The sequence below is a fragment of the Acipenser ruthenus genome, chromosome 1 (assembly GCF_902713425.1).
Source record: "Acipenser ruthenus chromosome 1, fAciRut3.2 maternal haplotype, whole genome shotgun sequence".
Lineage (NCBI taxonomy): Eukaryota > Metazoa > Chordata > Actinopteri > Acipenseriformes > Acipenseridae > Acipenser > Acipenser ruthenus.
The window spans coordinates 118,274,225-118,396,120 of record NC_081189.1 but is presented as its reverse complement, the minus strand read 5'-3'; the positions used below and the strand labels follow the sequence as shown (position 1 = coordinate 118,396,120).

At 40.7% G+C, this 121,896-nt stretch overlaps 2 protein-coding genes across 4 annotated transcripts; both read left to right on the top strand.

Moving 5' to 3' along the window:
• Positions 1 to 24,800: 24,800 nt before the first annotated feature.
• LOC117420909 (M-phase inducer phosphatase 1-like) lies at positions 24,801 to 36,986 on the top strand. The gene is made up of 15 exons (XM_034034657.3): positions 24,801 to 25,571; positions 26,768 to 26,844; positions 27,133 to 27,184; positions 30,264 to 30,305; positions 31,298 to 31,334; positions 31,766 to 31,876; positions 31,991 to 32,116; positions 32,458 to 32,595; positions 33,501 to 33,587; positions 33,682 to 33,870; positions 34,261 to 34,353; positions 34,513 to 34,575; positions 34,675 to 34,773; positions 35,202 to 35,447; positions 35,686 to 36,986. The coding sequence occupies exons 1-15, from the start codon at positions 25,366 to 25,368 to the stop codon at positions 35,824 to 35,826; spliced, it is 1,707 nt and encodes a 568-aa protein (XP_033890548.3). The 5' UTR covers positions 24,801 to 25,365; the 3' UTR covers positions 35,827 to 36,986.
• Positions 36,987 to 54,158: 17,172 nt separating this feature from the next.
• LOC117420912 (AP-5 complex subunit sigma-1-like) lies at positions 54,159 to 57,261 on the top strand. 3 transcript variants are annotated; one of them, XM_059034683.1, is made up of 3 exons: positions 54,159 to 54,302; positions 54,956 to 55,148; positions 55,899 to 57,261. In XM_059034683.1, the coding sequence occupies exons 2-3, from the start codon at positions 54,973 to 54,975 to the stop codon at positions 56,326 to 56,328; spliced, it is 606 nt and encodes a 201-aa protein (XP_058890666.1). In that variant the 5' UTR covers positions 54,159 to 54,302; positions 54,956 to 54,972; the 3' UTR covers positions 56,329 to 57,261. The 3 variants fall into 3 exon arrangements, with proteins under 3 accessions (XP_058890666.1, XP_033890551.1, XP_058890668.1); XM_034034660.3 differs by having other exon boundaries at positions 54,166 to 54,297; XM_059034685.1 differs by having other exon boundaries at positions 54,292 to 54,387.
• Positions 57,262 to 121,896: the final 64,635 nt, after the last annotated feature.

Sequence of the window (121,896 nt, the reverse complement as noted above, 5' to 3'; positions counted from 1 at the left end):
TAGATAGATAGATAGATAGATAGATAGATAGATAGATAGATAGATAGATATAACAGTGTCCTTTGAAGTTAAACTGCAACATTATGACTATCAATGCCATTGTTAGAATACCAGCATCATTTCCATCCTGAAGTGGGAGTGAATCATCATGGTATCTGGATTATTTCTGAAATGAATTATTTGCTGTGTAATTATTTTTTTATATTCCTATATTTATCTGATCAAGCGCTTGCTAATGAATAGGCTTGTTGTGTCAGGCCGGCTACACCCTCACCTTATAGGTGCAGTATGCAGGCAGACTCGATTTTTACTGTTTCGAAAGGAAAGCTTTGAAAGCTTTGCATTTTTAAGATATCTTCCTGCCCAGAATGCACTGTGACTGATGCAGATGTGCCTGCAGCTAAAACGGTGACCATAAATAAGAAGCAACTACAATAAATAAATACATGTTTGTATTGCTAATGTAAAAGGGTGACCCTGCACAGTGCAAGCGAGCAGCTTAACCGCTGAGACGGGCTCGTCTGCATTCCTGGTTTTAGAGCTTTTAACCTCATCTCCTCTCACTGACGGGACAGAATCCGTAACAGCAGCACGTCACACAACACTGCCCTTATGTTTTCCATGTGCATGATAGCATGCAAGTCTGTCATTAGTTAATTACTTATGTACTTTTTAACTAACACACATGAAAGGAACTATGGGGTCTGTACTGTTGATCTTCCCTTTGTTTAAATGACTAAAATAAGATCTTCACAGATTAAAAGTAAATGCAATTGCAGGTTTGGTTCTATATTAATATTCAGTTATGAGTGTGAAGTATATTAACACTAGTGAAGTATATTTACACTGTAAGTGAATGTGACCCTCATCTCAACAAGACGTTTCTCTTGGGCTAAAATAAAATACAATTCAATAAAAATAAACTCATTGGTGGGATAGGGATAAAGAACTGGATTCACTTAGCTTTTGCTCCGCCCCAAAGTTTGCTCCTATTTTTAAACACAAAAACTGCTAATTATTTAGAACAAGACATAAAAATCTCTGAATGTTTAATGCAAGTGCTTCTACACACACCTGCTTTCCTGATCATTAGCAGATAGTTTTATTTCACTTTGAGTAAACTTTGACTGGAGTAAAAGCTTGGAAAATCTGACCCAAAGTCTTAAATAAATAAACTGAACAAGGTTGTTTAATCTTTGAGACCCATAGTTAAACAAGAGCCAGATTTCAAATTGCTTTCTGCACTGAGCAGCTGTCATTTTTCATTGAGCTGAGTGATAGGCTGCCTGCTCTGCACACAAAGACCAGACCCTCCTAGTCTCCTCCTTTATTTGAACAGGGCCCCTCTCTGCACCTGCTTGAAGATAGCCACCAACTGGCTGCAGCTGCAACTCCTAGTACTGAAACTACAGCCTGTTCAAAGCATGTGCGCTCTGAACTCCACGCAGCAAAGGAAACAAAGACTCTATGTTTTCTGACTTTTTAGAAATGTACCTCCTTTCGAGACACTGTTCTCCTTCTATATGAGTGTAGATTCAAAGTGCTTCTGTGGTATTTAACAGCTTATACAATACAATACAAATGTGTTTTATATAGCACCCTCCCTAAAAAAACAACAATAGAGCTCATATGTACAATACACACACGCTACGACCATTCAAAAAAATGTTTTTAATTTAGACTTAAAAGAATCCAATGTTTTCAACCTACCTAACGTCAACTGGAACAGAGGAGCACACAAACGAGGAGCGCACCAGCAAAAAGCTCTGACTCCAGCTGATTGAATCTGATTTTACAGGTGAGAATACAAGGCTGCAGAAAGCCTAGTCTGGGGTGGGGTATGCTGTAGGAGCAGTTTAAATGAGAAGCAGGAGCAGCATTGATGTAACTGCTTGGTTAAATGAGTGTATCTGTCCAAGGAAAAGCTGTGTTTTCCAGACTACAAGCCTGAAGAATGGCAGTCTTGTGTTAATATTCCTAACAATACCATTGTGTAAAAGCACTCAAATTTGCAGTTTAGTTGTCTGCCTGAGTATCAACCGTCTTGTCTCTGCTGGTTCCTTGTAAGTCGAGAATGAAAGGATCCCAATAATTCAGCATCATCAACAAGGCTTGCTGGTCCATTCCGTACCCTCACCACCACATACAAGCCCCAGCTGTGACCTCTGGTCCTGGTTTCTTTGCTGCACTAAAAGCATTGGCTAGGGTTAACTATGTCAGCTCCTTTTAAGATTTTAAAGACTTCAATCAAGTCCCCTCTAGTACTTCAATGTTCTAGGCTAAATGAATAGCTCATTCCTTTAAGCCCTGGGATTAGTCTGGTTGCTTTTCGCTGGACTCTCTCCAAGGACACAGATCACTTGTAGATCTGCTGGATCAACTGACAACTGGCAGCAACATTTAAAATAAAAACAAAGCAAACTGGCTTTTCTTGAATCAGCACAGCCATCTCCTGTGGTGCTTTTACTTTATCACGTAAACCCAATTACGAGTCCCTAATTACCATCTCTGAACAGACCATTGATGGAATTTGTAACAGTTTCAGGTCAGGTCATGCCTAAGGGAGGTTATCAAAATAACTATGATGCCAAAAAAGCAATTTTTGGTTCCTCTTTGTTTAAACAAATTACACTATAGATTCTTAGTACTATTCATTTTTTTGTGGGGTAGGTCACATGATGGATTGCATTTAGACCATTGGAATGAATAAGCCCCACAACATAGACAGCAAATTACTAGGTGCCTGATTCCCTGAACTGTAAGGAATGTTTTAAGGACTGTGTTTTGAAACGTGTTTTCTTAGGTTACACAGTGCTTTGTACCCACTCTAAAGCAGATGAAAGCAGGTTTCATGAACTGCAAACTTGATTTAATCAATCAAACAAAACATTCCTTACAGCATTTTGTTTTGTGAATAAGGCCCCAGGTACCTACTGCACATTAAAGTAAAACAAACTAGCAAACAACCGAGACATCGTCAGCATATGACAAGGTGGGCCAGTGATACCATGACTAGTGCAAATAAGAAAAAAGAGAACTGGGTTATATAGCCTTGCTTAGGACTCCTTTATGGACCTCTGCATGCATTCAAGGAGTCAGTGACAATGAGGCCTGAATCCCAGGGCAGGGAGAGGAAGACTGCCCACTGGGATCGGATCCATACAATCCCAGCAGGGGATGCTCGGACCCACATAATCTCAGTAGGGGATGCTGCTCAGTCTTGTGATGTGGAAGGTACTGCATGTACACTTTAGTGATACACCACAGGTGAATGGGTAGCTAGAAAATAAATAGGCCAGGAGGGTAAAGTTCAGATATAGTTAAATTAGGAAAGCCAACACTGGATATAAAATATGGACAGACAGATGGAAAAGAGTTATAACATTTTATAGTGGTAAAATAATAAATATGCAGTATACTGTATATAAGCACACTGAAAGCATAGAGAATGAAAGCACAGTGAGCTGCATGCTGTGAATGACCAAGAACCAAGAAAAATAGCCAGGAAGCAGAACAATTAGGCACCAAGTTTACAGACTTCAATGGTCTGTTTTAAGGAATGTTTTATTAATGACTGTTTTTTTTTAAAGCCCATTTTGATACAAAATGAAGTTCTCAGTTTATGAGCCCTGTTCCCACTGTTTTTGTTTAGCAGTAGCACTGTTTAACCTGAGAGAATGCTTACACGTCACCCCTTTCGTATGCTTTCATTTAGCCTTGATTGCAGACAGAGCATACTATTGCAAACAATTACAATGGATTTAGGCATCTCATGAAATTGCCTTGATGTTATGTGCAAATGTTGTGGGTCCATGATATGAGGCTGTTTTTCAAGCAGTTGTTAAAAAAATATTAAAACCTTGTTTAATTCATCAAGACACACTTTTATAAAGCAGATGAAGGGCCCTGCACTGTTTTGAAGGACTGTTTGACATTCTTTAATTCTTTCTAATTCTAATTCTTTCTCTGAAACAGTTATAAAAAGGGATTCATGAACTATACATTTGAGTTAATGAATCAAAATGGCTTTTAAAAACGCTATGGCAGGGCTATCCAATCAAGATAAAATGAGATCATGAACGACTTCAGGGTCCGGATGGACGTTTCATTGGTTCAGTTAAACAGTTTTGAACAGGAAAGTGTTTAACTGAGCCAGCTTTGCCCACCCCTGCTCTACTGCCAGGTTGAATGTGTGATGCTGTTGAGTGTGTTTCTAAATACAAACATAATTATATACATACAAAAGCAGATAGGTCAGTTGACACCTCTTAATGTCATGCTGTTGTTAGGGATGGGCTGATTAAATAGGACACCTTCCTGCCAGGCAGATCAGTAGGGACTGGTCCTGCATTGCATGGCAGTCTGACAGGTGTTTTGTATTGACTAGTCTAGCGAGTGCTCCATTAACAGTGAAGCCTTATGATGAACTCATTTGAGGAGGTTTACCAAAGTGTGTGAAAGAGAGAGAGTTAAGCACAGAGAGTTATGGTAAAGCCTATTAAAATATGGCAAATAATGATATAACCATGGGAAAAGTGCAGAATTACTGGGCATATTTACAGTGGTAAAATAACACATTGATTTTGAAACCCTACAAAGCATTTGTTGTCTTATAGTATGTTAAGAAAAAAAAGACTGAAACAAATGGATGCACTTCAAGTAATGGCTTAAGACAAAATGTAAACACCCCAATGTTGGAAAATGCAACTAAATATACTGTATCTATGAACAAATAACTTCAGCTAAATGTTTACACGAAAAATGTTTTATAAAAAAAAATACAAACTGCAAACTCGTTGTCACTCAGCAACAGAGAGTTAACAAAAGTTTACAGAATCTGAAGTGTGGTGCCGTCACACCTGGATAGTTGTGTTTGGTGTATTCTGGAATGCCCATTTGGAATGTTGTTATTGTTTTTTATACCACGTTAATTGACATACAACAGCGTTGGAGAAGCTACAAAATACCCTCTGTGTGCACACTCAGTTTTTGCTAAGGTTGAACAAAGGTTTAGTCTACTGACATAAAATTTGGTATGTGAACTTGTCAAACAGCACAGAAAAAAAACAACAATCACTGTAATCTATGTTTGACAACATGCTACAAACAAGTATAATTATACAGCACTGAACAAAACATTCCTTAAACAGTAATGTTTTGTGAATAGGGCTTACAAAACAAACACACGTGAAGCCAGGCAGGAGGACATATATAGACTCTATAGCATGGGTGTCCAATCACAGTACTGGAGTGCCAACTCCAGGGTTAAGATCTGCAATGAGATCATGACTTCAGGCTCTGGCTGGAGGTGTAATTGGTTCAATTGAACAATTTAGAACAGGGTTGAAACAAACATGGACCCTAGAAGAGGAATCTGCGTAGGACATGCATTTCAGCTATTGTACCGGCATATTCAATAAGACAGCAATATCATTCCAAACATTCGGAATACTTCCAATAGCTGTCTTACCTAGACATGGAATAGGAGCACAGAATTGCATGGGCAGTGAATACACACAAGTACCCCTGTTGCACATCTATTGAGTGCTTATTAACATGGAAATGAACTTCAGTAAACAGGGAATTGAAAAGCAATTTCATTTGCCAGGTCAAATAAAGCTTTACCTGTACATAAAATGAGAGTGCAATGTAATAGCTTTACTATATAGTAAGGGTTTAAATACATTTACATATTTAATTAATGGCACAAGTTAGTACATGTGTGTTACCAGCAAGCTCATTAAATTCCAGTTAAAATATGATGAGTGGGTTCAATGAAACAGCTGCCTGTCCTGCTGTTGCTACCGTTCCTTAGAAGATAATCATTTGTTCACATTCTCTGATTACAGCAAAAGAAAACTTCTGTCCTATAATGCACCAATATGGCATGGACTTTATAAAAACATGATCAAAGCTATTTACTACAAAATGTCATTGATGTTTTGGGGTTTTTTTTTCAAAAGGAAAATTGCACCTAATAAAGTTACCAAACCACGAATAACAAATTGGACGTTGGTCTTAGGAGCTTGGAAGCAGTATTAAAAATGTATGCTGTATTCATTTTGGAATTATAAAGGGTGTTTATCATCCAGAACACTTTGTGTAAAGAGTGTTGAGAATCCAGCCCCAGTGCGCTTCTCTCACTTGGAACTGCCCGTTTCTGTGGTGACGTGAAATCATGTTTCCCAGGAGGCCTGTAAAGATGTCATTTAATTGAAGCCTTATCTCTGTTAGTGTTGAGGAAATGTTCTCCTATCACTGGCCTATTGAATATTGTTTACTGACTGCCTGCATCCCTCTCTGCTTTCTGACGATGAGGTGAAGATCACCTACTGTCTTAACAAAGAAATCACAACTACAGCAATAATGAATCCCAAAGTTTGAATTGAGAAAATAACAATAAATATGCTGCAGTTTGAAAATGTTAAAGCACACTGGGCTGGATTCTCAAAACAAATCATTTCGAGAGAACCTTTTATAGCTAGAGAACCACTCGTCACCAGCACAATGTTTTCTGAAAGGTGGGTATGATCCAGCTGGTATTTACTAGGAAGCGCCTCTTCTATTGCAGGAATGTCTAAATGGGAAATGGTTGAATCAGTGCTATTCAGTACTTACTCCAAAAGCTCTTCAGGTGCTTATCTTCATGATAAAGAGACCACTGACAGCAGCTGAGAGATGGGGGGTCTACATCACAATGAACCTTGAACTTATCTGCATTCCAAGTTAGTTACTGTGCTGCAGATTTAGCAGGGTGTGGAAGGAGGATATTCTTTATTAAGAAAGTTCACAAACCATCCGGCCCATCTTGCTCGTTTGGTTGTTAGTAGCTTATTGATCCCAGAATCTCATCAAGCAGCTTCTTGAAGGATCCCAGGGTGTCAGCTTCAACAACATTACAGGGGAGTTGGTTCCAGACCCTCACAAATCTCTGTGTAAAAAAGTGTCTCCTATTTTTCTGTTCTGAATGCCCCTTTATCTAATCTCCATTTGTGACCCCTGGTCCTTGTTTCTTTTTTCAGGTCGAAAAAGTCCTGTGGGTCGACATTGTCTATTCCTTTTAGGATATTGAATGTTTGAATCAGATCGCCGCGTAGTCTTCTTAATTCAAGACTGAATAGATTCAATTTTTTTACACTGTCTGCATACGACATGCCTTTTAAACCCGGGATAATTCTGGTTGCTCTTCTTTGCACTCTTTCTAGAGCAGCAATATCCTTTCTGTAGCGAGGTGACCAGAACGGAACACAATATTCTAGGTGAGTGTTGATTTAAATTCAACACTTTTCACTATATATCCAAGCATCTTGTTGGCTTTTTTTATAACTTCCCCACATTGTCTAGATGAAGACATTTATCAGTATCAGGATCTGGGGTATACTGTATAGAGGTATACGTTTTACACTATACGTTTTACACTTCCATTTACAAGCACATTCGTCTAATGAAAGTGAGGAAAACTGAGGTAAAGACCCTGCCCATACTCCAGTGCTCACACACATAGCCAGCAGACAGACACACAATGCTTCCTACAGGATGTGCATGTTTTCCCTCAGGCTGAGACATTGTATTGTATCTAATATAGCAGTGTGGAGTAGTGGTTAGGGCTCTGGACTCTTGACTGGAGGGTCATGGGTTCAATCCCAGGTAGGGGACACTGCTGCTGTACCCTTGAGCAAGGTACTTTACCTATTATTATTATTTATTTCTTAGCTGACGCCCTTATCCAGGGCGACTTACAATTGTTACAAGATATCACATTATTTTTACATACAATTACCCATTTATACAGTTGGGTTTTTACTGGAGCAATTTAGGTAAAGTACCTTGCTCAAGGCTACAACAGCAGTGTCCCCCCACCTGGGATTGAACCCACGACCCTCCAAGTCCAGAGCCCTAACCACTACTCCACACTGCTGCCCTAGATTGCTCCAGTAAAAACCCAACTGTTTAAATTGGTAATTGTATGTAAAAATAATGTGATATCTTGTGTCGCCCTGGATAAGGGTGTCTGCTAAGAAATAAATACATTAAATAATATTCTGTTAAATAATTTGGAACCTGTCCATAAAGTTAACCAACAGTTAAGTTATTTTATTTTTTTCAGTTATGCCTTTTAATAGGATCACCTGAATATGTCTATAAAACACACTAGCTTTCAAAATTCACAAAAGCTTCTTCTTCAGGTGAGGAGCGGAAACTGAAGTGAAGGAATTTCCTCTTGCGGGTCAGTTTAGCCTCCTTAGGCAAGATCAGCTGGTCCCCAAAGCTAGTGTATTAATCATACATGTTCAGCTGATTGTATTAAAAGTTATTACCAAAAGAAAATGCTGTTGCGCATCTTGTATATGTACCAACACAGCTTACACTATTATTCTACCATAAGTAGCTCAGAATTGTAGGTTGAACTTATCAGGGTCTGTAATGGTATAAGACTGTCTTCTCTTAAGTATTTTGACAAGATAGTGTCAAATCACACAGTCTTATGGAACCAACATGTTCACTCCTATATCTGTATATAAATAGGAAGACCAAGACATACAAATTCTATGAACAATTATAAGACATTTACTTTCAACCCTGGTTTGAAATATGGTTTGCTTTCTACATATTTTTATGAATCACATTTTTTTTTAGTTTTTTTTTTTTAGGGATTTCATAATTTAAAATATCTACTAAAAATCCTGGTTCTCATGTTTGCATTAAAGGAGAGAATGATCCAAATTCCATTTTAATAGCAGTACCACATTTCCAATGATTCTGAGTACAATGGCAGACATACGTAGTTAGACATGAATTAAAGTCAGTCGCCACTCTTGTTCGGTCTTGTTCTTTTACTGACTGTGTTTATAATAGACTCAGCTACACTATAACATCATCTTCAGCTGTTGTAAGTTCACTTCTGTACAAGACACTCCCCTGATTTGACACCATGTCTTCCCATCCATTGTCATCGGCACAGCAATCTTTCAAAGCCCTTTCTGTCTTTCCTCTCTTTTGTACTCACACTTTGATATGCTGTTCCTAGACCATGGCTAGTCTCTATAGAAGTTTGCAAGTCCATCTGTCGTATTTATTCCGCTGGCCAGATGTCCAGACCCAGTGCCAATCGCTTCTGGAGACTGGAGAACCCCCCCCCCCCCCCCTCACAAAGGATTCAATACTAACCGTTCAACTTCCAAATCCATGTGCAGCCTCAGCTTGCAGCAATGCCTTTGTGTTTGAATTTCACCTTGCTCATCTATTCAGGTTTATTGTTCTCCTCAGTGGGTTTTAGCAGCTGCGAGTTAAGATGAACACAACATTGAATCCAGTACTTTTTCATGTTTGCATAAGATTTTAAGTGTTTTTTATTGTAGCACCCCAGACCCGGTGTAACCTTGAGTCGGATATAAGATCGTTGACTACGCCACACTTACTAGATGTTATAATTATATAAGGGATGTTAGATTTTTACCCTGTTAAATATTAATCCCCAACACAGAGTCCCTTCAATTTAATGAAAGACATAGACGTGAATGCAGTTCAAATTGCCCCGATGGAGCTATTTATTAGAATACAATAAAGCTATAGATAGAAAAGTTCAAAAATGTGTATTATGGAATTCAAACAAAGTAAGCAAACAGTAACAATCCAGATCACTGATTAGACCGATATAGTACCAAGACAACCTAGCAAGACGTAATTGTGTATAATTGATAGTATTCAATATCAGATATTCATACAGAAATTATAACATTCAATAGTAAAGTAAACACCAACTGGGCTGGTGTAATAATATGACAAAATATCACAGTACCACAAATAGTATCCAAGGATTAATCTTTTAAAACACCAACTAGATTTGTATAAGAAACAAAAGTGCAAAGCGCAAGCGAAATCTCAAGGGTCAGTAACTATATACAAATATCACTAGTTTAATAAGCATCAATAATCAAACACCCATGTAATCAGTGTTGTTGAGCATTACATCAAAGGTTTATATGGTAAACTTGCACAGTCATTTTTCAGTTTACCCCATTTTTTCACAGCTTAAAAATGGGTTACAATGAAATATTTCATATATTCCTCTGGTTTCCAGTATGGCTTTACTACATTTTATATGTTTTGCTAATTTCCTATATTATACTGCAGTGTATTTTTAAAAAGGGGAAGCTATGAGTCTCTATTAAAAGAAAAAGTTCCCAGTGTCTATTAAAACGATACCTGTTTTGGACAGGATGTGGTGATACTTTGAGTACTGGTGCGTGTGAATCAGCTCACAAACCTTTGAAGGCACAGACAGCTCCACGGCAACGGTTTTGTATTGCAGTGCATCAAGGGAGCTTCCTGTTTACAGAAACTGTCTCACATTCCCCTGCGGACAACATTCAACACAGGAGCGAAAACACAAGTGAAGCCCCACCTGTTGCTACAAGACAAGACAAGACAGGCACCTGTGTGAGAACATACCAGTATCTCAGGAGGGCACTTGTTTATATTTTGCGCCCAAACTGACAAAACAAAGAAAAACCTGTTTTTATCAACAGTGTTTTCTTCCTGTGCTGTGTGCTATACATTACCATTATTCATGATATATTTTCAAAGGTGTGGATACTGTTTTAGATAGGTAGTGTAAAGCGAATGGTCCTTTTAAATAGAACTTGATTATATTCAGTTTGTTGGTTTATTGTGTGTGTTGTTGCCCAACTGGTGTCCTTATCCACTGCAGCCACGGTTTTCCAGTCTATCAGTCACTCCGCTGGGTGTCTTCAGGGAGGCAAATTGGGATTTTTCTGAAGCAAGGTGGGGAACCATATCTGTGTCGCACAGACTTTAGTGCACAATTCGACACCTATAGGTGTCTGAGCACAGTGCAACACTAATATGCTTCCCCACCTCATTCATCTTTGAGTAGATCCTATGGTTTGAAAAAGGACATTTTTGCTGGTCATCAAATAATGATCTAAGCAGAAATAACAAAAGAGAATGGTAATAAACATGCATAATAGGATATTAAACAAAACCAAATAACAGTACATATTTGGAAAGTGTTAATTATATAAAGAAGCCTTTGGAGACAGCTTTGTATGGGAGGCCCCCCATTATGTGGTTAGTCATAATCCCTGATGTGATGTTTCTTCATTGTAATTATTTTCTTGTAAACTCTTTAATGTGACCTGATATCATTCAAGTCTGATGGTATGAGTTTTAAAAACATAATTAATAATCAAAGTGCTTAATTCAGAAAGGAGGCACATTGAATTAATTGTATGCATACCTTATTCTATGCAACCCTTAGGAGTAATTTAAATACATTTTTTGGTGTTTTCTTTATAAACACTTCCTGAGGAAAAGGGCATCACATTTCTAAATGTATGCTTTGCTTCCTGAGTTTTAAAAAGGCTTGAAAGTGTTTTTTAGTTCACAGATTGACGCAGGGTCAAGCAGATTTAAAGGGGGCAGGGAGGCTTGTGTTGCAGTCGACACAAAAATAGGAGTGGCAAACACTGTTGCAGCAGCAAAGGTCATTCAAAATGACCTAGACAGCATTCAGAACTGGGCATGGCATGACATTTAATAGAGAAAAGTGTAAAGTATTGCATGCAGGCAAAATAAATGTGCATTATAAATATCATATGGGAGATACTGAAATTGAAGAAGGAATCTATGAAAAAGACCTAGGAGTTTATGTTGACTCAGAAATGTCTTCATCTAGACAATGTGGGGAAACTATAAAAAAGGCCAACAAGATGCTCGGATATATTGTGAGAAGTGTTTAATTTAAATCAAGGGAAGTAATGTTAAAACTTTACAATGCATTAGTAAGACCTCACCTAGAATATTGTGTTCAGTCCTGGTCACCTTGTTATAAAAAGGATATTGCTGTTCTAGAAAGAGTGCAAAGAAGAGCGACCAGAATTATCCCGGGTTTAAAAGGCATGTTGTATGCAGACAGGCTAAAAGAATTGAATCTATTCAGTCTTGAACAAAGAAGACTACGCGGTGATCTGATTCAAACATTCAAAATCCTAAAAGGTATAGACAATGTCAACCCAGGGGACTTCTTTGACCTGAAAAAAGAAACAAGGACCAGGGGTGACAAATGGAGATTAGATAAAGGGGCATTCAGAACAGAAAATAGGAGGCACTTTTTTACACAGAGAATTGTGAGGGTCTGGAACCAACTCCCCAGTAATGTTGTTGAAGCTGACACCCTGGGGATCCTTCAAGAAGCTGCTTGATGAGATTCTGGGATCAATAAGCTACTAACAACCAAACGAGCAAGATGGGCTGAATGGCCTCCTCTCGTTTGTAAACGTTCTTATGTTCTTATGTTCTTATGCTTCTGCAAAAATTACAGAGCGAATTAAACGTAATGCTGAAATGACCACTGTTGTGCTTGAACCAGAGTTCATCATTTTACCCACAAAGACAGAAACTTCAAATGCAAATCCCAGTAAGTCTGGGCGACAAGTACCGAGCTATTAAGGAACACTGCACAGGATTTAGCAATGCAAAGCTTCCAGGCACGACACCTTCTAATGTGTCTGTCAGCTCAAAAGAGCCACATTTCTGTAACACCTGCCGATAATCCTGCAGGCTCCCAGTGCTCAGACAGTGTTGGCTTGTCAGGGGAATGGGGTAATCCAATCCCAAACAACCTGCTGAAAAGGGCTAAATGATACTTCATGATCAGACTTCAAGTGCAAGTTCAAACTGTGTCACAAACACAGGTCTGTTGCTGCTTAAGTGGTGTTGTCAAGCCGGTGCGTGCCAGAACGTGGTGGAATGCGTCAGAGCGCCAGTTCTTTAACTGATTTAATAACTATTATTATTATTATTATTATTATTATTATTATTATTATTATTATTGTTGTTATTATTATTATTATCATTATTATTATTATTATTGTTATTATTTATTTCTTAGCAGACGCCCTTATCCAGGGTGACTTACAATTGTCAGAAGATATCACATTATTTTCACATACAATTACCCATTTATACAGTTGGGTTTTTACTTGAGCAATCTCGGTAAAGTACCTTGCAGTGTCCCCCACCTGGGATTGAACCCACGACCCTCCGGTCAAGAGTCCAGAGCCCTAACCACTACTCCACACTGCTAATATCATTTTCTAATGGGCATGCTGCTGAAAATAACCCCTTTAGTCGGATTTCTTACATGAGGTGGTTGATCACAAGGGGTGTGCAACCCTCATTTCTGTCCCCGCTGTAACTGTGGTTTCATATAGAGATTTTCGATTTACTAACTCAAAGTTGCAGCAGGGACATACATTACAGTTGCACACCCCTCGTGCTACTTTACTAAAACCCCTCAGTATTTTCAAAAGCAGTCCCTACCAGTGGTTGAAGGACATTGGTTAGTAAGCCAGATAAATGATCTAAGCAGTTATACATCATCAGCTCATTTAATAATACATTTAGATGCTTGTTATGGGATCCCTAAACTAGCGTGACCTGTGAAAAAGCATAACACGGTGAAGAATATAGAGAGGATACACTATGGTTATAATAATCAATGAGCGAGGGGAGGCATAAATCAACACAAGTTACTCACAGATAGATTGTTTGACTTACCCACTAAGAACCATTGTGCTTTTTGTTTATACCACATCAACCATTTACTCAGGATGATACATTGAATTAAGTGATTTATTTGTGTTTTAGGGATTAAAAGTTATCTTTGCTGTGTGGAGCTCTGAATTCAAAGCTTAGTGAAGCCTCTATTGTGGCATCACACTGCTACAAGCTGACCATTGAAATATGAAAAAAAAATAGCTGACGGAACACTTAAGCCGATGGAACACGAAGCCATTTTGTGGCTTGGAGACAAGGTTTCAGGCCACTGCACGGCTCACCAGGGGAGACTCGATACAGCAAAGTTGCCTCAAACTAAGTCTCTATAGTCTCCTGGAACCAGGTTTTAAGCCACTGTTCCTGAAAAAGGGGCTTTGTGTTTCCTTAGCTTTAGAAATGTGGAATGAAACGCAATGGAAGCTAGTTAAGAAGTACCTGTGCTGGTTTGCTTCTGTTTGTAGTTTGTTTTCTTGGAATGTCTAAAATCTAAATTCCAGTTTACTTGGTTTCTTAAGACTAGTAAAAGTGGCTTAGTGCCCTGTACACTGTGGGCTAGACTGTTTAATCTTATTCAACTCAAAGCATTTGCTGGATTAAAATAGTGATTGAGCAGTAGGACACAACCCCAGCACCTACTCCCCACCTGACACACATTTCCACAGTGAAAATGCAGTCCCACATAACATGGCAAAGGCACATTTTCTTAAGAGTAATAAAACAATTGCAGACAAAGGGAATTCCAGATTTTACTTTGGCCAGTCAGGAGATTATTTATTGTATCGCTTATATTTCCCCCTTCTATCTGACGTTAGTGACACTGCTTAAACTCAACGGCCTGCTTAAAACTACCACCAATTTGTTTAACAAAGGTTCACAGCGACGCTGCCAGAGTCCTTTGCAAGTACAGACAGCACCACATGGTTTCAACAGGTCGCCCACATCAACTATTTCACTCATACAACACCTTTGTTGTTTTGGGTGGATGAGTTTATGTTGGGTGGATGTGTTTATACATAGGAAAAGCGTGTTTGCTTTTAGAGTATTACTGAAATGTGAACATTTAGCATTGAAACCTATTAGATGCCACTACACTTATTTTGCTGAGTTTAGATCTCACACATTCTAAACATCTCACCCACAGCACATTCTATATACACAGGTTACATCTGTTTATATCAGCTTTTCATCTGTTTTCTTTATTTAGATTAAATTATTTCTATTGCTTTGCTCATAGGACTGACACAGCAAAGAGAAATATACATTAGAAATCCACCTGCACAGCTTTTATCAATTTACCATGCTGCTGTAAACAATGCTAGTTTATAAACATCTCCTTGCATTTGCACTCATCTTCAAACACTTATAATCGGACACAGGCTTCTTTAAGAAACCAAAGAATAAAAACATTCTCACAGATAATAGAATTATCATTACTATTAGAAATAGTATTTTTAGATTAATTCCTGGCTGTAATCTGCCAGGGCTTGTGAAACTTAATTAATAACACATAAATAAAAATGACTGCAGACAAGAACCTTTTGAATTCTATTGCAGGGAGTTTGTACGCTCTGCGTGATTGATTTAAACCCTGCTGCTGGCTGATATCACAGGTCTCCTGTAAATGGCTGTGACACGCTCTATTGAAACCAGAAGGGCACACAAAGAGTTTAATGAGATTAAGTAACAATTAACACAAAGAAAACAATATAAAGATTCAGGAATGTTTTCTGCAACAGAGACTGTCAATTCGATGGCCTACTTTTTCTTCTATTATTTCGGGAGATTAAAGTTATTTTACAACCCACATTTTCAAGCACATCCACCTCCTCTTGTAAAGCATTCGGTTTCATTTACAAATGATAGTGTGAAGGGGTGCTCCTCGCCCCTGTGCGCACTTCATGTTTTGTATTTGTATTTGTTGTATTATTATTTAAAGGTACTGTCTTGTGTGTGAACGTTGTTTTCTTGTTAAGTATTTTACAGCATGGATGGGGTTAAAATTCCCCATCCATGCTAAACTCGTGCCGAATGTGTCCATCTCCAGATGGATTAATGTATTACTACTCTGGAGACGGTCATAAAAACCCGCAGCTTTGACTGAACGAGGATAGTGTGTTCAGAGGCGGAATGAGAGACGTGAGTCTGGAGATAAAAAGAATACATCTAGAGAACAATTACTTGTTTGTTCCAAATCTGTTGTGTTTGTCTGTTTTGGCCACTGTGCCGTTTGGTTTGTACAAGTGTTTTGTTTTGCTTGTTCAATCTTTTTATTTATTATTAAATGTGCACACCAGCACTTCACCCGTAGTACTTGCCTGATGTGTCCATCTCTTCCGGGTCTGACGTCATCCACAAGCCATCCGAGTCACAGATACATTTGTCACTAACTTACCATGACCTGCTTTCACAGTGTGTGCCTGACAAATGTCAAGTTTCGTCAAATTCAGGCTAGTGGTTCCTACTTTAATTTGCTCAACAAATCAGAAACTAGAACTGAAAGAGCCCATTATGACTCTTATTCAGATATCTCAATAACTAAGGAATGTCCATACCAAGGCTTAGGACAGCTGAATGAGAGGTTCCAATGATACAATCCAAAATATAAATGCACTTCCGAAAAGTATTGGAGCTGTAGAGGAAGGGGCCTGAATTACATTAAAGTTAGCTATGTACATTGTTGAAATGCTATCCATTTTGTTTTAATCCAGGCCTGGGACCACATAAGTAGCAGACAGTTATTGCAATTTATGTTATGTGGTACTTTTTAAAAGATTCTATAAGGATAGCTACGCCATAATGAAGGTTGTAAAATAGAGCGGAGATGGCAGGAATCTAAATGGCACGTTCATTACATCGCGTGGAAGGGCCACCTGGTTAAATATAGGAAGGCACTGGCGTTTCATCTGGAATTGATTATTGTAATGCACTTTTTTCTGGTGTCCCAAAACATGCGGTATCCCGCTTGCAGCTTTTTCAGAATATCGCCGCTTGAATTCTTACTAAAACCAGTAAAAGGTGAACATATTACCCCTGTTCTGGCCTCTTTACACTGGCACCCTGTGCAGTATAGAATTGATTTTTAAGATCTTGCTGTTAATTTACAAGGCCCTGACTAGATTAACACATAGTTATTTGCAGGAGTTACTGACCCCATATCTCCCAAACCGCACTCTGAGATCACAGGATGCAGGGCTGCTGGTTATTCCTAGGGTCAACAAGAGCAACACGGGAGGAAGGGCTTTTTCTTGTAGAGCTCCTAAATTTGTCAGGGAAGCTGAGATTGTTACAGTTTTCAAGACAAGACTAAAGACACACTTTTATAAAATGGCTTTCTTATCTTAGTGGGTTTTAATGTAACTTTAAAATTGCTGCTTTTGTATTGTGTATGCTGTTATTTAGATGTGTTATTTAAATGGTCTGATTGTGGCAGTTGCATGTGTGACATAAGAACATAAGAAAGTTTACAATCGAGAGGAAGCCATTCAGCCCATCTTGCTCGTTTGGTTGTTAATAGCTTATTGATCCCAGAATCTCATCAAGCAGCTTCTTGAAGGATCCCAGGGTGTCAGCTTCAACAATATTACTGGGGAGTTGGTTCCAGACCCTCACAATTCTCTGTGTAAAAAAGTGCCTCCTATATTCTGATCTGAATGCCCCTTTATCTAATCTCCATTTGTGACCCCTGGTCCTTGTTTCTTTTTTCAGGTCAAAAAAGTCCCCTGGGTCGACATTGTCTATACCTTTTAGGATATGGAATGCTTGAATCAGATCCCTCGTAGTCTTCTTTTTTCAAGACTGAATAGATTTAATTATTTTAGCATGTCTGCATACGACATGCCTTTTAAACCCGGGATAATTCTGGTTGCTCTTCTTTGCACTCTTTCTAGAGCAACAATATCCTTTTTGTAACGAGGTGACCAGAACTGAACACAATATTCTAGGTGAGGTCTTACTAATGCATTGTAAAGTTTTAACATTACTTCCCTTGATTTAAATTCAACACTTTTCACTATATATCCAAGCATGTTGTTGGCCTTTTTTATAGCTTGTCCAGATGAAGACATTTCTGAGTCAACATAAACTCCTAGGTCATTTTCATAGATTCCTTCTTCAATTGCAGTATCTCCCATATGATATTTATAATGTGCATTTTTATTGTCTGCGTGCAGTACCTTACACTTTTCTCTATTAAATGTCATTTGCCATGTGTCTGCCCAGTTCTGAATGCTGTCTAGATCATTTTGAATGACCTTTGCTGCTGCAACAGTGTTTGCCACTCCTCCTATTTTTGTGTCGTCTGCAAATTTAACAAGTTTGCTTACTATACCAAAATCTAAATCATTAATGTAGATCAGGAATAGCAGAGGACCTAATACTGATTCCTGTGGTACACCACTGGTTACCTCGCTCCATTTTGAGGTTTCTCCTCTAATCAGTACTTTCTGTTTTCTACATGTTATCCACTCCCTAATCCATGTGCATGCATTTCCTTGATTCCCTACTGCGTTCAGTTTGAGAATTATTTTTTTATGCTGGACTTTGTCAAAAGCTTTCTGGAAATCTAAATAAACCATGTTGTATGATTTGCAATTATCCATTGTTGATGTTGCATCCTCAAAAAAATCAAGCAGGTTAGTTAGACACGATCTCCCTTTCCTAAAACCATGCTAACTGTCTCCCAGGATATTGTTACCATATAGGTAATATTTTTTATCTTTTTATAGTTTCCATAAGTTTACATATAATAGAAGTCAGGCTTATTGGTCTGTAGTTACCTGGTTCGGTTTTGTCTCCCTTTTTGTGGATCGGTATTACGTTTGCAATTTTCCAGTCTAAAACACTATGTATTGTGTTTTTTAGTGTTTTATTTCTGACTGTACAGTGCTTTGCGATACTTTTATATAAAAAGCGCTATATAAATGCAATAAATGAATAAATAAATAAGTAATTAATTTGTATGTCCTATGTTAAACTGCCTCTAATGCACTGTTAGATATTTCACTTTCATAACGTTGGCCCCTTTATTATTTTTTAAACAGTGACAATATTTTGATCCACCACCGTTGAGATCAACTGAATATATTCTGTTTTGTTTTTGTGCTGGTGACCTCAGGAGCACCTCTTACTTTTGCAAACACAACTCACAGCCAAGGCTTACTATACCTTATAATATTTTAGTCAAGCCCACATGCAAACCTTAAGGCTTTTGTCTGATACTCTGCAGGCTGTTATGGCATGTGGCATCTAACAGTTTTCTCCTGTCTATATATTCTACAATGAATAAAGGTGTTGGTGGGGAGCCTTTGCTAATGGCCTTGAACAATACCCTCAGAGCATTTGCACAAGGAGTTCCCTTGCGCTGTGGTGTTTCCTTGGTTTTCAGGTGGAGACTGAGCCATGTTGAATTAGCACCTGGTTTAGGCTACAAAGAGAACCCCCCACCCCTCGTTTCCGACTCCCTAATGCCCTGTTTACACATGCCAGCTCCCCGCCTTGTGTACAGGGATGGGGGTAGCCAGGCCTCGCCTGTGTCTGGCAGCAGGAAACCTTCTGCACAGGCGGATGGGGGAAGTGTCCAGCACAGGGCAGGAATGCCATTGTAATTGGGTGGGGAGGGGGTGCAAAGGGGTGGATGCATTTCACTAAAGTCTTTTAATTCCAGCGGGGAACTTTATTATTCTTTAGACATGTATATATAGGTCATTCCACACCAACACACATTTGTTGCCGGCCCGTCTGACCAATGGGCACCCTGGGAATACTTTATGTTCTGGGTCTGACTACTCAATGGGCCGTAATCCAACATTTATTTTTCTGCAAGTGCAGATTGTTCATCGGTTATTGCGAAAAGATGATTATATCACATTTTGTAGTAGCTAAACATGAATCCTTTCATTTTACAATTATTAGTGTCGCTCATGCAGTAGGTTTGTTTTCCTTGTTTCATGCAGCGTTGGACATTATAATACTCAAAACTCTTATCTCATTGTAAATAAAAGTCATCTTCAATAACTTCTGCATGAGTGATGCATCGACTTTCCCCAATTAGTTTTTTTCACTAGAAGCATTTCGTACTAAATGATATTCCAAGGCAATGCAGCTGTGGCAAAGCAATGATAAAGCTTCTGTGCCAAGCGGTCATGGAAGCATACAGGGGCAGCCACTGGTAAAAATGTAGCACAGTGGCAACAGCAGCATGGTGATAATGAATCATAAGTCTATGATGGACCAAATCTCGTCAACAGCTCTGTCGGGAGCGAAACCTTTTTCTCCAACACTGAAGAGCCCTGCCTTCCTCACGGCTGCAGCTGTTAATTAGATTAATCTTTATGGAAGGTCTGGCAGTGCCATTGAAGCCTGTGCTTGAAGGGAACCTTCCCCCACTCAGCACCAATGAAAACGAGCTCCCCCTGGCAGGCCAGGCAGCACCGAAGTGGCGGGACCCAGTGTGACTCATGTTACTTACAAAATAAATATTACAAAAGAAAGTATATATATATCCTGCTGTGGAATACAGTAGTTCCCCTTTTTTTGTTTGTCTTTCTGTTTGTTTGTTTGTTTGTTTGTTTGTTTGTTTGTTTGTTTGTTTGTTTGTTTGTTTGTTTCTTAAACTGCAGCTCTTCCTTTTGTTTCGAAATCTCCAGCGTGCATTAAAGTTGTTGATTTTTAGATTGTAACATTACAGGCCACATGTACTAAATAAATAAACAACTCAGATGGGACCCTACGATATTTATTTAACTAATCTTGTAACATAGTAAACTCATGAGTGCAGTTTATACTAGAACAAAAATCTGAAATACTATAAATGTCTGTGCCATGTTTGTAGACAACTTGAGGTCATGGAAAGTGATGACTTTATTTTTCCTTTTTTTCCTATGGACCAGGCTGCAATATAGGATACTACTATATTATACTGCGTTAATCACACAATAAAAAAAAGAAGTGACATGCCTAGCAGGAATCAAGTGCCAATGCAAATTGTCCAAGAACAAGACAATTAAAAAAACAAACAAGAAACTACTGGAATCTGAACAATAATGTCACTCTCTGCAGCTACAACTTTCCTTCCTAGTTTAATACAATACTGGGCCCTAATCCCAAACCTTAATGTTGTTCTTTTAAGGACTGTTTTTGAGGAGCACTTATAAACGTTATTTTATGCTTACACTTCATATTTGGAAACTTTCATTGATTGATTGACACGATCTGCAAACTTGTCCTTAAAGTATTGCTTGAATAAGGTCCAATTGTTTTGTCTTTTGCATCCACATTATGTAAACAACTGTTAAAATTGTTTATTTCTTTATTTTTTTACACCATCTGGAATAACTTTTTGTGTAGATGTGTAGTGCCATACAGATGCAGGAATCATACACCTGAGCTCCCAATAATTTATACAAAATAATGTTAACAGAGTTTCAACTCGATTTAATATGTTACTTGTTTTTTAAGATTACAATTTTACTTTAAAAACAATCATAGATAAATCTTGCCCATTGTCTTTTATTTTAAATTTAATCTCACTAGAGTTGTAAGCCACATAAATGGCATAACATACTACAAACAACTACAGTACTGGTAAACTCTACAACCGATAAACAAACACATCAGAAATGGACAGAATCTCTGTGAGAGTGACCCTTCTCAAGGACAGCAGAGCGTGTGTGGAGGGGGAGGGAGAGAGAGACAAGGACAGCAGTGCGTGTGTGGAGGGGGAGGGAGAGAGAGACAAGGACAGCAGTGCGTGTGTGGAGGGGGAGGGAGAGAGAGACAAGGACAGCAGTGTGTGTGTGGAGGGGGAGGGAGAGAGAGACAAGGACAGCAGTGCGTGTGTGGAGGGGGAGGGAGAGAGAGACAAGGACAGCAGTGCGTGTGTGGAGGGGGAGGGAGAGAGAGACAAGGACAGCAGTGTGTGTGTGGAGGGGGAGGGAGAGAGAGACAAGGACAGCAGTGCGTGTGTGGAGGGGGAGGGAGAGAGAGACAAGGACAGCAGTGCGTGTGTGGAGGGGGAGGGAGAGAGAGAGACAAGGACAGCAGTGCGTGTGTGGAGGGGGAGAGAGAGAGACAAGGACAGCAGTGCGTGTGTGGAGGGGGAGGGAGAGAGAGACAAGGACAGCAGTGCGTGTGTGGAGGGGGAGGGAGAGAGAGACAAGGACAGCAGTGTGTGTGTGGAGGGGGAGAGAGAGAGACAAGGACAGCAGTGCGTGTGTGGAGGGGGAGGGAGAGAGAGACAAGGACAGCAGTGCGTGTGTGGAGGGGGGGGGAGAGAGAGACAAGGACAGCAGTGCGTGTGTGGAGGGGGAGGGAGAGAGAGACAAGGACCAGTGCGTGTGTGGAGGGGGAGGGAGAGAGAGACAAGGACAGCAGTGCGTGTGTGGAGGGGGAGGGAGAGAGAGACAAGGACAGCAGTGTGTGTGTGGAGGGGGAGGGAGAGAGAGACAAGGACCAGTGCGTGTGTGGAGGGGGAGGGAGAGAGAGACAAGGACAGCAGTGTGTGTGTGGAGGGGGAGGGAGAGAGACAAGGACAGCAATGCGTGTGTGGAGGGGGAGGGAGAGAGAGAGACAAGGACAGCAGTGCGTGTGTGGAGGGGGAGGGAGAGAGAGAGACAAGGACAGCAGTGTGTGTGTGGAGGGGGAGGGAGAGAGACAAGGACAGCAGTGCGTGTGTGGAGGGGGAGGGAGAGAGAGACAAGGACAGCAGTGCGTGTGTGGAGGGGGAGGGAGAGAGAGACAAGGACAGCAGTGCGTGTGTGGAGGGGGAGAGAGAGAGACAAGGACAGCAGTGCGTGTGTGGAGGGGGAGGGAGAGAGAGACAAGGACAGCAGTGCGTGTGTGGAGGGGGAGGGAGAGAGAGACAAGGACAGCAGTGCGTGTGTGGAGGGGGAGGGAGAGAGAGACAAGGACAGCAGTGCGTGTGTGGAGGGGGAGGGAGAGAGAGACAAGGACAGCAGTGTGTGTGTGGAGGGGGAGGGAGAGAGAGACAAGGACCAGTGCGTGTGTGGAGGGGGAGGGAGAGAGAGACAAGGACAGCAGTGCGTGTGTGGAGAGAGGGGAGTAGCTGTGCAAGGAGACGTCGCGAATTTGTCTGTGTGTGTGATTCAGGAAAAAGGATTATTAACGGGTCATCGCCTCTCCTGTGAAGTCCTGCTATTTGGCACCCGCTCCCGGCGCTGTCCCATTGACAGGGTCTAATCCATTGATGAGGAGTGGTGAAGCGCTCCCCTGACACAGGCTCCCGCCAAAATCAAAGGGGGCAGATGCAAAAAAAAAAAAAAAAAAAAAAAAAAAAAAAAAAGCAGCACAGCGTTTAGCACAAGGACGCGACCAATTCGTTATTGCCTGATTGATTATTTTTATATTTGAATTATTATTTTCAGTGATACCAGTGGATTTATTATTTTTATATTTGAATTATTATTTTCAGTGATACCAGTGGCACCTGTGTTATTTGTAAACAAAGGCCACACAAAAGAGATGAGGGTTTATTTCCATAAAATAAAAATAGATACATCCGCCATTTCATAAATTAATACATTACAAGGAAACCACGCACATAAAATATACACAGTAAAGCTTTGCTTTGTGTGTCTAGATAAGTTAAGGCGTTTAAATAAATAAAAAAAAACGTTCTTTTTTTTCTTTTGTTCTTTGTGTAATGAGAACCAATGACAAAAAACAACAAAACAACAGTAGCCTACCTATCTATTGCAAGAAGGTTCTATAATATATAATTTAATTGTGCAATTATACTTACAGGACCAATTTACAAAGCGGTTGGTAAAAACAATGTTAAAGCTGTGTGGATAGGGAAATTATATTTGGGCTAATAAGTATCTATTAAACGTGAAATTGTGGTAATGGGCTTGAAACAGAAACATGCCTGCTGAACACAACCTGCTAATAACATTAATAAGCGAACTTTCACATGAATTCATATATTTCTGCATAAAGTGCAAGGTGTATACACTCCTGTGGACGTGGTTTCGTAGTACCTGGCTGTACAGTACGGTGTAAAAAAGGTTTACTTTAATTAATGGATACAATTATCTGTGATGTTTTGCACACTGGCTTCCGCGCCCTTTTCTCTTTTATTTCTGTGTTTCATATTTTGAAATACTGAGTGGGTGGTAGTGGTAGTTGGGAGAGGCTCACATTATCAGGACGGACCGAATGAGTAATTGTATCGAGGTTATTGTATAACTATCTTTGAGACTAACAATTTAAATATGTCTGCCTGTCTCAATGTTCGTTTGAAAGGCACACAAAATAAAGTAATGTATAGAAAGCATGACATAATAATACCAGATAGTACAGTTATCCTGATCAGTAAATATTTAAATCAATGAAACACACCGTACAGTGTAGTATGTGAGCAATTTGGAGGAACACTGCAGGGCAGACTAAACCATTTTTGGTACATTACAAACAAAACAAAACCTTTGGTTTCATAAGCCCTTTCGTCACTATGCACATTCGTACTACGTCAAGTTCACAATATATATGCGTTTGCCATTTTCTGCAAATTACCATGATTATTTTGATAACAGACTAACCCCCCCCCCCCCCCCCCCCCACAAAATAAATAAATACATAAGATAATGTATTACAAATAAAAAAAAATATCTTGAGGTGTCGGAATCGCATGCACATTTAAAAGTTGTATTATATTTGTGTTGATTTTTTATCGCACACAGAGATTTTGCTATCATGCTATCGGTTTTCTTTTTTTTTTTCTCTAGGTATTGTTTCAAATTTAAATCTCCCTCTTCATTTTGAATCGACAGCTGTTTGCTGAGGAGTTTGTGGTATTTTCAGTGGAGGGGGTGTTAGGCAGCTACTTTGACTGGAAAGTGCAGATTTTAGAAGTAACATAATGTTTTTTTTTATTAATCATACTACAGGTAATAGTACATTAAATGTTCGTTGTCAATTAGTATGTTGGTTTTATTTAAAATAATTTATTAATTTAAAAATAGCTGTCCACCCCTGAAAAAGAAAGTTTAGCCACATGGAACATTCCGTTTTAGAAATAAATTCTGACTTCTTATTCAATTGGACTATTTGGAATAGATGATACGACATCGTGGTTTGGATTGGCTAGAATATGCGTTCTAGACGCTTAAAATGTTCCGCGGGAAAACATGTGAGTTCCTATTTTCCCTGCCTATTTCTTCAACCTGAACACTCATTGGTTAATGTTTTATCGGCTAATTTTTTGATTGGGTCAATGCCCTCAGTTTGTGTGGGAATGAAACAATTGCTCTGGTTGGTCACTGACTAGCGGATCTACGCTCAGCGCTGGTTGGCTGGTGGTACTGCCACTCGTGTCCTAGTTACTAACCCAATATAAATAAAGTCTGCAAGGCAAGCAATTTTTGGTTCAGATTCAGGAGATAGTTAGAGAAAGAGAAGCAGTGTGATCGCTGACTTGGAAGCTACCTTTAAGAATGCAGTGTAAAAAATACTAATATATATATATTCATTTTGACAAGGCTAAAGTTCTCCGAAATAAGTTATATTGCTTAAAATGTGTAGCAACTTTAAGCATAGGATTTGCACATTTATATAAATTATTTGACCAATCAAAATTCTAGTTCAATTTATGTTATTTTATTGTAAATAAGTTTTGCTTCTAAGTGTTTTGTTTTTAAACCATAGCCTTGATTTTAATTTGACGCTTATTTTATAAGTTAACTGTGAACTTGTTAACAATATTGAAGACTGGAAACAAGCGTCGTATATGATTAATTGGTAAATCGTTGGCGTGTGTTTGGAGCCAGAATGGAATTCGATCAAGTACTCGCTGATTTTAGCCCCAGCAGCAGAAGGCCGGACTGTGTCACGGGGATTTCTTCGCTATCACTACCCGGGATCGGAGCCATGAGCTCGGCCTGCGTTAAAACTCTCTATTCTCCGGAGCTTGCTGGCGTGCTGTCCCCTGTTGCCAATCTGGCCCTCAACATGAACAACCTAGCTGTCCTCGGAAGGTAAGGATCCTTTCATGTTTCTCATAGAAGTGACTTTTATGTTGGTACTGTTAGAAAGCGTTTCTCCATTCCTGTTTTTCTGTGCGTTGTATATAATGCTATCGGTGTGTGTGTAGATAGATATAAATGGATAGCTAGACAGATAGATAAATATGTGTGTTGACGTGCACACTAGAAGCTGGCGTTGCAAGTTAAAAGTAAAGGACATATTTCAGTATACAATTTGTGGCGGTACACATTCGTCTGGGCATACAGCGTGTTGGTGTTTCCCCCCGTATCTTCTCCATGTGGACAGGCTATTTATTTATTTGGAGCCAGAAAGTAACACATGACACTGCAGTCTTGTTTAAAGTACAGTATTTCTAGATACTGAAGACGCTGGCTAAGATAAGACACTGTCTTGCAATAATTGCCATTCTCAGTATGCTGTAGAGACTGTACAATACTACTTGGAAATATTGGTATGAAAATTTGCCATTTTACTATTGCTTAACTGTACAGTAAAATCAATAGACTGCATCGAGTATCTTATAGGCATAGCCATGCTTTAATTGGGCAGATGCCTTGTCCACAGCTATGAAATATACAAAATAATGTAAAATAGGTGCAGAGTAACCTCCTAAAATGGCTTGAGGGCGCTGGTGTGTTGGACAGGCTTCAGTAATTCCTTTGCCAGATGTTTCTAAAGCAGCAGGTTAGTCTGCTTGTATTGCCTTTGGTCTAAATAGTATGCCTCCTAGTAAAGTAATTCATGTCCACCATACTTTATCTTCATTGTCTTTTCAATTATGTAACTTGTTGCATCTACACAGTGCTTGATTATAGGACAGTCTGGCAGGCCTTTTACCTGTATAGTTGTTGGGTATGCCAGCCACCTATTGAAATTGTAACGGAGCAGTACACATTATCTTAGTATTACTGGGAGAATTGGCATGATCGGTGGTCAGCCTGTGGCTTGCAGGCAGGAGGTGATTTGCTGAAGTCATGGCTTGGTGGTAGAGTTAAAGGTAACCCTGTGGGCCTTGACTTTGGTTTCCTCTTGTGTGATGGTGAGACCCAAACTGTTGACCTGCATGCATGAAATGGGCTTGACAGAATCGTGATATCGGCGCGGGACTGTTTTGGATGAAATGGTGTGAATTGCAAGGTTTGTTGATCGCCTTACCAAACCCACTTTCTCCTTTCCGCCCCTGCAGCCAGTGCGACACCCCGAAGAGACGAACCAATGTCCCTCTCAAGATGCCATCCTTTGCCTCCGACACTTCCGATGCAGGTTAGCTTCAAACTGTCTCGTATGATTTTTTTTTTTAGCGGGGGGTGGCAATGCTCAGTGGAGTCCTATACCAGCAGAGTGTAGTGTGCTTGGGAGTTACACTATTGGAGTTGTTTTTTGGGTCCAATAGCATGATAAAGCAAGGGGCTTGGGTTTGAATCCGATCCAGTTTGTCTTATGTGCAATTCTGTTTTTTGTGTAATAATTCTATGATTTGACAGATTAACTGGTATGGTGCAGGGGGTGTTGTGATTCCTTGATGTATTAAAATATTTTTTCTTTTTGCAGGTCTGTGTCTGGATTCTCCAAGCCCCATAGACCCCATTGATTATGAGGAAGCGTAAGTTTCCATCTTGTCTTTCGTTACTACTATTCTGTGGAGCCGATTTTTAGCCTCGCACCGACTAGTAGCTTGGCTTTTGTATTCGTGTAATTGACTTGTGTTTTATTATTTATTTATTTTGGGGGGGGGGGGGGGGGGGGGGAAGAGAGAGAGAATCAGGCTCCCACATGCAAGACAAGTAGTCAATTCTGAGTTCTTTTGCAATTGCAAGGTGGCAAAGGAACACATAGCATGCATAGCTAGGAGAGGGGTGTGGTGTTGGGTGGGGCAGTGTGAATGTCTCTGCTGTTGGCAGCTTGTGAAATTGCTTTTATAATAAAGGGCTTGGGCAAAGGCATATGCTTCAACTGTCTTCCTGTTTCAGTTTCAACTATCTGAAGAACCTTGATATGCTTTAGTTTTGCGGAGGACCTGGTAGGGAGGAGATCTGTTTTTGAATTGGATATTTGCAAACTGTGTACAGTAGACCCTCACTGTAACACCCCTCATTATAACGAACCTGGACCCCAAATAAAGAGAAGCACACACAGTGTCCACATCCCTGTATGTAGGCATGGAAAGCTGCCTCCGCAGTGAAGTCAACGCTTTTGTCTTGATAAATACGTGCTGTGTAACTAGGCATCCAAAACTAAAATAATTGTTGCAGCGAAGCTGGAAACTACATAGATCGTTTTGAATAACGCAGGCATATCTGTCTTGAAAACAGGCTGTCAAAAAGCACTTTTGTGGCTTTGATTTTACGGAAAATATTCAAACAAAACTTGAGATTTGGAACTATTCATGACAAACTGTCAGGTTAATTTGGAACAAAAGCTCAGTTTGCGATTCTTGCATGTTAGATTAAGATTTGGTGCACTTTGAAATGATTCATATCAGATTGGTTTTGAATACAAGGTCGGCTTCAATTTAGGGTACTTGCATTTTGATTTGTTTTAATTTAACAAGTAGGATAAAGTTAAAGGCAGAATACTGCATATGAGAGATGAACAGGTACAGGCAATTCTACTTGCATTCACAATCTCATCTCATTAACTTGAACAGTTTATCGTTCATTTTGATTGTCCTTGCGCTATAACAAACAAAAGGCTTGGACTCTTAACAGGTTTGTTATAGTGAGGGTGTGCTGTACTTGAAAGATTCACACTGGACCATTCATCTGGAAAAGGTTGTTAAATGAGATTTTCAGCAATCGGGAGCACTGAGCAAACATTAACCCCCCCCCACACACACACACACTGTGTATTTAAGTGTGGCAATTACTGCATGCACTAGCGGGTTCTTGTTTCCCTTGCTGGTTACTGAAGCTTGTAGGGTGTAGCTCTGTGGTTTTGATGTTCTGCAACACTACGTCTGTTCTGGTAATAAGACTGATCTTGGGAGTGTGGTTGTATTCTGTCATTAGCTGTGATAGCAGGCTTTTGAGTGTCATAGGTTTAACATTGAAATGTAGCACAGTATATTATCTTTAAACTTTTTTTTTTTTTTTTTTTAATGTTGGACATTAGGCCAAATGGTGTGCATTGTTTCACTAGACTAATAGGAATTATCTTGCTTCTAATTAGGATGACCAAAAATACTTGTATAACTGAGCAATTTGCATGACAAATTGCTTTTATATACATGTGAATAGGGGGTTTGCATAGTGCATGCTCCAGACCTAGTGTCAACCCCACACACACACTCTTTGAATTGACACAAATTAAGCAAGTTTGAAACCCACTTCCTGGAACATCATTGTTTCAAAGCTAGCTTTCCATGGGTTTGCAGTGAGACCTTTGCACCTCCTATCTACAGCACTGACTCCTTCATATATCTGCCAGGATGTAGGCTTGGGGGAGCCAGTTAGGCTAAAGAACAAACATACTGGTTCTGTTTATGCCTTATCTGGTTTTTGAAGGGTGATGTGGGGATGTGTGATGCCAGATTTCTATCAGTCAGCCCAGAATGCAAACAAATAAGATTTTAGGCTTGTCTGTGTTTGCAATACATGAGGGATGCTGACCCAAAACTTGCTTGAATTTCCACCAGACGTGGTTGCAACTTTCAGTTTTATACCAACACCTTAAAGGGCAATTGCCCTTGCTGTAATAAACCTGATTTTATGCAGAACAATTTTAGTCAATTTAATTCATTTAAATGGGTATTCTTTCAATCAGACAGGCTTGCTTTAAACTTTCAGACTGAACTTAGTTTTAACCTGGGTGGCAACTTGAATGGCTCTGCTTGGAGACAAAAGGGCATCTGCTGTGCGAATTCTTTGGCACTCCATTATTTCTGAAAGTTTAGTTAACCGTGTTCTCCCTGTCTGGCCTGGATATAAATTCTACTGCACAGCTGTCTGGTAGAAAACTGCATTCCAGCGCATATCAATAGACACTCATTTTTTTTTTTTTCCCCCATCGGTAGTTAGTGAGGGGTTCGGCACACTTTCCATCTGTCCCTCCTTTCATAAATTGTCAGGAGGGGGTTGCTCTCTCCATTGCACGTGCTCAATAGAGCCCCTGCAGCTTCCTGCCTGAGTGAGCTAAGCGAAACCCAGCCCTCTCTATTGTGAAGGCCACACTTGTTCCCAGTTCCACATTGATACCGTAACAAAAGGCTCCTGCTGTGGTGGGTTGGCGTGGTGCCTTGGGATAGACATATGGCAGATGAACAGCTACCTCTTCATAAAAACAAAAAAAAAGGCTGTTTTGCATACAGGTGGGGTAGAGCTGTTGCTGTAAGAGATCAAGCTTTGACCTTATGAAGGGGCCCGGCTTCTTGTTCCTCTTTGTTTAAATGAATTCTTTGGCTGGCTCATTTATTTAGCTGGCTCTTGTCTGTATCTGGGTCAGGGTCTAATTGACAACACAATTGGCTTAGGTGCAGAGTGCCCCCCCGCCCCCTTTGTGCTGGCTATTTCTTCTGTTTGTCTGAAGTTTCCTCTGTCTGCCCTTTGGTGGTCTAGCCTGGATAAAGTATTTTATGTAATGTGAAATGCTGCCTTGGAAACCATGCAACTTTGAGTTAAGTGATTGAATTTAAAGTAACGTCTTTATAACCCACGTCCTGAACTTGGTCCCTTTTATTCTTGTAGGTTTGAGAAAGCTATCTTGGAGTCTGGCAAAGTGATCAAAGAGTAAGTATTGCATGTTTTTTTTGTTACACAAGGCTTGGTGGTTGGGTGTTTAACCCTTTGCAGTCCATTTATTAAGTGCGCGTCAGGTCCAATTTATTTTCACACGCGCAGTTAATTTTAGACGCGCTGTTTAAAAGTATTTTTTTTCCACAGTCAAACGGGTTTAAAAGGCCCTGCATGTCAACAAAGCACTCGCTAGGCATCTTTTTTTCGGCTTGTCTCGGCGCCTGTCGCTCCCACTCGGCCATTGAATGGTTTCTCAGCTTTTTACGGAGAAAGAAAAAAACTAGAAACCCGTTTTTTGATGATGTCGGACAGGGTCCGACACTGGACCGGATAGGAATAATTGCAATGTCGGACCAGGTCTGACATAGGACCGCAAAGGGTTAAAGCTTTATTGGCACTTAACTGTCAAACGATCATACCATACTGTTGTATTTTACACACCCCTTGTATACTATGTAGAACTAAAGAGAAGAAAAAATACTTTTGAAGCTGGGCAAACTTCTAAACATACCAGGACATGTTGTGTATTGCTTGCAATAAAACATGTCCAATAGCCTTATTTTGATATGCATATAGAATAGATACATGAGTGGTTTGGGGGTGAAACAAGGATTTGATTTGATTGAACTTTTAAAAAAAGTTCACTTCAGTGAGAGGGAGCCTGCTACCTCGGGCCTGTCTCCTCGCTTATCGTGAGTCGTCCCACTCCCGATGATGAGAGGAACCCTGGTAATCCTGCCTGTGGAAGGCTGTGGAGCTGGTGCCAGGGGATTCCTTGGGGTCTGGTTACAAGCTGTAGTGTGTGTGTGTGTGAGCCTGGGGGTCAGAATCAGGCACACCTGCTATCCTGTCATTGTGCTGGGTTGCAGCAGCCTGACTCTTTCCTTTTAACACAGCTGGGCTAACAAGTTTATCAGTTTGTTTCCCTTCACTCTGTGTGCTGTATTTCTGTTAATTTTAACTTGTGTTTTTTTTTTTTTCCCTAGTAACAAGGTCCCTATCAGAAGAATAAACTCCCTCCCGGTAAGTTCTATTCATTAACCTTCAAATTAACACCTTGCTTCCTGTCAACTGTTTTGGTACCCCATGTAAGGTATTTAGTCTTCCTGTTGTGTGTCTGTATATTTTTATGTAATATTTTGCAACAGTTTCCTTGCATTGGGAAGTGTTGCAGCATCAGAGCTGTTTGGAACTCAATGCAGATTCTTAATGTCTGTTACTATTTGTGGCTGAGAATGATTTTGAAAGTTTTTACCACACTGTCATGTGAAGTGACCTGATTTTTAGTTTCTAATCCATGCAATCCATCAATCCACAAAGCATTCAATTCACTGTTGCAGAATTGTGATCTGGCAAGTTGGATACTCTCCCCTGACCCCCCCCCCCCCCCCCCAGTTTGTGGTCCTGTATTGGAATCTTGTGTGTTTCCTTATGTGCTCATGGTTTTCTTGCAGATGAGGTTGTTAGGCTCTAGCCCTGCTCTCAAAGGCAAAGATTCTGAATCCTCAGATTTCGGAGTCTTCGGTGTTCAACGCGATGAGGTCTCCAGAGGCAACAAGGAGAATGTAAGTAAAGCTTACCTTAGTAAGATCGGTAAGGGGATTGATATACGCCAAGTATTGCAAATGGACAGTTCCACGTTGAAGCAGATCACTAACCTGTGTGTTTGTCTTCTGCAGATGCAGGAGGGGTTTGAGTTCAAGAAGCCGGCTTGCCCGGTGTCTCGCTGCCGGCTGCGCACCTTCAATGGAGGAGAAGGCAAGGAGGCATTTGCTCAACGGCCCAGTTCTGCCCCTGCTCTTATGGTATGTACCCTCCGCCCCCACCGCCAGACTTTTGAACCCTTAATTTCACAGTGATCAAAAAAGGTGGGGTGGGGTTGAGTTGTGTTTAAGAGTTTCACAGTAGAATGCATAATAATGCAAGTAGAAAAACCATTTAGGACATTGGATTTCTTGGCAAATTTTAGACCAGGTATCTTGCGTAACTTGCAAATAGCTACATCTAATCTCTTAATCTTGCTTGATGTTGCTGTCATGTAGAACTGCTCTTGATCTTCAAATAACCTTTCAGGGTTTTCCTCCTTTTCAGTACAATTGCATAGAATTTGTAAGTGGTCTAAACAATTGCTGTGTGTTCCTTGCAGTTCTCGCCTCCCCCTGTGAAACAGAAATGTCTCATGGATGACAACAGTCCCGTGCTCCTCCGGCGATCCTCGTTAACCTGCTCCTTCAACGACGAGGATGACGATGGATTCCTAGACATTATGGATGACGATGTAGAGGTAAAGGCAGAAAAGCTGGGCTAACAAAGGAATTCTAATCATGCGCCAAAGGCAATATCTCAATATGCGTGATTTAACCCTTTGCAGTCCATTGTCGGACTGGGTCCGACATTGCAATTATTCCTCACAGGTCCTTTGTCGGACTGGGTCCGACATCATTATAGCAACGCAATAAACGGGTGTTTAGTCGTTTTTTCTCCGGAAAAAGCCGAGAACCATTCAATTGCCGAGTGGGAGCGACAGGAGCCGAGAAGTCAAAAAATAAAAGGTGTATCTCATAGTCATACATGGTATCAGATAACGGGGCGTTCATAGTAAACAAGCTGGCTGAGTGCGTCAGCGCACAGAGACTATCATGGACATTTGCAGAGCTTTTTTCAGATGTTATAGTAATAAAATAATGACTTGGATCGCATTATTGAGGCGTTTGGTGATAAAACGAGTGATCCGGAGATGATCGATCGGTATGTACGACGATGATTATTATTATTATTATTATTATTTATTTCTTACATAGGTGAACGCTAGTGAGTGCTTTGTTGATATGCAGGGCCATTTAAACCCGTTTGACTGTGAAAAAAAATACTTTTAAACAGCGCGTATAAAATTAACTGCACGTGTGAAAATTAATTAGACCTGGCGTGCCTGACGCGCAGTTAATAAATGGACTGCAAAGGGTTAACTCTGTTGCTTGCGTACAAGATGCAATGAAAAAACTCACTCGTGGAAAAGTTGCAGCCACATGAATAAATGTATCATCCGCATGTAATGGTGATATTGAGGCTGTATTGCCAAAACATCTAAACTAAATTACCTTTCACAAATATACTATTTGGTGTGACTAGCATGAGGTGTGATTTTATAATGTATATAAAAAAATAATACATTTTTATATTTCTTTTCAGAATGATGTGGATGTGCCCACTGGAATGGCCAGCCTGTTAACTGCTCCACTGGTTCGCAAGAAGGAGGAGGAGGAAGAAGCGGACTGTGTAAGTTAAGTTTCCCTGGGAGGATACCATGTTTTGTGAGCATTAAATAAGTTCTGTAAGCACTTGCTGAAATCTCAATGGGTCTCTCTCGTAGGTGCTGCTCATCCACAGCCGTCCCCGCAGTCTGTTCCGCTCGCCCTCGCTGCCTTGCTCGGCCACACGACCGGCCTTGAAGAGGCCAGAGAGACCCCGAGATGAGAACACCCCGGTGAAGATCAAGAGAAGGAAGAGTCTGGCGGGGTCTGTGGCCAGGGAGGAAGACAAGGAGGAAGATGCACAAGTGGTCAGTACTCCTTGCAGTGAAGCGGTTCTTAATGTGCTGGACGTCTTGGTTAGATTGAAATGACCTAGGTGCCAGGAGTCTGAACAGCCAGACCCCTGGTAAATTTGCTCTGCACTGATCTCTTATCGCAGCATGAGCAAGTCTCGCTGAAGTAGGTTTACCAGTCAGAGCTGTTTGTGCAGCAACAGGATTAACAATCTCCTGGTCACTTGGATGACACTTCAGGGTGGTTCTGAATCCCAAGACTGGGTGCTGGATAACTTGGTACACAAAGCTGTCAACTGCTCTACATTTGATAAGCTGGTTAATGTGTGATTGCAAGTACAGTTTCTTTAATCAGGTCTCATGTTGCCCAAGCTGTTTCTGACTGAATCTTGTTTCTTCTTGCAGAAGTCTCATTTTCTTCAGAGGTCCAAGTCCTTCTGTGAGATTGAGTTGCTGTTGGACAATGATATGAAGGAGCTGATTGGAGATTTCACCAAGGTAAAGGATCTACATCCATAACAATAGAATATATAGTAATACTTTAACCCAGTACTTGCACAAAGTTACCCTACATCTACTTTTCCACTTCTCTTTCCCTTCGGTGAAATTAGTCATGCTTGTAAAGGAACTTGCTCATTGTGTTCTCTTCTCTTGCAGCCCTTTGTTCTACCTACAGTGGACGGGAGGCACCAGGATTTGAAGTACATAACCTCTGAAATGGTGAGCAATATATCTCAGGTTAGATGTAGTACTTTTTTTCCCACATCCATACTAGACTAACAGTTCCCTGTAGCTAATCGCCCTCCTTTCTCTCTACAGATGGTGGCAGCTCTGAATGGGGAGTTTGATGATCGGGTGGAACGCATTGTGATAATAGATTGCCGCTATCCCTACGAGTTTGAAGGCGGGCACATCAAGGTAATGCCTTGGATCTTGTAATACTAACTACAGGAGTAGTTGGCTTGGTTATCAGGTTTCTTATAACCTGGGACTTGCATTATTTACTGTCCAGAAGTGGAGGGAGCACAGGAACAGTGGCTTGAGACCTAGTTTGAGGCAACTTTGCTGTATCAAACCCAAAGTCTCCCCTGGTGTGCCATGGTGTCCTGAAACCAGTTCCAAGCCACAAAATGGCTTTGTGTTCCCTCAGCTTAACAATGGAAAATGTGATTTTATGAAGTCTTCATGGTACTTTCACGGACCGCTTAAGTCGGTAGTACATGATTTCCATTACATGAGTAGGTGTTAACTTTCCTGTCCAGACGTGTGTGGTTGGTTGTTTTTTTTAAATATAAACCTGGCACCCTTGACTCATCCCTCTTTCTCGCTGTCCTTGCTTGTTCCAGGGAGCTGTGAACCTGCACATGGAGGAGCAGGTGGAGGATTACTTGCTGAAGTGCCCCCTTACACTCTCCACCCCGGAGAAGCGCCTGGTGCTAGTCTTCCACTGCGAGTTCTCCTCTGAGCGTGGCCCGCGCATGTGCCGTTTCGTGAGAGAGAAGGACAGGATGATGAACCTGTACCCAAACCTGCACTACCCCGAGCTCTACATCCTCAAGGGTGGATACAAAGAGTTCTTCCCCAAATTCCAGGTAAGCCTTGAGTAATTAGATTCACCGACCCTGGTGAGGTAAGGGATGGTTGTACTTTTGACAGTCAATTTGCTCAAGTTAAACTAAACCACACATTCTGTAGTATTTTTAAAATTGGTGCTTGCACATCCTAGACGTAGTGTGACTAGGACATTTAAATATGTACAAACTAGACTTGATGCTGCTGTAGTGGACTCCTGCCTAATCTAACCAGTCCCCTGTTTGTCTTCCTGTGCAGAATCAATGCAGGCCGCAGAGCTACAGGCCGATGCACCACGAGGACTTCAAGGAAGACCTGCGCAGGTTCCGTCTGAAGAGCCGCACCTGGGCGGGCGAGAGGAGCAAGAGGGACCTTTACAGCCGGCTCAAGAAGCTCTGAGTTTCAGAACCTTTATTTAGCTTTGGAATGTAAATGGGTTGGGCTGGTTCCACCTATGCACTACAGTTAATGCTGCCCCCCATCATGGCAGACTGATCTCTGGCTGAGGGTCAATTTTAAGAATTTCGGGGGTGGGGGTCGCGTCGCTTCACTTTGTTCAAGGATCCCGAAGAAGTCAGTTTTGCTGCTGCATTGCCTTCCTCCAAAGGGCACTACAGTGATTCCTGATCCAATGATTTTGCCACTTGTAAATGAGGACCACCGTTCATGGCATACACGTTACTAGTGTCTTATTTTGTCACAAACTCCAGGATTTCCGCTGCCAAGTATGAAAGGGCAGTGCGTGTGTGGATAGTAAGCAGGATCACAGCTTTGAAAACTACCTTGATGAAAATGCAGGAGATCCCCAAAGAAAGGGTCTGTATTCCACACTGCTGTGTGATTGACTTGAACTCCTATGCCTTGTAAACCGGAGGTGAGGATACTTAAAGAAAATTGACGACACTGCGATGTCTCGTTCCCAGACATGCCAGTTGATCTGCTGTTAAGTGGCATTTTCTTGTTCTCTGCAGTATCTGACATTACCTCATTTGACTTGACTGGGTTGGATTCCTAAGCCCCCTTTGTATGAAACATGACCACATGAACCCTCCTACCGTTGCCTGCATTTGTGTGGGATAAATGGGACCCAAGATATTGGAAACCTGTTTCTTTTGGGATGACCCAGCCAGAGACACCTTAAGCTACATGTTTCTGTATCTGACAACACTACATCCCAGCTGTGTTGTAGTTCAGTCTCTCTCGCTCTCTCCCCCAACTCTGAAGCCATGCTCCAGGTGCCTGTGACTGCATCTTGGTTACTTTCCAATAGCCATGCTTGACACATACATACACAACTAGCAGTGTTTTATTTTATGAATCCCAATTTTAAACTAACCATTATAAAAATAATTGACTATGGATAAACTGCAGTCTTGCAAGATGGAACAAGCCCCAACAAGTCCCCTCCCCCATATAACCTCCGTTCCTATTTGTCTGACTTCAAGCACTTGTTTTAAATCGTCTTGTGTTCACTCAAGTTGCGGCTGGTTTGCAACAATATTGTGTGTGGTGTGTGGTTTTTTTTGTTTTTTATTGCCCTTAACTTTTTTTTTTTTTTTTTTACTTTTTTAAAATCCTTTTTATATCAGTTACATTGTTTTTAATCGGGTGTCCTTTCCTTTTGCTTTTAATGTGAAGTCATATGGAATTGGAGTAATCATGGTTCTTTTATTTTAGTGAAGGAAGAAAAACAAACAAAATGCTTGCCTCTGTTAAGAGTCTGCTCATGTCGTCTTGGATGTATGAGTAGGAGCCTCCCCTCCCCCCAATCAGCATCCAAACATTTACCACTTTGAAGATACAATTGCAAGTTAAACCCTTTAATGACACACAGACGAAGACAAAATATAACCGAAGAAGCTTCTTTCAACTGTCAGGCTGCTGGTTGGCAGAGCTGTATGAAGTAGCTTGGCTTCTAACGAATTCACCTGTGCGTCACTAAATGTAGATTACCGATGGAATTGAACAGGTTCCTGAATCCTGTCCCATGTCTCTTCACAACCCCCCCCCCTTTTTTTTTTTTTTTTTAATTTTCTTTCCTCTATTTTTAAAGTAAATATTTGGGATTTTGAGGGTGGGAGGATCTGATTTGAAGTATAATTGTGATTCCTATGTTTTGCTGTGTAACTGATTCTGTTGTGTGAATTGCTGTAGGGAAAACAGCCTGTAATTCTCATAAAAGTAATCCTCCTCCTCCTCCCCCCCCCCCCCCCCATATAGGTGAGGCAGAAATAAACAACTACACTCAAACTGTTTGCAGCATGCATTTCATTTATCACTTTTTGTCATGTCTTCCATTTACATTTGTATAATTGTTCCTATCTAAAGCATCAGATGCATGTTCTTACATTAACTGTTTAAGCAGAGACCAATGGCACCGTGTAACAAATATTTTTTTTTTTGGTTCCTGGGTAGTAAGTGTTATTTCCTAATTGCTTATGCCTCCAGTATAGAAAATGGCTATCCCCCCCCCCCCCCCAAACTTTGCTTTTGTGACCAGGACAGTGATATTTTGAAATTTACCTATTTCCAATGAGAAAACGGCCGAATTTGTGTCTTTTCGTTCACATAGTCAGAGAAAAACAACATATGAATCCAAATTAACATGTATTTATACTAAAGTAATACAAAAATGACTACAAAAGATTTAGAAGTGAGTAGTTTTTCGAGATTTACGATTATACTGTAAATCACTTTCACGAATCAGCCCCCAAATGTAGTCTCCCATCATGTTCTCGTTATACTGTCCTTGGTAGCGACGTTCAAAGTCCAGTATATCCTGGTGGAAGCGCTCGCCTTGCTCCTCCGAGTACGCTCCCATGTTCTCCTTGAATTTATCAAGATGAGCATCAAGGATATGGACTTTGAGGGACATCCTACAGCCCATTGTGCTGTAGTTCTTCACCAGAGTCTCAACCAGCTCCACATAGTTTTCGGCCTTGTGATTGCCCAGGAAGTCCCGAACCACTGCGACAAAGCTGTTCCAAGCCGCTTTCTCCTTACTAGTGAGCTTCTTGGGGAATTCATTGCACTCCAGGATCTTCTTTATCTGTGGTCCGACGAAGACACCGGCTTTGACCTTTGCCTCAGACAGCTTAGGGAAGAAGTCTTGAAGGTACTTGAAGGCTGCCGACTCCTTATCTAGAGCTCTGACAAATTGTTTCATAAGGCCCAATTTGATGTGCAGTGGTGACATCACCTTCCAGGGGTCCCAGACATACTCGTCATACTTCAATGTGTCCAGCAAGGTCTTGATGCTTTTGTAATCCTCTTTGAGGTGCACCGAGTGAGCCAGGGGAAGAGACGGGTACTTGTTACCATTATGGAGCAGCACGGCTTTGAGGCTCCTGGATGAGCTGTCAATGAAGGACAGTAGAACAAGAACATGATGGAAGACTACATTTGGGGGCTGATTCGTGAAAGTGATTTACAGTAAATCTCGAAAAACTACTCACTTCTAAATCTTTTGTAGTCATTTTTGTATTACTTTAGTATAAATACATGTTAATTTGGATTCATATGTTGTTTTTTTCTGACTATGTGAACGAAAAGACACAAATTCGCCCATTTTCTCATTGGAAATAGGTAAATTTCAAAATATCACTCCTGGTCACAAAAGCAAAGTTTGTGGGGAATAATAGCCATTTTCTATACTTTTGAGGCATAAGCAATTAGGAAATAACACTTACTACCCAGGAACAAAAATTGTGTTACATAGTGTGGGCAGCTGTTTCACACCACTGAATAGTTCTCGCAGAGTTACTGTATGAATGTTTGCTGCCTGTCGTCTTGTGGCTATGGGTGCAGATTGGCCACAGGAGGACATACTGTCCCTTGCCACTTCTGAGGTGGGCAAGCAGGAGCTGGTGGTTAAGCTCTCTGTCTGCAGAGCTTCTGCTGATCAAGAGTTTTACAGTTGACCTGGCCTACAGAAGATGAAACAAGGCAGTGCATATTTGAGCCTACCATCTCTCTCCAGTGTGTGTGTATGTGCCCCTCCCTCCACCACCGCTTCACCTGGGTTTTCTTTTAGAAATTAAGTCATCCACCTACAGCTCCTGCTGTTTCCCAGTTCATGGACACCCTATATAGGGTGCATGATGGGGAGAAGCTGGGCATCGCCTTGGCCCCTTTTCCGCTGGTGGATGCTTCAATCACCACCTTTGTCCAAGGATGCTGTCTGCCCCAACAAGCAGTTCCTCGTCTCAGAGATGGTCCTGAGGCGTGCTATTCAACCAGTTTCTTTGCTGCGCGGCTAAGCAATTATAATAGTATACTGGTAGCCTATCAATTATTTGCTCAGGTCCCTTTCTGACAGTCAGGCCCTCGCCACAACAGCTGGATGAGCTGTGCCTGGTTAATAAAAACATGCTCTGTGTACCAAAGATCAACGGGCAGGCTGTAGGCAGCAAGCTGGCTGTGCTGATAGCTGCATGTAGGTAGCTCTGGCTTTCCCAGGCATGTGTGCCTCTGTTACACTAGGGGAATACGTTTGGTCCTGCGGTGGATGAGATGCTGCAGCGCTCTCACCGCGCGTGGGAAACCACGAAGGGGCTGATTCGCCTGTTTCCCAATCGACCAGCTCAAGTGCATAAACTTTCTTTTCAGGGAGCAGCGTACAGGCTCCTTGTCTTGCCATTTGGTCTCTCTCTAGCGCTCCATGCCTTCTTGAAATGCATGGAAGCTATCCTGGCCCTCTTGAGACAAAGACATCAGAGTGCTCATTTATGTCCAGTCTCCAGCACAGGCCCACAAGAAACTTGTCACTGGCCACTTTTTAGGGTTGGGCCTTGCAGTGAATCATGCGAAGAGCCAGCTCGTGCCTTCTCAGACAGCCTCCTATCTGGTGTGCTTGGACTCCAGGTCTATGCTGTCCACTCTGGGCTGGGGTGCACAAGGTGTGTGTGGGAACCCCCTATTGGCAGGGTCTCCACATCAATGTTTTGGAGCTTTGGGCAGTTTACCTGGACTTGCAGTTTTTTTTGCAGGAGGTTTGAGGGAGACATATGCCTCTTGGCTTAGCCTTGTAGCTTTTCAGTTCTGCAATATTGCCCTGGCAACGGCTTTGGTACTCGCCCATACGTTAATGGTCACATGTCATACTTGAAAGGGAACATTGTTCTGTTATCATAACCCTGGTTCCCTGAAATAGAAATGTAACCATTAACTTCCAAAGTCGCTGTGTCCATGATTGCAGCAAGCTTGAAGGAAAAATGACATTGAGGTCTGTGACCGCAGTGCTTGTGTGCCCTCGGGGGGCAGGCCATGACTGCATCACAGGCTCTACGAGCAGCTCTGATATACCTTATTCAGGTTTCTGGTCTTTCGAAGATAAGCACCCATACAGTAATGGTTACATTTCTGTTTCAGGGAACCAGGTTTATGATAAGGGGAGAGGGAGCTTGCACATATTCACACCCCCCTGCTGCTGCTTCTGTAGAGAGTGCAGAGAGGGACAGGCCATGTCCTGGAAGGCAGAGGGTCACCACACCGACACACCACGTTGTGCTGAGCGTTATGCTGACTATTATATTGTTCAAGCCAACCAGTGTGGCGGTGGAAGTGTGATGATGTGGGGAGGAATCTCCTTTAACACAAGAACGCCTCTGGTGCAGATTGAGGGCAACCTTACTGCTCAGCGATACATTGACTAAGTTCTTGAGGCAACAGTTTTTCCGTTCCTGCAAGCCAATCCGGAAGTGTGGATTTAGAATGCAAGACCACACAGTGCTAGGATTACAATTGCACGACTTCAAGAAAACAATGTCGAGGTCTTGCCGTGGCCAGCTTTTTCTCCTGACCTGAGTCCAGTAGAACATCTGTTGGACCAAATCGCCAGTGCCACCCACAGGAGACAACCACGACCAGCCAACTGGCTGCAGCTGCACAGGAAGAGTGGCGGATCAGGTATATGCGTCAATGCTGCCAGGATTCTGTTAATGCTCAGCAAGGTCATACCCGATACTAACTTTGTAATGTCTTCATTTTGACAGTGTGTTATGTTTCATACTGGAAACTTATCATGATTCTTTGATCTGTATTTCTGTTCACTGTGTTTGAGATCTATGTTTAAAATATTTGATTAAATACATTAGACCTGAGTGTTGCGTTTCTTTTGTGCATCACTATATAGTTGAAGTATAAAATAATTATGAATTGCAGTTAGACACGCCCACTTGGCAGACTGTCAAATTACAGATTCAAACACTTTTGATTGTTTTTTGAAATTTTGTATTGAGATTCCTTGTCCATAGAGATTTTAAATTGTACTGTATTTAAAAAAATGTAAATCTTGTCAAACTGCCCTTTGAGCAGGTAACCTGTTCAGTTCTGGTCACCTCGCTACAAAAAGGATATTGCTGCTCTAGAAAGAGTGCAAAGAAGAGCGACCAGAATTATTCCGGGTTTAAAAGGCATGTCATATGCAGACAGGCTAAAAGAACTGAATCTATTCAGTCTTGAACAAAGAAGACTACGCGGTGATCTGATTCAAACATTCAAAATTCTAAAAGGTATTGACAATATCAACCCAGGGGACTTTTTCGACCTTGAAAAAAGAAACAAGGACCAGGGGTCACAAATGGAGATTAGATAAAGGGGCATTCAGAACAGGAAATAGGAGGCACTTTTTTACACAGAGAATTGTGAGGGTCTGGAACCAACTCCCCTGTAATGTTGTTGAAGCTGACACCCTGGGATCCTTCAAGAAGCTGCTGATGAGATTCTGGGATCAATAAGCTACTAACAACCAAACTAGCAAGATGGGCCAAATGGCCTCCTCTCATTTGTAACCTTTCTTATGTTCTTATGAAATAGATTTTAATAGTCATACTATGTGGTGTATAAGGTTAAATGCATTTCATTTTGTTCAGGACATAGGTTTTATGTTGAAGCAATTGCAAAGGCTGATTTTCAGAGACGAATACGATACTCTCCATGTTATAAAAATTACAAGAAACTCCTCAGAAAAAAAATCTAACAAAGGTATGTATTGCTGGTTTTATGCTGTTATGCAGTAATTAAAAATGTTTTGCAGTATTTAAAAATATATTTTTAGATCATGTAAAGAAGTGGGTTGTATGTCGTTTTCCCATGGATGTATTTATTGGATGTATTTATGTATTTGCTTGCCAACAATGATGGACCTTTTATAATTACAAAACATTACTCATCCCAGATCTAACTTGCAAAATACCTTTATTTCACTGTCAACCATTCTCGGTGTTCGACATACCTTCAGTACCGTATGAGAAAAAGTTTTATTAATACTGGAGATGTTGCACAAAAACTGTTTGGTGGTGATGCAAAAATCAGCAATTTAAAAATGAAATGGATATGTTCAGAGTAGATTAAGATGAATAAGAAACATACGTTTTTTAAATCTGTACAGGGTATGTAAATATACAATTAGGCATACAGTTTTAGAATATAGCCAATAACATTTTTGTTGCGTAAACATAGTTTTTCTGTATGCATGGCTTTGTATATAGTTTTTCTGTATGCATGGCTTTGTATATAGTTTTTCTGTATGCATGGCTTTGTATATAGTTTTTCTGTATGCATGGCTTTGTATATAGTTTTTCTGTATGCATGGCTTTGTATATAGTTTTTCTGTATGCATGGCTTTGTATATAGTTTTTCTGTATGCATGGCTTTGTATATAGTTTTTCTGTATGCATGGCTTTGTATATAGTTTTTCTGTATGCATGGCTTTGTATATAGTTTTTCTGTATGCATGGCTTTGTATATAGTTTTTCTGTATGCATGGCTTTGTATATAGTTTTTCTGTATGCATGGCTTTGTATATAGTTTTTCTGTATGCATGGCTTTGTATATAGTTTTTCTGTATGCATGGCTTTGTATATAGTTTTTCTGTATGCATGGCTTTGTATATAGTTTTTCTGTATGTGACGACCGCTGTCAGTAAAAACACCATATTTTGTTTTCTTTACTATTGATTAAGTCTTGCATCACAATAAAAGGAGGAACCACTGAGTTTTCCCAAGCTGATAAGTAGTAAGACAGTGGGTATTAAAGGCTTAGTTATTATCACTCATTTAAATAAATAAACACATGCATGAATTAACAATGTGCAAAACTAATTACACAGTTTAGAGAACAAAATATAGAAGGAAATGTGGTCACCCTTTATTTTAAGGGCAATTTTTTAGTTTATTAACTGTTAACAAACATTAGGGTTAGGGTTAATAATTTGCTAAACATTACTACAGTAACAATTTGAACCGATTTCAAGCATATGATCGACAGAGTATTGATCATCCGTAGGGCTCTGGTGTTTGATTGATCATCCATAGGGCTCTGGTGTTTGCAGTTTTAGCTGGCCTATTATATATTATTTACTAACAGTTAACAGAAAATAAATAATGTACATTAACATGTTTATTAGCTGTTTGTTAACAGTTAATAAACAGAAACAAAAACAAAACACAGCCCTTAAAATAAATTGTAACCGGAAATGTTTATTTTGTATTTTTTTATTTAATTTATTAAAAGATTTTACACCCATTTTTTTATTTTAATTTTTCCATATTTTAAAACAGTTTGTGTGAACTCTATGGAGTTCGAGAAGTTGCCCTGCCAAAACCTTGAAAAAAACAATCCATACACGGAGTGACTGAAGGGGCTATACAAGGGTATACAATTCCTATTCACCACTGTGACACTTGTGTGAAGCCTTGACCCAGAATATACATCACACTGGAGATGAAACAGACTTGTTAAAGGATACTAAAAAGAGGAATGGCTGATATGCAGCATCACCCAGCACCTTGTTAGGCATGTTAGTTTACAGCTGATATCCAGCCTCACCCAGCACCTTTTATTATTATTATTATTATTATTATTATTATTATTTATTTCTTAGCAGACGCCCTTATCCAGGGCGACTTACAATTGTTACACGATATCACATTATACATTATTTCACATTATACAGATATCACATTATTTTTACATACAATTACCCATTTATACAGTTGGGTTTTTACTGGAGCAATCTAGGTAAAGTACCTTGCTCAAGGGTACAACAGCAGTGTCCCCCACTGGGGATTGAACCCACAACCCTCTGGTCAAGAGTCCAGAGCCCTAACCACTACTCCACACTGCTGCCTTGTTAGGCATGTTAGTTTGCAGCTGATATGCAGCCTCACCCAGCACCTTGTTAGGCATGTTAGTTTGCAGCTGATATGCAGCCTCACCCAGCACCTTGTTAGGCATGTTAGTTTGCAGCTGATATGCAGCCTCACCCAGCACCTTGTTAGGCATGTTAGTTTGCAGCTGTCACACCTTCACACAGTTAGCACCTTTCAGAGATTGTTCCTGAGAGGTGTGAGGTGCCACGCCCCCCCCACCTCCTGTGCTCACGTCACCCCCCTGCAAGTCAGTCACCCTGCTGTGGATTGACTACAGGCCTCCATGTTGTGACTCAACAAGGGCATAGCATTAAGTATCAAACGCACTGGGGTGGTACATTTCCAGCTGTTTTTGTATGCCTTTTATTCATTTACGTTACATTTACATGGCTTCGTTTATTTTTTACTGTCCCTTTAGATTTTTATGTGTTCATGGTTTTGAGTGGGTATTATTGCAATTCCTCAAATACTGTGTTTATTTCAATAAGTCTAAGTAACACTGATCTGCATAACTCTCCATTATGGCTTTGGACAGAGTCCAGCAAAGAGCAACCAGACTTATCCCAGGGCTGAAGGGAATCAGAGGTCTAAAGACATGGTGAAGAAATAGAAACAAGAAGGGTTAGTGGAGAGGAGCAGCTCAGAGACCAAGACACAAGGAAAGGTTTGGAAACAGTAGGAAATGATATGGAATGGGTCACCAAGCCACACTGTTACTGCTGAGTCATTAAACATCTTGGATTGGAATTCTTTTAAATTCTGATTGAAACCCAAAGATCTTGGATTGGAATTCTTTTAAATTCTGACTGAAACCCAAAGATCTTGGATATATCAGCCGCCTTCAACTTAGCAAGCATTAATGAATCACAGAGAAATGAGATTCCAGAATACTCCCTCATCACACCATTGTAATGTATCAATCTGTGTGTACCATTGAATCACAGAGACATGAGAAATTATGAAGAGAGGTATTTGTTGTGAACTTTCAAAGTTACTGATGCGGAACCAAAGCAGCCACTCTGTGTTGTTGATGGTGATGAACTCTTGTCAAATAATTAGATGACGCCGTCACATTTTCAGTGAGAAAACTGGTTGTAACGGGGTATGTCTCTGTTTTATAACAGCCGTTTAAGATTGCACACAGATACTGGTACACCTGGTGGTCCCTGCTGGAAACACTGGCACTTGAGATGAAAAGGTTGAATATCACTGGTGTAGTGCATGGGACAAGCTCACAGGGCAGTGTGTAACAATTGCCATTTCAACAGCGACACACGCAGCACAGCAGACGTTACCTTGTTGCATCTTTACTGGTCTCCACTTCCGTAGGCAAAATAAGCAAGGGACAATTTTTCAAAACGTAATCTGGATGACAGTGATCCGGATTTTGTAATCCTATATTCTGTGATCGAGATTCCTTTAAAAAAAGAAAAATCATAATTATTTGTAATCTGGATAAAAGTAACCCAGCAGTGACATTTTCTGAAAAAACTGATCAAAACGATCCAGGTAAAAGTAACCTTGATAGGATTACAAAATTTGTTGAAAAACCAGCCCCTGGAGCTACAGACACCTTGATAAATAGAAACACATCTTTTGTCAGGTGACAGAGTTAATAACCCCAAAGCTTATTGGACTCAGCCCTAGGCATTAACTATCTGAGCACATGTCTTCACAATAGTGTGAAACCAACCCTGACAAATGCTGACTAAAATGAGGTGTAAGAGCAGTGCTGGCAACCAAACCCATAAACAAACTGGATCCCCAGCACAGACAATCCTTCACGTTTAAAAATGTTACCTGAACTAGATGTTATACAACAGAAGACACCCCTCCGCTACTCGCATATGAACTTATATTTAAAAATAGAGTCCAGAATGATCCAGTACTTTGACTGTAGGGCGAATCACAGAAAAACACAGAGAAAACCTAAAGCCATACATTCAGGAAGCCATGATGACAATGTTAGGGACTGTCACCCTTGGGAACAGGTCTATAAAGAAGGAAGTGACGTTAACCCTTTCCTAGACTATCACAGCATAACTTTCATGAGCAATAAACTGCTCAAGCAAACACAGTTTATAATGTCAGCTATTTCCTAATTCACTGCATTTCTACAATGAGGGAAAATAATCTCTTGAAGAGTCTCTACACAGTAATCCATGAATTATATTAGGTTAAAACATTAACTTAAATCACTCATGACATTACATAATGCTTAGCTACAGTAGTCAATTAGGGCATGATTCATCAATAACTAATCTTAACCTTTATGGTATAAACATCTACTGACAACTACTGGACATATACAGTACATACATACATACACACACACATACACACATACATACATACATACATTAGCAAGCTAACAAAAACATACCTGAAAGTGTGCAGTGAAACTTGGATTGTAATACTAGAAGCTTGAATGCTGAAATGTTTCAGCTACGGAAAGAGGAAAAAGTGGATTATCTCACTGGCAGCCCAGGGCTTCAACTTACCTTTAATCACTTCCAGATGAACTGGGAGATTTCTGTATAAAACACATGCCTTTGTCCCCTCAAGCTTACCTTATCCCTTAGGAGAGAGATGGGTACAAAACCACTGGGACAGCTGTACTGCTGCTGCAGAGCATAGAATCCACACTGCCCTCTGAAGGTTCTCATAATCGCATTTGTATAAAATCGAGAGTTTATCAAATTATAACTAATTGGGTTGGTTCTGCACTTAGCATGGTTCGGTTCGTTTGAAGTGAAGTGTGAACAACAAAGTTCACTTGGCAAACGAACCGACACTTTATTGTTTTCCAGGACCCCCTTGTAAATGAGGCCTCAGTCTCAATGGGTAAATCTACTGGTTAAATAAATAATTCAAGAAAAAGTATTGATTGATATCCCATTTGAGGGGTTTCCTGTCCTGCTGCTGGTGAATGGAGAGCATTTGAATCAAATCAGTCATGGCAGGAGGAGCCTGCTTGATTTAACTAGGGCACTGCTCTTAACCCTGTAGGAATCCGAGTGCGCTTGTATCTGTAGTTAAACATTACTGGAGAGTCTGCCAAGAACACTGCTTCTCACACTGGAGCTGGAAGGTGAATTTGAAAGGAAGTGAAAGAAATGCGTAATTTATGTGAAGCCCCCCCCCCCCCAACATCTTTCTCTCTCTTTATCTTCTCAGTGATAAGGCTAACCCCCCCCCCCCCCCCCCCCCCCCAACACCCTGCAAGCAACTGCTAAACACATAATACTAACTGGAGGTCTGAGAGACTGCATTTAATATAGATAAGTCCTTACTGAAGAGAAAATGAAGTACAATACATAGCTAAGTACTGGTGATCTACACACCCAATGCACTGTAGACAACTTGAAAGCCAGCAAATACAAAACAGGATGGAGAACTAAGTATTGAGAATCTGTGAGCCACCCAATTCAATACAGAGCTCTGTAGTTGGATCTGAGATCCAGTGAATTCAGTGCAGTAATCAAACCCAGTATCAGCGATCTGAGAACCATGTATACAGCAGTAACTGAAAGAGAACTGTAAGCTTGCAAAAGCAACACGTATTGAAAATTCTGTACTGGGGACATGAGAGATGACAATTTCATTACTGTACAGTATATAAACTTTAAACCCACACATTCAATGTATGTGAGAGGGGAAGAACCTGGAGGAAAAGTCACAATTAATATACGATCGAAGATAATTACCATTACTCTGATCATTTAACTGATAACCGGTAACTGGAAAAGCCTTTATCCTGCAGTGTAACCCTCTCAGTCCTGAAATAGTTTTGTCAAGTGGAAGACTGCAAAATGAAGTTATGTAATTAAAAAAGGAGTCTCTAGTTGGCCTTTACTGAACTTTTTAAATCAATTTTCACCAGGTTACTGAAATGAAAAATATTCAGTTTGTGTTTCTTGGGAACTATGCGTCCATTAAGTACTACAACTCAATGCCGCTAAATTTAGAAATACTAAATTCAATGACAAATGTTGACTAGAATGTCTTTCACATTGCAAAACTGAAGTCACAGAGAAAGACAACATTTGTTTAATAGACTATGGATACAGATCCAGTTTAACCCTTTCAGTCCTGGCAGGACCTCAAGGTTCCGTCTCATTGTTAGGATGCCTGAAATCCCGTGCCTTTTCATAACATAATATATACAAAAGGGCTTCAAAACAATAATCAGAATAGTAAGAAGGGTGAAGTGAGCACTAGCCAATACCACAGTGGCTGAATTGTAAACACATACAAGCTCTTCTGTGGTTGGAGACAGCTTATCAAGGGCTCTGCAGCACTGGCAGGCTGACCCCATCCTGACATTCTGCTGCTTTCTTTTCATTGCTTCATTTCACACACTGTTAGGCAGTCCAAGGAGGTGAGGGTCACCCTCGGAGCAATCCTTTACATCTGTTAGGGGAAGGGAGGGAAGGAGAGATGGAAAGAAGGAGGAAAGCACATTCCAGAGCACAGGAAAGTCCCCAGGCCTCCCTTGAAGAGCTATTTATGATCCCATTCCAGTGCTTTGTTTGTCACAACAAAAACCTCATGAGGGGTGGGAGCCAGGCTGACCTGTTACCAGATTCACAGAAATAACTGACATGTGCTGTGCACGGTCTAATGAGCGGCAGGGGCAAGCCTTACAGTCAGAATGTTCTTATCCAAATCAGGAAGGCGAGGGTACATTATCATATTTCTGAAGATACAAGATGTATCAGCACAATTGAAAACTCTCAATAACTTACGCTTCTGAAGTGGTTCGTAAGGGTTTCGATTGTTCTCTCACTGCTTTGTTTTACTGGTTTGAGTGCCATTACTAATCAGACTCATACTAAATGACCATGTATTGCGTATTGCCTGCATCTCTTTTCTATAGCATTGCACTTGCCCTTATAAACATTTCCGGCAGTAAATCTGCAGGAATAATTTGTAGTTTCCCCATGCTATACTATGCATGTACCATAGTTTACCATTTTTAATATGTTGGCCTTTACAATGCTTTCTTATGCTCTACCATGCTTTCACTGTGATTTCGAAATATATATGTGTTTATTTATTTTGTGTAAAGTGTACTTTAGAACAGAACAACCTGACAAAACATCACATTCTTGATGGAGGAAATCTTGTGTAGTATGGTACATCTTTGTCGTGACTAATGATGTATATATATATATATATATATATATATATATATATATATACAGACGTGCTCAAATTTGTTGGTACCCTTACAGCTCATTGAAATAATGCTTCATTCCTCCTGAAAAGTGATGAAATTAAAAGCTATTTTATCATGTATACTTGCATGCCTTTGGTATGTCACAGAATAAAGCAAAGAAGCTGTGAAAATAGATGAATTATTGCTTATTCTACAAAGATATTCTAAAATGGCCTGGACACATTTGTTGGTACCCCTTAGAAAAGATCATAAATAATTGGATTATAGTGATATTTCAAACTAATTAGTTTCTTTAATTAGCATCACACATGTCTCCAATCTTGTAATCAGTCATTCAGCCTATTTAAATGGAGAAAAGTAGTCACTGTGCTGTTTGGTATCATTGTGTGCACCACACTGAACATGGACCAGAGAAAGCAAAGGAGAGAGTTGTCTGAGGAGATCAGAAAGAAAATAATAGACAAGCACGGTAAAGGTAAAGGCTACAAGACCATCTCCAAGCAGCTTGATGTTCCTGTGACAACAGTTGCAAATATTATTAAGTTTAAGGTCCATGGAACTGTAGCCAACCTCCCTGGGCGCGGCCGCAAGAGGAAAATCGACCCCAGATTGAACAGAAGGATAGTGCGAATGGTAGAAAAAAAACCAAGGATAACTGCCAAAGAGATACAAGCTGAACTCCAAAGGTGAAGGTACGTCAGTTTCTGATCGCACCATCCGTCACTTTTTGAGCGAAAGTGCGCTCCATGGAAGAAGACCCAGGAGGACTCCATGGAAGAAAACCCATAAAAAAACATAAAAAAGCCAGACTGGAATTTGCTAAAATGCATATTGACAAGTCACAATCCTTCTGGGAGAATGTCCTTTGGACAGATGAGTCAAAACTGGAGCTTTTTGGCAAGTCACATCAGCTCTATGTTCACAGATGAAAAAATGAAGCTTTCAAAGAAAAGAACACCATACCTACAGTGAAACATGGAGGAGGCTCGGTTATGTTTTGGAGCTGCTTTGCTGCGCCTGGCACAGGGTGCCTTGAATCTGTGCAGGGCACAATGAAATCTCAAGACTATCAAGGCATTCTGGAGCAAAACGTACTGCCCAGTGTCAGAAAGCTCTGTCTCAGTCGCAGGTCATGGGTCCTCCAACAGGATAATGACCCAAAACACACAGCTAAAAGCACCCAAGAATGGATAAGAACAAAACATTGGACTATTCTGAAATGGCCTTCTATGATCCTGATCTGAATCCTATCAAACATCTATGGAAAGAGCTGAGACTTGCAGTCTGGAGAAGGCACCCATCAAACCTGAGACAGCTGGAGCAGTTTGCTCAGGAAGAGTGGGCCAAACTACCTGTTAACAGGTGCAGAAGTCTCATTGAGAGCTACAGAAAATGTTTGATTGCAGTGATTGCCTCTAAAGGTTGTGCAACAAAATATTAGGTTAGCGGTCCCATCATTTTTGTCCATGCCATTTTCATTTGTTTTATTATTTACAATATTATGTTGAATAAAAAATCAAAAGCAAAGTCTGATTTCTATTAAATATGGAATAAACAATGGTGGATGCCAATTACTTTTGTCAGTTTCAAGTTATTTCAGAGAAAATTGTGCATTCTTCGTTTTTTGTGGAGGGGTACCAACAAATTTGAGCACGTCTGTATATACAGAATATATATATATATATATATATTGTAACCGACCGGCACTCACTCGGGTTCGTGCCCCTTTAAAATTACGACCCAGGAACACAGGAATGGAGTTTCCAGCGCTGTCGCGCTATTATTTTAATAAACACAAAAATAAAACAAATACAAAATAAACACCTAGCTCCTCTTGGAGCGCTTACTACACAGGTATTTCCCTGACTAACTGGCAGGACGGCTAAGCAGTTTACCTGACACACAACAAACCGGTTTAACACAATACTTACTATTAGGACTGCTCGGAAACAGAGCACGTCTTCTGTCTCCTTCTACTCAGCAGCCCCGCACAGCGGAGCTGCACGTCTTAAATACCCTGCACCTGACATTAATTTACAATATCTATCAGGTGCGGGTGATAATTAAACAATAAACAATTAGCAAAATAATAAAACAATTAACCAAAATGTGCATACGCACATGTTTTCTTCAGGGAGGACACTAACCCCCTCCCTGCTGTGTTACAATATATATATATATATATATATATATATATATATATATATATATATATATATATATATACAGTACTGTGCAAAAGTTTAAGGCAGGTGTGAAAAAATGCTGTAAAGTAAGAATGCTTTCAGAAATAGACATGTTAATAGTTTATATTTATCAATTAACAAAATGCAAAGTGAGTGAACAGAAGAAAAATCTACATCAAATCAATATTTGGTGTGACCACCCTTACCATCAAAACAGCATCAATTCTTCTTGGTACACTTGCACACAGTTTTTGAAGGAACTCGGCAGGTAGGTTGGCCCAAACATCTTGAAGAACTAACCACAGTTCTTCTGCTATAGCAGATCAGGGCTCTGTGGGGGCCATACCATCACTTCCAGGACTCCTTGTTCTTCTTTACGCTGAAGATAGTTCTTAATAATAATTTCGCTGTATGTTTGGGGTCGTTGTCATGCTGCAGAATAAATTTGGGGCCAATCAGATGCCTCCCTGATGGTATTGCATGATGGATAAGTATCTGCCTGTACTTCTCAGCATTGAGGAGACCATTAATTCTGACCAAATCCCAAAATCCATTTGCAGAAATGCAGCCCAAAACTTGCAAGGAACCTCCACCATGCTTCACTGTTGCCTGCAGACACTCATTCGTGTACCGCTCTCCAGCCCTTCGGTGAACAAACTGCCTTCTGCTACAGCCAAATATTTCAAATTTTGACTCATCAGTCCAGAGCACCTGCTGCCATTTTTCTGCACCCCAGTTCCTGTGTTTTCGTGCATAGTTGAGTCGCTTGGCCTTGTTTCCACGTCGGAGGTATGGCTTTTTGGCCGCAAGTCTTCCATGAAGGCCACTTCTGACCAGACTTCTCCGGACAGTAGATGGGTGTACCAGGGTCCCACTGTTTTCTGCCAATTCTGAGCTGATGGCACTGCTGGACATCTTCCGATTGCGAAGGGAACTAAGCATGATGTGTCTTTCATCTGCTGCAGTAAGTTTCCTTGGCCGACCACTGCGTCTACGGTCCTCAACATTGCCCGTTTCTTTGTGCTTCTTCAAAAGAGCTTGGACAGCACATCTGGAAACCCCTGTCTGCCTTGAAATTTCTGCCTGGGAGAGACTTTGCTGATGCAGTATAACTACCTTGTGTCTTGTTGCTGTGCTCAGTCTTGCCATGGTGTATGACATTTGACTGTAAACTGTCTTCAGCAACCTCACCTTGTTAGCTGAGTTTGGCTGTTCCTCACCCAGTTATTCCTCCTACACAGCTGTTTCTGTTTCAGTTAATGATTGTGTTTCAACCTACATATTGAATTGATGATCATTAGCGCCTGTTTGGTATAATTGTTAATCATACACCTGACTATATGCCTACAAAATCCCTGACTTTGTGCAAGTGTACCTAGAAGAATTGATGCTGTTTTGAAGGCAAAGGGTGGTCACACCAAATATGGATTTGATTTAGATTTTTCTTCTGTTCACTCACTTTGCATTTAGTTAATTGATAAATATAATCTATTAACATGTCTATTTTTGAAAGCATTCTTACTTTACAGCATTTTTTCACACCTGCCTAAAACTTTTGCACAGTATTGTGTATATATATATATATATATATATATATATATATATATATATATATATGTATGTGTATATATATATACACATACATATATATATATATATATATATATATATATATATATATATATATATATATATATATACACATACATATATATATATATATATATATTTGTAGATGGTAACAGTGGACTTCAACTTCAGGAATGGCTCAAACTTCTCTGCAGACTTATTCCTCCCCACTGCATACAGTCAGAGCTTGACTGTCCCCTACCGTCAGTTCAAGGTAGTGCTTTACGACGGCACACATCCTTTGCGCTTTAGAAAAACTTACGTTAATTAACAGAACACAGTACTTGCTATACATAGTATCTTGAATGCTATATGTGAATACAAAACAATAGCGCTGATTTATACACCTGCTTTATTATATACCTGCTTTATGTATCCGTTTGTTTTATTGTGTACCTCTTAACAAGTGTTTTCATCGTTTTGAAAAAAAAAAAAAAATAGTAATTTTACTGTTTGGAATAAAAGACTTAGAAAATCAGCCCTCGTATGTTCTTCTCGTATAACTGTCGTGTTTGAACCGCAGAGGATAGGAGCTTGGACGTCAAGGCCAGCTGAAAGCGAATTCACCAATTGAATTTATGGATTTGTAGTTTTTATTTCCACTCTGACTCATTCATTAAAACACAATTTCTGACTCGAGAGGACTCTATCTCCCAGAGTACTTCAGTGACTTCCTCTTGTAAAGGATGGGCCGTTTGTGCTTTCTTTGACTGGAAATTCGGTAAGGTAGTAATATTCAATATTGTTTCTAACAGAAACACGTTTTATTTATGAATGTATAAAAAGACAAACAACGCAACCAAACATAATGGTAAAAATTATAATTCAGTCGTATCGGTTTATGTGAGGTACTAGCGTACCGCAATATGAAAAACATATACATTTACTGTATGGGCTATTTGTTGATGTTAAAGCAAAGATTGTAATCGAGTTTGAAAGAACAGGTTTAAACTAGTCACAGCTCTTCGGAGGTTACACATTTGTGGTGCTTTACTAACACAAACACCACTTTACATGAACTTGTGTCTCTTAGCTTTTCATACAAAATGTAAATAAATTCCGATTTGAATGAAACAGACGACGTTTTGGCAAGTGTTAAACACAGATGCTATCAAGGCAGATGTTAATTCCAGTATTTTATTTTGTTTACTTCTGCTAATACTGTAGCTGTACAAAAACATTCCTGATATATTCTATAACTAGCCATTTCCCTTTTTCTAAACTAAGGCCAATATATTTTTTTTCTTCAGCACTGATGTTAAATTACTTGCAGTAATCTTTTGGCTGTTTCTTACTAGCAGCAGTAGGATTTGTACTGGTAATTGCAGGGGTGTGAGTTGTGGGATGGTGCATGGATCCTTATCAATGCTGTATTGCAGGGATGTGAGTGGCCGGGATGGTGCATAGCTTCCTGATCCACACCCTGTGCCCGGGCAGCGCTGGTTCTGCCTCAGTGTGCAGGGTTCTGTACTCGCGGGCCTTCTACTCCGAGCCCCTGGTTCAGCTCCCTGCTGGGCTGGTCCCAGGCGCAGAGAGGCTGCTGCAGAAGGAACAGGTGGCAGTGGTGGCCAGGTGAGCAGACAGCGCTCCGAGGCGAGCTGGAGCTGTGGCTTTCCCTTTCCTTGCACACATGTGGCCATAGATCAGACATTATAAATAACAGACAGCAGTGTGCAAATGTATTAGAACACCCCATTGCTTCTGTTGTTTTGATTTGTTGTGCATATGAAATCAAACCACTGGAACTGAAAATTGTCAAAATAGTACATATTATTTTAATTTAACCTTTAATTTTACCAGGAAGTCACTTGAGATAAAAAAAAATCTAAAGCTTTTAAAAGTAAGTCAGCAAAAAACATTGTCACAATCACATATCAGACAGAAACACATCACCCAGTTAAAAAAGATTACATCATCAAAGCCCTTATCAGCAAGCTCACAAAAAGCATAAAGCATTGTATAAAATAGGAACAGCCTTGTGTTCAACGATGCACACTTGAAATCATGCAGAGATACCAAGGTACTGAATTTGAGTTCTTTCTGAGCAATCTACATAAAGCTAAAACCAATTTCGCTATGTACCTTAGGGACACAAAATAGAAGAATAACAGAGACCTGACTTTCTAAGCACATTGTTTTGGGGCAGGGTGCAGAGTAAGAACGCCACGAGACCTAAAAAAAAAAAAAATCTTTCAAAAAGAAAAAAAGCAGTGCTCTTCCGCTCACAGCCAGGCAGCCTGCCTAATGTTACATGAGGAAAGGTGGTCCAGGACAAGTGCTAATCATGCTCTGTGAAACCAACCAATAAAGATCTTCTCCCAGGCAGGTGAAGTCGGCATGCACTCTGTCCCGTCAAGCAGCAGGGAAGCACTCCCCCGAATCCTGCCCCCCTCCTTCAGATGAGGCGGCAGCCGTGCAGGAGGCTGACTGTGGGATGTTCCGACTGGGGGCGGGAGAGCCCTTCCAGGGGGAGAAGACGGTGCTGTGGCTGGGAGTGCTGTCCCTGGGGTTCAGCCTAGTCTGCGAGCCCCACGAGAACCTCCTGCTGGCCGAGAGCAGCCTGCGCACCCTCACCCAGCACTGCCTGGACCACCTGCGCCTCCTGGGGCCCCCCGGCACTGACGTCCTGCTCAAGGCAGACCGCATAGAAGCGCTGCTCGACAGGTTCCTGCCACATGGACAGCTGCTCTTTGCCAACCACCGCTTCATCCACAGCCTGGACAAGGAGCTTGCTGCCTCCATGGCTAAGTGAGACAGCCCAGAAGCAGGGAGGAATGCTGTTGAGTAACTGCTTGTGAAATGTTTCCCTGCCCGTTGTTAATATGTTTAGAAATGCAGTCCAGGTGCCACACTGGAAGGTGGTGTTCAGATACTGCCTGATTTTGTGCGTGTTAACTGTAAACTTGTCTAACCCAAAAGTCACTGCGACGCCTGAAGCCAGTACGGTTAGCAGTGGGATTATTCCTCAATCAAGTTGGGGCATTGCTTGTGACGGAATTGTACTACTCACTACCCACTCTGACGTGGGAATGATCTCTTGTCTCCATCTGTGTATTTAAGTGCTGCAGTTAACTCTGGGGCTTTCATAGCATCCTTCCTTCTTTGTGCTTGTATGTAAATAAGTCTGGTCAGAACAGACAGCATGTGATTGGAACATCTGCCTGATACCCAGTCCAGCACTTATGTTACCTGATGTGACTGCCTTGTAAGGAGGGCTGACCAAGGGCAAAATCCATTACTGTGACCAGGCCTTTTATTAGGATTTCTTCTAGGCACCTATTCACTTCTTGTAGGTCACATATGCTAATTTCTGCAACACCATGAGAGTGAATATGACCTACAGCACTGGAAGTGATTAGGTACCTGAAAGCAGCAGCATTGTTGATTCTATAGCATACCAGAATCTTCATAATATATATAAAAAAAAAAGATCAAGAACCAAGAATTCTGTAATGCAAGAAAGGTAACGTTGCTTTAGTGCCAATAAGTGGTAAGAACGTGGATTTTAATAAAGCCTTGGTTAACACTCATTTAAACATGGCTGTGATAGAAAAGAGCTGTCAGTCTTGTGAAAAATGGATGCACATGAAAAAAATGTAAGTGTTAATTAGTGTCAGTCATGTCAATATGCCCCCGGGTCCTGATACACTGAATACATTCTAATAAAGACTGATAAAGAATATCAGCACAATTGGATTGGTGGTTCTCTGGGTGTATGTAAAAATGTAAGTATGAATTTAATGCTGCATTCACGCATGGTTCATTTAGTTTGAAACAATGCATCAATGTGCTTGCTGTTCACACTTATCTGCGAGCAAAGGGACCAATTTCGTTTGGATTTTATTTCAGGACAGAGTCAGTTGTTCACAATGCAGTTTTTAAGTGAACTCAGTTCATTTATATGGTTTGAACTGTATGTTTACAATATCCTGCAAGGCACATTGAAAGATGGCAGCTATTAATGCAGTTCTCTGGTTTTTAAAATAGCATGTTTTAGATTATTACATATTGCTGATAAAATGCACTGGGGGAACACTTCACTAATTTAATTAATACATCTATTGAATGCCTACAGTAGGAGAATAATGCAGTTTACGCAATTCTGCACGGTTCTTCTACTGTCAGCATTAAACAAAGTAATTTAAGAAAAGACTGAATATATTTTACTATTTTATTTATTTTTATTTTGTAGTCGCCAATTGTTTTTATTATTTTCTCCCCAATTTGGAATAGCAGATTATTTTTAGACTCAGCTCACTGCTGCCACCCCTGCGCTGACTCGGAGGGCGAAGACGAACACGCTGTCCTCCGAAGTGTGTGCCGTCAGCCGACTGCTTCTTCCCGCAGGCACCCGGCCAGACTACAGGGGTTGCTGGTGCGCAGTAAACCGTGGATATCCTGGCCGACCTAAACCCTCTGAACGTACCCAGTGTGAACACATCCTAAAATCCTGGTTCAGTCCCTTTGCAGAATCCTCGCTTCATTACACTGTGCTCCTGCACCCGTTCAAAGTACCAGATTCTTTGAAATAAAAAATAAAACAACTTTCTGCCTTCTGTTATCACCCACTCACCTCACAGGCTTACCTGTGGTGCTTCTTAATCTTTCCAGAGACGACACCTTTCGAAATGTTTCGCCTTTCACCAAATCCAGGCTTTTAAGACTGTCTAACTGTCTGTCTTGCACCTGGTTTTGTTAATAGCCAGGAGGCTGAGATCTCCAGTGGGCTCGTTCATAATGTTGCTTTGTTCTCCCTTGTTTTAGACGGGTAGGTGTCGGCCCTTGAGCGTCATAGTCACAGACAAATTGGCCCCCTATGCTTATTATAACATAATTCAAGGTAAAAGATCAAGGACAAGCATTTAGTAAACTGTAACCACTTATTTTATTGTAACAAAAAGCAAAATACAGTAATTTCTAGTAATTTAAAAATAATCATCAAAAAAACAAACAAACATGTTTAATTGAAAGTATTTGTTCATGAAAAATGTATTGGAACCCCTGCTATTTTGTGTGTCCTCCTTTTGCTTTTATTACGGCTTTCAGACATTTATGATCATTCTTAACCAGTGTGTTACATTGGGCCCATTTTGCCTTGCACATTTCCTTCAGCTCAGGCAGATTGGATACACAATGCTTGGATGCAGCTTTTTTTTCCCAATCAATCCAAAGTATTTCTATTGGATTGAGATCTGGTGATTGCGACGGCTATTCCAGAACTTTTACTGTATATCCGTCACCTTCCAGAAGTATTAAATTAAATCAGAATATGATTGGAGACTAAAATGGTGTGGAGCCTACAGCAATCAGTGCTGCCTCATGTCCTTTTATGTCAAGTTTCCTCAGAGTGCGAGAGGAAAGTTTGGCTGTGGGAAGGGCTCCCCCTGGTGTAAATTATGTCATTTTGTCTTGTGAATAAAACAGTGACTAGTGACACAAGTCTGCAACATATCCGAGGGGTTACCTTGTTTGAATTGAGGATATTTAATAATGACTGCGTTGCAACATGTATCTGCTGAATGTATTTTCTAGCAGTGTTCTCCATCAAGTCCAAAATAATAGAAGGGTTTTATTGTTCTTTCTCTCCCTCTCTTCATCTCTCTTTGGGGTTGATGTAAGTATAGGCGCAGCGCAATGAGTGCATTGGCCTATTTAGTGGCCACACTTGCAGAGTTAGGAGTACAGAGAGCAGTAGTCTCTGTATGACATTTGTGGAGCATGAAAATACATACCCAAAAAAATGTCAGAGGAAGGGCAGCAAAGTCCTCTTGGCACAAGGAAAAGAAAAACGTTTTCTGAGAAGGAGCTCAGAGTCCTTACGACTGAGGTCACTCAGCATGAAACTGAGTTTAGAAAAGCCTCAGGTAACATCAGTTATGTTAGTATCCTTAGGAAATGATATGTGTTGGCCTGCCCTTTTTAGCATAACATCCAGAAATGTGCCTAGCACTCTGGAAATGATGGATTGGGCTGTCCCTCCAGACATGCCAACTGTGCTGATAGGAACCAGAGGCTAAGTAGTGCTGAGAACACAGCACTGTCACATGTGCAGGGATAGCGTTCCCTAGATTGACTGGGGTCTAGCTCATCCCTCAATTCAGCTATTAGGTCTAGGATGACCTGCAGAGTGAGATGATAACGCTTTAGCACCGCATCCTCCGGCATCCCAAACAAAGTAACTCTGAGATTGAATATGCAGGGTCTTCTTTGCCTTGCCCTTCTCCTCCAAACATGTTCCTGTCTCTACTCAACAAGTGTCGCTGCATCAGGAAGTGTACCACAGCAGCCATCCTGAAGCCAGTGACAGGTCTCTGCAGAAGGTGTGTGTTTTTATACAGCTCTTAGTTACTCGCTTCTACAATGGTTTGCACCTTGTAAGAAGAGGTGCAATGTTGTTGGGGGGTCAGCAGTTGCCTAAGTGCAAGGCAAAATCCTTACATCGCCAGGTGATCACCATTCTTTACATACGCGATTTGCTGCAGCATTGTGGGGGGTTTGCACCCGCAAATCACTTTGCGCGTATCCTTACATCACCCCATTTATCTGATCTGTGATTTACATTTAATTGTTTTAATAAAACCCAGAAAAATAATAATTAGAAAAAGTGTAACAACTGTCCACTAGAGGACAATGGTTATCCACGAATACCCCGACCAGAAAAAAAAAAATACAAAAAAGGATCAGAAAAGGTAAGGGTTCCCAGACTGTGACACTAAAATGCTCACATTTCTTCGACTATGTCATGCGCTGTCTGATTATGTTTTTTCTTATTTTTTCTTGTTTAGGGTTAAATATTAATTATTGTTTACTTCATTTGAAATGTATAGCAAATCATATGCTTGGTCATATAATGGCATTTGAATTCCAGGCACAAAAATCCTGGATCATAAACATATTATTATCATAAACATGACAGATAATCAGGATTCCAGGGTAGAGCGATCATTAGCCCACATGTAGAAGCCTTCTAAAAACTAACCAGGATTGAATCTTGAAACTCACTTTCAACAACAACATGGCTCTTTAATGTGAACATTTCATTGGAAAGGGAGCGTTTTATGTTTTTTTTTTTTTTTTTTTTTGATACTCGGATAGCCAAGATTAATCAATCAATTATTTTTTAATCATTCAAAGCCCACAGGTGTGATTAATCAATGAAGCATTAAAAAATGTAAAAAACACATGTAAAAAATGTCTTTATACACAAGATGTCTTGGTTAGGTTTTAAGCAATAATAGCCTTATTACCCTCCTACGTGGGATATTAATTCTTAAGTATTACCTTATTTTCAAAATCCTCAGTTTTGTTCAGCACATTATTATAAACTACAGCTCTGGCCAAAAGTTTGTCATCATTCAGAATTTTAGGATTGAGACATAATTTCCGGTATTATTATTATTATTATTATTATTATTATTATTATTATTATTATTATTATTATTATTATTATTTATTTCTTAGCAGACGCCTTTATCCAGGGCGACTTACAATTGTAAGCAAATACATTTCAAGTATCACAAGCATGACGCTGCTATTCATTCTAATAGTACGAGCCGCTCGGGAGCAGCACACAAGCATGACGCTGCTATTCATTCTAATAGTATGAGCCGCTCGGGAGCAGCACACAAGCATGACGCTGCTATTCATTCTAATAGTATGAGCCGCTCGGGAGCAGCACACAAGCATGACGCTGCTATTCATTCTAATAGTATGAGCCGCTCGGGAGCAGCACACAAGCATGACGCTGCTATTCATTCTAATAGTATGAGCCGCTCGGGAGCAGCACACAAGCATGACGCTGCTATTCATTCTAATAGTATGAGCTGCTCGGGAGCAGCACACAAGCATGACGCTGCTATTCATTCTAATAGTATGAGCTGCTCGGGAGCAGCACACAAGCATGACGCTGCTATTCATTCTAATAGTATGAGCCGCTCGGGAGCAGTACACAAGCATGACGCTGCTATTCATTCTAATAGTATGAGCCGCTCGGGAGCAGCACACAAGCATGACGCTGCTATTCATTCTAATTCCTTTTGCTTCATGCCCAATTTAAAAATCATGTCGCCATATAAAATATAATGATTATTATAACTAAATTGTAGGCAGTAAAATGACAGACAGGTAAAGTAACAAACGAGGTAATGATGTACGATAAGCCTGCATTCACAGCCGGCCTACAGAGAGCTTTTAAAAGCCACTCATTTGTCTACTGTAATAATTATTACAGTTTCAGCATATGAGTTGTACTGCATTGATTTTATTATGTGATACAGCCGTGCAATCAGCCGTTCATTCAAGTCGCAGAGACATTGCTATTAAACATAGCACAGCTGAATAATATTCAGGGACCACCAGGGAAGTAATCACAGTCTCAGATAATTACAAGCAAGTTGCCTAGAGAGTTATTTCAATATGTACAGTGCCGTGAAAAAGTATTGTATTTGCCCCCTGTCTGATTTTCTGCATTTTTGCACATTTTTCACATTGTATTTGGTCAGATTTTTTTGTGGGTTGTAGTAGTATATAGAGGGAGTCTGAGAGAATAAATGACACCAAAGTTTGGTGCTTCTTTCATTTGTTTGGTGTGCAAGGTAATCAAACATGCAATCTTCAGGTGTGAAAAAGTTAACATCCCAATTAAAGGGATAAATAGGGTCAGCTGTTTGAGTACTTTGGTTAACAACCAGGCCTGATTTGGGCCAGCCCTGCCCAATATAAATCTGACTAACTTTGGCCCTTACCATGAGAGTGAAGTTGTCAGCACACAGGTTCTAGAGGCACATCATGCCACGTACATAAGAAATTCCTGAAGACCTCTGGAAAAAAGTTTTGATGCCTATCGGTCTAGAAAGGGTTACAAAGCCATTTCTAAGGCTCTGGGGCTCCACCGAACCACAGTCAGAGCCATATTGTCCAAATGGAGAAAGTTTGGGACAATAGTGAATCTTCCCAGGAGTGGCCGTCCTGCCAAAATCTCTCCAAGAGCAAGGCGTAAAATCGTCCAGGAAGTCATAAAGTACCCTAGAACAACATCCAGGGATCTGCAGGCCTCTCTCGTCTCAGCTAAGATCAGTGTTCATGACTCCACCATCAGAAAGACACTGGGCAAAAATGGGATTCATGGCAGAGTAGCAAGGCGGAAACCATTGCTCACTAAGAAGAACATGAATGTTCGTCTCAAGTTTGCCAAAAAGCACCTGTATGATCCTCAAGAGTTCTGGAACTATGTTCTATGGACAGATGAGTCAAAAGTGGAACATTTTGGCCGACATGGGCCCCGTTATGTCTGGTGAAAACCAAACACTGCATTCCACAGTAAGAACCTCATACCAACGGTCAAGCATGGTGGTGGTAGTGTCATGGTTTGGGGATGCTTTGCTGCATCAGGACCTGGACGCCTTGCCATCATTGAAGGAACCATGAATTCTGCTCTGTATTAGTGAATTCTACAGGAGCATGTCAGGCCATCCGTCCATGAGCTGAAGTTGAAGCACAGCTGGGTCATGCAGCAAGACAATGATCCGAAACACACAAGCAAGTCTACATCAGAATGGTTGAAGAACAAGAAATTTAAAGTTTTGGAATGGCCTAGTCAAAGTCCAGACCTAAACCCCATTGAGATATTGTGGCAGGACCTGAAACGAGCAGTTCATGTTCAAAAACCCACAAATGTCACTGAGTTGAAGCATTTCTGCATGGAGGAGTGGGCCAAAATTCCTCCATGGCGCTGTGAGAGACTAATCAATAACTACAGGAAGCGTTTGGTTGCAGTTATTGCCGCTAAAGGTGGCGTAACCAGTTATTGAGTCTAAGGGGGCGATTACTTTTTCACACGGGGACATTGGGTGTTGCGTAACTTTCTTTAATAAATAAATGAAATATATATCAAATGTGTGTGTTATTTGTTCACTCAGGGTCCCTTTTATCTAATATTAGGTTTTGGTTGAAGATCTGATAATATTGTGTCAAAAATATGCAAAAATGCAGAAAATCAGACGGGGCAAATACTTTTTCACGGCACTGTATTTGATTTTCCACAAACCCAACAAACACTTAATGGCTTCATGTATTGAGGTTACACTCAATAGGGGAGCTTTGGCTATCTGAATACAGTCCATACTGGGGGTGCCTTATTGCTATTATCACACTGCTTACTTCATGAAGTGCCCCCTTAGCAGTAATTTAAGTGCTTTCTGAATATCAGCCAAAGAAGACCATCACCTGTTTTCTTCTTCTGTGGTCCAAGTCAGTCATTCTTTAATAGTCATCACAACTCTGTTCAAATGCATGACAAAAAATACATGAAATACTGTACAGTACTACTATTATGGATTCCGGTAGACTTTTGCGATATCATTTTGTAGTTCCTTTGGTTACATAATGTTAAATAAAATATCTAAATTCTTGTGTTCATATAGTTATTTTTTTTTTTATTATGCCTCAATCCTAAAATTCTAGGTGATGCAACACTTTTGGCCATAGCTGTACAATCTAAAACTCAGTTAATATAGCAAATTAATTACTCAATCACAATTTGCATACAGGTAGGTCCTCTCCCTAAATTACGTGTGACTGGAGGACAGTTTCATTTGCCTGGTGAAGACAGTCATATTCCTTTACGATTTATATTAAAGGGTAAGCATTAATCAATTATTATTTTATCTCACATGTATTGCATGTATTGCTATAAGGGACTCACGCTATGTTTAGGAAATAAGAGAGTATTTTGTTGAATGTGCTGAAATAGACCATCGGGTACTTTAGGTGACGTGTTCTTGGCCTGCTTGTCGGCCTTGAATACATTATATATATATATATATATATATATATATATATATATATATATATATATATATATATGAATATATATATTAATTAGTTTAAACGTTGATATCTGTTAAGACACTGGACTGCCCAGTGTGTCTTTCAGCTGGGGATACGACGTAGCTTGTAGCTACTCTATCCAATATTTAACCGTTAATAAACCGAACGAGTACTAATCATACTCCGATTCGTAAAAAACTTTAAATACATGAGTCTGTCAATTTCTTGGGTGCTATATTAGTCATCTGGATATATTGCGGGTCAAGAGTGTAATAAAAATACCCCACAAGGAGTAGTACCATCTCTGTCCTCCTAACGTCTCCCCTGAGATAAGAGTGTATACTGAGCAAAATAAAAAGAGTACTGAACTGAACCCTCAGATTTCCTGACAACGTGTACAGCCAATAAAATGTTTTTGAATTTGAATTTGGTCACATCTCGTGTGATTAGGCACGTATGCAGCGTGGATCGTGCAGTGATGCAGGAAACACTGCATTGTTTGTAATCAAACGTGACTGCGTCACTGCATTGTGCAGGTATGCTTTTTTGTGTTCTCTGTTAGTGAAAATGTGTTTCAATAAAGTGAATACACATTCATTGAATACATAGTGAGTACAGCAGTGTTATTGTGTGATGTGCATGTAGAGGAAGGGGGATTGTGGTGCGGCGCAGTGAGGAGGAGGAGGAGGAGGAGGAGGAGGAGGGGGTGATTGCTGAGCTTTGCATCTCCGCTTAATGAAAAACTGAGATTTGCATCGCAACAGAAAATAAGTAAGCCACAGATGCTTAAATGCAGTGGTACTGCTGACAGTAAAATACTGTACTGTAATGTAATTTGAATTCAAAGGCAATTACACGTAACACAGCACGGCAGTTAAACTAGGCACCCTCACGAGACAATCACTTCTCAAGTATGTATACTGTAGTAAAATACGACTCTGCAGCCTTGAGTAAAGATAATTGTAATCATATAACAAGTTGCTTACCCACGAGGACTTGTTTTGATGTATTGTCCTCAGAGATTGAGCACCATTGACATTTGTATTGTGTGCTGTATTTAAACTAATGATGTGCGGAGGTGCTTTTGCTAATTGTAACGCGACGTAGTTGAGGGCAGTGTAAATGATCAGGCTGGAGTCCTGATTTACAGTTTAAAACTGGTGTTGGCAGGAGCACTTATAGGAGCTCGTTGAGGAGGGAAAGCAGGAGCTGTGGTGGAAGCTGACTTGGGAGCTCAAGCAAGAGGGGATAGACTGCCAGGAACAATAGGAGCAGCGGTAGGCACACTCTTGGGAAAACAAGTCAGGGAAGCATTACCAGGACCAGCAGGATTGGTAGCCGTGGGGAGATATCTAACCTGTATGCATTAAGGCTTGGAGTAGATGTGGATTTTAACTTGCCAGCTTGAGAAATTAAGCAAAGCGGTGGTTCTGGCAAGGAACTCACTTTAACCTCAGATCAAATCCTGTAACTATCAAGCACATTTTATGCGCTTCCAATACAAGATCAAATCGTCAATTGAATAGCTAATATCTAATTTGCCCTCCGATATCCAATGATCGACACAGATTTTTATCTTATTTCAATCTTTTACGTCCCTGCTGTGCGTCAGAGTTTGCCTCCTTTTCCCCAGCCTCCACCTTCTTTTTGGCTTAGTCTAATGGGGGAGGACAGCTATCCTGCCCCCCTGCCCATGGCTTCACTACAGTTAGTCTGTCCACTTATCTGCAAGCTAATTTCTGGGCAGGGGAACCTCAAAAGGTGAGCCCAAAGGCCAAATAATTTAAAGTAAAATCTTGTAACGACCCTCGGTCTGCTGTAATCCCATTCGGGAAGGTTCTGTGAGTCAAGGTTCTCAGAGCCAACAGTTCAATGGCAGCAGGTATTCAGGGATGTCAGAGACAGGAGAATCATCACCAATCAGAAGCTCGGATTGCCATGCGAGCTGGACCCGGGTGCAACATTGTCGTCACAAACCAAGGGATAAAATGTTGCAATAATCAAGGGATCGAGAGCAGGAAGCCGTGCATGCTTGGGATTGGTGGCTGGTGCACTGGGGGCGTGGCCTGGATGGGGGGCAAGCTGCTGCTGAGACAAACGGGCTGTGGAGACAAAAGAGAGCTGGGGTGGTATGAGATGGATGAAAGAGAGCTGAAGAACAGAGAGAGGGAGAATTGGAGAAGAAGCGGCCAAAGAGAGCCAGAGAGAAGTTCGGTGTTTATTGCTTTGTTAATATTGCTAATATTTCCTATGTGGCAAAGGCTTACTGAAAAACTAAACAAAACACGATTCTAGATGAAACTGAGATAAGGGGCTCAGGCATAAACACAACCGAATCCGGTTCCAAACGACAATTGGTAGTGAAACCTAGCTACTACCTCAGCTGCTGGAGTCACTGATGGTGACCTGCATGGCCCAGCCAGATAGATTGAAATGCAGCCTTTGATGTATCTAACAATCTTGTTAACCCTGGTACTCAGTTGGACACTTTGGGTCAGTTGCAGCGTACCACTGATGCAGATTAGAAAATCATGCATATCTGTACTAACTTAATCCTGATTGCAGCGCACCAAACAGATGATCCCGGTAACTGGTTTAACTGATTGGAACAAGTTAGACCGAAAATGGGGACTAACCTACAGCTACGGGCAAAAGTTTTGCATCACCTATAGAATTAACACATTTTGCTTCATAAAGTCGAATGAAACCTGTTAAATAATGTTACGTTAATATATTAAATTGCATAACACTTTGTAGTTTTCCATTTACTTAACAAAAAACTGACCAATTGAAAAATGTGACTTCTGCGATATTATTTTGTGTTTCTTTGACTACATGATGTTGAATAAAATATCTAAATTATGTTCATATAGGTTTTTTTTAATGATCTCAATCCTAAAATTATAGCTGTATTATCCCTTCTTTACTAATCAGATATGTGGAACTCATTGTCAGATAAATATATAAAGGGATCCCTGTACAAAAAGAAAGATGCATTTTTATTACATCAAACATATTTAAGTAAATATAAATGTCATGTCTTTCTCGTGCACATTTCACACTGGCGGAACAGTCTGTACTTGCAGTTAAACTGAAAATGGTATCAAAGGTACACAAAGAAGACTACGCGGTGATCCGATTCAAGTATTAAAAATCCTTAAAGGTATAGACAATGTCGACCCAGGGGATTTTTTTGACCTGACAAAAGAAACAAGGACCAGGGGTCACAAATGGAGATTAGATAAAGGGGCATTCAGAACAGAAAATAGGAGGCACTTTTTTACACAGAGAATTGTGAGGGTCTGGAACCAACTCCCCAGTAATGTTGTTGAAGCTGACACCCTGGGATCCTTCAAGAAGCTGCTTGATGAGATTCTGGGATCAATAAGCTACTAACAACCAAACAAGCAAGATGGGACGAATGGCCTCCTCTCGTTTGTAAACGTTCTTATGTTCTTATGATTAAAAAGTTTATTTAAAATGTAGGGCCTGTATATATATAGATTGCATAAGACTTTATTCTCATGGATTTGACTGCCTGAACGTGACAGACATAAGAAATGCATAGAGAAAAGTTTTCAGATGTACTTGTCATTTTAGAGGGAAAATGCAGCTGTATCTGAAAACAATTTTAAGCAGTATATGCCTAGGACAAGCAAGCATACTAAGTCTTATCCTTCACAATGCTAAATGAATCCACTTGAACAGGATCATCATGAATCTTACTTGGTACGCTGCAATCGGGATCTTGTTTAATCTGATTTAGCAGAGGATCCACCTGTGATGATTCACTTCCGGTACCCTGCAATCGTGGTTAGCAGGTGTACTAACTTTAGTCCAATCAAGTGGACTAAACCTGCTTAATCCACTAGTGAGACACATCAAGTGGAATAAATTTGATATGCTGCAATTGACGCTTTAAGTCTAGGTCCGCCTCAGTTCTTTTTTTTTTTTTTACTGGGATGTGAAGATTCCTGAGTTGGTCAGGGCTGATGCTGTTTTTACTGGGATGTGAAGATTCCTGAGGTGGTCAAGGCTGATGCTTTTTTTTTTACTGGGATGTGAATATTCCTGAGTTGATCAGGGCTGATACTTTTTTTACTGGGATGTGAAGGTTCGTGAGTTGATCAGGTCTGAAGCATTGTCACGGGTAAAGTATTGTATTTCGTGGAATGTGCATGGAAATATAAAATAATGTGTACAGATTATTATTATTTTTTTAAACAGCAAATATACAGATAAATGCATTGACATCAAAATGAACATGAAAGTTACTCAAGCACTTACAATAGCTTGTGAAACGGTGTTGTAATTAACAGCCTGTAGGTAAAGTGTATCTGCAAGGACAGCTTTCAGTTCTAGTACGTCAGGTGCATGTTCACCATTTAGGTCTTGCAAAACAAATACAATGTGTAACCCATACTGATCTTGTGCATCAGTCGACTTGTCAGTGTCACCACTGACAAGCAACCAGACTGCTTTACCAATTCCATAATCTCCTGCTTGTGATACTCGGCAGCTTTAGGTAAGTATTCACGTCTCAGCTGCGCTGATGAAGGAATCGCTCCACCATTTGCTACACTGTCTGAAGAATTTCCGTAACTTTTGGTTGTCCAATTTTTCAAAAGGGATATTTGCGCAAACAAACGCCTCTGTCAGGTCAAAATTTAATAAGTGGACTTTTGGAATATGGAAATCACCGGTTTTTTGTTTCTTTGCAAGTAAAGAGGTCGCAGTACTGCTCTGGATTTCCACCTTTCTCTTTCGGTGAATACTTGCTGTCAACATACGACTTTCGGTAGTGATCTACAGTAACGTTGCAGGACATACAGAACATATACTGTCTCCTTTTTTTGTGTTCTGTATTTTTCCATTTAATGTATTATGGGATAATGCTAATTGATTGTTTAACTTTTTTTAAAACCTGATTTTAACTGTTGGGATAATAAATGTTTTATAATTGATGGCAATTGGTGGACCTTTTGTGGCTGCTCAATTATATTGTTGCTTCCCTGAAATAAAATGAACCTGTTCTTAATTTAGATATAAAACCAATCAAATAGTTATCTCTTCTCTATAACTAAGAGGTTGGCATAGTTGGTTACTTAATTATAGTTTGTATAGTGCCTGATACCACGAGAGGAGGCCATTCGGCCCATCTTGCTAGTTTGGTTGTTAGTAGCTTATTGATCCCAGAATCTCATCAAGCAGCTTCTTGAAGGATCCCTGGGTGTCAGCTTTAACAATATTACTGGCGAGTTGGTTCCAGACCCTCACAATTCTCTGTGTAAAAAAAAAAAAGTGCCTCCTATTTTCTGTTCTGAATGCCCCTTTATCTAATCTCCATTTGTGACCCCTGGTCCTTGTTTCTTTTTTCAGGTCGAAAAAGTCCCCTGGGTCGACATTGTCAATACCTTTTAGAATTTTGAATGCTTGAATCAGATCCCTGCGTAGTCTTCTTTGTTCAAGACTGAACAGATTCAATTCTTTTAGCCTGTCTGCATATGACATGCCTTTTAAACCCGGGATAATTCTGTTTGCTCTTCTTTGCACTCTTTCTAGAGTAGTGGTGCAAACTGGGGGGCAGTGGAGAGTCACTAAGGGGGGCGTGACTATGAATAAAGGAGCAGTTCTGTAAATAGAAAAAGCTAAACACATAAATATTAACAAACCCATTCTTAAAAGTCGGAGTGTAAGCGCAGCTCTGCAACATACAATGCCAAATCAAACGCGTCAATGGACATGGGCTTGCATGTTAAAAGAGCTATGCACACCGGACGCGAGCAAAAATAATTAAAACTATTGATTTAAATGGAGTAATGCACAACGCAAGCGGCACGAATGAAGCGAGCAAATATGAAAATAGATTTGTTTTATTTGTATTTTGCTACGCGTTGTTCACGTCGCAATAGACCAATCAGAAATAAGGTCAACGGTAGTGGCTGTCAGACTGTCAGTGTCTCGCTCACACAGACATTACTACAGAAATAAAATTTAAAAAAAATAGACATCAATGAGAATTTAATTATTAAAGTCGAAAAATATAATGTTCTTTATGATGCCAGTGTCCGTGGTTAAAGACAATAAAAAGAAGGACGCCACATGTCAAGAAATAGCAGAACAATTGGAAATTGACAGTATGTGTATCTCTCTTTATTTCACCATCATTTTAATCAAAGTGACGGGGAATGCCACACACTGGTTTCGTATTTCTGTAAAATGACGCTTCTTTGTTTTAATAATGCTTACCAATAATAATAATAATCACATGAGCTCTTTCACAAGCCGGTGGTATTCCCTAAACTGTTTACTTTTTTTAGTGTGTGGTGATCCCATGCTTTTCTGGGTTTTATTAGGTTAATTTTATTTCGTCTCCACAAAAGAAGCAAAAGGAGACAATCTTTTCTTTTCATGACTAGCTACATTGTTTTGTACTCGTGCTGTATTCGTTTCGTTCGCTTCGCTCCCGATCTGCATACTGTATTTTGTGAAAACCTCAGATTTAATTGCAGAACCAGTGGCCGTGGGGTCGTGGGGTGGGGCACGTGACCACATTTCTGCCGGGCAGTGGCTTAGCCACTGCGTTAGGATCGTTCACACTGAAACATGTGTAAGAAATAAAGAAATTGCAATGTTGTTATATTTTTCGCTTCCCATTATAGTCTACCTGTGTGTTCACACAGGACGCGGGGCGGACGTGGCACGGGCGGCGCTGATTTGTCTTTTCGCTCATGTGAACTTTTTATTTACCGCGTTGCTATCAACCAATGAGAATACATAAGCAAGCTGCACTCACTCAACCCCCGACACAGATGCATGTAACATATAGGCTATGACTGTATGCTATGTAGCCTAGCTACTACACACACAGATGGGGTAGAGGACATCTCCTATGTAATGAGTAGCCTATGTATTTATGTAGAATGCACTCGCCTCTCGACATGTCTTACTGCCAGCTGACCTCTCCAGCGGCCAGCCTACTAATAAGATTATCATTTTTCACGGATTGTGCAGCCAGCTTCATCAAGGGACGGTAACCAAGTCCATCCAGGTCTTGGAGATGGAGCGGTAAATGCACAACCTGTTATTAATTGAATAACTAAATAAATAAATCAGAATGAAAACAGTTCTGGACGCTGCTGAGAGAGAAACAGCAAAACTGTTTAATTTCCTGAGTTCGCTTACCTATTAGTTTTCATTCTGATTATTTGTTTGGGCTGCAGCGCGTCTGTCAGCTCAACAAAGCCTGATAGGCTAGCGAATGTCAGTGCAGTGTGATACCATAAATACGAGTGGCTGGATTTGCTGTCAATCAACCCAAGTTTTTTTTTCCGTACATTTTATTTTAAAGGCGCTTCTAGTTATACAATGTAGTTAATGCAACTGTGTGCACAAGTCCCTCCTCCCCCGAACCTCCAGAAGATTAGGTAGCACCGGCAGTCCTGCAGTCAAACGGTAATTAAATTAATCAGGATTTGTGAAATTAAATAAAATGGTTTGCTTTGAACACCAAATGTCAGTTAACAAAAATGAACAACCATAAGTACTAATGAAATTATATCTAGTTATTTTTATTTATTATCATAATGTGAAATTGAAATCTGATGTGCATGTTAAAAGTTCAAGTCCTTTGCTTCGTATTTCCTTTTTTTGTTTTTAATCGGAAGTGTTCTAAACTAAATCTTTTTTTTTTTTTTTTTTTTGCACAACAGTGTATTAGGTTATTTGATCTTCTGTTTAAAAAAAACAACAACAAAAAAAAAAAAACGTCAATGCACTAATAAGAAATCAGGTTGCCAACTGCACCACTGTGACTACTCACCTTAAAAAAAGTTACCATTTCCACCCTCTCCCGAAAAAAAATCCTGGCTACGCCACTGTTGCCAGGGTTTATTATTTAAAAATACGTAAGTGCGCAGTTTATTTCAAACTTTCAAAACTTAATAACATCACCAAAGAGTGTCCAAGACCCTTCACCATTATATTTGTTCTCGTGTGACTTTCACTTTTTCAGTCAGCGAAAATATGTGCTAAAAACAGAGTGCATTTGAGCCCTATTAAAATGGCACAAAGACAGCTACGTTTGGAGTTTTTCAACAACAAAAATTCTAAACCTCCAACGCCAGAGACATCAACAGAAACCGAACCTGACTCTTCTGTAGTTCAGGATGTTATTAACAGCACGAGAGTGTGACGATACTTCCATTTCAAACGCTCAGGTTAGTGCAGGTGCAGCTGTCTGTCGATAAGAGACCCTTGCCTGTAAAGTGTTTGCAGCTCTCGATTGTCACAATCTGGCGTAGAACTGTTTGTGATGAAAGAACTGGTAATGTTAGAAAGCTTTTTTTTGGGGGGGGGGGGGGGGGGGGGGCTGTGCCCCACCAGTTTTTCAAGCCACGAGTCTCCAGTGGATGTGTCTGTCAGGTAACTGTTGAATCGTCAGGTTTAAACAAAACAAACAAAAAAAGAGTTAAGTTGCATGTCTTTTTTCACGGATTTATTTGTTAGAAATGTTAGCTAAATGTTGACTTGCCAAGTGTAAACAAAATTTTTAAATTCACTGATTTATTTGTTACAAACCCAGGTTTAACATGTCAAAATGTTTACTCGAAGAAAAAAAGAAAAAGATTTCAAGACTGATTTTAAATGTTGAATTTACGCGTATGTATTTAGCTAAATCTGGACTTGCTAAAAAGGGGGGCGGCATTTAAAAACTTTGTCTGCTAAGAAATAAATAATAATAACATTGTTCTAGAGCAGCAATATCCTTTTTGTAACGAGGTGACCAGAACTGAACACAATATTCTAGATGAAGTCTTACTAGTGCATTGTAAAGTTTTAACATTACTTCCCTTGATTTAAATTCAACACTTTTCACAATATATCTGAGCATCTTGTTGGCCTTTTTTATAGCTTCCCCACATTTGTCTAGATGAAGACATTTCTGAGTCAACATAAACTCCTAGGTCTTTTCCATAGATTCCTTCTTCAATTTCAGTATCTCCCATATGATATTTATAATGCACATTTTTATTGCCTGCTTGCAGTACCTTCCACTTTTCTCTATTAAATGTAATTTGCCATGTGTCTGCCCAGTTCTGAATGCTGTCTAGATCATTTTGAATGACCTTTGCTGCTGCAATGGTGTTATCAGATATAAACCATTTAAAATGTGAATAGCTGAACACTTACTATGAATAGAGCATGCACATTAAATTCTATTCATCTGTGTTATCTATTCGAAACAACTCAATTTGCAAGGTTGGCAACCCGCAGCATGCAAGCCTGTAATCTCTTTTTGGACTCCTTGCTTAAAGAAAAAAAAAAAAAACATTTTCATGTGGGCTGCCTTCCCAGTTACCTTGTCTTGTGTGACAGCTGTGACACTGATGGAGACAAACAGCCCGCCCCCCCTCACTCCATCCCAATCAAGACTGTGCAGATTGTCAGCATTTCCCAACACACAAAAAAAAAAAAAACATTGCCTCGTGCAACGCTGCGCAGTATTGAGCGTCTAATGGAAATCTCATCCAAGGCCAGGCTGGCTGTGTCTAGCATGTCAGACTGATGCATTCTGACAGGGGCAGTCCAAGGATTTGCACTATGCGTGAGGGTTACTTGACTTCCCGGCCTCATATGAACACTAAAGTAAATTGACGGGAGAGACAGAGACTGCAAGAGGGCACTGGAGATACCTAATAGTTTGGTTTCGCAACAGGATCAGCCCCCTCACCACTGACACACTGTGCCTGCTTTCCCCTTTGAATCTTGGGGTTGATTACCCACAGCTTTCAGTTAAGAAAGAAACTAAGCAATAAAGGTAATTCCTGTTACCTGGTACCATGTGTAACAGGGTTGAGGCTGGGTGTGAACCGGCAACCCCTTGCACTGCAAGCGAGCGTCTTAACCACTATGCAAAAGAGAGAGGCTCATCTGCATTTGTGGATTTAGAGCTTTTCACCTGCTCTCTTCTCACTGATGGGACAGAATCTGTAACAGCAGCGCATCACACAACACTGCCCGCTACACATGTAATGTGACGATTACGTTTGGTTTGTTCAGAGCCCCACAGTTGAGATCCCACAAAGTGAAGCTTTGCTCTTTATGCTTCATTGGTTTGAGAGTCTGAACACTATGTCAGATCTGAAGCACTTCCCATAACAGTTATTCCCTTTTTTTGTTGTAGATTTCCATGCTGAAAGACATTGACAATAACATGTTTCTAGCATCCAGTACAAAGAACGGACATCCTGAATCAGGTGGTCAATTGTACAAAATAAGAAACTCATTTTTATGTTATGTATCATTCCTTATCCTTCACTGAGGCTACACAAGATTAATTAAAGAATAGCTGCAGCTCCCATAATACTTTCTAATGAAGACGACTACACAGAAGATTAAACTATGCAAGCATAAAATAAACAGTGCCTAAAACTACTATGCAATTGAACTGCAATGTTGGAAAGTTTTGCATTAAAATGCATTGCTGCGATGAAGACTTTGAAACACTGAGAAGTGTTTGTCATCGGATTTTATATTTTACTACATATACCACTATTGAGTGTGTTACAGCAATGAATACATACACACACTGCAATCAGAAAACAAAAATGTGATTTCCAGACACAGCTGAACTCTAGCAGAAAATGTGTGTTTGTGTGTGTCTGTATGTCGGTGGAGATTTTAAGAAATAGTTAGATGTGTAAATGAAAAAATCAAACTAAAGTTTCACAAAATCCTCTTTCGACTACCGCTTTGTATGTCCGTTCTGTCTGGCATACAAAGATGATGCAGCAGCACAGTGACCTGGCCATTCATGCTGCTGTGGCATTGATCTGTCATTTCCCCTGGCACGATTTAACCTTCAGCTTCCTCCTGCTAAAGAAATCCCATTAATCAGCTCGCACAGTACACAGGCGGCAGGAGACATAGCTGGATATCGATGGCTTCGGTAGGTCCAATATCACTCTGCAGGAACCCCATCTATCAGGTCGGAGAGACGATGTCTGTCTGAGGGGCTGAGTGAAAGAGGGCAGGAAAGGCAGCCACCAGCACCTGCCGATTTTCACTTCACTTTGTTCCTAAAATGAATGTTTTGCACAGAAGCAGTCCACACGGTGAAAAAGTGTTGTAATTAACAGCCTGTAGGTAAAGTGTATCTGCAAGGACAGCTTTCAGTTCTACGTCAGATGCATGTTCACCATTTAGGCCTTGCAAAATAAATATGTGTAATTGTCACAAAGACGGCCGGAGTGGGTGGCGTCAGACCAGGATGCAGGAAATAAATAAACAGAGACGGTGATGGTGATGAGAAATGCTGAGTGCAATGGCTGCACTCAGCGTTTAATGACAAAATAAAAGGTTTAAACAGAAAACACGGGACACGGCACTTGCGCCAAAATAAACAGACATACAAAACGACTAAACACTAACACACAGGTGAAACGGAGACGAACAAACACGGTGAGTACAAACAAAACACTTATTATATTTACGCTCTTAATGATTTACTCCTTCTCTCTCACCCGTTCTCCACTCTCTGAACACCTAAAAACCCAGACTGCAAGAAATGTGCGTCTATATATACTATTGTGCTGGGATTCAATTACTAAATTAATTATTCACTTGAATCCCAGCACGTGAATTAATTCTGTGCAACCCCGTGCTCACATATTACATTTAACCAGCACGTGAAGTGATTTGTGCTCTCCTCGTGCCTAAATACAAATCTACACTTTATAAATACACGTGAAACACAGACCCGTTTATATCCTGTGTACCAATGACTATACACCAACATTAACACACGCAACAGACAACACATAACACACAAATGCACACAGGGGCGGGGCGCATTGCCACAGTAATACATACTGATCTTGGGCATCAGTCGACTCGTCAGTGACCACGTACAATCAACCAGACTTTTACCAATTCCACAAACTTCTGCTTGTGATACTCAGCAACTTTAGGTAAGCATTGTAATGACCGGGGTTGCTACAGTGCCTTGCGAAAGTATTCGGCCCCCTTGAACTTTGCGACCTTTTGCCACATTTCAGGCTTCAAACATAAAGATATGAAACTGTAATTTTTTGTGAAGAATCAACAACAAGTGGGACACAATCATGAAGTGGAACGAAATTTATTGGATATTTCAAACTTTTTTAACAAATAAAAAACTGAAAAATTGGGCGTGCAAAATTATTCAGCCCCCTTAAGTTAATACTTTGTAGCGCCACCTTTTGCTGCGATTACAGCTGTAAGTCGCTTGGGGTATGTCTCTATCAGTTTTGCACATCGAGAGACTGAAATTTTTGCCCATTCCTCCTTGCAAAACAGCTCGAGCTCAGTGAGGTTGGATGGAGAGCATTTGTGAACAGCAGTTTTCAGTTCTTTCCACAGATTCTCGATTGGATTCAGGTCTGGACTTTGACTTGGCCATTCTAACACCTGGATATGTTTATTTGTGAACCATTCCATTGTAGATTTTGCTTTATGTTTTGGATCATTGTCTTGTTGGAAGACAAATCTCCGTCCCAGTCTCAGGTCTTTTGCAGACTCCATCAGGTTTTCTTCCAGAATGGTCCTGTATTTGGCTCCATCCATCTTCCCATCAATTTTAACCATCTTCCCTGTCCCTGCTGAAGAAAAGCAGGCCCAAACCATGATGCTGCCACCACCATGTTTGACAGTGGGGATGGTGGGTTCAGGGTGATGAGCTGTGTTGCTTTTACACCAAACATAACGTTTTGCATTGTTGCCAAAAAGTTCGATTTTGGTTTCATCTGACCAGAGCACCTTCTTCCACATGTTTGGTGTGTCTCCCAGGTGGCTTGTGGCAAACTGTAAATGACACTTTTTATGGATATCTTTAAGAAATGGCTTTCTTCTTGCCACTCTTCCATAAAGGCCAGATTTGTGCAGTATACGACTGATTGTTGTCCCATGGACAGAGTCTCCCACCTCAGCTGTAGATCTCTGCAGTTCATCCAGAGTGATCATGGGCCTCTTGGCTGCATCTCTGATCAGTCTTCTCCTTGTATGAGCTGAAAGTTTAGAGGGACGGCCAGGTCTTGGTAGATTTGCAGTGGTCTGATACTCCTTCCATTTCAATATTATCGCTTGCACAGTGCTCCTTGGGATGTTTAAAGCTTGGGAAATCTTTTTGTATCCAAATCCGGCTTTAAACTTCTCCACAACAGTATCTCGGACCTGCCTGGTGTGTTCCTTGTTCTTCATGATGCTCTCTGCGTTTTAAACGGACCTCTGAGACTATCACAGTGCAGGTGCATTTATACGGAGACTTGATTACACACAGGTGGATTCTATTTATCATCATTAGTCATTTAGGTCAACATTGGATCATTCAGAGATCCTCACTGAACTTCTGGAGAGAGTTTGCTGCACTGAAAGTAAAGGGGCTGAATAATTTTGCACGCCCAATTTTTCAGTTTTTTATTTGTTAAAAAAGTTTGAAATATCCAATAAATTTCGTTCCACTTCATGATTGTGTCCCACTTGTTGTTGATTCTTCACAAAAAATTACAGTTTCATATCTTTATGTTTGAAGCCTGAAATGTGGCAAAAGGTCGCAAAGTTCAAGGGGGCCGAATACTTTCGCAAGGCACTGTATATCTGAACTTAATTTTTTATAAAGAATGATAGACAGACGACAGGTGCAGGTGCAGTGCTCCGTGGAGCTTTTTAATGCCCTCCGTGACACATAAGAACATAAGAACATAAGAAAGTTTACAAACAAGAGGAGGCCATTCAGCCCATCTTGCGCGTTTTGATGTTAGTAGCTTATTGATCCCATAATCTCATCAAGCAGCTTCTTGAAGGATCCCAGGGTGTCAACAACATTACTGGGGAGTTGGTTCCAGACCCTCACAATTCTCTGTGTAAAAAAGTGCCTCCTATTTTCTGTTCTGAATGCCCCTTTATCTAATCTCCATTTCTGACCCCTGGTCCTTGTTTCTTTTTTCAGGTCAAAGAAGTCCCCTGGGTCGACATTGTCTGTACCTTTTAGGATTTTGAATGCTTGAATCAGATCGCCGCGTAGTCTTCTTTGTTCAAGACTGAATAGATTCAATTCCTTTAGCCTGTCTGCATACGACATGCCTTTTAAACCCGGGATAATTCTGGTTGCTCTTCTTTGCACTCTTTCTAGAGCAGCAATATCCTTTTTGTAACCAGGTGACCAGAACTCAACACAATATTCTAGGTGAGGTCTTACTAATGCATTGTAGAGTTTTAACATTACTTCCCTTGATTTAAATTCAACACTTCTCACAATATATCCGAGCATCTTGTTGGCCTTTTTTATAGCTTCTCCACATTGTCTAGATGAAGACATTTCTGAGTCAACATAAACTCCTAGGTTTTTTTCATAGTTCCCTTCTTCAATTTCAGTATCTCCCATATGATATTTATAATGCACATTTCTTTTGCCTGCATGCAATACTTTTCTCTATTAAATGTAATTTGCCATGTGTCTGCCCAGTTCTGAATGCTGTCTAGATCATTTTGAATCACCTTTGCTGCTGCAACAGTGTTTGCCACCTCCTATTTTTGTGTCGTCTGCAAATTTAACAAGTTTGCTTACTATACCAGAATCTAAATCATTAATGTAGATTAGGAATAGCAGAGGACTTAATACTGATCCTTGTGGTACACCACTGGTTACCTCACTCCATTTTGAGGTTTCTTTCACACTAACAGTCCCTGTTTTGGGCCAGGACCACACCATCAAAACAATAAAGCCCACTATAAACCCTTTACCCTATACTGTATCCTTCTCTCTGTCCTTATCCGTATCCTTGCCGTCTTCACTCGCACCTTACTCGTCACAGGCGGTGACCCACAGCTACCCAATAGGTCTTCAGGGAGAAGGGGGGGCTGGCGAACACCCGTCTATATCCACCCAGTCTAGGCACCCCAACCTCCCGCACCTTCCCACCCCCAAGCACCCACAGACACCCACGCTCACACACAACCCCCTCTCTGGCTCTCCCACCTCGTAAACTCCCCCAGAACCTCCCCATCGCTAACTACCACCCCCCATCCACCCCCTAGATGGTGTAGGCCGTGCACCTTACAATAACAGTAAACAATAACAGTAATGCAACAGCAATAACAAACCCCCTCTGGGGCGCGAGTGTGCCACACCGAGGCCTCCAGACCGGATCGTTACATTATTCACATCTCCACTGGGCTGATGAAGGAATCGCTCCATCATTTGCTACATTCAATCTGAAGAATTTATGTAACTTTTGGTTGTCCAATTTTTCAAGAGGGATATTTGTGCAAACAAATGGTCTGTCAGGTCAACATTTAATGCGTTTCGTGCTTCATGGTTTGAGGTGGACTTTTGGAACATGGAACTCATCGTCTTTGGTTTCTTTGCAGTCGCAGTACTGCTCAGGATTTCTGCCTTTCTCTTTCAGTGAATACTTGAATCTAAATGCCTGTCAACAGACTATTTTCGGTAGTGATCTACAGTAAAGTTTTATGACGTACTGAAGAGCTTACCTCCATCGCTGTGTAAAACTCCTGCTGGATACTGCTTTACGTGATCTGCTGCAGACACATTTTGAGCATTTTTAGAGACATCCATGCTCTTGTTTACAGTGTAATAGTTTAATTTCCCGCCAGATTGCATATAGTCACATGACATAATCGCTGCACAGCACTATCTGCATGGCGGATAGTACACACAGGCACATAACCACAGAGATTTTTTGTATGAAATACAAATAATTATGACATCATTCATTTTTATTTTTTAAGAATATTGAATAAATCGCGTATTTGGCTAATTTCACAATTTCCGCGCAGTCTGTGAAACCACAATTTACAAAGGGCCTTTATTAAATATAACATAATATAATATAATATAATATAATAAAAATAGCATACTACTATATTATGGAGTATGTAAGCAGGGCACCTGTCACTCACAGCTATTGACATTGACCCTAAAGATCAGTTAATTGTGAAAGGCTTTTCTTTATTACACATATACCAAGTACAGTGACTGTGACAGATGCTGGATACCTGTCTTAAAATAGCACCCCCCCCCCCCCCAGTGGACTGTGTTCATTTTACCTGCACATTTCTATCTCTGTCAATCTGTTACCAAGATCCAGCTGCCTGTGTCTCTATGTCTGTGGGCCATCCCATCCATGGAGGAATTAATGGTTGCTCAGGCATTTAACCCTGGTACAAGAGACATGTGTCCCACAAATAGAAATGATGCTAACTTTTTTATTTTTGCAATGAGGTGCACTAAACAGGGTAGGATCTGCTCCTCCATATTGTCAGTTTCCTCCTTGTGATACTTGAGGCACTCTGAAGAGTTTATTTTATAAAGAAACCATTTGAACAGCCGCTCAATTACTTGTGTATCTGAAGGGGTTCAACATTTCCCAAAGTAAAACCATCGCAAAGTGTAATAAAGCATGGTATATTATTAGTTGTTTATTTAGTAGACGCCTTTATCCAAGGCGACTTACAGGAGACTAGAGTGTGTGAACTATGCATCAGCTGCAGAGTCACTTACAATTACATCTCACCCGAAAGACGGAGCACAAGGAGGTTAAGTGACTTGCTCAGGGTCACACAATGAGTGGGATTGGGATGCTGAGGTGGGATTTGAACCAGGGACCTCCTGGTTACAAGCCCTTTTCTTTAACCACTGGACCACACAGCCGTATAGCAAAAGGTAAGCACTGTAAAGCATGGAGAGGCATGGTAAAACATATATAACAAAAAAAAAACATCATGGCACCATGGTAAACTATGGTAAATGCATGGGAAGAGCATGGGAAGATCATGCAAAAATATCAAGCACATTTACTATGATAAACTTTAGTGTCCGAGTGCTGGTCTGCAGTGACAGTAGCTAGGGTCGTACCTGCATGTGTCTCTGATTAGCAGTGAACAAGTTTGGATAACAGGTGTGTGCATGTATAACAGCGAGGACCTTGAAGAAGTGTGCAAAGAGATACTGTTAACGCCATTAAACTTCCAAGAAGCCGCTTAGCTACAGGCAAGAGCTGTTAGATATTGTTCAGAGTCATTTCCTGCTTGTTATATACTGTTAGCACTAATGTACACCTCTCTTGAAACTATTGCCTTTGTGCAGCTTCTGTTGGTAGATTCTTGAGTTCCTTTCCTTAGTGCCAATTATCTAAACAACTGGCCCCAAAGAAACTGTTCTTTAATTTTATGTGGGCTTTTGTAGGCATATTGTATGGTGAAATTACAGTTATTGTAGAAAGGATGTAATAATGAGCTATTACAAAATTAACATTAAGGTTGTACAATATGCAATGTTCTGTAAATGGATTATAAAACAGATAATTTTGAAAAACCAGGGACATGATGACTCAAGACTAGAAAAGTGTGATGGCTCAGAGACAACAGAGAATTGGTCCCAATTAGCTGCATCAGGAAGTGTACCACAGCGGCCATCCTGAAGCCAGTGACAGGTCTCTGTAGGTGTGTGCTTTTATGCAGCTCTTAATTACTTGCTTCTACAGTGGTTTGCACCTTGTAAGAAGAGTTTTTTGGTGGGTAAACAATTGCCCAAGTGCAAGGCAAAATCCTTACATCACATTATAATGTTGGCGCCCACACAGTATCCAGATCCTGCCCAATTCCATGCTCGTTTCATCATTTGAATGCATTTCAATATAATTTGAATTGATTAATGATGGCAAAGTGAACACCATTCTTTACATATGCCACATTTTTAGCGACCGGTAAAATCAGACTTTACAGCTACTAAACACGATTTACAGCAGCATTACGGGGGTTTCGCACCCACAAATCACTTTGCGTGTATCCTTACATTACCCACTTAATCTCAAGGTTGTGGGATCAAGTCCCACACTTTGACAACGTTTTGCAATCAATCAATTACCAGAAAACTTTTCTTCTGTTTTTGTGGGTGGAAGATATATAGCTCTGAGATTGATCAACATCAATCTGCTGTAATGGTTGAACACCCCCAATGCCTGGTTCTGTGGTTTATCTTCTATACCGGGGGGGGGGGGGGGCAAACCTCCTGACCCTACAAGCCGCTTACTAACATTTTCATATAGCTGAGAGCCGCAAGACACACACTGAAAAACATGACGTGTGCGAGCAAGACATTTTAAATACTAGCATTGTTGTATTTTTATTTTTTTTAATTATCTCGAACATTATAACAGAATCTTGCACTTAGTAGATCTACAGTGTATTAAACTTGAAATGTAACTCTACGGTGTTTTTACATTATTTCTGTTATTACTGTATGTATAGTATTACACACTTTTTAAAAAGACTATGTCTAGTTATTATGAGGCAAAATATGACTAATGCCCTGATTTCACCAAAAACACTACATAAAAAGACAAGCTCTTGAAGATCTGAATGCTGGGTTTAAAAAAAAAAGAAGAGTTTTTTATTTGTTGTTTGACTGCTACGTGTATTAAATGCTTTTGAGAGCTTTATGGATGACAAATGCACTGTATTTATTTTAAAGGGATTATAGTACCTGCTCATAACGAGATGTAAGATATGTAAATATAATATTAATTTTAGACCTGCATATAACATTTAAACATACAGTACTGTGCAAAAGTTTTAGGCAGGTGTGAACAAATGCTGTAAAGTAAGAATGCTTTCAAAAATAGACATGTTGATAGATTATATTTATCAATTAACTAAATGCAAAGTGAGTGAACAGAAGAAAAATCTAAATCAAATCCATATTTGGTGTGACCACCCTTTGCCTTCAAAACAGCATCAATTCTTCTAGGTACACTTGCACAAAGTCAGGGATTTTGTAGGCATATAGTCAGGTGTATGATTAAACAATTATACCAAACAGGTGCTAATGATCATCAATTCAATATGTAGGTTGAAACACAATCATTAACTGAAACAGAAACAGCTGTGTAGGAGGAATAAAACTGGGTGAGGAACAGCCAAACTCAGCTAACAAGGTGAGGTTGCTGAAGACAGTTTACTGTCAAAAGTCATACACCATGGCAAGGCTGAGCACAGCAACAAGACACAAGGTAGTTATACTGCATCAGCAAGGTCTCTCCCAGGCAGAAATTTCAAGGCAGACAGGGGTTTCCAGATGTGCTGTCCAAGCTCTTTTGAAGAAGCACAAAGAAACGGGCAACGTTGAGGACCGTGGACGCAGTGGTCGGCCAAGGAAACTTACTGCAGCAGATGAAAGACACATCATGCTTAGTTCCCTTCGCTATCGGAAGATGTCCAGCAGTGCCATCAGCTCAGAATTGGCAGAAAACAGTGGGACCCTGGTACACCCATCTACTGTCCGGAGAAGTCTGGTCAGAAGTGGCCTTCATGGAAGACTTGCGGCCAAAAAGCCATACCTCCGACGTGGAAACAAGGCCAAGCGACTCAACTATGCACAAAAACACAGGAACTGGGGTGCAGAAAAATGGCAGCAGGTGCTCTGGACTGATGAGTCAAAATTTGAAATATTTGGCTGTAGCAGAAGGCAGTTTGTTCACCGAAGGGCTGGAGAGTGGGACACGAATGAGTGTCTGCAGGCAACAGTGAAGCATGGTGGAGGTTCCTTGCAAGTTTGGGGCTGCATTTCTGCAAATGGAGTTGGGGATTTGGTCAGAATTAATGGTCTCCTCAATGCTGAGAAGTACAGGCAGATACTTATCCATCATGCAATACCATCAGGGAGGCATCTGATTGGCCCCAAATTTATTCTGCAGCATGACAACGACCCCAAACATACAGTGAAAGTCATTAAGAACCATCTTCAGCGTAAAGAAGAACATGGAGTCCTGGAAGTGACAATGTGGCCCCCACAGAGCCCTGATCTCAACATCATCGAGTCTGTCTGGGATTACATGAAGAGAGAGAAGCAACTGAGGCTGCCTAAATCCACAGAAGAACTGTGGTTAGTTCTCCAAGATGTTTGGGCCAACCTACCTGCCGAGTTCCTTCAAAAACTGTGTGCAAGTGTACCTAGAAGAATTGATGCTGTTTTGAAGGCAAAAGGTGGTCACACCAAATATTGATTTGATGTAGATTTTTCTTCTGTTCACTCACTTTGCATTTAGTTAATTGATAAATATAAACTATTAACATGTCTATTTTTGAAAGCATTCTTACTTTACAGCATTTTTTCAGACCTGCCTAAAACTTTTGCACAGTACTGTATTTTTCTTTGTTTTCGGATTGGTTTGTGTGATTTTAAAGATTTATTTTACCCTGTTGATAAACAGTAAAAATGTTGTTTACCTACCTAAAGTTGCATTGTGTGTGTGTGTGTGTGTTGGACCCCTGTGGATATAAAGTAGATGCTAGGGGAAGGTTTACTATTACTCGGTCATAAAGGTCCTTGCCCTTTTCAAACACAAGGTGGCGTAGCTGGTACAGATCAAGTTAAATACTTATTTACGGTTACCACTGGTCACCTCACCCATGACACCTACTTAAATATCACACGTACATAGTGACTATATAAATATATGAATATAGCTGAAAGTGTTGCATATACACCTACCTCGTAATCTTCATACATCCTGGACTGTCTGAGGATGTACGGTACATTGTAACATTGGAACTCAAGTCCCTATTGAAACAATTTTTAAACATTTAACAAACTTTTGTTGGAAACAAGAGTCATTTAAAATGGGCTGTGATTTTTTGGTAGCAAAAAAAAGTAACAAGCATATAAAATATATTTTTTTAATACAACCTTGAATAACAAATTCAGCAATATTTTCGAGTTTCGTAAACCTTTAAAATGTATGTTGACACATTCATTACAATGACAGTGTAATTCCCATAGACTATTTTGCTGCCTTTAATCCCAAAATATTAAACATGGGAGAAACGTTAACTGCAAACCTGAAATGACAAAACCGAAGCTTTTGTGTTTTTCTTTATGCGCACTCGTGACAAAGTGCCCACCCCTGTGTGTATTTTTTGTTTATATGTTGCGTGTTGTGTGTAAATGTTGGTGGATAGCGATGGCTGCACGGGATATAAATGGGTGTGTGCAGCACGAGTATTTAAAATGTATAATTGTAGTTAGGCACGAGGATGGCACATCACTTCACGTGCAGATAAAATGTGTATAATATGTGTCACGGGATTGCACTTAATTAATTCACGTGCAGTTGTACCGAGATTCCAATTGAATGATTGACTAGCAATCGAGTCTCGGTGCAACTGCATAAAAACAGCATTTTTTCACTCGCTCGGGGGTGGGTGTTCGGTGAGTGGAGAACGGGATTGGAGACGGAGGTAAAGTTAAAGTTAAAAAGAATAGATAAAATATCTGCTCACCGTGTTTGTCTGTCTAGTCCGTTTTTGTTTGTCTATTTTATTTTGGCGTAGAGTGCCGTGTCCTGTGTTGTTTGTTACCATTGTTTATTTTCTGTTCTGTTTATTTATTAAATGCTGAGCGAAACCATTCGCTCAGCTCCACCAAACCACACCTCTCTGTCGTGTTATTTCCTGCTTCTGGTCTGACGCCACCCACTCCGGCCGTCTTTGTGACAGCACAGTAGATTTCTAGTAGTACGTAGAAATTATTTCAAAAGTTTTAAAACTACTAATATCGTCAAATTATTAGTAAATGATATAACATTATAGGTATGCCACTGGAGCCTATCAACCTAAAAAAAAATATTAATAATAATAAAAAAAAACATCTTGTACGACTAAGCATAAACGTAACCAGCTAGTTTTTCTCCCTCTGTTGCATTGTCTATTATTACAAAGGCAGACGCACAATTGAAATCAATGCCATTCTTCACAAGCTTAATGATAGCCTGCCTTACTGTTGTGAGGTCAAGATGCAGTGTATCTACTAAGTAAGCAGTAGATTCCTCAGAATTAGCAGTTGTAAAGCTCTGTGGTATGAAAATAATAATGCACAAAACACAGTTGCCTTGATTATCAGCGTCCTCGTTGCATACAACACGAAAAGACTCAGAATCATTCATTTTGCCATTTCAATATTCTTCATGTGCTGCACACACTGTAGGGAGATACTCTCGTCTGAGTGTGTCACTATTAGGCACGGCTCCACAATTCAGGATTTTTTTCATTGACCAGCCGTTGTATCGGTATGTTCGCTGCACTAAAGGCTTCCACTAATTCAAACATGTTGACATTACGTGTTTCTCCACTTTCTGTGCTCTTTTTAAACAATCCTGTAATTGTGACCTGTTTGTTCCGTAATTGTTTAGCCTGAACTTCAAGTTTGATTTTCTTGTTTTTGTGTACTGCGCTGTCAAGATGCTTGTCAATAGTACCTTTTCTTAGGTGATCCAAAGACACATTACAAGTTGAGCAAAACAGAATCCCACCATCTGCATGCAACGTCATCAAGTAGTTCTTCACACATAGCAGTACTGAAAGTGTCCTTTCTGCTGTGGCACTCCTCATTGGAACAGTCAAATAGATTCTTAGAACTTTGTCCACCTCAGAAAACATTGTCTTCATTGGCACATTGCTTTTTAGAATTTTGCATAATGATATGATACTTGTCTCTGTTTGGAATTCATCACTATTGGACTGAGCTGTTTTGATCAAATCAGGTAACAGCCACTTGGATTTCAAGACGATTGTTGTCATGTGCTGTGCTGTGCTGTAAAGGCTTTTGATCCGCTCCGAGAATGAACTGAAAGGTTCTTCTGTTCTTTGACGCAGTAAGTATGCCTTTGTTGTTTTAGAGGCTAGCTGTATTTCTTGAGCAGAAATACCTTTATTTGAAAAGTTCTTGATAGTTGCTCTGTAGCAGAAAAGATCATGTCTGCAAGATGTAGACCAAAAAGTCTTGAAAACTTCTCCATTACTGAAAACAAACCATTTGCCCTGTGAGCAGGTTCACCATTCTCCCTTCTCACAATGTCAAGTTCATCACAAAGAACTCTGTAGTTTTTCATTACTGCATTAAGGTGCACTCACTGTCCACCTGGATGTACTCAGTGGCTTAATATTAGGAGTGTTTGAATATCCCAATTGTTCTTTTAGCTGCTGAAAAAGTGCCTGCTGTTTTGGAGAAAGTTTAATCAAGCTTGAAAGTTCAGTGACTAAATGTACAGCATCACGCATTGGGTGTGATGTTCTGGCACAATCCTGAAAGCAAAGATTCAAACAATGTGCCATGCAGTGCACATACAGAACCATTTTGTTTAAAGACTTTATTTTTGCTGCAACACCATTCACATGCCCACTCATATTTGCTGCTCCACCATAAGCTTGCCCCACACAATCCGATAGCATTATGTTCAACGCAACGCATGTCTTTAAGAACATTAACGATGGTCACAGAATTCTTGTTTTCTTGGTCAACAAAGCCAACTGCATCTTCATGTACATTATAGAAACGGTCTACCCTAGGTACAGACATTACAAACTTAGCATTGTTTGTATGTTTGTGAATATGGCCCACATTTATCTATTTTACAGCTTTTCTCAAATAGACAAGTGAAGTGTGATTACTTAAGTTGCATTAGGCCTACCCAGGGGTTAATTTGTAAGGAAAAAGGTCCTGGATCTCTAAGTTACAAAAAAAAAGGCATAACATTTTTTTTCATTTTTTTCATAGACAATATATATTGTAGGATACAATAGGTTGGTGCTAACTGGAGAATTCTCGACAGTTACACACTTAGATAAGGAAATCAAACGTAGCCTACATAGTATAACTTTCACAAGCTTTTATTGAAAAATTAACATGGCAAACAAACCAGATAAGAAAGTGAAGAACATAAACTTGAAAGCAAGAGATTCAATGCATTGTCGCGCGCATATGTAGGCTAATAAGAAGGAAAAGCAAAGCAATTTGTAATTGAATGGTCTGATTTTAATAATTTCTCTGATAATCTGATTTATACATTCAGTGCTAAATGAAAAGGAAATAAATTATTGTTTTTTGTCACTATTACGATGCATTAAAAACATTCTGGAAAACATTTCAGTACATTCTTATCATCGTCTATCTTTTCCATTTGACATCTGCTGCATTAAAAACATATGTATATATCCTTATCTCCATTAACCCTCTTGTGCCCATGTATTTTTTCCATGTAGAATCTTTTGCTGCTAGATTCACTGGTGCCCTCGAAGTGGAAATGTGTTGCATATATTTGAATTTTTGACGCAGTGGTGAAGTAAACCAAAACAAAGTTGGCGTGTAGAAAACTTTTTTTCGGTTGAGACTGCAGCGCAGATGCAGATGGTTTTGTTTTTTTTTCGGTTGAGACTGCAGCGCAGATGCAGATGGTTTTGTTTTTTTTCCGGTTGAGACTGCAGCGCAGATGCAGATGGTTTTGTTTTTTTTTCGGTTGAGACTGCAGCGCAGATGCAGATGGTTTTGTTTTTTTTCCGGTTGAGACTGCAGCACAGATGCAGATGGTTTTGTTTTTTTTCCGGTTGAGACTGCAGCGCAGATGCAGATGGTTTTGTTTTTTTTTCGGTTGAGACTGCAGCGCAGATGCAGATGGTTTTGTTTTTTTTTCGGTTGAGACTGCAGCGCAGATGCAGATGGTTTTGTTTTTTTTTCGGTTGAGACTGCAGCGCAGATGCAGATGGTTTTGGTTTTTTTTCGGTTGAGACTGCAGCGCAGATGCAGATGGTTTTGTTTTTTTTTTCGGTTGAGACTGCAGCGCAGATGCAGATGGTTTTGTTTTGTATAGGAGAGTTTTGAAATGGATGTTTTCTAAAAGACTGTAAACGGCATACAAATATGTGCAATTGAAAAAAAAAGTCAAAATATTAGTCGGGTTACAGCCGGATTACGCCAATAGGTTCCTACACCTATTCACTGCAAACTAATACATCAACAATATCTAAACAACCATTTTAAAAACTTCCCGCCTCTGACTCGCATGTTCCCCTCCGCGGGCTCACTGACTAACACAAAAAGCCCACGCAGGAAAATACCTGTTAATGCTCTTTTTTTTAAATTACATTTGTATTTATTAGAATGCCAGGATTGGCAAAAATTGAGATGTCAGATCTCATTTACAGTGATGTCCTGTCATAACACTGCAGGTGTTTACCACATTTTTGGTTTTAGAAATGAGTTGTTCTACTAGGATACCCCATCTCACTTTCAGTCATATCTCTATACAGGCATGCCTATGGGTTATCTTCTGCCTCCCCCCCCTCAGCGCTTGTAAACAGATTATTACCACCTGTAGAGGCTGCACATCACAGCAACTGGGACATAGTGGAGGCACTTGTATGTATGAAAGACACACTTCCATTTTTAGATTTCTCTACAGGACCAATCATGGTGTGGGTACTCATTAGAACACGTTCTCGACAGTTGAGGCCACGGTGCCCTACATGCTTGTGAGTCTTAAATTGCTTGGGTTAATGGAGGCTTTCAGTTGATTACATTAAATATAAAACTTTGTTGGTACATCCATTACAAGTAGTTGTAGTTGAGAAGGCTTCAGCTTGTCCAGAACGCAGCTGCCAGACTGCTTTCTCACACGTAGTACTCCAGTGTTGAGGTCCTTACAGTGGTTACCAGTGAGTTATTGAATTGATTTTTTGGTTTCAGTAATAACGTATAAGGTCCTTCATGGATTAGGGCCATCTTAAATCAGCTGGAGCCAGAGCATTTTGCTGTTGTGCTCCCCGTTTGTGGAGCTCTATTCTGGTAGACAATAGGCAGGTTGAAACTGTGGATTCTTTTAAGTCTAAATTGATTTTTTTTTTTTATATGCTTTTATATAATTGGTTGTCGCTGTAGGGTATTGTCCATATGAGCGCTCTTGTTTTGTTTTTAACTCTGTACAGCACTCTGGAATGCCATGGCGTGAAGGGCGCTATATAAAAATACATCTGATCTGCATTGTATAAGTAGTTCACTGCCGGAATGATCATGGCCCATCTGCACATTTATAAAAACTGACTTTCACTTTTTATCCCCAATTTAGAATGTCCAATTAAGAAAAAGACAGTGAGCGTCCTCTGATCCCATGACCAAGTTAATTACCTCTTTACTCTTAAAAGTTCTACAGCAGATGTCGGTGAGCCCCTGGCCCGTGGCCCCTGGCAGACAGCCCCGATGTCCACTTTAAGCTCACCAGGTGCTTGGCCAGTAGAGTTTTCTCCTGCGAGGCAGCTGCATGAAGGGAACAGAATACGCTGGACTAAATGGCCCGACAGTTTATTCCCAGGATTAGGTTGGCCAACTAGAAAGAGAGCAAAGCTACGGTATACAAACTTAATAACCCGGACCGGAAATGGCGTAGCATCCGCGGATTGCAGGAGTGGATGCGCTCGTTGACTAGGGGTGATGTTATAATAAGGGGGTGTAGTGATGTGATCTGTTCCTTTGTGAATGGTTACGTTAAATGACCAGAAGAAGAACCTGTGCTGTGAAACGTGAGTGTTTTGTTTGTTTTTGTTTGTCATTAATAATTACTGTTTGTAATTATTTGGACGATGATCTGGAGCTGTCGCCAAAGGCCAGCACTAAACCCGGATAAACAACACTGCGCTTTTGTTGTCACTAAAGAACTGTATTCACCACGAGCACTAGAGCACGCTCTGTGGACTGGTGTTTGTGTTTGTGTATGTGTTACATGTGGGTGAACTGAAACGGGACTGTTATTATTTAGGGGCAAACCTGCGGATTATAAATAAGCAATACACGCCGCTGTATTGCTTCATTAACTTTGTTATTGTTTACTGCTGTTAGCCATCAGGCATTGGATTATACAATTAAACCTTCACTGCACCTGAATTATCGTTGTTTGTCTGGTAATTGATCACCTGCACCTGCACAATGTTAACCACTTTGCCACACTTACCTATGTGCTTCCATGATTTGATTCCAGGACTGCCAGTGTTAGGATGCCATGCAGTGAAGAAGGGAGCTACATTAGGTTATGTGCATGTTTCCATGGACACAAGCATATAAATCTCTGTCAGCGAAGCGACATTAAACCTGAGGGAGAGAGAGCTGCACATAAGATGGGTAGAACTGAGTCCCAAGGTGATGAAGTGACTTGGAATGCAAGGTGCTCTGGTGTGGGTATGTATGAAGAGAAATTAATTGGTGTTGTCACTGTTATTTTCAGCAAAATGATTAGCCCAATTGAGATGTCACATCTCATTTGCAGTACCGAAGAGGCAAAGTGGCATAAGCTTTACATCTTAGTTACAAAAGCTATTTCATAAAGCAGCGTTTTATTTATACCTTGATCTGTACTAGTCGGAAAATTAGACAAGGATATAATAATGTTGTACGAACGCTGTGTTGTATGTCTGTAATATAAGAGCAAATAATATCTCCTGGCACGAGGCATTGAACATATATTGTGGAGGATAGACCTGTTTTTGTTTTTCTTAAGCTGACCACCAGAGAAAGGATATTCAATTCAGACATCAAAAGGCGCTTTGAATAAAAGACGCTAAGAATAACCAATTTACATTTTAATATTTTAGACAAAGAAATATATAGAGAGATAGCAATAACCCTGCATATCATAAATGAGCAGTTAAAGTCTGTAACACAAGGAGGCACTGTTACCCATTACGCACCATTCCGCTAAAGACAGTCTGTAACACAAGGAGGCCCTGTTACCCATTACGCACCACTCCGCTAAAGACTGTCTGTAACACAAGGAGGCCTTGTTACCCATTACGCACCATTCCGCTAAAGACAGTCTGTAACACAAGGAGGCCCTGTTACCCATTAAGCACCACACCGCTAAAGACGGTCTGTAACACAAGGAGGCCCTGTCACCCATTATGCACCACTCCGCTAAAGACTGTCTGTAACACAAGGAGGCCTTGTTACCCATTACGCACCATTCCGCTAAAGACAGTCTGTAACACAAGGAGGCCCTGTTACCCATTAAGCACCACACCTCTAAAGACGGTCTGTAACACAAGGAGGCCCTGTCACCCATTACGCACCACACCGCTAAAGACGGTCTGGAACACAAGGAGGCCCTGTCACCCATTACGCACCACACCGCTAAAGACTGTCTGTAACACAAGGAGGCCCTGTTACCCATTACGCTCCACACCGCTAAAGACGGTCTGTAACACAAGGAGGCCCTGTCACCCATTACGCACCACACCGCTAAAGACGGTCTGTAACACAAGGAGGCCCTGTCACCCATTACGCACCACACCGCTAAAGACGGTCTGTAACACAAGGAGGCCCTGTTACCCATTACGCACCACACCGCTAAAGACGGTCTGTAACACAAGGAGGCCCTGTCACCCATTACGCACCACACCGCTAAAGACGGTCTGTAACACAAGGAGGCCCTGTTACCCATTACGCACCACACCGCTAAAGACGGTCTGTAACACAAGGAGGCCCTGTTACCCATTACGCACCATTCCGCTAAACTTCAAAACATGTTTTTATTAACAAAAAAGTAAAAAAAAATTATTATCTATCCTTCTGCCTCTAACCTAAAAATAGTACCATATAACTTTAAAAAATGCATTAATTATTATTATTATTATTATTATTATTATTATTATTATTATTATTTGAATAAACATTGAACCGATTAAAAACAAGAAACACTATTTCTAGATGTTAGATTGAACACAGCCATTGAAATTGCAGCTTTGAAGATTTATAGGCTCTTTTTTTAGATGTTCATTCTGAACAGTAGGTGGAGCTGCAGCAAGCGATTTTGAGCAACATAGTGTTTGATTATTGCTGTCCTTGTCGTTGTCTGAGAAAGTGAAGGACAGACAGTTTGCTATCACTTGAAGGCCGTGCCCAGTAATTTTAAGGCATCCCTCACAGCTGTGACCAGTGACAGACATTATTTTCCGTGTTTCAAGCCCTGCTTCGCTAAGGACGTCTAGGATGTAAATAAAAGCTCAGCACCGGCTTCAGGGATTTTACTAATATATTTTTTCAAACTTAGTACAGGTCAGAGAGGATTTCCGGGGATGGAGTAAATGAAACCTCTGAGTTCTTTATTTGATTCATTATAATTCCTGTGATTCTTGGTTTGTTCATTCAATTTTAAAGTGAAATATTCCTGTCCATTTTCATGATGGTAAAGCACAATGCTTTTAAATCACGCAGCCCTCCTTTGCCACGTCTGACCATATTTAGCTTTACATCAAACCAAACCTCTCTCACAAGACCTGCGGCAGTGTCAGGTGACAGTGCTGGGGAGGTATTTTTTTTATTTTTTTTTTGGTAAATTGTCCTTTGTGATTCACGGGTAGTGACAGGAGGTATCCATGCTAGATTTGCGGTACCGCTTCACAGTGGCAACAAAGATGTTGTTTTCATTTATCAAATTCACTTTGCGGTTTATTGCTGGACTGTTTAAAAGATTTTTGTTTTAGCCAGTCAAATAGGACACCCGATGCCCAGGCGGTGGTCTTTTGTGTTTTTTTTTTCTATGTCCAAAAGCTACGCTTCAGTAAGTTCAAGATCCCTATTAGTAGTACTTCCTTTTTTTTTACCAAAATTTCATCTAGAGTCTTCCAAAAGACCAAAATTGACATAAATCTCGTCAATCATTTTTATTGCAAATTTAAATATAGCTACTGTTTTTTTAATGAATTTGTTAAAAATTCTATATTAAATGTGGTTAGTCATGTTTATTAATATAAATTTAAATATGGCTACTGTTTTTTTTTTTGTTTTTTTTTTTTTTTCAAAATTCTAGTGGCGTATGGATATCTACAAGTGATTTGTCATTTTTTGAAAAGTACCAACCCATGGGGATATGCTGTAATATTCACACTGGTTTTGACCAATCAGGACAGAGTATTTAAAAGACATACGTATGTACTTTTGAGAGGGCTTACCATGCATCACAGATAAAGAAAAGTTGTTTAAAGGTGACCTGTGCATAGCTGAGTAATGACGATGGCAGAGCTACATGTCACTGACATGATAAAAGAGATCCTAACGCCGGAGGAACCCCTGTTGACAAATCAACAGCATGTCATGTCACAGATGGGAAATCTGGGATAGATTATTTCATGTCAAACTGTATGACAAACCTCAAATGTATCTGGAGCAGGAAACCACATGCTAGCAAAGAAAGAAAGAAAGAAAAATTTTCAATCTTATTTGTGAATCCTATTCTTTTATATACATAATGTATATGCTTTGTTGTAAATGCATGTTAGAAATTTCAAATGATTCATTTTTTGCTCATGTTTCTTCCAGACAGTTAAAGTTAATGTTGGGTTAAATTTGACTTTTATATTTTGATAGACACACCTATCACCTTGATGCAATTGCAAATCTGTCTGTCTGATTTTACAGGCCACTTAAACCAGAATAGCTGAATAGCACCCAGGGAGCACATTCACGTATATAGATTAAAACAATTGTGATTTACATTTAAAAAGAAAGAGCATGAAGACAAGAAGGGGAGCAGATAAGACAAGAACATCGTATCCTTTAAACGATTACATTGCTTCATTACAAAAGTCTATGAAGTGTGAAATGCTGCAGTCAGTTGTGCTCACAGAGTCCTCACATCTTTTTAAAGGCAGTGGCAGCTGTCACTTCTTTGCTATCTCCATGAATATTGATGGCCTAAACATAGTGGCAGCAGTGTCAGTGCACAAGTTAGACACTGTGGCGGAGTGTCCCGCCCCTTTCTATATTATGATTTATTGAATTATTATTGTTTGCAGCGCGGACGAAAAGCCGCCGCCACATTTGTTATTGTTTTATTATTGTGTTTTTAAATACCTCGTGAGAATGCGTGACTGTCAGCTACTGATTGTTTAACTATTATTATTATTATTATTATTATTATTATTATTTATTTCTTAGCAGACGCCCTTATCCAGGGCGACTTACAGTCGTAAACAAAAATACATTTCAAGGATCAATGTACAAGTAATAATACAATTAAGAGCAAGATAAATACAATGACTTTGGTTCTAGCAAGTACAAGTGTGACAAAATACAATTCAATAATACAGCAGATAACAGTGTCAGTGATAGTTACATAAGGATATAATTAAATACAAAATACTACAGATTAAATAACACTTGACAGATTACAGTACTCTAAAGTACAGGATTAAATGCAGTAAAAATAGGGGGCAGATAAGAGCAAGTAAAGCGCATTTAAGGAAGAGTGATAAGTGTCCAGGGGAAAAAAAGAGGAGTTCTACAGGTGCTGTCTGAAGAGGTGAGTCTTGAGGAGGTGCCGGAAGGTGGTCAGGGACTGGACAGTCCTGACATCTGTAGGAAGGTCATTCCACCACTGCGGGGTGAGGGTGGAGAAGGAGTGGGCTCTGGAGGCAGGAGGAGCGGAGAGGTCGAGTGGGGGTGTAGGGAGAGATGAGGGTCTGGAGGTAGCTGGGTGCAGTCTGGTCAAGGCATCTGTAGGCTAGTACAAGAGTAGTGGAGGAGTCAGAGGTGGGGAAGGAGAGGAAAATCTGAGCATCAACAGCATAGAAATGGTATGAGAAACCATAGGATGCAATGAGGAGGCCCAGGGAGCGGGTGTAGAGAGAGAACAGGAGTGGACCCAAGACTGACCCTTGGGGGACTCCTGTTGAGAGAGGGCGAGGAGTGGAGGTTGCTCCACGCCAGGTTACCTGGTAAGTGCGGTTGGAGAGGTAGGAAGAGAACCAAGCCAGAGCAGTGCCAGAGATCCCCAGGTCAGCGAGAGAGGATAGTAGAATAGAGTGATCGACAGTGTCAAAGGCAGCAGAGAGGTCGAGGAGAGTTAGGACAGAGGAGAGAGAGGAAGCTCGGGCAGAGTTTAGTGAGTTGGTGACAGACAGGAGGGCGGTTTCAGTGGAGTGAGCAGAGCGGAAGCCAGGTTGGAGAGGGTCGAGCAGAGAGTGGTTGGACAGGAAAGCAGAGAGCTGGCGGTGTACAGCCCGCTCAAGGGTTTTGGAGAGGAAGGGTAGGAGGGAGACAGGACGGTAGCTCTGGAGGGAGGTGGGGTCGAGGGTAGGTTTTTTGAGGAGGGGAGTGATAGAGGCTTGTTTGAAGGCAGAGGGAAAGAGACCAGAAAGGAGAGAGGTGTTGAGAAGGGAGGAGATGAAGGGAAGTAGAGCAGGAGCAGCAGCTTGAAAGAGGTGAGTGGGGAGGGGGTCCAGGGCACCTGTGGTGGGTTTGTGACCCTGGAGCAGGGAGGGGAGGTCAGAGTTTGAGAGGGGAGAGAAGGTGGAGAAGGAGGGTGAGTTAGTAGGGGATGCACTGGGTGAAGGGGTTGGAGCAGGAGGGGGTGCGGGGGAGGGAGAGGTGTTAAAGAGTTTGCGGATAGCTGAGATTTTAGAAGAGAAGAAAGGCAAAGTCATCAGAGGAGATAGAGGAGGGAGGAGGAGGGGGGAGGGTTTAGGAGGGAGGAGAAGGTAGAGAATAGTTTACGTGGGTTGTTAGTGGAGGCTTGAACTAGGTGAGAGTCACGCAGACTTAGTAAATCTGTGCAGACTAGGGGCCGATGCACGTGGTTGAATGTGTTCGAGAGGCGGAACGAGTTGGGAGGAAAGTAAAACTTTAACAAGAATAGGAAAACAATTGCTAAAACGTGCTAGGTCTACACCAGCACGGTACTTGTTTGTTGCGTCTGTTTGTTTTGTGGTTTGTGTAGCGTTGTTTTGTTTAAATCTTTTATTTGGTTTGAGTAAAGCACTGAGCACCTCAGTGCCTCAGTTTCACCCGCCAGTACTGCCTATATGTGTGTTCCTTCCTGGTCTGACATCACCACCAAAGCCAGCCTGTTCACAGACACACATTCATCGTTATTGTTAAGGCTGTATTTTTTTCATGGCTTTCACATGACTGCCGTGTAGTATGAAGCTCCCTGTGGAAATGCACATTTCTGAAAAAGAAACATGTCAACTGGTTTAGCTTGCTTCCAGTAAATTATTGAATACACTGAAAGAGCTGCACAATGTCTTTGAATTGTCTTCAACGAAAAAGACACCAGCTGCATCAAAGATCGGAAATATTTCTGCTAAAGATCACTGTCCAGAAAAAGAAGGGGACATTTCACTTGTAGTTATTTTACATTTATTCATATTTTTATTTTGTTTGATAATTCACTGATGGTGAAAATATAATGTCTTTAAAAGGTGGACATAAAAATAAAATCTACAATTCAGCATTTACTGTTTTTCAGGTAAGTATTTAAATAATTAGAAACATTTGTTGCATAATAACTCTAGAGAAAATGATCAGTTTTGAATGTGACAACACACTTTTTCTGCTTTAAATAAATATCATGTTTAATCCTGAGATATCTTGAAATATCTATTTTTAGACAGTGAAATGTCTTAAAATAAGCAGTTTTTTACTATGAAAAAATGTATCCCTAGTTATTGTGAATCCAGGGGTGTCCTGGAAAAACTGCAATATACCACAAATTACAAACACATGTGGTTGAAAAAGTTGATAACCCACAGAATATTAGATTTGTATGCTAATAATACAAGAATAGGTTATCTAAAGAAAATGTACTCTTTAATTATATTCTGACTCATCTACCAGCAATCATACGAGGGGTACACATGTAGAGGGTTGCAGTCCCAAAATAAGTAGTTCAAACACAAATAAATACAGTTTCCAATTCTTTATAATCCACCTGTGCTCCAAGTGCAGAATTCAGTGCTTGTGATGTGCAGTGAAAATGAATCAGGGGATCATGCTGGATCCCCGGCTTCTCGTCATCGGCTTAAACACACAACAACAAAACAACACACACAGCATCCGGCTGCATTAACATCAGCGTAAGGAGCTGTACACATGTAGCTGCTTCCCCTTTGTACTGCAAAACTCCTCCCTGTAATCAATGCGACACCACGCTTTCTCCAATCGCTGCCTGCACCACATCTCATCACAATGGAGTTGTTCCGCACCACATCTCATCACAATGGAGTTATTCCGCGCCACATCTCATCACAATGGAGTTGTTCCGCACCACATCTCATCACAATGGAGTTGTTCCGCACCACATCTCATCACAATGGAGTTGTTCCGCGCCACATCTCATCACAATGGAGTTGTTCCGCGCCACATCTCATCACAATGGAGTTGTTCCGCGCCACATCTCATCACAATGGAGTTGTTCCGCACCACATCTCATCACAATGGAGTTGTTCCGCACCACATCTCATCACAATGGGGTTGTTCCGCACCACATCTCATCACAATGGGGTTGTTCCGCACCACATCAGAGTTGTTCCGCACCACATCTCATCGCAATGGAGTTGTTCTGTACCACAGTTAAAACAGGTGATTAGAAAGAAAGAACCACTGCCAAGCATGCAGTGCGTTCGGTGAGCACACCTTTATGAAATCACTGTACCTAGCGGTTTAGTCTTTGCATCGCATTTCTTTAATTATTCTGAAATGTGCTTTTTTTCCTATTCCAAAGGTGACAAAGTCCTTTTTAAACAGCAGTTTGAAATGTGTGTGCAATTTGATTTGATTTCTTTCATGTGAGGAAGTGCATTTAATGATACGTGATTCTTATTGGAATCCCCTGATTAAATAAGCTCTTAGTTTTTATTAGATTTGTGTCACTTTCCCAACAAAGCATAAAAGCAACCCTAATAGGTCAACATTAGCCCTTACCGTAGCATTGCAGACTACAGGGCATGAGTAGCCATGTAATTACATCATAATATCTCAGTATTTATCAATGATAATTGCTTTGCTACCTTGTAAGCCTTACAGTATTTTGCTACCTGGTATAATTACATGGTAATACCAAAGACCATGTCATTCGCAGTGGTTACCATGTAAGACATGAAACATTAATAGCTACCCAGTTATTACCCCTTTATTTAGAGTGCTGCCATCCTCACCTCTCTTTAAGAGCTGGCATGTAACATTTGACACTTTTTTTTCAAGTTAGCGTTTATTAATAAAATGTAAAATTTAATAAAAATCCGACATTTTGAAGAAATCACGGCTGGCACAAGTTCCTGAGGTATTGTTTAATTATGCTACTTTGTGATTTATCCTGGTTACCTCCACACAGCAGATGGGATTATGGTTATTGGTCAGTGTGAATTTGCATTAGATTTGTCGGTTCGAACTCCTGGTTATTTAGAAGAAAACAGATCCAGACCTCAGGTGTCGCACTAGACTCACTAGACCAACCTGAGGATACACACTGACACAATTAAAGTCGGAGATCCAGGAACCTTGTCACCTGCTGACAGCTTTGAATAAGACTTCTGCTAAAGTTAGCTCTCCTGCATCTAAAATGTGTACATATATTAACACTGTTTGTTACAGTTTTAATGGTTATTTTGTCTTTAAGATGTATACACTATATTGTAGCGGCGGTTGTGGAAGAAAATTAAACCGCGTTTAAAATAAACTAAAGCTCTTTTTATTAATAACATGCACAAGACTGTAATCGACAATAGGCCACAGTGCTATTTGTTATATTTTTTTCAATCTGGTTGAAGACAGGCAGACACAAAATCATAAACAAAGTAAGGTAACACTTTACATTAAGGGGTAGATGTATTAAAGTGTTGTGCCTGTCGCAATAGTCACAAACCAGTTGCAAACGAGTCAGAAGTGTTGGGTGAAATGTACTAAACAAGCGCAATGTTGTTTGTGACTTTTTAGGGGATGCTTTGAGGCAGCAGTTTTTCTTTGCAGGTTCAACCTCAGATGAATATGTAATTAAGGGTGTTCCTGCATAAATTCTCACAAAGGGGGCGGGGACAGTGCATATGAGGGTTCACAAATATTATAATGAGATGTACTAAAGCTGCAGACAATTGTGACACTTAGAATTGCATCAATTTGTTCAGAACTTTTGAAAGCATGTTAATAGTTGCAATTGTTGCTGGCATTTCCCAGTCTGCTTTTTCTCGTGCTTTGCCAGTTGTGCTCAATGTATTTTTGAGCACCTCATTTTCACTACAGTCACGGTTTTCCCAGCGTGTTGGGAGCAATAGACTGCACACATGTGCCACTAACCCCTCCAGCTCATTCTGAACATCTGTATAGGACCATGATCTATTGTGTGTTAATTGTCCAGGCTACTAAGTAGACCAAATTAAAAATAATAACAATTAAAATAAAATAAAAAAACCTTAAAATCATTTAGTTTCAATTTAAAATAATCTTTTATTCGCATTGTACACCAATGTGTACAATGCAGCAGCATGATTTATTTTGTGATACCAGTAGGCTAAAGTACAAAGAAAGTGCGCTAGGTGTTCATTTGATTTTACTACTGTACTGTATACTGTATAGGCCTACTGTACAGATTTATATTATTACATAATGTAATGTGTAGTGTACCCAAAACACATTTGTGTTATTTCAGCGCATTGATTTATATTTCAAATACATAAAGAACTATAAACATATGTGTGTGCGATTTTATTGTATTGTTTTTAAACCCAACACCTCCTTATGTTGGACAAACATGTCTGGTTTAGCGAGGGGCTACTGTATGATTATGAAAAGCTTTTTGGGGGTGAAGATTGGTGCCCCACTATAGAATCTGATGGGATTAAACTGCCTTTCATTTTTTATTAAAATAGGTCAAATGAATACGGAACAGAATGCATTGTATAGATGACGTTTACCGTTAACAAAAAACAATGTTATTTTGATTCTTGCACCCTTACATGTATAGACGTTATCCTTCGGGCACCCTCTGCTGCAGCAACCCACAACTCAACTCCCGCTATTTATTTGAACAATGTGGCATGACTCTCACAACGTGTGCTAGAGATCTCGCTAAGAAGATGCAACACATATTTAAATTAGTATATTGCAGTTCTTTTCATTTAAATGAGTATATTGCAGTTCTTTTCATGTATACTTTGCGAAAATGTCGCAATGAAAATGTAAATTGCGGTATGTTTGCGCTGCGACTGGCCCATCTTCGTACATCTACCCCTAAGTGTCTGTAATTACTGTGTATTTACATAGTAGTTACTTAGTAAATACATGTGTACTTACACATAATTACTATGTTATCATACATGGTTACAATGTACTTAATGTGTCATTTTGTTTTTCACAAATAAAACCCAAACCCTAGACCTAACCTATCCCAAACCCACACCCTCACCCTTACCCTTATCCTAGCCCTAACCCTAACTAATTGAGTTGTGTGTGTGTTCAGCCAATGATATTGCATTTTCACCTGAATTCATTCTTAAGTAGGACGTATGGCTACAGACAAAAGCATGCATGAGTAAACTTTGATCGATTTTGTTCATGGCTTGAAAACGTTAATGGGATGTTAGATGTGCGGAATATCTAATATAAAATAGAAAGACTGCAATAAAAAGACGACTAATATAAGGAATTAGCAAACATATTCAGGAAATCACCAGCGGAGGTAAAAGACAAGCTGAAGACCCTCCGAACTCAGTATTGTGCCTGTTTCTATGGCACAGCCACTCTCTGGTCCAGAGTTTTTCTATGCTGATGTCTTTTCAGAATTATTCCAGTTATTACAGCAGCTGCTGAAACACGTTTACTGCACACAGATGTCCTCGTAAAATTACTTGAAGTAATTGCCCATGTTCCAGTGTGCATGTGGCACATTTAGCAACAGCAATTCAGTTTTTAAGTAAAACCCCTTTGTGTGGTGTCTATACATCTTTGAGAATGCAATATAGCATTTTAGTGGATTTTTCATTTTTAAGCATCTATATATTTATACTAAGGGGGGCGGGGAATCTACTTCACTATTGACTCAAAATCATATGTTCTAAAGTGGCAGGTATTTTACAGCATGATAATGTGTAATTGTAACCTTTTGGCTCTGCCAGTGAACCCGAGCAAGGGAACAAAAGAAAAGTAGCAGTGGAGCGGTCTATGACACAGTGAGGAATAAGCAGCGCCTAAGCCTCCTTGCAGGAAAGGAACACATTTTAATAACCGCGTGTCACAATCTGAGGAATGGTAGTCTCTCTCACTGACAGAAACCCCAGTTAGCTTTAGCTGTTGGTGTGTGAAAGAAATCTGCTCTGATCATACAGTACAGTGACTACTGATGGGAAACCCATTCCATTACTCTCAGCCTCACCCCTGCCTTGCCTTGCATTCTCAGTCAAATTCTCTAGCAGAAATGATAGGAATGTAATGAAGTTGGCATTAAAGCTTTCTTTTTTTGAATTTGGGCCGGGAGCTTGCTGGGGAGCAGGGGATGGAGTGACACCAGTGCTCATTAAAGTGTTAGATCATCTCAGGGGAGGCTGGAAGCACTGTCTCATCGCAGCATTGATTTAGGTTCAACAGGAAAGTGTTAACGATCTGGTAAAGTGATGTTATTCAGTGGGTTATTAAAGAGTAACTTGGAGAGACCAGGACCAATGCCTTTTTGTTTTACTATTGCAATGACTATTGCAACAGCAGCGGGGATATGTAAGACAGCAGGGAGGGGGTTAAAGCCTCCCTGGAGAAAAATAGGTGCGGAATGCACATTTGTTTGAGTTAATTGTGTTTTGGTTTATTGTTTAATTGTGTTGCTTTATTGTTGAATTTAATTTGTTAATTGTTTTATTATTAATTATCCCCTGCACCTGGAAGCTATTGTTAAATTAGAACCAGGTGCAGGGTATTTAAGAGAGGCAGCTAGTCTGCTCATGGTTGCTGAGTGGAGGGAGGCAGAAAAGGTGCTCTGTCTCCGAGTAGCCAGAATTAAAAGGAAGTGCTGTGTTGAGCCCGTGTGGTTTTGTGTTTGTGGTGCCAGGTAAACGGTTTAGCCATCCTGCGAGTTAGACAGGGAATTACCTGTATAGTCAGCGCTCCAAAACGGAGTTAGGTTTTTGTTTTGTTTTGTTTTTGTTTTGTGTTTTATTAAAAATTAGCGCGTCAGTGCTGGAAAAATCCAAGTCTGTGTCCTGGGTCGATTTTTAAAGGGGCAACGAACCTGAGAGTGGTGCAAGTCTTTCCACACTATCTTTTCATTTATTGAAAGTTAATAACTAGCTTACTAACATGTTAATGATAAGTGTGTAGTAGTTGCAGTGTATGTGGTATGTAGTGGCCCATTTCAGCTTGTTTTAAATTATTTTTGAAAAAGACAAGTTTTTTTGTATATTTTGCATTGTTTCAGGTGTGCACAATTCTGCTCTTTGAGGTCTGTACCCCATCTCTTCTTTATTCTGCCTGTACCCTAAATTATTTAATTTATCTATTTTTACAGTAGCATCTTGGAAATGGTGTCCTTTTGTTGGCAACACTGGGGAACATTATAAAGTACTTTAGAAACCATACAAACTTTTCACTTTTTTTGTACCCTATCTATTTAAAAGTTCCCTCTAAACTCAAAATTAATAGACTCTTTCAGTATTCTCAGATTTATGTAAGAGGGTGGAGGCTTGGTGAGAACCAGCAACCCTTCACACTGCAAGCGAGCATCTTAACCACTATGCAAAACAGCCGGACTCGACTGCATTCATGGCTTTTGACCTCATCTCACTGACAGGGGACAGAGTCTGCCGTTACATTTACATCCTGGTGTACACAGCTGTCCCTAAATTGGGGTACAGTATAAAACTGAAAGATTTCGATAGCGACTCACAAAATAAAATGTTAATTGGCAGTTGAGTTTCTCGTCTCTTCACTCTATTTTTCAAATATCTAACGTCAGTTGTCGCATCTTTGCAAAAAGCTGATAATGGCACTTAATGGCCTCTTGAGATTTTAGAGCGTTTTAGATGTATATCGGTAATAATTATGCTACTCGGGGCCATGAGACTCTATAAAACATTCAGGCAACTTTATTTCGCTACTTTTGAATCAATTAATTGTAGGCAACATTTGCAAGCAATTTTCCTCCTGGACAAAGTTTGTAAAAATTGCTTGAGAATCTCAACTACAACCTAGAGTTTCAAAATGGCCCTGAAAAAGTTGCCCTGTGTTTGATGCCCTTAAGTTAGATTCATGTTTTAGCTGTTGTAACATAAAGCTGGTTAGGTAGTGATATTGGTATGTGTGGCCAGAGATCAACCAGGCTACTGCACTACCTATACCCTCCTTCCCATGATAAAGTGACAGACCATGATCTGGTTTCAATACAGAATAAAGATCCTTTATTTCTCAAATATTTACTCTTTTCATAAAAATGTCTTGTCTCAATGTACCGCAATGTACCTTGTTATAAAATAGCATACAATGTATTACGATGTGCAAGTTCTTTCTTTTCTTTTGGATTAATTCCAAATTTTCCCCATTATTCTTCTCTTCCTAAACTAACGTACACCATTGTGAAAATCTGGAACACTGAATGTGGAATAGAAAGAGTAATAGAAATGTGCATCACGAATGGAGGCTGTGCTCCCTGATTCTGGACCATAACTTGCCCATTCATCACATAATGAGAAGGTGTGGTAGAACAGAAACATTCATTTCTAGAGCTCTAGGAACTTGCCTGAATCCACAGGTTGGAAAGCATGATGCTGGAACAGGTCGCTTGAACTTTAACAAATGTTAAATACAGCAGAAGTGAGAAAGTATTGTTACTGCTTTTGTAAGCAGTTTGGGAATAATCTGTGTCTGTAAGTGTCCTGTAAATGAGCAAGTCCCTCATCTGTATCAATACATATATATATATATATATATATATATATATATATATATATATATACAATTAAATCAAATCTACATTTACTAGACTCTATAGAGAGCTATACAGAGCTTGTATGGAGGTAAATCTTCCCTTTTAAACTGAATGAGAGATCAAGGCCAGATACATCTACTAAATTTACGACATTGGGAATACAAATTCCATAGAGAATGATCAATCAGTCCAACATCTAAGGCTTCCTCTTATCTATGTCTTTGCTTACACTAAAAGAGATGTCTACTGATAAAAAAGGAAATTGAACCACAGAGAGGGAACATTATTGAGAGTTTCTGCCCGAGCTGGTGTCTAAGAAATAATCATTCCTAATATCTCACTTTATTCCCATGTGGGGGGTCTGTTCCTTGCTGCTGGAGAGCGGCGTGGCCCTTTAGCCCCCCTGGTGCCACTTCCTATAGCAGCAGAGTATTTCTCTCTCTCCTGCTGAGGCATTATCTGCATTTGCTTCTCCCGTTGAGTGGAAATGATTGCTCACATTCAGTGTTCAGTGTGAACACAGACATCCGTCTCGTAGACAATAGAGCCGGGAACGTGAAAACTGGGTTATCAGCATTCAGTAACAGAGCTGGGGAACATGAAAACTGGGTTATCAGCATTCAGCAACAGAGCCGGGGAACGTGAAAGTGGGCTATCAGCATTCAGCAACAGAGCCGGGGAACGTGAAAGTGGGTTATCAGCATTCAGCAACAGAGCCAGGGAACGTGAAAGTGGGCTATCAGCATTCAGCAACAGAGCCGCGGAACGTGAAAGTGGGTTATCAGCATTCAGCAACAGAGCCAGGGAACGTGAAAGTGGGCTATCAGCATTCAGCAACAGAGCCGGGGAACGTGAAAGTGGGTTATCAGCATTCAGCAACAGAGCCGCGGAACGTGAAAGTGGGCTATCAGCATTCAGCAACAGAGCCGGGGAACGTGAAAGTGGGTTATCAGCATTCAGCAACAGAGCCAGGGAACGTGAAAGTGGGCTATCAGCATTCAGCAACAGAGCCAGGGAACGTGAAAGTGGGTTATCAGCATTCAGCAACAGAGCCGGGGAACGTGAAAGTGGGCTATCAGCATTCAGCAACAGAGCCGGGGAACATGAAAGTGGGCTATCAGCATTCAGCAACAGAGCCAGGGAACGTGAAAGTGGGTTATCAGCATTCAGCAACAGAGCCGGGGAACGTGAAAGTGGGCTATCAGCATTCAGCAACAGAGCCGGGGAACATGAAAGTGGGCTATCAGCATTCAGCAACAGAGCCAGGGAACGTGAAAGTGGGCTATCAGCATTCAGCAACAGAGCCGGGGAACGTGAAAGTGGGTTATCAGCATTCAGCAACAGAGCCGGGGAACGTGAAAGTGGGCTATCAGCATTCAGCAACACAGCCGGGGAACGTGAAAGTGGGCTATCAGCATTCAGCAACAGAGCCGGGTAACGTGAAAGTGGGCTATCAGCATTCAGCAACAGAGCTGGGGAACATGAAAACTGGGTTATCAGCATTCAGCAACACAGCCAGGGAACGTGAAAACTGGGTTATCAGCATTCAGCAACAGAGCCGGGGAATGTGAAAGTGGGTTATCAGCATTCAGCAACAGAGCCAGGGAACGTGAAAGTGGTTTATCAGCATTCAGCAACAGAGCCGGGGAACGTGAAAGTGGTTTATCAGCATTCAGCAACAGAGCCGGGGAACGTGAAAGTGGGTTATCAGCATTCAGCAACAGAGCCGCAGAACGTGAAAGTGGGTTATCAGCATTCAGCAACAGAGCCGCGGAACGTGAAAGTGGGTTATCAGCATTCAGCAACAGAGCCAGGGAACGTGAAAGTGGGTTATCAGCATTCAGCAACAGAGCCGCGGAACGTGAAAGTGGGTTATCAGCATTCAGCAACAGAGCCGCGGAACGTGAAAGTGGGTTATCAGCATTCAGCAACAGAGCCGCGGAACGTGAAAGTGGGTTATCAGCATTCAGCAACAGAGCCAGGGAACGTGAAAGTGGGTTATCAGCATTCAGCAACAGAGCCAGGGAACGTGAAAGTGGGCTATCAGCATTCAGCAACAGAGCCAGGGAACGTGAAAGTGGGCTATCAGCATTCAGCAACACAGCCGGGGAATGTGAAAGTGGGCTATCAGCATTCAGCAACACAGCCGGGGAATGTGAAAGTGGGCTATCAGCATTCAGCAACAGAGCCAGGGAACGTGAAAGTGGGCTATCAGCATTCAGCAACAGAGCCGGGGAACGTGAAAGTGGGTTATCAGCATTCAGCAACAGAGCCAGGGAACGTGAAAGTGGGCTATCAGCATTCAGCAACACAGCCGGGGAATGTGAAAGTGGGCTATCAGCATTCAGCAACACAGCCGGGGAACGTGAAAGTGGGCTATCAGCATTCAGCAACAGAGCCGGGGAACGTGAAAGTGGGTTATCAGCATTCAGCAACAGAGCCGGGGAACGTGAAAGTGGGTTATCAGCATTCAGCAACAGAGCCAGGGAACGTGAAAGTGGGCTATCAGCATTCAGCAACACAGTCGGGGAATGTGAAAGTGGGCTATCAGCATTCAGCAACAGAGCCAGGGAACGTGAAAGTGGGCTATCAGCATTCAGCAACAGAGCCGGGGAACGTGAAAGTGGGTTATCAGCATTCAGCAACAGAGCCAGGGAACGTGAAAGTGGGCTATCAGCATTCAGCAACACAGTCGGGGAATGTGAAAGTGGGCTATCAGCATTCAGCAACACAGCCGGGGAACGTGAAAGTGGGCTATCAGCATTCAGCAACAGAGCCGGGGAACGTGAAAGTGGGTTATCAGCATTCAGCAACAGAGCCGGGGAACGTGAAAGTGGGCTATCAGCATTCAGCAACAGAGCCGCGGAACGTGAAAGTGGGTTATCAGCATTCAGCAACAGAGCCGCGGAACGTGAAAGTGGGTTATCAGCATTCAGCAACAGAGCCGCGGAATGTGAAAGTGGGTTATCAGCATTCAGCAACAGAGCCGCGGAACGTGAAAGTGGGTTATCAGCATTCAGCAACAGAGCCGCGGAACGTGAAAGTGGGCTATCAGCATTCAGCAACACAGCCGGGGAATGTGAAAGTGGGCTATCAGCATTCAGCAACACAGCCGGGGAATGTGAAAGTGGGCTATCAGCATTCAGCAACAGAGCCAGGGAATGTGAAAGTGGGCTATCAGCATTCAGCAACAGAGCCGGGGAACGTGAAAGTGGGTTATCAGCATTCAGCAACAGAGCCGGGGAACGTGAAAGTGGGCTATCAGCATTCAGCAACACAGCCAGGGAACGTGAAAGTGGGTTATCAGCATTCAGCAACTGCAGCCCACTATTATTATTATTATTATTATTATTATTATTATTATTATTATTATTTGTTTATTTAGCAGACGCCATCAGTTGCAAAGTCACTTACAAGTGACTTGCTCAGGGTCAGACAATGAGTGAGTGGCTGAGGTGGGATTTGAACCGGGGACCTCCTGGTTACAAGCCCTTTTCTTTAACCACTGGACCACACAGCCTCCTGTGCACAGGAACGATGCACAGGAACATGATATGCATAGGCATGGCGCATAGCTCCAATGTAAAAAAAGAAATCATGCTGCTGTAGGGACTCTGAAGGACTGCCTGCCCAGGAGTACTTGCAGCATCAGGTCACTTTGTTAAGACAGGCTGTTGCACCGGTTCTAGAAATTAATTATATTAAACTGCAACGACTGGAGCAACACAATGTCAATTTTAAAAACAATTTTCAATGTCTTCTTTTTCAAAAGTCTTCTAATTGACTCCTCTTTATGAATGGGTATGATCTTGAGATCGGGCGAATATTCACAGCATTTATTATTATTATTATTATTATTATTATTATTATTATTATTATTATTATTATTATTATTATTATTATTATTATATATCAGCAGTAGTATTTTGCTATTCATGTTTGATAGAACTTTTCAGACATCCTATTGTGTTAATTAAATTCAATTTGAATCAATAACAGCCAAAATGGAAAGATAATGAGCCCTATTCACAAAAAGTAGGGTTACCATATGACTCCATGTACACTAGGACAGTTTGGGACAGTTCAGGCTTTTCAGCTCACATCGCATTGCATTCTGGTATGTTTTACCTGTCTCAGGTACCTTTCACAGTTGGACTACACTTACCAGAATACACTGGAGTGTGAGTTGAACAGTCTAAAACTATCCTAGTGTACCAGAGTCATATGGTAATCCTAACAAATCATTAAAGACTGTTAAACTAAGAGAATGTGTTGAACACTCTTCAAAAAATCCCTACAGTCCTAAGGTACTGTATAAGTCAATCACTTTCTCAAAAGCTTTTTACTGTTTTTTTTTAGTACTTAATTTTAATTGTCTTCATTTTGAAATTTGCCTTCACTGCAAATTCCCCTGTGAAAGAGCAGAAGCCCTGCACATGTATATAGTGTATTTTTGTCTGCCTTGTGTAAATAAATTTTATATATTTCAAATTTAAGTTTGGCAGGGATGGGGTTAAAATCTCATCCCTGCCAAATCCATGTGATTTGTCAATGAACCTCGGTCACAGGCCTTTAAAAAGGAGCTGGAAAGCCAGTTGCGTTCTTTATCTCAGGAAACCTGGAGTGGGCAGTGCTCAGCCACCTATAATGTTTGAATATTCTGCGTTATTGTAAATATATGAAAATAAATCCTGCGCGCCTGCATGGTGTGTCGACCACAACCTCCAGCTTATCTTATATCTGACTGCTGATACCCACGCCTCTATTACATCACCATACCTGGATGTCAGGACTGCCCAGTCCCTGACCACCTTCCGGCGCCTCCTCAAGACACACCTCTTCAGACAACACCTGTAAAACTCAACTCTTCCCTTCTGGACAATATAGCACTCTGCCTATAATGCACTTTAACTTGCACTTATCTGCTCCCTATTTTACTGTATTTAATCCTGCACTTAATCCAATCTGTAGTATCTTGTATTTCACTTGCACTCGTATCTAACACTGACGTAACTATCAACACTATTATCTGCTCTTGAACTGCCCTGATATCAACTCGTACTGTGTTTTGTATTTGTTCTTATTAGGACTAAAGTCATTGTAGTCATTGTACAAAGAGCTTTAGCCTGGCTTCATATGTGCGGGGTCTCTCTCTGTCTGTCTGTCTGTCTGTCTGTCTGTCTGTCTGTCTGTCTGTCTGTCTGTCTGTCTGTCTGTCTGTCTGTCTGTCTGTCTGTCTGTCTGTCTGTCTGTCTGTCTGTCTGTCTCTCTCTTTCTTCTTCTTCTTCTTCTTCCTCTTCCTCTCTCTCTCCTCTCTCTAAAGGAGCCTCTGCTTTTGTATTTAATTTGTTTTGTACTTTTTCCCGGACAAAATAAATATTTGTTACACACGTACAAACAGCTGTCAGGCTGTTAAGTGAAATGTATGACAGTTGGCAATTGGAGGGCATGGTCTTTAAGAGGAGAGAGGTTTGTCATCTGGAATTGTTGTGTACGTCTTTCAGCAAATTGTGTTTCAAAGCAATTTCAGCTCTTGTTAGTTTGCATCATTTCTTTTTTTTTATGGAAAACGTGTTTTGGATGCCATAAAAGTGCCACAGTATATTTGACAATACAGTTATTAATTATTTGTGTTACAGGTTTGATTAACATTTAACAAGGTACATATTGTAATCTGCTGTTTGATTTCCTCATGAGAAATCAAAATTTGACACAGTGTTGCTATTCAGCCTGCAAGTTTTGGCTTGTGCGTATATATTTGGTCTGAAAAGCAATAATACGAATATCTTCTTTGGTTTCAAGGAAACACTGTTCAATTTTAATAAACATAAAACCTCAACAATGGGTTGAGTGGGTCGGAACAAGCTCCTGTGCTGTTAATCTGAGGCACAGCTGGGCTGGGGGAACTTAAATTAACAATACCAGGAAGCATGAGTGGGTTTAATAAAATTATTCCCTTTTGGAGATGTTTTTATATTATGCATTCATTGCTTGGTTTTAAGATAATAGCACCTTTTGTGTTAAAAGGGATTTGCTTTTAACTGTTTATGAGCTCAGTGGACTGCATTGGTTTAGAAGCAAACAGGCTTGAACTTTTTGCTTGCCAACAGAGTGTCTTAACCACTGTATAAATGAACCAAGCAATTTTGGATGAGCAGTTATAGACCAGTGGGCTCATTATAGACTCAGTCAGGAAACTCATGTGGTAGATTATTTATTAAAACATTGACTAGACTAAACAAAACATACTGCATTACACATATTTTACACTACATTCTTTGGCCGTTGGCCTCACCTTTCGAGGTACCCGTGCCCATAAATTAGCTTGCAGATAAGTGGAGAGGCTGACCATAGGGAAGCCATGGGCAGGGGGGCAGGATAGCTGCCCTCCCCCATTAGACAAACCCAAAAAGCAGGTGGGGGCTGGGAAGGAGGAGGCGAACTCTGACGCACAGCAGGGATGATGGATTGAAGATATAAATCCATTCCTTACCAATCATTGGATGTATTGTTTATTGAAGGACAAATAAGATACTAGATATTCGACTGATGATTTGATCTGCAATTGGATACGTCTAAATATGCTTAATGTTTCATATACATACATACATACATAAATAAATAAATAAATAAATAAATAAATCTATCTAAAAATGAAGAACTGCTGTGTTTGTTCACTGCTGCATCACCATAATCCACAGACTATGGAAAATACTTTATAAACTCTTTCTTGTATGAGAAGCACATCATTTACAGAGGAAACACTGGTACATTGCCTGTCTGTCATCTGCTGCAGTCCTGTATTGTATGTTTTGACAGTGTGAGTGTGCATGCCTTACCGGGATTGATTTGAGTTAATTTGGCAAAGGATTCACTTCCAAACATGTCACTGCAGCACCTCAGGGGTCTGTTTCCATTTAAGCTCAAGAATAAATAAAACCCTTCTGCCCGGTCTGATGCTTTGTTTTTCCAAAGCTGTAAATCATGATTACTCTAAGGAGTCACAGTGGAAAAGGGGGGAGGTGGTCAGTCCGCACTGTTTAAAAAGTAATCAGGACTGTAAAAACAAATAGCCGCCATCCAAACCCGGACCAATTAAGAGACAATGAATCTTTGCTCTGGAAAGGTTACATGTCTTGAGGCGGGAATCGAAGCCCATTAAAATCTTACTTATTGTTGTCATTTCAGTAGATTACATCGGCTGTGCGCGGGGTCCCTCAGCTGGAGAGCCCTTGCTGTGGAAGGTTCCAAGTGGCTATTAATTCTTTCTTTTTGTTCAGTGGAAAGACGCATAGCAGACCAGGCTAAGGTGGTTTTGACCCTTCTTTTAAAAGCAGTAATGGCAAACATCTTATATATCTTATATAGTAAATTATAGTAACTAGACAGCTGGGTGGAGGGTTGCTGGTATCTTCCATCCTATGGCAACATAATATATTATTATCGTCATTATTTTGATATGATGAATGATTGTTATAATTTGTGGCTCAAGAATGATAGCAGACCCTGCTCAAGACTATCAGAATCACGCAGGACTTGCCTTGAGATTCCTCAGTCCTAGACAAGACATTCAGTGACTGACTCAAGCACACCAATTATTAACTTTTTTTTCTCCAGTACCAATTACAGAATGTTAGTGGAACGGAATTGGATTCCCACAAAACCTGACAGCTCGGGTCAGTTATGTTATTATGTTTGATAAGATGCCAGACATTGCTGTGCTACTGGTGCTGTAAAACAAGTCATGGCAAGCACAAAATACGATGTCTAGCAACGTGTAAAATCTGTTTGGTTTGGCTCAACATTTCTGTCTGTGGACTTGGGTTGACCCTAAAGATAACTAGACTGCATAAGTCTTCTCTGTGTTATACGCTGGTTTGACCCAAAATAAATATTTGCAGGACCAAAAGTTGTCATCATCACATGGGGGCACACACTTTGTGCTAGACTCGGAACACCTTTTACTCTTAATCCAGGGCAGCAGTGTGGAGTAGTGGTTAGGGCTCTGGACTCTTGACCGGAGGATCATGGGTTCAATCCCAGATGGGGGACACTGCTGCTGTACCCTTGAGCAAGGTACTTACCTAGATTGCTCTAGTAAAAACCCAACTGTATAAATGGGTAATTGTATGTAAAAATAATGTGTAAAAAATAATGTAATTGTATGTAAAAATAATGTGATATCTTGTAACAATTGTAAGTCGCCCTGGATAAGGGCGTCTGCTAAGAAATTAATAATAATAATAATAATCCCCATGAGCACAAACAGAAAAACACACACACTAAAGTTGTCTAACAGTTACATTTTTCTTTTTGGAATTGTGGTTTAAACTTTACACTGGATCAATAGCTTAGTATCCCTGGGATTTTAAATGTAATTTATTTGTTCATATGTAGAAATGTAAGCGTGTCAAGCCAGTGAATAATTAAATTGAGCTAACAAGCAAAGCTAAGAATCGAATATGCAGTATGACTATGTTGTAACTGCCTTGTGACACAGCATCGCAGCATTCCAAGTACCTTGTCAAACTGCAATTTGTCACTTATAAATAATCATAGCATATTATAAAACTGCAGTTACTACCAACTAAAAACAGGTCCTCACTGTTAGACAGTAATATCAGCATACAGTGATTAGAATACAATTTTAGCTTGGCTATATACAGCTTGGCTAAGGGAACATTCCATTGGCTACCAGGAGGGTCCTGGCCTCTTTGTAGCAGTAGTACAGATTAGGTTTCATCTCCATCTTCTCAATTTAAGATTGAAAGAGTCATCTGAGCTTCTACTTTCCTACATGTCGGTATTTTTCTGTTGATTGTGCCAGTCCAGTTCACTGCAGCTATTGTTCACTCACTGTACAGGATTTAGATAGTCATTGCATCCGCACTGTGATATTCATTGCATCTCTATCCCCTACTGTGTGAAAGATGTCTCTGGAATGGAATAGGAACTGTACTATGATTATTTTCACTATGTTTGTACAACATATTTGTTTTTGTTACCTTGCCTTGGGGCTGGGGGCTGGGGGCTGGGGGCTGGGGGCTGGGGGCTGGGGGCTGGGGGGGGGGGTCTCTAGTTACTGTGTATTTACATAAAATAACCTTAATCCTACACTAACTCCCTAACCCTAACCCCCTAACCCCAGGACCCTAATCCAACCCCTTACCCTAACCCCAACCCCCTAACCCTAACCCCCAGAACCCTAACCCTAACACAACACTAACCATAACCCCAACCACCCTAACCCTAACACTAACCCTAACCCCATAACCCCAAACCCCTAACCCAACACTAACCCTAACACTAACCCCATAAGCCCAAACCCCCTAACCCTAACACCCAGAACCCTAAACCTTTTCTTATACAATTGTGTACTTTTATATATCTCGATAATTTATTTATTTACATTTTTACACCATAATGAAGCAACAGAACCCAGAACTACAGAGAACTATTGAAGCAAAAACCATAAAGTTAGCAATATCTTTCACTGCCCCTTTTCTGTTGAGGCATACATTGCACTACAGACCATGACATCTGAAAACATGGATACATTAGGGAATGCGTCACACAAACAAAAGTAGACACTGACTGGTAAATGACCAACAAACTCACAGGTTGAGACTCACAGCAAATATATTAAAAAAAATGCAGATTAAAATAATCATCTACTGACTCCAGTTTTGTCACTTATATTGGCAATAAAATAAATGTGTCTGAATTTGTCCAGAACATGATGATACAATACTAGTGTATAACCCACTGTGCCACACAGTCCCTGGAAGCTGTTATTTATTCCTTGATTTTAAGTTTGTGTTTTGGGATAAAGTGAGCGGACAGGACTTTACCCTGCATTGTGTGTCCATGCGTTCTCTCAACATAGAAGTATTAGTCTATACAACCCTGAAGTGTTAAATATTGTGTTCTTATCTGCTAGCTGCTGATGTATTTCTTTATTTGTTAATGACAAAGAACCACAAGCCTGTACATACCCTTGAGGGGAATGTGAGGATACTGTATTACTGTTGTATGGTACCTTACTGTATTACTGTTGTATGGTACCTCTTGATCATAGCTGGGAGATAGAAATGACAGAGACTCACAGGTTGCAACCAGGTTCTCTCTTTGTTCAAGGGCAGCTCTTCTCTAATTCCAACTGTTGCTGTACTTTGAATCTGGAGCAACTAGGTTAGGTACACATGCCACTAACATTAGCTACTACACTGCACTGTGTAATGGATCTCCTCCTAGCAGCTGATGTTAATAATACTGTGCACTACAGACATGTTCTTACCTCAACGACAGCGCTTGCTCTATGGTTGAATGGTAAGAGGTGGGTTGCTTCCAGCCCTTGTCTCCCAATTTAATTCAATGGGCTGAGATGACAAGCTATTACAACTGGGAACTGCAGGTGTCAGGATCCTTCTAGTATACACAGCAAAACATTACCTGGGACAGTGCCCAGTTTATAAACGGAAAGTGTTTTAACATTACCTGGGGCAGTGCTGGTTTATAGACGGAAAGTGTTTTAACATTACCTGGGACAGTGCCGGTTTATAGACGGAAAGTGTTTTAACATTACCTGGGGCAGTGCTGGTTTATAGACGGAAAGTGTTTTAACATTACCTGGGACAGTGCCGGTTTATAGACGGAAAGTGTTTTAACATTACCTGGGGCAGTGCTGGTTTATAGACGGAAAGTGTTTTAACATTACCTGGGGCAGTGCCGGTTTATAGACGGAAAGTGTTTTAACATTACCTGGGACAGTGCCGGTTTATAGACGGAAAGTGTTTTAACATTACCTGGGGCAGTGCCGGTTTATAGACGGAAAGTGTTTTAACATTACCTGGGGCAGTGCCGGTTTATAGACGGAAAGTGTTTTAACATTACCTGGGGCAGTGCCGGTTTATAGACGGAAAGTGTTTTAACATTACCTGGGGCAGTGCCGGTTTATAGACGGAAAGTGTTTTAACATTACCTGGGGCAGTGCTGGTTTATAGACGGAAAGTGTTTTAACATTACCTGGGACAGTGCCGGTTTATAGACGGAAAGTGTTTTAACATTACCTGGGGCAGTGCCGGTTTATAGACGGAAAGTGTTTTAACATTACCTGAGGCAGTGCTGGTTTATAGACGGAAAGTGTTTTAACATTACCTGGGGCAGTGCTGGTTTATAGACGGAAAGTGTTTTAACATTACCTGGGGCAGTGCCGGTTTATAGACGGAAAGTGTTTTAACATTACCTGGGGCAGTGCTGGTTTAACTTTACTACTATGCAAAATAGCCAGGCTTGTCTGCATGTGTGATTACATAGCTTTTATTATTATTATTATTATTATTATTATTAATTTATTTCTTAGTAGACGGCCTTACCCAGGGCAACTTACAGTTGTATACAAAAGTTACATATCAAAAATTTCAGTACAATTAAGAGCAAGATACAAAATACAATTACTTCAGTCCTAATAAGAACAAATACAAAACACAGTACGATTTGATATCAGGGCAGTTCAAGAGCAGATGACTTTGTTGATAATTACATCAGGGTTAGATACGAGTGCAGGTGAAATACAAAATACTACAGATTGGGTTAAGTACAGGATTAAATACAGTAAAATAGGGAGCAGATAAGTGCAAGTTAAAGTGCATTAAAGGCAGAGTACTATATAGACCAGAAGGGAAGAGTTGAGTCTTACAGGTGTTGTCTGAAGAGGTGTGTCTTGAGGAGGCGTTGGAAGGTGGTCAGGGACTGGACAGTCCTGACATCCATAGGAAGGTCGTTCCACCACTGTGGGGCAAGGGTGGAGAAGGAGCGGACTCATCATCTCGCCGACAGGGGTGAGAATTCATTTTCAGAAATGCATTTTATAACCATGGGAAAGAGTAAGGGAAATTACAGATATACTATGCCAATTTACCATGGTAAACTTTTACAGGGGAATGATCAAATAAAACCAGCTGTAGAAGTAATACACACATCCTATACGGCATTGTCTAATTCCATTGCCTTTGATCTGTGACATTCTGTGAATCTAAAATCACACAGACGCATGTCCTCTTAATACATCCAAGCGAACACAGTTCCGAGATGTCACATTCCTTATGTGGACAGGAATATTATTCCCTGCCATTACTGCGGAATACACAAATTGTGTCCCTGCCATCCCTCAGTCTAGGCCTGGTGATTAACTGGTCCTGTGGACTCAAAGAATAGGATGAATTAGAGGGCAAACTGGATTTAAAACAAGACCCCCAGGCTGGAACATTTATAGTCCTGTAATACTGCATTCCTATATTGAATCCATATAAAAAATTACTCCTGTTAGAATATATTTCAAATGGCACAGGACACACTTCCAGTCTTCTGAATATATCTTTCTATGCAGCCAGGTGCTCACAGTATTGTGCCGCTAAGTGTATTAAGAAGAGTGCAATGCTGTACTTTAACTGCAGTTACAGTGTGCACAGTGACCTAAAGGTATTGAGACACTGAGTGACAACTGCATGTGAAAAGCATGGTAAAGCAAAGGTAAGCATTGTTAAGACCGGCAAGGTCTCATAATTAAAATCATTACAAACCCATTGCAAGTTCATAGTGCAGTAATGGAAAAACATGCAAAATGACCATGCAGACTGACTTACACTTCTAAAAGGGATTCCATCAGATCTGAACGCTGTGGATTATCTGGAATCAGAGAGAAGGTTTATACATCTGTGACAGGCTGGCTCGCAGTGGTGACATCACGGACCAGGAAGTAACTGAAACCAAAACACAGTGGATGGGCGGGTGAAGCTGAATGCAATGGCACTCAGTGTGTTTAATAAACAAAACAAATGATTTTAACAAACAACAAAACACAAAACAAAAAGACGCGAGGGACAAACAAATAAACAAACAAACAAGTAAGTGTCGTGCTGGATCCAGCACATTTTAGCAATTGTTACTTATGTCTTATTCTCCTCTCTCTCTCTCTCTCTCTCTCTCTCTCTCTCTCTCTCTCTCTCTCTCTCTCTCTCTCTCTCTCTCTCTCTCTCTCTCTCTCTCTCTCTCTCTCTCTCTCTCTCTCTCTCTCTCTCTCTCTCTCTCTCTCTCTCTCTCTCTCTCTCTCTCTCTCTCCTCCCTACACTCAACTCTACACTCCCAACTCACAGAACGGACAGCTGCAGGTTCTTATACTCTGGCCGAGGGGTTAACTAGCTGTTAATTATCTTATTACCCCTCGGCCACAGTCTGCACGCGTTTGGTAAGGATGCATGACTGTCAGCTACTTAAATAATCAGTAGCTGATCAGTCATGCATCCTCACAGGGTTTTTAAATGTAATAATAAAAAACAAAAATACAAATAATAATACATGGGGGCGGGACACTCCACCACAACATCCAAGAACAATGCTAGCAGCGAGAATTTATTTAGGCACTGCAAGAGTAGCATACAATGATGGTGTAATTAAACAGTGGGAAGACTCTGAAGATGTCTCAATGTTTCAATACAAACGAGCTTCACGACCAATTTTAGCTTCCCATATCCCCAGCCCTCTCATCTTCTTAATGCACAATAAAACATTCCCAGCTCTCCAGCGCTTTCATTACCAGCACCTTAATAACAATGAGCACTAGTCTAAACAATCCATTCTCAGCTCTCCAGCATTGTCATTACCAGCACCTTAATAACAATGAGCACTAGTCTAAACAATCCATTCTCAGCTCTCCAGCGCTTTCATTACCAGCACCTTAATAACAATGAGCACTAGTCTAAACAATCCATTCTCAGCTCTCCAGCGCTTTCATTACCAGCACCTTAATAACAATGAGCACTAGTCTAAACAATCCATTCTCAGCTCTCCAGCGCTTTCATTACCAGCACCTTAATAACAATGAGCACTAGTCTAAACAATCCATTCTCAGCTCTCCAGCATTGTCATTACCAGCACCTTAATAACAATGAGCACTAGTCTAAACAATCCATTCTCAGCTCTCCAGCATTGTCATTACCAGCACCTTAATAACAATGAGCACTAGTCTAAACAATCCATTCTCAGCTCTCCAGCATTGTCATTACCAGCACCTTAATAACAATGAGCACTAGTCTAAACAATCCATTCTCAGCTCTCTAGCGCTTTCATTACCAGCACCTTAATAACAATGAGCACTAGTCTAAACAATCCATTCTCAGCTCTCCAGCATTGTCATTACCAGCACCTTAATAACAATGAGCACTAGTCTAAACAATCCATTCTCAGCTCTCCAGCATTGTCATTACCAGCACCTTAATAACAATGAGCACTAGTCTAAACAATCCATTCTCAGCTCTCCAGCGCTTTCATTACCAGCACCTTAATAACAATGAGCACTAGTTTAAACAATCCAGTCTCAGCTCTCCAGCGCTTTCATTACCAGCATCTTAATAACAATGAGCACTAGTCTAAACAATCCATTCTCAGCTCTCTAGCACTTTCATTACCAGCACCTTAATAACAATGAGCACTAGTTTAAACAATCCATTCTCAGCTCTCTAGCGCTTTCATTACCAGCACCTTAATAACAATGAGCACTAGTCTAAACAATCCATTCTCAGCTCTCCAGCATTGTCATTACCAGCACCTTAATAACAATGAGCACCAGTCTAAACAATCCATTCTCAGCTCTCCAGCACTTTCATTACCAGCACCTTAATGACAATGAGCACTAGTCTAAACAATCCATTCTCAGCTCTCCAGCGCTTTCATTACCAGCACCTTAATAACAATGAGCACTAGTCTAAACAATCCATTCTCAGCTCTCCAGCGCTTTCATTACCAGCACCTTAATAACAATGAGCACTAGTCTAAACAATCCATTCTCAGCTCTCCAGCATTGTCATTACCAGCACCTTAATAACAATGAGCACTAGTCTAAACAATCCATTCTCAGCTCTCCAGCATTGTCATTACCAGCACCTTAATAACAATGAGGACTATTTTGTATTTTATTCCACGATATTAAAATATTTGCCCATATAACCCAGTAGTATTTCATCTTCTTCAATCCATATCTGGCTGTGGCTGATTTATTTCAGCAGCTATTTGTAATTTGGAACTACAAGCCCATTAATTGCAATGCAATATAGTAGTGAGACACCCCCATAGTGGAAATAAAAGCCATAAATCAGAACTGCCGCCAAGCCCCAGGGACTGTGGATTGGACCTGGTGTTCCTTGGGTATTTCTGTGTTTAAATAACCCTTCTATCCTGAGACAATGCTGCAGAATCTATCAACTCATCAGTGCCAGTAACCACTGTGCACAGCTGCATAGCAGCATGAAGTACTGTCTGAGGTAGCCTTTCACAGGTTAAGACTGAGGTTGTATGTGCGTGAGCTTGTTTGTTTGTTTGCTAGGATGTTTCTATGAAAGCTTGTGAGCCTTTATAACCTCCGAATGCCTTGTCGGATTAAGCTGAAATTTTGTATACAGGTGCATAATGGTGGGGGAACAGAACAAGTACAGTTACATATTTTGATATCAAAGTGTTTCCCCAAAACACCTCGAAAACCCACCCACTGGCTAGTGTATTAGCATGGCAAACGTCTGGAATGGGCTGGGTTGGGCACTTCGCAGGGGTCATGAGGGGGCACCTCCCGTCTTCAGTGTTTTGTTGACAAGCCCACGACACCTCAAGAAGGCTCGACACTGATGCTGGCATCCCAGCACCACTCCCCTCCATCCCGCACCCAACCGAAACCAGTTTACTTCCCTTAATCATCCATTCCTCAGCTTCTTTCCTCCTCAACCAGAGCCATTTGCTACTTTTGAACATGAAACCTGTCTTTCATAATTTATATTATATATATATATATATATATATATATATATATATATATATATATTGTGAGGAAGTAGGTGGAGTGAGACAGCAGGGAGGGGGTTAATCCTCCCTGCATAAAAGAAACATGTGAGAATGCACATTTGTTTGATTGTTTAATTGTTTTATTAGTAATGATTATCCGCACCTGAGCGTTATTGGGCAGTATAAAAGTAAAGCAGTTAGTCTGCTCGGGGCTGCTGAGGAGAGGGAGGCAGAGAAGGTGCTCTGCTTCCGTGCAGTCAGAGTGCAAGTGCTGGGTTAAACCGGTGTGGTTTTGGGTTTATGTTAGCAGGTAAACGGCTTAGCCGTCCTGCAAGTTAGTGAGGGAAAAAACCTTGTGTAGTAAGTGCTCCAAGAGGAGCTAGGTGTTTATTTTGTGTGTGTTTGTTTTATTTTTGTGTTCATTAAAATATAGCGCGTCAGCGCTTCAAAACGCCATTTCTGAGTCCTGGGTCGTATTCTTAAAGGGGCAACGAACTCGAGTGGGTCAATCGTTTTACATATGGTACCAGAAGTGTGGGTGCCCCTACGACCCAGTAAAAGGAAAAATGGATTTTAAGGAACTGATCGAGGAAATTAAGAGAAACACCGCTGCTCAAGTGGAGCAGACCAAGAAGTGGAGAGTGGAGCTAGGGCTGCCGGAGCCGGAGCCTACAGAGCTGGACCTGCTGCTCCAGAAATGGGAGGTAGAGCAGCTGTTCCGAGAGCCCAGAGGGGAGGAGCCGCCGCTTCCGGAGCCCAGAGGGGAGGAGCCGGAGCCCGGGGAGGAGGTGGAAAGCATACCTCCACCACAGCCCCGACCACCACCCCTACAGTCCAGTTCGGCGCCGCTGCGTCCAGTCCTTCACCCCTTGCTCCGGGACACCCTGCCGGTCTTCCTGGACCTCCCTGTGCTGGACCTGGAGCCCAGGGGTCTGCAGCACTGGCCACAGCTCTGCCCCTGGTTACCTGCTCCGCTCTCCCCGAGCACCCAGACGTCGCTGGGCTGCTGCCAGACGTCGCTGTCGCTCCCCCTGTTCGCTGCTTCGCTCCCCCTGGGTGGTCGGGCATCACTGCGCCAGTCCCCAGGGGAAGACCTGTGTCCACTGCGG

What these genes read in the sequence shown, in the direction of transcription:
- LOC117420912 (XM_059034683.1), top strand. Translation starts at nt 54,973, where the DNA reads ATGGTGCATAGCTTCCTGATCCACACCCTGTGCCCGGGCAGCGCTGGT. An exon ending in CAGGTGGCAGTGGTGGCCAG is followed by an intron (nt 55,149 to 55,898) that starts GTGAGCAGACAG and finishes ATCTTCTCCCAG; the next exon opens with GCAGGTGAAGTCGGCATGCA.
- LOC117420909 (XM_034034657.3), top strand. Translation starts at nt 25,366, where the DNA reads ATGGAATTCGATCAAGTACTCGCTGATTTTAGCCCCAGCAGCAGAAGG. An exon ending in AACCTAGCTGTCCTCGGAAG is followed by an intron (nt 25,572 to 26,767) that starts GTAAGGATCCTT and finishes CCGCCCCTGCAG; the next exon opens with CCAGTGCGACACCCCGAAGA. An exon ending in TGATTGGAGATTTCACCAAG is followed by an intron (nt 34,354 to 34,512) that starts GTAAAGGATCTA and finishes CTTCTCTTGCAG; the next exon opens with CCCTTTGTTCTACCTACAGT.